The sequence below is a fragment of the Apteryx mantelli genome, chromosome Z, assembly GCF_036417845.1.
Source record: "Apteryx mantelli isolate bAptMan1 chromosome Z, bAptMan1.hap1, whole genome shotgun sequence".
Lineage (NCBI taxonomy): Eukaryota > Metazoa > Chordata > Aves > Apterygiformes > Apterygidae > Apteryx > Apteryx mantelli.
In genome coordinates, this window is record NC_090020.1 from 1,070,061 (window position 1) to 1,214,239 (window position 144,179).

At 40.9% G+C, this 144,179-nt stretch overlaps 1 protein-coding gene across 1 annotated transcript; it reads right to left on the reverse strand.

The window, feature by feature from the left end:
• Nucleotides 1-65,111: 65,111 nt before the first annotated feature.
• Nucleotides 65,112-117,709, reverse strand: PCGF3 (polycomb group ring finger 3). The gene is made up of 10 exons (XM_067315846.1): nt 117,391-117,709; nt 93,058-93,100; nt 86,009-86,126; nt 80,704-80,800; nt 77,872-77,927; nt 76,744-76,854; nt 76,113-76,201; nt 74,700-74,837; nt 72,384-72,464; nt 65,112-70,632 (listed from the first exon to the last, which is right to left on the reverse strand). Exons 3-10 carry the CDS (start codon nt 86,115-86,117, stop codon nt 70,585-70,587), a joined length of 729 nt encoding a protein of 242 aa, XP_067171947.1. The 5' UTR covers nt 86,118-86,126; nt 93,058-93,100; nt 117,391-117,709; the 3' UTR covers nt 65,112-70,584.
• Between the last annotated feature and the right edge of the window lie 26,470 nt (nt 117,710-144,179).

The following is a 144,179-nucleotide window of genomic DNA, read 5'->3' on the forward strand; positions in this document are numbered from 1 at the left end:
TGATGTGAATCACTAAGATACAAATATTCAGGCTTCTATGGGAGATCTGAGAATAACAGTTTGTCTGATAGGGGCAAGTACAACAGAGGAGAAAGGACTGTGCCTGAGAGAAATAAAATAGATAAAGGTAGGAACACTGTTTGGCTAAAATCTACCATCCTAGGAGGAGACTTTTTAGTTGTAGCATCAACAAACACCAGGGTATTGCTACAGTTGGTGCTGCACAAGCAGAGAACAGTCTTCACTGGAGAGTCTGTGCTGTAGAACGGACAGACAAAGTGGGTGCAGGTGGTACAAGCAGAAACAAGTTTAGCTGGGGTGGCACAAAAATCTTTGCTAGAGCCAAAATCTCTGAAATCCAATTCCACTGTTCTGGGCAGTTACAATGCTATTTAAAATTGACTAGCATATTCACAGTCTCCAGAGGTCTTCAGGTTCTTCTCGGCCCATGTCCTGAACAACCGGTAAGGTCAAAACACAAAGGCTGGGATGCAAGACTGCAAATGTAAGATCCTCACGCAATTTTTTTTTTTCCCCCATGGTTGAAACACCAGAGAGGGCCCAGAAACTGATTCAATTCACACAGGTTTAACTAAATTCATCTGCCCTAACCCATATCCTAGTTCAGACAGTCATTCATAGTTCCTTTTATGGACAAAACTGGCTATTTTTAGATACCAAAACATTTGGTCAGTTTTTAGACCTCCACCTTAGAATGAGAAAATTCCTGTCCTCACAGTGCCTGCTTCTCTCTGCCCTCCAGAAGTCTGGGTAGAGACACACACATCCAGTCACATGAGTCCTAGATGAGATGCCTCACGCCATGGGGTCTGCGGGAAGCAGAGGTCTGGATCACCCAAGATGGCATGAGAAGGCATCTACTTTCGTGGGGGGATATCTAAAACACAACACCAAGGTGCCCTCTGTGAAGTAAGAAGAGAGAAGTCATCCATTTCTGACAGGACTCTCTGTGTTTGGGAGTGGTGCCTGGGCTATTCTCCTGTATTTGGGAACAACAACATGGCTTGTTTCAGGGATGAAAGGGAAGCAGAGAAAATGATCTGTTCTGTTCCCAAGCCCATTTGCATTTTCCAGTATTCATTTGTATGGGTGGGAATGGTTGAAAAGGGATGAGGCAGAAATGTAATACTAATGGACACACTAATGAGCTGTATTAATGGGGAATGTTGCTAATTGGAAAAGTGAAATTAGGCAAATCCACAGGGTGTGGGGGAGAGCTGCAGGTGCAGGTGAATATGTCAACAACTCTGAGAGGAGGCCAGGAGAAAACATGCGGCAGAGATACGTCACTGCACATGGAGGTTGGCTGTCAGTTCATGTAACTGCCAAAAATTTTCTAGGAGAAAAGCAGCTCCAAAGCAAAGAAAAAAGCAGAGACGCTTGTCACAAATTGGGAGGGCTTTCTGGAGTAAGGATCTTTCTGTATCTCTATTTCTTTGCCTAAGTGTCTGCAGACACTGTCAGAGAGAAGATGACTGAGTGACGGACCTCCAGGCTAAGCTGGAACAGGCTCTCTACCAGAGTCCATGCCGCCCAGGTGTGGTGGTGTTTCAAGGTGCTGTGTCTGATGTCAGAGAGAAACCCTGCAGTCTCCTTTATAGGAGACAACTGGCACAGGATGTGCAAAGGATTTTTAACAAACCTATCAAATCGGGAGCTGTACCAAACATCTGGAGTACAGCAAGCTCAGCACTGTGTGTAGAAAATGGAAAAAAACCCCATAAAACTACAGACCCATTAATCTAGCCAATAGTAAACAAGCTTTAGAGCACACTGAAGGAAATAATACTTCTAAAGCAGAAAATGGAACAGTGCGGAATTTGTGCTTTTGTCACAGATACTTTATCTCTAACTAAATTGGTATCTTTCCTTAATAACATATTTTCTAGACAAAGGAAATGCGGTAGTGTTTCTTTGTCTGGATTTCAATGAAGCATTGATCAGCTGCCAAATGTGAAATTTTTTCTTAGGAAGAAGAGAAAGCAAAAGGAGCTGGAGTTAAGTATACAACTGGCAAAAAGACAGACAAGAATGAATAGCACTGAAAGTTTAGAGCTGAAGGGAGACTAAAGACCTAAAGTGATTTCAGGGAAATTGCATGCATCACTCTGATGCCACTCTGAAAAGACAAATGTGATAATACTGCCAACCTTGCGTTTCCAGGGGCAACAGGAAAGAGCAAATGCTGAGGTGCAGGACCGTGCCAGGAGCACGGCGAGCCGCTGGGATTGCCTGTGCTTGGGCAGGATGGATTCACACGAGGATCTGCATGGAGAAAGACTGAAAGGAAACTCAGGCCTGACTTTTGGTCAGAATTAGACTTCTGGATACAAACTTTCTTTATTAGGAACTGGAGCACACACAACAGAGCCAGGACTGAGCAGTACGTTGTGTGGTATCTATAAATCTGAATGAAATTTACCCCAGGACTGGAGGGTTAAAAGGGAAGGGGAGGATAACTCTCTTGTGTGGATTCTCTGGTGTCTAATCAAGGTTTGAGAGCAAACTGGGGCTTTTCTATTGGCAATAATGCAAATTTGAGCATCTTGCCTGCCTCTAACCCAGCCAAACATTTTATCAAAATTTAAAAGCAATTTGTCACTGAGATCTTGTGTTAACTTTGTTGAAAGCAGCAGATAGATTCAAAAGTTTTGGAACGGAACAGAGAAACAGGCTTATGTACCACACACAGCATTATTCCATTGTGTTTTCCCTCTAGAAAGCCTGTCTTAAAATGTTCATTTATATATAAATAATGTATTAAAATATTTATGATGTAGTGCATTTAATTACAATTAAATATTAACTGTAATATTAAAAAGAAACACACTCAGAGTATCTGAGGTACTGAAAGTGCAAAGCATTAAACAAAGCTGTTATGAAGCGACATTTTGTGTTGCTGCTGGATGTTCAGAGTTCTCATGTTAACTCCCGCATCTGGCAAGTTTCTGGGTGATACTAAGGGTGGGAACTCTCCTCTCTGGGGGGCAGTGAAAAACAAGGGTGAGTTGGCCTGCAGACCTTCTCTCCTGTTGTTCACAGTTGATTTCATTTCTGTGGAAGACAAAACAAGAGAAACCCATGCAGGAAAGAAGAAAGCCAAGCTACAATAGAAAATTCAGCTTCTGCAGCTCAGCATCAAGTGCCCGACTGTGCTGGAGGAGGACTGGACCAACGCCTGCTGTAAGGTCCCCTTGTCTGACCTGGCCAAAACTGTGCTGGTGTTGGATGGTGTAAGGTATTGCTCTGGATTCATCTTCAGTAACAGGCTCGCGCCAGGACTTCAGAAGAAGCAAAGCAGGCCAGCTGAATCAGAAATTTTTAAACACTGGATGAAAAGAAAAGTATGGCTGGAAGGGAAAATGGCCACGCAGGAGGGCAGAGGGGCAGCAAAAGACAACTCCCTTTGCCAAGTAACAGTCAGGACCCTGCAGACTCCAGTGGGAGTGAGCATGCTGTCTGGACCATGCTCCTTTCTTTGGCTTAACCAGGCTGATAAAAAAAAACAAAGTGTCAAAATATGCCCCAGGAAACGGAGGCTTTATATAAAGTGTGCAATTAATGTCTGTAGCACCCAAGCAACCTGGGCAGCCGTTACCAAAAAGCTCACATCTTCCTGTCCATGTGTCTACCTCAGGCAAAGGTCAAATGACTCTTCCTTTTGGGACATTTCCAAGTGGAGACAGAGCAACTCACATTCTCTGTAATTTATGGACCAAGTAAGGCCAATTTTCAGGGAAACAATTTTGGTTTACCGCTTCCCAGACTATACCTTCCCTCTCTCTTTCTTCCTTTTGTTTCAATTTACCAACCAAACATTCCTACAACATCATCAGCAGGCCTTTCTGGGATTAGTTGGCTACATATTTGGATTTTCTGACTTCTATAAACAACTTTAAGTGAGACACTCAACAGGGCTTTTGCTACTCAATAATTTGAAGCATGGAAGACTGCATGCTGTGATGAAGATTCAAGGCAGAATTGGTCTGAAAGAAGCTAAGGTATTCCCCTGTTTGGTAGCTGCATTGTTCCTTCTTTTTTATTTTCTGCAGGGGAAATAATCTCACAGAAAACTCTAATAAGATCATGTTGATGCTACAGCTGCAGCAAGAAAGAACAAAGCTATTTAGCATACAAACTTTATATGACCTCATAGGTGTTTCTCCAGCAATTACAGACTTTAATCACATACTATTATACAAAGGCTACTGTTTTTCTGACATGGAACACTTCACGCTTAAACTTACCTTTATCCTTTTAGCAAACTTTCTCACTATTGCTGAGTTTGTGTATGATAACATCTTCTCTCCCTCTGGTATTCCAACGGTACATGTTTTTCTCTTCCAGATGCTGCACTTTTTCATTTCAATTGTCGTCACAACCGCTACCATCACATGCAGTTTTAAAGATAATTAAAATAACTGCAAACTTAGCAGGGCACCATAAGTGTTGGTAGCACAGGTGGTATCATGGGGAAGACAGATGCTGCATAGTGTTTTGCCAGCAGACACAAGCTCTCTGCTCCTGCACTCTGAGAAAGCTGCAGACCAGCTTTTACCAAAGAGCAGTGCAATCACATGGCAGCAGTCCTAAGGCCAAGCCATTATGCTCTGCTCAGGTGCCACTGAGAGCAGAGAGGGAAAATGAAGGTGGAGGTAGCAGCTGGCCTGAAACCTCTTCTCACTTCCCCTTTGAAGTATAGTCTGGGATCGTTGCTCCACTGCACCTTCTGTAATCAGATGCAAAGTTTGGGGGGGGGGGCACCTTCTGTAATCAGATGAATCAGATGTAATCATGATTTTGAGGGGAGGGGAAGAAAGGAGGAAAAAAAAAAAACCAAAATAAAACCCCTGTTTGTCTTACTTCCATGGAAGAAGCAAACTCCTCAAGACATATCCTGTAACCCTGGAGCTTCAAAAGGTGCCCCAGTACAGGAAGTAACCAGAAGACCTTATTGTCCAGGTGAGGACAAGGGTGCTCTGCTCAGCCAAAATCTCTCAGGAGGTTGTCAAAATAATTCAGCAAGGGTGAAACTGCACTGTATAATGGGAATCAAATGCTGCAGGAAGAATCTGCATTGCTTGTGAAACAATTTACTGAAAACATGCTCAGATACAAAGTAAGTAGGTATTTTGCAGGGCTTTTGGCTTCAACTGGAGACCTAACTTCTCCTCCTAGTCTACTCTCTTGGGAGGTTGATTAACCCCATTTTCTTTCAGCTTACAATCTTTTTCCTGTTCCTTCAGCTTTGGGCTTTTCAGAGGAAGAACCAGTTTTTATTCTAGCTCAATGGGTTCCTCATCTTAATAGGAGCTTTTAAAGAATTAAATAAGGACAATAATTAATAAATAATAATTATGCACACAGCACAGAGCCATGGTGGTGTTTGCAGCATTCACCTATCATTTCCTGTCTTTCAAGTGCCCACCCATGCAATATTTATATCCTTTTAACATAGGTTTTCTGGGGGAGTTCAAAATTGTTTGTGAAGCATTTTGCACATGAAAAGCCTCTGTTTAAATGTCATGTATTTATTATTAATAATAATAATACAGATGCAATAGCAAGCAAGCATGATTGCTTTCTTGATGATCACAGACGTTTTCCACAAATAAGAAGGAAAAGGCATTTCAAGCTTCAGCTCCAACAGAAACATATATAACCTCTTTGGTTATTATTGGCTCAACACTAAAATATGAGGAAGTCAGAGAGGCATGAGGAACAGTTATGCAGGGAGGAGCTGCTGTCCTGTACATTTGGGACAATAAAGAAAGCCTCCTAGCACTTAAATGGGAAGCAGCATCTCTAGGTCTCTGGGCACTGCAAAATAAGGGAGATATTGTCAAAGGTGCATTATTGCATCTGGCACAGGTAAAAGCATCAATGAAGCAGCAGCAACCCAGGCTGGATCATGGGGCTGCAGCAGTGCCAGTCAACAGGCAGCAGATAGCCTGCTTCCCTTCTAGAGGGCTAGGGGTCAGGTCTTTGACCTCATGGCTTCATTTAGGGAGTCCTAGCTAGGTGATCGCTCACAGCCTGTGGAGGAGTTTGTTTCATCAAGCCCCACTGAGCTGCAAACCCTGCTCCATCCTAGTGTGTTAACCTCCTTTATAAATCACTTCCACAAGACGCTGTCTCCAGACTCTCATTGTGGAGAGCATGTGGATAGTTCCTGAAGACAACGGACTGCGTGTTAAACAGCACTCATCCTTGGATTAGTGATTAGTTTCCTACACCTGTGGTTCTCTAAATTAATCTTCACATTAGAAACAGATATTCACACCTCCCTGTCTTTCCTTCCCCTGGTTATCTAAATTCAGAGTTATGGGCAGATCCCTCCTCCACCCTCCAAGGGTAGAGATGCCCACATGGCTGCTGGCAAATTGATGACAGGTTGCATGGTGCACCCATTCCTGGCTCTAACCAAGAGCCACCAGCAATATTCACTCCAGCCTCAGAGTATTCCAGAGCTGCCAAGTAAAAAACTGACAGGCATTTGTGGTAAAATGGCATGATACGTGGCAAATCTCCTTCCAGGACTTTGAAAAACAACTTCTGCGGGTGCCCTGGCAGAAAGAGCTCTCCTACAATCATGCTTGAAGACAGTCAGTGCTCAGAGAAGGAACATGGTCAGACCTGTGAATAGCCTTCCACCTGCTCCCCACACTGTAATCCCATGGAGGGGTTACCCATGAAGGAGCTGGGGCATTCAGGCAAAGCTCCTGCGCATGGCCCCTCACTCTTGTGAAAGTGAAAATCAGGACTCTGCAAAAGTACTGAGATGGGCCTCTTCTTCCCCAGGCTTGAATGCCCCCAGAGCTTTCTTGCTGCCTCATACTGTCACCTAGTGAATGGCCAGCAGGATGGGATGTTTTCACCTGCTTAAGACACTGGATACAAATACCTGGGCTATTTTCTGTCTATTCCTGTCTCACTATCTCTGCATTGTTACAGCTGAGTGACAGAAAACGTGCTGTCTAATTCATAGTAGTGTCTCTGGCTGCAAGACCTATACAGAGAATCCATTCAACCACAGTGGTCTTATTGCTGTCTTAGCAGTAAATACAAACGGTTCCAACTGTTGGTTTAGGAGCTGCATTATAAGCTAAAATTTACATTTATCAAGATACCTAAAACTTTCCCTCAGAACCTCCCTGGGAACACACCCAGACCACCACCACCACTGAGGGCAGACATGGGTGTGACCCAGAAAGGCCGCAACCCAAAGCTCACTGCAATCAGCAAGGCTTTTTCTAGTGACTTCCACACACTGAAATTGGAAAGAATAATCAATTTTGATCACTATTTTGCTAACAGAGTTACCTGTAACTAAGTTTACAACACCAGCGTCTTTATACATAATAGCTAACCCAGTAGTAGCTACATAGCTGTTATTTAGATCCATATCATCCGCAATTTATACTCATAAGTCCTGATGAATTCTTTGCCTAGGTGGATTTAAGTGATGAAGCTTCTTCCTGGTTTTGGAAGCGAAACCTATAATTATCTCACCCAAAAATGCTACCTCAAATCATCTCAGTTGTGAACGCTGTTGCATAAATTTCAGCTGCATGAAGAACTATTAGCATACAAAGGGCAGTGTTAAACAGCAATGAATTAAGTTGGGTGTCAGTGTTTGTCAAAAGAATCAGTTGTAGGGTGGATATCTTCTAACCTTTTTATTAATGAGCTGGAAGACAAGGGTCAGCTGTATGCTGATTAATTTTGCAGATAACACTAAATTTGGAAGTTATTAACATCCTTGAGGACTGAGAAGTGGTATGAGACACAGGCAGGAAAAAAAAAATATATATATATATGATTTGCTTGGAAAATAACACATTCCTGCATCTAAGGAAAAAATCGACCTCCTCTGTGGGGAGAGGATATTTTCTTGGGGGTATATAACTAAAAATTAGTAGTTTGTCTTCTCTACAGACTGAACTTGAATTTGCACCTAGAGCACACTTAACTTTTTTTTTTTCCTTTGCTTTTAAAGGTGTAACTAACCTCTCTCACAACAGCCAAACAGCCAAAACCCAACTCCTTGTTAAGTGGACAACAATCCAGAGCTTGGTGGATTTTGTCTCACACTGAAAGGAAAGGCAGGCACAAAAAGCTGAAAAAGCAAGGTCATTATGAACACTTGAGCATTTGGCCTCCACAAGCCAATTATCCCCGTGGTAACTTTCCTGACACCTTATGCTTTCCAAAAAAAAAAAAAAAAAAGTCAGAAGGATTGCAAAGCCACTTTTTCACAGTCTGGATCATACTGAAAATCAAGACGAAGGGAGCTCTCGCCATTCTGCTCCACAGACATCTGAATGCGCTCTTGGAGACCGGGAGGTACACTGTCCTCATCCAACTCCCCACCCAGTGCTGTTCCTGGCCATCTGTGACCTCTCAATGTTCCATCCTCCACAGGCCTACTCTTCTGGAGTTATCTGGGGAACTGCTGCTGAGTGGATCTGTCAGCACATCATCCAGCAGCACATCTCCCAAAGATATAGTGTCACACGAAAACACAGCAGTGCCATTATGGACACCACAGACCAGGACAGCCTACCCATGCCTTTCGTGAACTCAAAGGGGGTCAGCCCAGCACACATGGCTAATGGTAGCCCTTGAGGGAAGACATAGCTTCTGGTGCAGGCTCAACACTCCAGCCTTTTTCTTTGCCTTCCAGGACTGCTGTAAGCATTCTTGGATGAACATCCAGGACCATGCTAGTCCCTTCCACCAGAGACTTGCCTCCAGGGGCTTCAGACCTCTCGTCCTGCAGAAGCATTCCTCCATCTGCCCCTGCCATGCTCCAGCCTCTGCAACTCTCTTTGAACGCTTGGACCTTCAGCAACAGCTTCCCCAGAGCAGAGTGTGGAAACAGAGGCTGTCCATATGCTCTGCACAGCTCTTTCCCTCAGCAACCGCCTTCTTGCCACAGAGACCCAAATATCTCACCCTGCCTTCATTTTCTCTTCCACTTACTGCCTCAAGAATGTTTTCTTCCTCCTCCTTCTCTGGCACTCAAACACGTTCCCCAGTCCTAGAGACAGCTTCACTCTGATCCTCGTACACATCTTACTGATATTAGGCTCCTCCACACCTTTGCTTGCCCTCCAGTGCCCTCTGGTTGCCACCTGCCGGGCTTTGTCCCCAAGTAGTTCTCATGAAGTGTCCATCATCCTCTTCCTTTTCCAGCCTAAGGGTCTCTTCTCATACCCAATCTCCTGGTTTCTCAAACTGCCTTCAGAGTTCTTCCCTACTCCTCCAGATTCTCTCTTTTGCAAATCTGTCTGCCTGTCCCTGGTCCTTCTGCTCACATCAGACTGCTCCTTCACTCATCCTGATCCCACCTCCCTTATGTCACTCCTGCCTAGGCACAAAGTTTCACCCTGAGGCAGTACATCCTGAAATCTCAGAAAAGTTCTGTGTGTTGAACAGAGTGTGCACATGTACCACATGAAACAAATCACTTTAAATCCATGAGGCTTGCCACTGCTTTGTCTGAATGTATTGACAATAGCCAAAATCAGCAAAGCTCCACCTGTGAAACCCCTGACTCAGTTGCTGCCACCAACAGTACGTGAAAAATATTTGCAAACTACTGAGCCAGACTGGTTCATGGGGTAACCAGAGATGAATCTAGCATATTACGATAACTGTATCTACACTTAAACCCTAATAGCACTGAAGCAACACTGCATTAACTCTGAATAACAAGTGCCACAGCAGTGGGTATCTGCTACCCAAGGCTTACATCCACAGATCTGTTGCAAGGAGTATTCCAGCTTGTCAGGGAGATTCAGACTTGTGGAGCAACCGACTGCCTGCCCTTCCAGCAAGGTGAATACAACAGGGGCAAGTCTTGCCATTGACAAGAGTGCATTCAGACAAGCAGACAAAGTGATTAGACAACACTATAATTTGCATTTCAGGTCCAAGAAAGACATAGGGATATTGATCAACTGTTACAAGGGATCCAGATTCTGCATTACCCTCTCTCTGCACAGCCTCAGGGACTTTCTTTTAGATTTGGAATTTCTAACCATTCCCCAGCACACTATAACAAATTGGTCAGTTGGAAGCATGAAAAAACTGCCTTCACCCATGTGTTGAAGTTGGCAAGACACAAGCCACCACAAGCAGTTCAGAAATCATTTAGCCACATCAGCACAGATTTATTAGCTCAAGAGGATGTCTTAGATCAGACAGTGCAGTGGTCTACAGTTAAACTGGGTAAGGTTAACTTGTTCCCTTTGTCTAATGCCCCCAGCACAGATTTGAGGACGTTTCCCCATCAAATGAGCCATTACTCTGTCCTCACAGCAGACAAACTATGTCATCAACTCTCTGGTACTGAAATGTTTGCCTTGCTAAACCTTCCCAGTGTTACAGCTAAACTGAGGCAGGGAGGAGACATCACTAAGTCTGAGGTCCATACTTTTTGCATATAATATCTATTACTTATAAGTGAGCAGTTGAGCATCCTCTTTGCTCTGGACTAAGTTTATCACAGGATTTTTCTTTTAGAACAGATAATGATATTTTGTTTCCCCCAGTCATTCTCACAGGCCAGTTATTAAAAACCTCACAATTATAAGTGGATGTATGGCAATTAAAACAGGACTCCTGTCTCATGACCAGGACCTGAAAGATATGCATCCATATGTATTTCTTCATGCTGATCTCTGACAGAGGAGCAAAAAGCTAAGCTTCAGCCAAGATCTCCTTGTTGTTACAAGGAGTTAGTTATTACATAAAAGGATGAAATTCAGAGCAACTCAGATGTTCCCACTCCCTCCTTCTATCTCTGTTCCAAGCCCAAGCCCAATGACCAAGTGCAAGCTGTTAGTGGTCAGACACTCTTCAGAAGGTTGCAGGAAAGCATATTTACACAGGGCCACAATGCCAGAGGTGCTGTTTAAGGAAAAGGGAGCTTGAGTGAGGCAGAAAGGGAACAACATCACTTGCTGCAGAGGCACAGAGCAGGGACCTACAAACCCAAGGTTGAGAGGGAAGAAAAAGAGCTCCCCTACAGTGTAGGTACAGATTTACGACTTGCATCAGGATTGACTGTTGAGCAACAAGCTAGTTAGCTGTTCATGCCTGTCACCTTCCCAAGAACGAACTGCCAATGCAGAAAGCCCTGCACATTCTCCCCAAGGAGTCTTCAGGCGCAGTTCTGCACTTTCTCTATGTGCAGGATGGAGAACAAATAAGGGAAGAAAGAAGGGTTTTCCCAGGTTAGAGTTAAATCAGAGAAAGAATTTGGACCCTCTGACGCCTGGCCCCGTACTCAGCTGCTTGCAGCCAAAATGCTCATGTTACTGGGCAAGGTGAATACAAAGCTCAGAGAATAATTAGTTTAGTGCAGATAGCTCTCTTTTGATTTATAACCTGCAGAGTTGTTTTGTGTTCTTTGGCTTTGTTTGTTGTTGGCTTTTTTTCTTCTTTTTTCCTCAGTGCTTAAAAACATTGAGGAATTTTCACCTGTCCTCATATTTCTCACTCCATTCTTTGTTCTTCTGTTCCTCCAGACCCTTTACTTTGGTAACCCAGTTTGCATTAAGAATTTCTTTACTGCCACATTTCCACCTCAGTGTAATATCCACATCACTATTAAAACCCCAGAAATCTCCATAAGAAACTGTACCATTTATTCCAAGAAAGGAAACAATCAGTGCAGAAGTATTATTAGTTCCACTGTATTTTGAGACATATTAGATTTATGATCGACTCTTTAGAGTTCGGTGTGCTGTTTGTTCCACAGGTAGCAACAAAAAGCTTGGTCAATCTGAAGTCAGCAAAGTCAAATATGACTAAAGATTTAGATAAGCAGAACCATTCAATGGAATCTATGTTTATGTCAAAAAATTGTTTTTGTACAATATTGTGTGAATTAATCAAAGGAAGTTTAATCTGTTTCTTATCTCATTCCATTTCCCTGAAATATATTTATTGAGTTTACCTTTTATTTCTTTCTATTTCTTTCCTAAGAACTAACCTTTGTAATGGAGGTTAGTGGGTCTGACAGGGTGTTGGATCCAGATTTTGGAGTGAATTGGAAGCTGAAGAAAATCTCAGCAGAACAGAAAACACCAACGCTTTTGTAGCTCACTGGAATTACAGGTCTGTGAATAAAATGTGCTGTTCTCTAAAATACATTTTATAAGGGAAGACTGAACAGGTTGCTCAGCTCAACTCTATACCAGTTTATAACTCCTTAATAAGTAGGCAGAGGAGTGATTAGAAAGGGAATCCAGCAAGTAAGTCTAATTTGTACCACACAGCATGCATGTGCTCTTACAACAGGCATGCTGTAAGTTAAGCTACTAAAATTCTGGTCAGGAATGGTCCCTGGTGCATCAAACTGGTCTGCACTGGAGAAATTAAAACAGGATAAACAGAACAGTTGCAACCTATGCATGAAAAATATCCCATGTTCTAGGAGAGGCCCAGGAGCTGTAAAGCTGATTAGGGATAATTCTGTTTTGGATGTTGAAGCAGTTTGTCAAGGCCATCCAAGCCACCCTGGTGATACTGTCAGGCTTAAAAATTGTCCCAATCTGCCCATGTTACAGGACAGACAGCATCCTTCACCAATCCAAGTAGGCAACAGGTAGCCAGGGGGGCACAGGCGGAGATGTCCAGCCCACCACTTCATGGCAGCTCTCTCCCAAGGCAACCTATAATGACAGCACATTGGCCACATTGGCCAAGGTCTTCATGTGCTCCGCAGGCCTACTGATTGGACAGTAGCTATTTGGTGGCCCAAATTTTAGAGAGACAAGCTGCAGATGACAGGACAAACTCAAGTCTTCACCTGTTTCTGAACTTTGGCAGAAAGGATAAGTACAACAAGCGCTTCACAGCCATCATGTGTCTCAAGGTGGGAATGGAAAAGGAGGTGAATGACTGTATTTAATAGATTCTTTTAGTGCATTCTTTTTAGATTCTTTTAGTGCATTAGTGTAAAAAAGTAAAAAGTAAAGTAAAAAAGTAAAAAAGTTTCCATTTCTTTGGATCTCCTTCCATTCAAAAGCAAGTCAGTGTCAATGAGCAAAGCATGGAATTTTTCAATTGCTAACTATAAAACACAAAGAACTATTTAAAGGCATTTGAAAATAAATTATTGGGAAAATTAGATCTGCACTGTCACTTCTCAGACTGGCTTCTCAAATCAACAAGCTAACCTGGAGACCTGCATTTCATCTCATTATTATTCAAAGGATTTCAAGTCAATGAAGCTATCAGAAAACAGAGTGGGCTCCCCATATTAAAATTATCAGTCAAGTGTTAAACTTTACTGCTTGATTACATTGTATAATTGCTTCAGGTTGCCTAAGCTGGTGCAATATAAAGTGACAGAACTGTTGAAATGACAAGAATAATATATTACCTGAGAATAGGTTGGAGGCTCTGAATGCAGAATAGCTGTAAACAAGAGCTGCAGCTGTGGAACTGTCATTTGGTGGAGAGGTTTCCACAGGACACAGAGTAATTTGTATTAAGTCTCTTTTTCAACAACAGATACTCATGCAAACTCATTCAGCTCCTACCAGTTCTTCGTTTGAATGGAGCCAAGGGATTTCGGGTCCTGCCTATGAATTTCTCCGGTGAGCTTTTCCACTGATGTAGCACTGATTTACTGTTTCTCAGGTCTTGAAATTGGCAGTTCAACAAATCAAGCAGTCTCTGATGGTAAGAAGAAGATATGGAGATATCATTCAACCAGGTGATAAAGTGAAAACGAATACAAATTTTCTTCTTATATACAAATATGCAACTTTTCCGGAGAACTTACATGCTACCTATTCTCTGAGTCCACTGTTGATTTTACAAATACAAAAGTATCTACTTTATTAACCCAAGAAGGCAGATGTGTAATTGTATTGGTGCTTGATTAAAACTCAAAAATAACGTTGGTCACTGCAAAGTTCTACTTTCCCTTTTCCAGCCTCATTTTTTTCCACAGCTCTGCCACTGGATTGCCCTGGCTGTAAACAACTGAGAAAGTCAAAACTGTGTATGAAGAAAGCTCCTGGTACACTACAGTAATCAGACTACAGTGATCACAGCAGACATAATGCATTGTCCAAAGCTAATTAGGACAATGGAATAATTATGTTCTGAGGAGACCTAGGGTAACTGTTCAGTTCCTATTACAAAACTATCCAGAGGCAAATGCAAAATATCTTGCTTCAGCAGCACCCACAGCATTCAGAAACAATATGCAGTGACCAACACTTGTACCCACTAAAATTGATAAAACTGCAGAGCTATTCAACCTGAGCAGTCACGTGGGCACAGCAGACTGAACTAACGGGGATATGTCCAAAACCTTCATCAGATCTGTCTCATGAGCCAGCTCTGATTCAACAGAACCGCTACCTTTACTGCTTGCTGTGCTTTGAGAACACAGGAGAAAGGAACAACACAGATACATCACAGAAACAAAATATATACAGCTTTCCAGAGGCCTGAGCACCTACCCTGCTGCTCTCAGCAACCTTCCAGCTTCCCCCGAGGTGGAGAAGGGTCGCTCCCTTGTTTTGTGAGACGGGTTTCTCTCTGCGTTAGCCTAGTCTGCTGTTCAACAGGGACCTTTGCCTCTGCTCTGCAAAAGCTCCTTGCCTCTCATTGACCTTCACTCCCTATCATTTGGGATATATCACATTGGGACCCACAGAGGACTTTAACCCCAAAAGGGTTGGCTCCCTGTGAAAAATGCTGCTGTGGGATACACTGGCCTGTCACATCAGTCATCCTCAAGAGAAAGGATACTTGCTTACACTATGCATCCATGACAGCAGAGACTGAATCTCATGCAAAAAACTGCCCCTAACATCGCCTGACACATTACTCAGCAGCTCCATTGCTTTGCCTGTGATGAGTCATGGGTCTGTCAAGCACTGCAAAGCACTGCAGAATCTTCAGAAGCTCAAAGACAGCTTGGGGGAAACCTCCACTAACTTCTAGGAATGGGAGAAAGGCAGTCTTGCATATGTCAAAGGGTCCTTTAGTGACCATGCTTACACCTGCCTTCAGTCCCCTTGGTCATGCATGCAAACCTTACAGAATTTGCACGCTCCTTCCCCACCACCTTGCTTCGTCAGTCAAACCCAATTGTATGCTTCCTTTCTAGAACTAGCATAGCTAGTTAAGTCACAGATCCAAACTCATCTCCCTCCATATCTCTCTGGGATGGCAGTAAGGTGGTGAGAAGTGAAGAGAATTTGTCAAAGGCAACGCTAGGCAGAAAGACGAAAGTACAGATCAGTGTCCTGGACAGGCAGAAATATCACAAAGCCTCCTCATGAACTCTCATTTTGACCCTGAAATTCAGATTCCAAAGGGCATCAGAGAAATGTTCTCATTCTTCACCAATTCTTAGATCCTCTCACAGGCCTCCCAAAGTCCAGCAGCCTGTTGCTGTGGCTGTTCATGCGGAACCTGCCTGTGTCAGCAAGTCTAGTCTATCTTGATGCCTATCCTAAGCTTGGACAGGCTCAAGAGCCTTTCATGCTGGAGCAGAAACACAGACCCCAGATCACTGTATACTGCTGGAGAACTATGAGCATCACCCAGCACCATATGCTACCCAAAACTAAAGAACTGAAATAAATTAGCATGCTGCCTTCCATTGCAGACCCGTTCATCAAGAACAAGCACACCGCATACATGCTCAAAGCACCAACTCTACTGAAACTGCCAAAACTGAACATTGCTGAGAGTTTCAGTGCAGCTACAAGGGACTTAAAATGGATGAATAGGATCATCAGTCTTCTAAAGCTCCTCTAGAAACTTAATAATTAAAAAAGAAGTAAGAACAAGGGCACTTAATTCCATGCAAGCTCTGTTAGCAAGGACAAGCTTTCCAGGATCCAGTGCTGCCAGTAAAAAATTAAAAAAACTCAAACTACTTTTCATCCAGGCTATTTTTGGAGAACTGGTCCATCCAAGTTATAGATGGAAGACAATGTCACCCCTGTAAAATCAGGTTAATGAAACTCTTGAACCATGAGAGAGCAAGCATGGTACACTGGACTGTGATATCCCAGGCCACATAGACTGTTTTGTAACATCTTTTTTGTGGCACATGGAGGACTGAGGCACTCAACTGTGAAGCAATCAATCAGCACTATTCAGTAATTTTAACAAGCTTTTACCGAGAGTCTATAGCAACTACTGTTCACTCTCCCATGAGATCTGGCAGAGGAAACACACAAACTTTGTGTTTGAAAAGCCAGCATGGAGCTACCAGGACAGAAAATAAGAAAGGAATTAGTCTGACCACAGTTATTTTGTAGACAAAGCCTTAGGCATTCTTTATTAACATCTTTACTTCTGCATGATATGGAATAGTCTGGTCCCTTGCACCAGAAGCACAACACAGTAGTCATTAAAGACAGGTAGAATGGCAAAATACTGTCACGCTAGCCAGCTAAATCCCATTTGCTTACACAGTGAGCAAAAGCATCTAATGAAAGTTTGCATATGCCCTCAAACGAAGACATTTCTAAAGATAAGTGACAACAGAAGGAATCCCTTCTCCAATGCACCTGAAAAGCCTACTTATAGCCACATACATGGAAACCTGTCCTTCTGCCAAAAATCCAGCTGATTACAGAGTAGGGTGAAAGTAGTTCATATGAACTGAAGAGCTATGTCCTGTTAGCAAACCTAAGTTTTTTCACCTTCTTTGCTTCCTCTGAAGAGGGAGCTAGGCAAAGCACATAACTATATTTTTAGAGAGAGAAAAAAAAAAACTCTCTTGTAGCTGTGGGAGACTTCAATTAGTAACAAAATTTAACTAACAAACCTAATTAACACTGTGGACTGGCCATTTAGCCATTCAGCAATTTATAATAATCTCCTGTTGAAACTTCTAGCTTTCTGTGACTAATTTACATCCCACTAAACCTTAATAAAACACTAGAATTGGCAATGACTAAAATAACTTGCACATGTTTTTAATTTCCCAATCTCCCTTCTTGTCCCCCAGGGCCCAGACATATTCTTGTAGAATACTGTGGGATTCTTCTGTACATAAATCAAATTTTGCAGGGAAACTGTGCTCCATTATCACTTGTATATTCTGAGATCTCTTCAGGGAAGAACTGCAAGAAAATCTCGAATCTCAAACATTCCATTATATCAGATAGTCTTGCCCCTATGTTTTGTGGTGTTGTAGCAATACATGACAAATTCAGATACTGACCATTGCAACTAGAAAAGAGATTTTTTGAAGAGAACATGGTTTCAGAGCTTTGAGGACACACTCAGGTCTGTTTTCATGAAGCACACTGTCAGCAAAGTGAACCTTCATAAACAAAGCTTCTGGATACCGTGCAAGGGTTAATCAAATAAATCTACTGAGTTAGAGAGGTGTGTGTAGAATTATATCTATATATTATATAGGTTTATACTAGCTATATTATGCAAAGACTGGTGTATGTAAGATTTTTCGTGGAAACCAAGAAAGCTACCAAAAGCAGCCAATTGCATTGAGAACACACCTGGAAAACAAAATAATCGATTGATAATAGATGATAATCCCAGGCCCTGGTTCTCATGGGGGACTTCAACCACCCCGATATCTGCTGGAAAGACAACACAGTTAGGCACAAACAGTCCTGGAGGTTCCTGCAGAGCATTGGTGACAACTTCTTGACACAGGTGGTGGAGGGGCCAACAAGGAGAGGTGTGCTGCTGGACCTCGTACTAACAAACAAAGAAGGACTGGTGGAAGATGTGAAGGTTGGGGGCAGCCTTGGCTGCAGTGACCATGAGATGGTGGAGTTCAGGATCCTGCGAGGAGGCAGCGGGGCACCAAGTAGGCTTGCAACCCTGGACTTCAGGAGAGCAAACTTTGGCCTCTTCAGGGACCTACTTGGAGGAATCCCATGGGTGAGGGCCCTAGAAGGAAGGAGTGTTCAAGAGAGCTGGTTAATATTCAAACATCACTTCCTCCAGGCTCAAGAGCGGTGCATCCTTATGAGTAAGAAGTCAAGCAAAGGAGGCAGGAGACCTGCATGGATGAGCAAGGAGCTCCTGGCAAAACTCAACCAGAAGAAGGAAGTATACAGAAAGTGGAAAGGGGGACAGGCCACTTGGGAGGAATATAGGAACGTTGTCAGAGTATGCAGGGATGTGACGAGGAAGGCTAAGGCCTGTTTGGAATTAAATCTGGCAAGGCATGTCAAGGACAGCAAGAAGGGCTTCTTCAAATACATCAGCAGCAAGAGGAAGACTAGGGAAAATGTGGGCCCTTTGCTGAATGGGGTGGGTGCCCTGGTGACAAAGGATGCAGAGAAGGCAGAGTTACTGAATGCCTTCTTTGCTTCAGTCTTTACTGCTCAGGCCAGCCCTCAGGAATCCCAGACCCTGGAGGCAAGAGAGAAAGTCTGGAGAGAGGAAGACTTTCCCTTGGTGGAGGAGGAGTGGGTTAGAGATCATTTAGGCAAACTTGACACCCACAAATCCATGGGACCTGATGGGATGCATCCATGAGCGCTGAGGGAGCTGGCGGATGTTATTGCTAAGCCACTCTCCAACATCTTTGAAAGGTCATGGGTAACAGGAGAGGTGCCTGAGGACTGGAAGAAAGCCAATGTCACCCCAGTCTTCAAAAAGGGCAAGAAGGAGGACCCAGGGAACTACAGGCCAGTCAGCCTCACCTCCATCCCTGGAAAGGTGATGGAGCAGCTCATCCTGGAAGCCATCTCCAAGCATGTGAAGGAAAAGAAGGTGATCAGGAGTAGTCAGCATGGCTTCCCCAAGAGGAAATCGTGCTTAACCAATCTGATAGCCTTCTATGATGGAATGACTGGCTGGGTAGAGGAGGGGAGAGCAGTGGATGTTGTCTACCTTGACTTCAGCAAGGCTTTTGACACTGCCTCCCATAACATCCTCATAGGTAATCTCAGGAAGTGTGGGTTAGATGAGTGGACAGTGAGGTGGATTGAGAACTGGCTGAACGGCAGAGCTCCGAGGCTTGTGATCAGTGGTGCAGTCTAGTTGGAGGCCTGTAGCTAGCGGTGTCCCCCAGGGGTCAGGACTGGGTCCAGTCTTGTTCAACTTCTTCATCAATGACCTGGATGAAGGGACAGAGTGCACCCTCAGTAAGTTTGCTGACGATACAAAAGTGGGAGGAGTGGCTGATACACCAGAGGGCTATGCTGCCATTCAGAGAGACCTGGACAGGCTGCAGAGGTGGGCAGAGAGGAACCTCCTGAAGTTCAACAAAGGCAAGTGCAGGGTCCTGCACCTGGGGAGGAATAACCCCATGCACCAGGACAGGTTGGGGGTGGACCTGCTGGAAAGCAGCTCTGCGGAGAAGGACCTGGGAGTGCTGGTGGACACCAAGTTAAGCATGAGGCAGCAATGTGCCCTTGTGGCCAAGAAGGCCAATGGTATCCTGGGGTGCATCAGGAAGAGTGTTGCCAGCAGGTGGAGGGAGATGATTCTCCCCCTCTACTCAGCCCTGGGGAGGCCACATCTGGAGTACTGCGTCCAGTTCTGGGCTCCCCAGTACAAGAGGGATGTGGCACTACTGGAGCAAGTCCAGCGAAGGGCTGCAAAGATGATTAGGGGACTGGAGCATCTCTCTTATGAGGAAAGGCTGAGAGAGCATGGCCTGTTTAGCTTGGAGAAGAGAAGGCTGAGAGGAGATCTTATCAACGTGTACAAGTATCTGAAGGGAGGGTGTTGAGAGGATGGGACCAGACTCTTTTCAGTGGTGCCGAGCGACAGGACGCGAGGCAACGGGCACAAACTGAAACACAGGCGCTTCCATCTGAACATGAGGAAAAACTTTTTCACTGTGAGGGTGACAGAGCACTGGACCAGGTTGCCCCGAGAGGTGGTGGAGTCTCCTTCTCTGGAGATATTCAAAACGCGCCTGGATGCAATCCTGTGCAATGTGCTCTAGGTGACCCTGCTTGAGCAGGGGGGTTGGACTAGATGATCTCCAGAGGTCCCTTCCAACCTCAGCGATTCTGTGATTCTGTGATTCTGTGTGATAATAACACACTTTGATCTTTGCATTTATTTCTCTGCATTTTGTCAGCAGCATAGCTGAGATTGGGCACTAGAGCTCAGAGACAGAGAACGAGCAAGATTTAAATCATGCAATCTAAACTGAAAATAGATCTTCTTTCTTTTTACTTTCCAGGGTCTGACATTTATGTAAACATTTATTTAAAAGAAAAACAAAACAAAAACAGAAAACGAGTCCACTTTCACTAAAATTCTACAATGGGTGTAGAATATTATAAGAGAGCTCATCACCTTGGAAAACTAGGGCATTCACCTTGCCACTTATATGGAGCCAGACACATGTGAAATGGGAAACTAAATCCTTTTAATCTAATTATGGTTTGGCTGAGAATGGATTTGACAATAGGGCAGGGCAGTGGAGATTTTTACATCACATAGCTCAACTTGGAAATCACCTCACCATCTCAAATGATCTGAAGGATGCCGCAAAAAAAAAAAAAAAACAACAAAAGGAACCATGAGAAGACGAAAGGTCTGGGAGATGGGCCAAATGCAGAAGGACATTCTCAACATTGCAAGGACTTTGGAACAGTGTAAAAGTCTCAGGGTAAAGGGACGACTCATCAGACACATTACAGAATGGGCTATGAATGCTCTCGGGATGGATTCAGTTGGGTTGCATTTGGAGATGCTGGCAAGAGGAAAAAGGAATGAGGAACATCAAAAATAAAACATGGATTTGAGAATCACCTTGAAAGCCAACCTGCTGTCCAACTTCCAATCACGTCAGCAGGGTCTGGACAACAAATGTCACCTGGTGAAAGGCCTGGAAACCAGACAGCCCAAGAGCTTTCGCTCATCAGCGAAGGGAAAGGGGGGGGGGGGGGAAGCACCTAACAGCAAACAGCAAAATGATTTTCCAGGTGTATGAACATGGGTGAAGAGGTACTTAGCTTGCATTTAAATAAAAAGCATTGTTTCCACAGCACACGCTGTTAATTAAAGCCAGTATCACAGTGGCTTCCCAGATACTAGTCAATGATGTAATGCATACCACATAGCATGGAGAATACAGGACTTCATGCAGATATAGAGGATATCTGATGTGGCCTTGAGAATCCATCCCTCCTTCCAGCCTACCCTCATTAAATGCATAATCACCTTTCCCCATCCAACAGTGAAGTATTGCTCCCCCACAGCCCTCCCTGACTCCACACTCCTCCAGGACTAGATCTAGGCTGGAAATGATTTGGTCCTGGCCTGCTAGAACTAGCTCTTAAGGTCCATATTTCTCCCTGTCTTACTGCCACTCTTTCATCTACCATGTAGCCCAAGCTTGGCTCGTCCTCCCCTTTCCACCCTCTCAGATCCAGAAGCAATTCTTATTAGCCTACCATCTCTATCCCTTATCTAAGGCATTCTTCACAGCTTTTACGTACTGTCACCAGGCTAAAGTGGAGCTGGAAGCCCTAACATACATGCAAGGAAGGAAGCCAATTTCAGTCTTGAAACTGGACAAATTCCCTCAGGGCCCAACTGGTCTGAAGAGGCCATGGTAAAACGCAGGCTGGAGTCAGTCTATCCTGAGGTCCTTTTTGAAAAGGAAGCAACTGTCAGCATCCCCACACAGAGCCACTCTCCACTGCGTGACTCAGAGATAGTTGGACAGACCTGTCTCGACCAGCCCCACAATAGCCCTTACCCACTTACCCCCAGACACCCAGGAACATGAGTGAGGAAGGAGCTACAATAGCGGCAGTAGAAATTTTGGAAGTTTTAAAGACTCCAAATAATATTTTAAGGGAGACCTAGAGCTATTGAAACTCTTGAGGACTTTGCACTCAGCCCAAGCAGAGCAATAGCCGGAAGGCTTCTCCTTCCCATCATCCTCCTGTCCGAGCCCTTCCTTGGCATCAGGTCATGCTCAGCATGCTAGACAACTACTCGAGGTCAGTGACAATGACTTTTTCCTGCTGGCTGGAAAAGGGGATTTATAATGGCAGTTCCCCACTAATAACCTGGTGCCTCGATACCCGGCTAATTCCATCATGGTGCTGCATCAGAAAGTCACAGCAAGGCAGTATGAAATTTTTATTGGAACCGGGACCTCACTTCCACAGTCATAATGCCAATTCACCTTGTATTTCAAATACCCAGATCTTCTTCTGTAACATTTCTGACTACAGTCACTTGCTTGAGTCATGTTACAACTGAAAATAAGTTGTTTTCTGAGAACAATATTAATAATTTTCCCTTCTCTTTGCTAGGATGCCACTGAAGAAAGAAAAGAGCATTTATTCATTGAGAAGCTTCTCTGCTGGACCTTCACTTTGGGGGGATTAGTGAGGTCAGATTTTAAATTCACCTTACCCAAATAACTGGGGATAATTCTACAGTTCTCCATTTGTTTCATCTTACATTTACTGTGAGACGTGAGTACTCTGAGAAAAGTCCAAAAAGATTTGCTGCATTATCAGTAAAGACTGGCATCTGTACAGTGTCTGTATTGCCAGCACAAGTAAGAATGAACAGTCAACAGCATCTCCTAAGACGCTAGAATGGATGACTGTTAGAGACATCCCTAATTAACATATTTATTAGTTATATGGAAGAAAAGAGTCAACATTTTGTGACATTCACCGATGATACAGAAGAGGCACAAATATCAGCAAGGAATCAAAATATAATACAGAGAGACTGAGATAACAGACACCATGGGCAGAAAATAATAAGACCTAATCTAGAAAAACACTATCTAATATATGGTGGGGAAAACAGTGCGAACAGCAATGGAAGAAGCTAAAACATGGTATAATGAGACGGAAATTAAAGGCAGTTTGTAAAGTGGGTGCTGTAGTGAATACAGGGGTTTGTAATTACTTCACCAACCACACATATGACTCAGTTTCCCCTCTCTGTTAGCAAATTGCTGCCCGCTGGGGTGAGCACTTATAATGTCATCTCAAGGCTACCGGGTGGGAGGCATGGACGAACACAGCTGGGCTGGGGAGGACAGTCTGCCACAGAGCAGATGGGACCTTCCTCTGCAAAAGGAGGAGAGGGAGGAGGGAGAGATGACTTCCAGAAGCCCTGGGAGCTCCAGCGCCCAGCTGTTAGCTACTAACAGCTGGAGCCGCAAAGCCGCAGAGAAACCTGCGCTTGGGAGACTGTTCTGAGTTTCCACACAATGCATCACAGGGCACAGTCGGTGCAGCTCCAGGCACACAGTGACAGCGGCAACCACAGTCATCCTCTACACAGCTCCTGTGGAGCTTCCCCTAACACGCGCACTCCAGATTGTCTCCCTGCTGGCAGAGGCAGTGACAGAGAAGCCGGAAAGAACCATTTAGGATTGAAAGTAGAGAAGTGAACTGTCATAAGGTTATAGCACAAGTGGACAAAAAATACAGTGCTCTACAACATATGACTGAAGGACTAATTACCTCATAGAAAGGTAATTAGGTAACATGTAGAGCAAAACAAAGAAAGGGAAAAAAAGGAGAGAAATTAACCAGAATAAGATTTGCGCCGGTGTCAGGAGCATCGCCTTGTCAGTAATGTCTGCTAACTCTGCCAGGCGGTTCTTATTAGAAGTGGGAAAGACTGCACTGAGACACCTGACACACAGACAAGCTGGACCCTGGAAACACAGCAGTATTAAACATTGTGCCTTAAACAAGCAGAGGACTAGAAGATTCACTCATTGCCTCTTACATGCACAGTCCTAGTAACGCCTACATCTTCATTATCTGTTAGGAGATCACCAAGAGAAAACCGCTGACCTCTAGCAGATAGCAACTATGGGAGCTACACAGTTCTGCAAATGCTTCTGAAAAAGAAAATTCTGTCCCAGCTTCTGACAGCTTTTCAAATTCTTTAGAGAGGTTTTCCAAGGAAGGGTGAGTTGACCTGTTATATATCAGTATATGCTGGATCTCACAGGGAGGTTTCTTATCAAACTTTAACACAGTTCAAACATAAACAGAACTGGAACCAACTTCCTTCCCAAGGTGTTGCCCAGACCAGTCCCCCCAAAAAAAGACCAGATCACCTAGGCTCCTCAATAACCTTCTAATTCATTTTGGATTTAATGAGGAAAAAAACTTAATAAAAAAAAAAAAACAGTTAAATACCTCTGAAGGCAATAACTTAAAGGAATAACTGAAATTACATCCCAAACCCAGTCCTTTAGTCACTGTCTATATGTAAGTCGTATTTCAGTACCACGGAGGAGGAAGTGTAGCCTTCCATATAACCCACCTTCATCCAGGACACACAGAACCCTGCAGTATTTGTACCATAATACATGAATCCAGGAATTGATTGTTGCCTCCAGGTGAGTCAAGGGTGTGGGGCCAATACTAATAGTACATGCAGGAAAGCAAAGCAAGTTTCTGATAATCTGAAAAATGAGCAGACCAAAGCATTCCACTGTGTGAGTTTGCCAGGGGCCTTCCTTAGTTATATACTGCACCCAGCAGGGATTTGGCCCTATACTCTGTCAGGCATAAGGAAATATCACAGACAAACACATCTGGAAATACTGATCTGCAGCCATAGCATCCAACTGCCATGTCCCCACTGAAACAAAACAGGCTTGGGATTGGCAAAGCTCAGGTCTCAAGACATAGCGGAGAGTAATCTTTTTAGCACACTTTGCGTGTTAAGAAGCTAAGGAGCAAAGCACAGCCGGAACAAGAGCACATGGGAGCTGCCTTCAGTAATTTTAGTTAGATAATGATCCAAAAGCAGAGGGAAAGACTTGCTCTCAATGCAAACTGTATTTTGAACGTACAGATAAGAGAATTTCTTGCCTCTTCCTAAACTTTTTTTTGGCACCAGATAGTGATTAACAGTAAGAATAAACTGTCAGTAAGAAGGTATGTACAATATCTCTGGCAGGTGGTGTCAGAGTAAGCAGGACCATTGGCAAAAGCAAAATATCGCTGTCCCTGGGAACAGAGGACTCAAGCGTTAACATTTTTCATGTTTTTGTTTTCAATACTATTCCAGGCTTGAACATACAGGCTTAAAAGCAGAAAAACAGGGATAAACCAATGGCCAAAGAACCCCAAAGTTTTCCAGAATGCAGATCCTGAAGAACCTCTTCTGATGCTTCTGACAAGAGTTTAATTTCAGCCTGAGAATGAATGATTATCTATTTGCCTGCCTGCCTGCTGTTGTGCAGGCCTGTGAAGGAAGGTTTCTTTCCTTTTTAATTAGATCTCAGCTGGCTTTCAGAGGAGATGACTTCCTCTCCTCCTCTTGCAGAACAGATCTGATAATCCCACTGGGCTTGTGTGCTATTTATTTGCACTCAAAAAATAATTATCTTTCAGCTGCTTCCAAACACAACTGAGTTCCGAAACATGCATGTACTCTGTCAAATCCTCTTGCAACTGTCGATCACAGGACAAAGGACATCTTTCAGAAATGATAATCTTCTCCCAAAGGGAAACTCATTCCCAAACATGTAGCAAAGAAACTCTCTCAAAAAGCAGGTTCAGAAGAGACGAGGGAGATCTTGGTACACCTACACATAAACTGTTTATCAAGCTGCTTGAGAACCAAGGAATGATATATTCAGAGAATCACAAAGCAGTTAAGACTGGAAAAGACTTCTGGAGGTCTCTAGTCCATCTCCTTGTTAAAATCAGGGTCAAGTTCAAAGCTAGATCAAGTTGCCCAAGGTCCTTTTCTAGATGAGGATTGACTGTCTCCAAGGATGGGGATCCCCACTACCTCTGTAGGCCCTGTCCCAGCACTGCACCGTTCTCATGGAGAAGCAGCTTTTCCTTACATCAAAACAGCACATCTCTTGTTGCCACTTGTGCCTGGTGCCTCTTGTCCTTTCACTAAGAAGAGTTTGACTCTGACTTCTCATCAAGTTCCTTTAGGTGGTGGAAGACACAATTACGACCATTCTTTGCCTCTCTTCTGCAGTCTAAATAAACTTGTTTCTCTCAGCCTTTTCATGATCACCACATACTCCAGCCCGCTCATCATTTGATGACGGACTGGGCTGGACTCATTCCATTTTCCCAATATCTGTCTTGTAACAGAGAGCCCAAATCAGGACCCAGTGCTCTAGATGCAGCTTCACAAACACTAAACAGAGAACAGTCACCTCTCTTGATCTGCTGCTTGTACTTTTGCTAATGCAGCCCACCACGGGGTGGGCCTTCATTGCTCTAAGGACACACTTCTGACTTGCAACTTACTGCACTGTCAGTGATTGCAGCTCTTGAGAAGACTCACAGGTAAGACCTGCACAGCTGAGCAAACTGAAAATTGTTGGTGGGCAAAAAAGGTTGGGCTTTGGTTAAAAGCAGGCTGGAGATTTCCCCACCCTGATAAGTACGCATTTTGTGAATCACTCAGGGAAAATGCTCTGTCACATTTTAAAAACAATCACAGCCTGTGCTTGGGAGGACTGACAGTGAACGTTGAATGGCTCTTGTATTTCAGCAAAATTTCCTGCTAGGCTCAGTCTCACTGAAGTCCACAAGATGTACCAAGCCTGTCCCAGGAGAATAGGGACAGGTAAATCTGTGCTGCTGCTTCTCCTAAAGCAAAAGAAAAGCCACTTTCTTTGCAGTAATTTCACCTAAGAAGAAGCCACCAGAAGAAAGAAGAGACATACTGAGACCTCACCTATGCTTCATGGTGATGCACAGACTACGAGAGGCTCAGGATCACAATTTCCAGGCAAGTCCCCATTCAGAACCGGAAAAAGAATGAATTCCAACACCCCAGTCAGGACCCATACCAAAAAGCAGGGGGAAGGGGGACGAGAGGCTCTTTTCTTGACCATCAATGATAAGCCAAACTTGCCTGACAAGGAGAAGAAACTAAACTCTCCAAATCCTCTGGGTCCAGAAGCAAAACATTCCCCATATGCAGCCCCAGCCTATGCTCTTTGGAGAAAGGAGACCATCTGCACTAACGCAGAGAGGAACATCCAGAGAAAGACTACCTCTCACAGAAATATCCCTTAGGGGCCCAGTTCTCCTGTCTGCTGTTGCTGTCTGTTATCACCATAAGACAAACACTTATTCTATCCACCATACTTTGGTTCTCCTCAGACCAACTGGATGACAGTTCTGAGCTGGTTCTTTGTTTGTCCAGGCAGGAATAATCTCCTTTACTGATCCAGACACTTGAACAGTCAATACAATGACCGCAGATGTCCCTCACATACCTGCAAACGTGTAAGAAGCCAAAGAAAACCCCAGAATATGCTGAGATTTTTTTGTCTCATCGGTTCTAATGCACCCAAGAAAGAGCAGCAAGACCACATGCATGGAGAAAAAGTAGAGAAAGATTCTGCACATTCCCACAATCCCCTTAAGAGACTGCATAAGTTTTGCACAGTCCCTCAAGCCCCCTCAACCACCCCATAATAAATTTGCTTATTTCCATGAGACCCAAGAGAATCTCGTTTTCCTGCCTCCTTTTTCATCAATTACAAAGTTGTGGTTGAAACTCTCCAAGACTATGCTTGATTCCTGAACAGGCCTGTCCATCAGGGGCCTGAGAGCTCTGCCCCATATCTCTGTTATCTTTTGCTTGTTAAGGTTTGTGTATCCATGGGTATAATTTAGTACTTTTCCTGTCTCTTATATTTGTCTCTTATGCTTACTAGCCCTTAACCAGATGTCCTTACAAACCAGATACACTTCCATTCCACATAGTCCATTTAGAATGCTAGGACTGACAATTTTGATGTATTTTTGCGAATTCTACAGATAATCCTGAAAACCATTGAAAGATGGGCTGTTTTTTTTACTTTAGGGTAAAAGGCAAGGCTAACAAACCTGTATCTAACATATCATTTTTCAGTTCAATCCCATTGGATTTGAGCTATATGCAGAGCAACCACTGAATCTCCTTTTCTATTATGGGGGAGAAAAGTGTGGGTTTGTTTATGTGAGAATGTTTATGTGAGAATGACTTTTGAAACACTGTTTTGCTCCCCAGTCATTCTCCATATTTCTCATTAGCTAGATTACAGTAGGCCCCATAAATTAAGTTTCCTACATACTGATATTACCACAAATCAATATTCAGCTAGCAATATCTTTTTAAAACTCATTTGTAAATTTGTCTTTGTTCTTTAAAATCCCTATGTTAAAATGTTGCTCAGATGCTGAAAAGAACCTGGCTAACTTTGATTAGCCTCTACCACTTGAATGTATTTTTAAACAAAATTAAATTAAAAACAGAAAATTGATGAGTGGTGTAAAGATAAAAGTGAGAAGAGTATTAAAATAAAACTTCCTCAAATCCACAGCTCAGCCAATTAAAATCAGTTCAAATGCAATTTATTGATTCAAAGTTTAACGTTTTTTCAAAACACTAAAATCCATTCCAAAACCTGAAATTTTTATTCTAGTAATTTGCCTTCAAAGATTCAACAAATAAAGCTTACAACAAAAGTAAGACAAGAAAAGGTGTATGTGAGTTAGTTAAAAACAGCAAAGATATTTTACCAGATGAAACAAGTGTTTTGCCAACCAGCAGGCCAATCTGCTACTCTTCATGATTTAATTATGCAATGCAGGGTTGGATCCTGAACAAAAGAATTAGGAAAAAGCAGAACAGATTCACTGGGATTACTGCCGAATAGGGTACAGTTCTCACAGTGATGCAGAGCCAACAGGTGCAATAAGCTGGTAGGGCAACACAAATACAAATGTCTAAACCACAGCTTGGAGCTTTGGACATTTGGCTTTGGAAACACTACTTTCACAACATTGCTGAACTTCTTTATGAGAATATCTGGACTCCTGGAGAGCCACAGAAACTAAGGGTTGATGGATCTGCTCCATCCCAAGTTATGGCAGAGCATTTTTTCTGACAGCATATTCCCTAACCAAGGATTCAGCTTTCTGCTGCCCATAGCAATAATACTGAGGACACTGTCCTGCAGCGAGTCAGAACGACTATCCAAATTCTCATCAGTCCTGAAAACCCCATTTCCAAATGGCTCCCATCTTTCGTTGACTCGTATCGAGGCCCTGTACACTATGGCAAAGAATTTCACTGTGCCCCAGCTGCACGGGCCACTTGGTACTGAGCTGTAGAGGTTACCCACCCATTGTAAGCATAGGTGGGTTAGCTCAGATGTTCTTGTAGGATCCCTCTATCCACCCTCCAACCCCCAATCCTAAATCCCTGGCAAGAGGTAAAATTCTGCATCAGCAGAGGCTGGCAGTTCACTAGAGGATAACAGATGCCATAGCATGGCAGCCAGCCGCTATTGGTGAGCTGTTCCCCAGGATCATTGCTATGTAAACAGCCCAAACTGCCAGAAGGCTTCTAAAGACAAAGCTTGTTGCTAGAAATGGTTCTGTATTGATATAGAGCCAGGTTTTCTCTGCTTCTTTGAACTTAATTCATAATTTCATCATAAAAAGTTACAAAAAAGTAAACAGATGCAATTACAGAATTCCAAAATGCATCCAGAAATAGGAAGGGGACAAGCCCACAATTAGTGCAGTCCTTAATGCTGTTTCATAAAGCCTGTAGTAATTAAGTTGCAAAGTACCATAATTTACATAAATAAACAAAACAGGGGAGAGTTTTGAAATGTTTGCTTTGGAAAAATTAGATGTCACAAGCAGCTTTAATATAAGACTGTATAACAAGCTACAGCACTGGTAATATTGCTTGGCAATTCTGGCTGCTGCATGTACAGAATTGGTTCCCTTCCAGAGGGGACTGCATCTGAGAAAGAAAGGCTGGAAAAGGACAGACCAGCTCTATTAGAGTGTCCCACTCTAGATGTAACAGCTAAAATATGCCAAAGAGCCATGGGACAGCTAAGAATAAACCTTTTCTATATCAGCATCTGACCCCAGGAAGACCACCAGAGAAATGAGAGGCAAAACAGGATGATGTCACCCCAGCATTTTGAGTGACAGTCTCTGATTGCACCCCCCCAGATCTCCGTGGGAATGTCAAAGATTTCAGAGCATTTACACACTTTGCAGGACAGCAAACCACCAACCCAAAGGGTGCTCATGGGAGTCATGCAGATGGTAGGACTGCCCCTGCCACAGTAAGAAGTTCCCAGGACGCATAAGGAGAGGGGTGCAGAAGTCACCCTCACAAGCTCTCCTTGAGGAATATCAGCCTTTAATTTTACTGGCAAAAGTGACTCTGCACTCTCACCAAACATCCCATCAGCCGCATGGACAGTGTTGTTGCTGCTCAAGACAGTGCTCCTCTTTCACCAGGAACCAGTTTATCACAAAGCTTCCTCACAGCCTTTGGGCCATGATGTCTGAATTGAATGTGTGGGGTCAGTTGTGACCCCACTGGCCAAAGTGTGGCTATCAACACTTGGCATTTCGGGAGCTAGACAGAGCATGCCAGTCCTCAAGACTGTTTTTTTCAGTGGACTATCCAGCAGGTAGGGGCTCTAGGGTGTCCAGCCTGCTGCCAAAGCCCTGGGCAGCCTGCTGCAGATGATAGGAGAATCTTGCCCCAAATGTACTTTGATAGCCTTGCAAGGTAGCCCACAAGGAAGTGGTGTGGTTTCCCTTTTGAATAGGAGTGAAAAGTTTTTGAAAATGTGACAATATCCTTACAGGATAGAAATCCCAGATTTAGCCAGCTCTGTTCTGAAGTCCATCAGCTTTCTGGTGCTTTCACAGCCATTTCAGACAAAGCAAGCACAGCTCATCTTTTCCATCTGCATATGCAAGCCATAACAGCTGAGGCTGGTGAGAGAAAACAAGAAGAGATGCCATCTCCTATCTCCTCAGCCTCCTCTCATTAAGACTTTAGCAGATCATAAGGAGAGTACAACATTACCAACCACTAGGAAGGCTTTTACCAGTGAAGAAGTGTGAATATGTGGCATTTCAAAACCTTCACATTTAGAAAAATGAAATTCTACAATTCCACAACCTGAAAACTGAAATAAATTCAGTTCTGAGTAAAACTCCAAAAATGTCATGTTAGCAATTTCAAAATAAATATTTTTCAGCTTTTTTCCTCACAGAACTATAATTAGCTTACATTTTAAGTATTACTATGCAGATCTGAAACACTTGCAGATGTCATGATTCCCTATGAGAGCAAAAATATTCCAAGGAAATGGTTTAACTGTTTTTTAATTTCTCAACAATTTTCAAAAATGTGTATTGTAAATGGGAGATGACAGGAAACACTCCCAGCCAGCTCTGCTATCGTGTTGCTGCCACCCATTTCACACTGGGGTCACTGGCCACTGTGAAACAGCCCTTCTGAGTGATGAAGAAGTCTGAATTCTTTCAGCACGGTGGTGCTGAAGTGCGCTGTCACCTCCCATCTCCAGACATCAGTCCTGCTGCTTGAGTCGAGGATAGAAAAGGGACTCTGCTTTAAATTATACATAGTCTTTAAGATACCAAGCACTCTGGCCAAGATGTTTTGTGTTCAGGGTATCATCTGTGCTTAACTCTGCTGCTTCACACATCAGAAAGGTTGGATGTGTACCTGCAGTGGTTTTCATATTTCTGCTTGCATGCAGAGCCTGAATATCTGTGCATGTCCCGTGATGATGAAATTCCACTAAAGAGGAGGAGAGAGAGGGAGCCCTTCTCCATGCTTAGTGGTTTTAACTCCAGGAACCACTGCTCTAGGTCTCCCATGACCAACTGGAATGCTGATGCCAAAAGGAGAGTCTGTCCGGGGATTGAGCACTGGGAAGGGTCTGGATCACCAGAGACACTTGTTTCAGCATGGATAAAGCTTTCATATGGTCACACACATTCAGTCTCTCATAAGGGAATGGTGGGAGTCACCTGGATGTGTCACCCACAGCTTCCCCTGGAGAAAATGAACTGTGAAACACAGGCCTGCTTTGTTGCTAAGTCTGCCAGGTCATTTTAACTCTTCTGTTTCTACCTTTCCTCTCTCAACTTATGTAGGAAGTACATCTGATAACCTCATGTTGCCCCAAATCACAGCAGCCAGCAGCAGCCACGTTCCTCCATCCCTGCCCTGCTGGTGCAGGTGACCGCCATGGGTCAGGACATATCTGCCTTTACAGAGCCGTCAGCTCCATCTTCACCCAAACAAAAGACATACTGACCATATACCTTTTCCCTGTCCCAGAAAACAGCTGCCTGTGCAGTTCGTCCCCATTAGATGCCAGAGTACTGTCTAAGGAGATGTCAGCCAGTGAATCTCTAGACAAGCAAAACTTGACCTACCTGGGAATCACCACAGCATGTTCCCACTTGCTCTGTATTTGTTAGCCGTGGCACCTGCCAAGGGAGAGAGCATGGATGCAGTCCCTAGCTTCTGAATCAACTAGCCAAGGGCATGGGTGGTGCATGGCCTCCAGAGGCACATCCACCCTTCTGCAGCCAGAAGCCATCACCACCCCAGCTACATGGTTCCCACAGCAACCCTCCCATTCCCTGAGATGCATCTGTGACACCACACTCATGGAATCACAGAATCACAGAACAACTGGGGTGGGAAGGGACCTCTGAAGATCATCTGGTCCAAAACCCTCTGCTCAAGCAGGGTGAGCTAGAGCAGGTTGTCCAGGACCAAGTCCAGATGGCTTTTGAATAACTCCAAGGATGGAGACCACACAATCTCTCTGGGCAACGTATTCCAGTACTCACAATCCACTGTCCTTCAGACTGAGGAGCTACATAGGGTCCAGACCCTGCAGACCTCTCCACCAAACTCTACTAGGGGAAGGGAGTAGCCAAGAGCTGGTCCCATAGGGGTGTTTGTCTGGTATCTCACCCCCTGGAAGCCAGCTGACATTTAGCAAGTCAGGAATCACTTGGGATCTGGCTGCAGGTGGTTTCCTCACAGCTCTTTATATATCAGCACCTGCACAAATCCTTTCTGAGAAGCAGTTTGGCTCTGACTCCTTCCAAGCTGCCATTAACAGGCACAAATTCCCATGCCATTCCTGGCATGACTATCTGCTGAGTAGGTGGGAAGGTACCATGCCAGTGCACACTGACCTGCACTGTCCCCAGCCAAGAACAGTGTGCCAGTACTGATCTTCTAAAGCCTTTGAATTTTTTTCTTCTCCCATACACTGGATGGGAGTTATTGTAAAAATATAATGCTCTGAAATCCTAGAAAAGGTCAAAATAATTTAAAAGTAAATAGTAGACTTAAAACACACTACAAAGCCCTTCTGCTTCTGGCTGACAAGCCTGACAGGAAGCACAGATATGGTGCTCACAGTTTTGCAGGCTATGACAAGTGAAGACTGAAACAAATATTTAGTACTTTCATCTTCAAAGCACTTTTCAAATATTAAAAAAGTCAGGAAAGCAAATCCGTTCCAAGCTTGTATCTCCCTATACTGCATATTTTCTGCATAGTTAGTGAAAATCCAGAGGCAAAAGAATTATCCCCTCAGTGATAACAGTTCTGCTCCTGATTATGTGAGAGGTACAGTTCCTCTCAACTCAAGCAATACAGCGACATTCCTGTAGGGTTTTATTTGCCATTAACATAGACTGAGCAGACTGAGACTTCAGCGCTACCAGTTTTTAAACAGTTCTGCTGAAGCAGCTGTATTCCAAGCTGTAGAACTCCCTGCTGCAAGATTTCACACATTTGCAGGAATACGATAGCTCCCATGACAATCTACATCACCAATAACCATCAACAAATCATCTACATTCACACTTGGTGTCTATGGTCCTTCCCTCCTCACTGTGGATTAGAAATTTTTCACCTAGACTTGCCAGACTTGAGAAGATTCATAGCCCTCAGAGTACTGAGTATCTAGAGCATGATCTGAAATCTGATCTCCTTGACACTGCACTGTTTCCAGCTGATTACTGAGTTGCTAGCAAACTTTCTGTTTGAAAAACTCTTTGGGTACAAATTTGGTTAAGTGTTCACTTACTCTTTCATGATCTTTAAAAGCTCACTTACAGGTGGATGTGGGAGTTCATAGTCACATCCTCCTGCAGTCCTATTGAATCTGAGCTGTAATGTAGCTCTAGTGGAAGATTTCAAGCCGTCTGGGAATTTTGCTTTAGATTTAACTGCAAGACTTGGGGTTGCACAATGTAGCAACTCAAGTACTAGTACCACACACTTGTTTGGGGTTTTTAAACTCCTCATATTTATCTATCACAGCTTGGGCTGAAGTTTTCTGAGATGCTTTTCATTTGCAAGGTGATCTGAGAAAAGAAATCAGGTCATAGTTGTTTCTGAATTCTGCTTGCATGGAAGACACCATCTCTTCACTTGTTTCAAATGCAAATTGGAAACTCAATAGCTAAAATATTAAGTATTGTTTACTTTGTAGTTCTTTTATATACAGTGGAGCAAACTAAGGTTAGTCAGCTAAAAGTTGGAGGTTATATAAAGAGAATTCATATAATGGAATATGTCTTCCACTATTTGAGTTGATTGAACAGGAAGCCTGCTAACTGCCTTGAATGTCACCTGTCCGTAAACTGTCTGACTCCATATGACACCCCTACATGAAAATGTTGAGGTCTGGGTTGCTCTGTAACCTCCAGCCCTCTCCAACTTTAATCACACATTCTGTTGTCATTGGGATACACTGAAAATTTCGTAACACCTGATATGGGGACAGCTGAGGATGTGAGACTTCTCAGGTATGAGAGACCTTGGTTAAGAACACTTCTGCTCCACCACCTGAGGAAGGAGAGTGTTTATGGGCTTATATTCCTACTTTTTTTAAGGAATTTCTATTCAAAACTCTTATTTGAAAGACCTTGTTAAATACAAAGTTAAAAATCAGGAAAAGCATCATTAGAAGATAAAGATTTGGTTGAAATGAGCAATCTTAATACATGGCACCTCTCTTTATTCGCATCCTCTAAATTTGACAAGAGACTCCAGAAAAGACAGACAGAGAGGGTGTCAGAGTCCTGAGGCTGCGAAGTTCAACAAAAACTTTCTTTCTAATGTCTCTGAAGCAGAGAGTCTGCCTTCACACCTAATAAAAGAGAAACAAAGAACAAGGCCACAGAGTAGCTTCTCTTTTCCACACCAATTTACTTTGGATAAAAGGAAATCAATAGTAGCTGTAAGATTCACATCAGAAAGATCAGCATTATTAAGGTCTGAGCACAGCTCCCTGTCATCCTGAGAATGTTCTGTGCCCTCCGCATGAGCAGGTCAGCCTGGCCTGGGGCAAGAACGGCCACCATGGGGGTTCCAGCAGTGAGAGGAGCCTTTGATCTACAAAAAACTGAAGACTCAGAAGGGGAGGGCAGATAGTTCTGTTATGGTCTGTGTCATTGAGGAACCTATTCTTAAATTCTGTACCATATTTCAAAACTCAGATAAGATTTCCTTTTTCCTAGCTTTCTTTGTTTCACAAAATTCATTTTTCTGCTTGAGAGGTTTTTCTTCACCACCACAGAAAAGCAATCTCTTTCTCTGGAGCAACACCTCAGTTGCTGCATTTGCCCTGCTGAGTCTGCTGCTTTCAGATTTCTGTCCTTCACTGGAAGTCCACTGCAGAGGTCAGACCTTTCAGCAGACGCAGGCAGCTTTAGCACTGTTCTGCAGGGTGCTCACCATGACCACACGTGCTGGCATGTGAAGCTCACTGCTGGTCCCCAACCATGGCACCGTCTGGCAGAGCCCACAGAGAAACTGAGCCTGGGAGCCAGGAGAGGACATGAGCTGCCAGACTTCGTGGAGGCACCCTCTCCTTCATTAAATTGCAGAGGTAGGGAGCTGGAACATACCCCTCCTCACCAGTGCATCAGAAGTGCATCAGAACTCTCTATGTACCAGCAGCTCCAGCCCAAGCAAGCCCTGCATGAGCTGCATGGCAGCCTCTAAAACACTGCCAGAGCGTGACCTCACCATGCGCAGGGGCAGGCCATTGCAGGGCTGCATGAGTCTCCAGAAATCACAGAAATCACCCATTCACCTCTATTCCTCTATCCTGTGCAAATGAGACTGCAGCTTGGACTGTACGCACCCCCAAAACACTGCCCCTTGCTCAGGAAAGGATCATGCTTATGACTCCACAGAGATTTAAGAATCTTTATACAACAGTGTTTTCAAAATCTAGGCAAGTGAACACACGTCAGGCAGGCAGGAAATTACTCAGGTAACAGCTTATCCATAAAGCCAAAGATTCTGCCTTTGTTCAAATGTTCATGCTATGAATGTTTTTTCTAGGTTACGAAAAAGCCCCCAGTGGTAGGGCTGCCCTCTGTGATGAGTATCAGCAACTTCATAAGACACAGAGATGTGACAGGCCTTTTAACAGGCCCAGCAGTAGAAAGGCAGGTAGTATGGTCTTCTGCAGCCTACTGCCCCAAAATAGCATCTTCTCCTTGCAAGACATGACATCTAGCTGATCCCACCAAAAAGCACTGAGCACCAGCCAAGGAAACATCAGCTTTAAGGTCCTCAAGAAAACATTTGCAACTGATGCAATGGTGTACTCACATGAGAATTGCACAGGTCAGCCCGTGTACTGTGTGGATCTGAAGACACAAATACTGTTTACATAATGCAGACCAGACTGGCACCATGCTTTCTCAAAGATTTAACTGCTTAGAAGAACATTTTCCATTATAAACAGAGACAGACCACCACCTTCATACACTTTATCAGTACAAGTATTCACAGTTGTCAGCAGCTCTGCCTGTGCTTGGTTCTGGATTAGAGAAATGATGTTTCAAACCTCTGCTTTCAGATACAAACTTACTGTGAAACCAGGCTCAGCTCTATCTCTGCTCTAAAAATACCAAATGCAATCTATTCTAAATGATAGCCAAAACAGCACACTGAATGAGAGGAAGACCAAGAGTTCTTCTCATCTTCTGGGTCGCCTGAATCTTCTTTCATCAAAGGCAATCTTTCCGTTTTTACAGTGCAGTCATGACCCTGACAGCGAAACACAAACACCTGTGCAAGGTTTAGGAGAGAGTATACAGAGCCATAACATCAGTTATTTATTTTCTTTCTTCAGTTTCCAGAAGTTTTCTCCCTGGACTAATGGTGCACATCCTGCATGCTTTCTTCATGACACTGTTTTACCCATGACAACACTGTTGTTTCTGACATGCTTTGTTACATTTTATTTTCAAATTTAAGGGCTGCATCTCATAGACTGTAAAGTTAGGAGCACAAGCAGTGGCATAAATTTTAGCACAATATAAAACAGACTGCATGAGCAAAGAACAGAAATTTATATATCAGATAGTACTCAGAGACTTCACATCAGCTTTAAAGTACACTAGTTGCAATGGTAAACACCACAATAAGCAATAGACAAAATAATTATGTTTACCAAGTTGGCCTAAATTGCTGAAATCTTCCCTAGCTGTGCATAAAGTGCTGCTGCCTTTGCTTTAGGTTATATCAAATCTCATCTAGCAGGAACCTTCTGAGACAATTCAGTTTCAGAGATCACTTGTGGGAAAGCAGGCAGAAGACTATTCTTCCACTCCCTCATTTCTGTGAATTAAAGATGATTATTTGGGGTAGCATAGTATTCTTTCAACTGTTCCTCAGCAGAGAAATTGCAAGACTAAAGAAACATATGTTCTTTACCAAGAAGATAACAAAGGGATTTAGAAAATCACGATGTTCACTCTGCTCCTGTATAAAACTTGAGCTACCATGACATATATCCATGTCTGTTCTCTGCCTGGCCTGTCCCCAAATATCAAACTCCAGAACATCTTCTTTCTGGTGAGAATGGGACCACTACACATACGCTAAGCTCCTTCTTGAACCCTTAAAATTCCGAAGGCTCTGAAGAAAACATACGGGAACACTAAACAAAATTCCCTGGGGACATCTCTGCAGAATCCCTCTGCCTTTTCTGTATGCAGTATATACTGGAAGACAGCCCAGGTGTTCACAGGCTTTGTCTTCTCTCAGCATACACAAAACATTTAAAATAAAATGCCTTAGATAAAAACAGAAAAGGGTGAGAGAGAGGGATAAAGTTTGGGATTCAGAAGCACCACTTGCTAGCAGGGAGTGCTGTATGGTGGTAAGTTGCAAGGTGATTAAACCAGGAGGGACAGAATTGAGCTGGTACAAAGCAGGAATGGCTTCACCAGGGTAAGCTGACTCAGAAGTCTAGCTGTGGAAACAGGTACCACATAGTCAAATGTAACACCTTCTTCACAGCTTTCTACCTCAAAGCCATCTGCCTGTTTGAGAGAGCATTGGACAGGACACCTGTTACTCTGAGCATCTTTGCTAAAAATAGTGAAAACTCCTGTAAGGTTACATGGCACATCCATCCTATTCATAAAACTCCGGGAAAAGGAACAAACGAGTCATCACCAGGGGCTGGAGGATTTCCTCTGATCTTGGTTAGGACACAGGAAAGTGGTACATGTCTCAAGGAAGAATAATGGCAGATTAAAGGACAATTGTGCTGACCACTATCAATCAAAAGGTAACTATTTGGAGGAAACATTATTAAAGAATTAGACCCATGAGAACAGTTGGCCAAACACGTGGACTGGAATGAACAGTAGATTCTAAAGCAGGAGAAATAATGCCCACTAAAGGCGGTCAGCATGGAGACCTCAGACTCACCAGCTCTGCCCAACAGTGACACCTATGGCAGTGCACCATTTCCTTCAGTTTCTAGGGCTCTGGCCCCCAAAATAGCAACAAACCTTGTAGGGCTAAATATGTGATAGAGGGGGCACAAATGAGAAGACTGGATCCAGCCACACAAAAAGGCCACCGGAAAGCACCAAAGGGAGGGAGGGGGAATTCCTGACAGCTTTTTTCTTTTCTGTGAGGAGAAATTGATTTGTCATGACCACAACAGTTTGTAGGATGGTCCTCCATATCCAAATCCAATGGTCCTCATAAAGACATTTGAAGAAAACAGGAGGTTTATCATTATTTAAAGTATATATATACGTGTGTGTGTGTGTGTGTGTGTAACTTGATTTTGATATCAGATTCACTTTTCCTTTTGAAGTGTGTGTGTGCAGAGGGCAAGGGTTGCTTTATTTTTATTTTCAGTCCACCATTTATTTTTAGACCTCACCTTTTGTTCTGAGCCAGGAGGAAAAAAAATAGTGAAGTGGTGAAAAAATCCCATTAGACAGAAAAAAAGCAGGTGTTGCAGAACACCAGTTCTTGAGGAAATCACGGAGCAATCTTATCCATCCTCAGGCCCCCATGAGAAGATCTCATTTAACTTTGTCCGTAGCCTTATATTAGCACCTTCCCCCTCCCAGATAAAGGTTATAACCATTTATTTAGCCAACATCATGACAACATTGCCCAGGAGTTCCCCATTCTCCTCAGAAGATGAAGTTATTCCTTGAGGAGAGCTGGCTAAGGATGACTCTGAAGTTGCCAGCTGCAGCCCAGTCCTGCTGAAAGCCTTCTCCCAGCCATATCACACACTATTTTCTGTCTGTTCCCAGGGCCACCGCAGGCTGCTGCAATCTGCAAAGTCCCATGGTTGCCAGACCAGCTCAAGCTTTGCCCATCTAAAATCCCCATCTTTGCATAATTCAGTGGAGACTCTGGCACTGTAATTTAGAAAACCTAATTTAGAAAACACAGCAATCTGGAAACACCCTTCAGAGAGAAAGGGAAAGGGGAAAAATTTCACAGAAAGAACACCAAATAAAGAAATCTGCTCTACACAAACCCACTCAAGTGCTTCTGAGTGAAAATGCCTATATTAATATGTTAATTTATAACAACATGCACAATTGATGTCATAGTTGACTAGTTAAGCTGTTCATATTGCAAGGGAAAATAGGGGAGAGGTTTTCATTTGATACTGGAGTTTATGTTGATTCCAGAAGAACATCCTGGACACAAGATGTTTCTCATTTTTTATTCTTCAGCCTCCCATTTTACAAAACATTTTTCACAAGAAGAATGATCTCTCACAGTCTGCAGTGCAACTAGGCACATATAAATTTCTCAGAGCAACAGATGCTGTCATTGGAAAGCTAGATTGCAGATTGTACCAAAATCTGAGTATGCAGAACATGTCTAAATCAAGGCCTGTTCTGGCCTTCCACCACTAGGTTGCCTTCAAGCCTTGAAACTGTGTCAAGAGCTATTTATTGCCTCATGGCTGAGAAACTCGCTTGGACTGGAATCACTCACCCAGCATGGCTTTAAAGCAACAGCAATTGCTGGGGATTGACAAAAGCATGCACCACACATGTGAGTTTCTGTTACCCAAGCTTAGACCTGTGGTATGTTACACATCTCAACTCTTTCACAAAGATACTGACCAGGTGATAAGGTGACCCAACTCATTCACTGCTTTGCACACGCTGACTTTATAAGCACTGTGGTTTGGCAGTCCAGCAAACTTTTTGGTAAGTTGCACATGTTTCCCCTAAGCTACTAACCAGAAAACGAATGCCCTGGTGGAGCAACCCATGGCTCTGCCTCCTCTCCAGAAGATCCCACACCATCCTGAGAGATGGCCAACATGGGGAGTCATTCTCTCAGGGGCAGCTGCTAGGGACTACAGTGCTGCAGGCTATAATCCAGCCCAAAAGAGCAGAAACCTGAAGAGAAGTGACACTGCTTTTTTGCTAGTGAGCATCCCAAGATGTTTTCAGGTTCCACCACTGGTCTATCAGAACAGGAAAATAATCAACTAGATCACCTTCTAACCAAGGAAAATGTAGAGCTTCCAGGTGAGACAGACTAAAGAAACAGTTCATGAACATTTTGCAAACACTATTTTTCTAACAGAAGGAAATGCATTTCTCCAGCCCTGTTCCCAAACACTTTCAGTGGCTTCCTGAGCCAAAAGATTTCCCAGCATCCCCAGAAAAGTTTCTTTCTTGCCTCTGCCCCTCTCAAGATTGCCTAGTCTCCACCATCAGCTGCATGCTGAAACTCTTGATACTGCCAAGCCAAGCATGGCCCATTTGCTGGCAAAACACTGTTTTAAGGCAATAACAATCTCGCCCAGTCCTGCAAAAGTTTCTTCTCCTAACATATAATCAAGCTAGTTGAGCACACAGGTGAGACACCTAAGGGTGTTGCAGTCAGAGTCAGGTGACAGCACTTGCGTTTGTCCTGTGCAAAGTTTTGTTAACAATGAGTCAGGGGATTTTTTTGTTACCGCAAAACACCATGCCTGTGGGTTGTTTTCTCCCATGGCATAGGCTCACCATGTTGTAGTTCACAGTTTTCAAATGCATTAGTGGAGACTCCAGCTCCTGACAATTAGACCCAGTGAAGCTTCTGAAGATGGAAATCACAGTGCTTTACTGAAACTTAGGGAGTATTACCTGTCAACGTCTGGTGTTTCATCCAGAACAGAATTAGATCCAATGCCCCTGCCACTGGTTCTTTCAGATCATTTACTTGAGTTTCAGAAATCAATGGGAAATGCATTTATTTTTCCCATTTATGCATATAAGGCTGAAAAGAAAAAAAATTTTTTTGAAAGAACTCTCCAAATATTTTTTTCCAACTGGACTAAGATGTGGGGTTGCATAAAAAAGCAGAACTCTTGTTTTACATCACCCTTGTGCGGATACAACTTTTGCACTTTGATTGGCTTTCCTGCTATGGATTCAAGGGTTCACAGCTTCCATTTGAATAAAGCCTGGAAGAGGCTTGAAACAGTTGGTTGTGCTTTTTGTTTTGTTTTGTTTTTCTGAATCTTGGTGCTCCTTTGAAAGTATTTTGAAGGACTTCTTAGTCCTCATCTCATCACTTGCAGACTCCACTTGCTGCAGCAATTTTTCTTTATAATCTATTTCCACTTCAGCACCTTTTGTTTGTGTCACATCAATGCACAGTGGCTGCTCTATACTGTTTATGTGAGTACTGCAAGAAGAGCAGTAAGGCCACCCTGAATGACATTCCTGCTAATTCAAACCAACACCAGAGCACAGCACAACACACCACTTAGAAACAAGGCTGATGAAGAGGCGTGCCAAATCAAATGCATTTCTACATCTGTTTCCAAGATATCGTAGAGCTTTGTCAAGGTAGGTAATGGAAACTGTGAACCTGACTGCAGTCACAGAGCTGCCTACAGAAAACAGTGGTTCAGCTTATTTCTTCTCAAAGGCCTGGGAATTGAAAAAGAGAGATGCCTTCACAAAACGGGCTGTGTCCTTGAATTCATCATAGCAGTACCACTGCCCATCCAACATCTTTAGAGAGAACTAGCTCTACTGTACAAGGAAATAAGAATCCAGTGCTCATAAGTTCATATGTTGAGCCATGAGTACAACTTTTCTATGGGCAAAAAGTCTTAATACATCTTGGCATGTGCACAGGTCATCTAATGAATACACAGACAGGGGGATGTATAATGCTGCAGCTCTTTTTTCACTCATCTAAAAGAAAATGCCATACTTACTGAGAGGCCAGCACTGCTGACAACTGAGAATAAAATTATAGAATTGGCATTAACAACTTTGGGAAGGATGGAATTCACAGCATTAAATTTTAGCATTTTGGAAGCCTTTATGATTTGGAGACAAGGTTACCATTTTTCTATTATGTCAACACAGAAATGATCACAAAGTGTTCAACACTAAAAGTGTCTCTAGGCCATAAGCTTGTCAAGGTAGTAATCATTTCTTTCCGTATAACCTCTAGTATAATGAAGACTTCAATCTATTAGTCATACGTAGACTGATAACTTTCTACTGTTACCTGCTGATGATTGTACTGGCTTATTGCCAGGGATCAGTTCTGTACTGGGAGAAATATCTTATTCTTGGGGAAAGGAGGCACAGGAAAGATTTTAGCATGAGATGTCCTCCAAACAGCAACCACTGGAAGCTGCCCTGGATGGTAAGAACATCTGAGGCAGTCTTTGGGCAGATGGGATCAGCAGTCATGGCAGACAAAGGTGAATGCAAAAACTATTCTTGATGCAACTCTGCTATTAATAGCTAGCTCTTATCTTCCAAGCATATGATGCACTGGGAGAGAATTAGGTATATAAACATAAGCTTTCACTGGCATGGGTCTTATTTTTTTTTATTCTGCCAGAGCAGTTCTGCAGTTATCAAACATCACCACAACTGGGGATAAATATCTTTACCTACATGGATCACTCTATCATCAATTCTTCTCTGCCATAGTAACTGACTTTGGTTGTGACTTAATTTACATAACCTAACTGCTCTGTTTTTGTATTGCTGCTTCTCTCAGTTATGAGTCACAAACAAGGAGGTGGAAATTCTGCTCATTGTTCTACTGTCTGCATTAATTTAGCCAAAGGTCAGACTGTGGATACAAAAGTGTACTTCCCAAAAGGCAGTATTCTGTCACTAGGTCTCCCATGATCCCCAAATATCTTTTGGTTCCTTGCCTAGGGCCCTTCACGTACCCTTCATCTTCACTCTTTTGCTACTTGTAGCAGCCAGCAGTGCTGACCACTCCACTCTGCTTTTATGCCCAAAGCTCCAAAGAGAAACAAAGATGGGAAGAACCTATGTGGCTGCTTCTCCCTCCTCCCACAGTTTTTCTTTCCAGCACACCCTCAGGTAAATCAGTGTTGTCCAGGCACAGCTCATTGATGTGCCCCAACTCTACTGTTGTGATGGAACCTCATGGAGACCACCAGGTCACCTACAGCCAGAACCAGGAGATCTGGGGAGCCACATACCCGCAAGCTGGGGAAAATTAGTGGAAAGTTTTCTAGAAAACAGAGCTGGCAGGCACACTGATAAATCAGACACATTAAGGAAGGGTCATGGTGGCTTTTGTGGAGGGAAGCTGTGCCTTACAAACTCCTGCAGTCCTAGGGAGGAGATGGCAAATGTGGATAAAGGTTGAAACAGTCTTGTTGGCTTTCAGCAAGGTGCTCAAGGGACACTCATCTGCCATGGGATAAGAAGTTAATGTCCTTATACTTCCTTAAAAAAGAAGGAGAAGTTAAAAGAGAAGAGATAAAAAGTAGGATGAAGCACTAATTTTTTTCCAGCAGAGGAAGATCTCCAGAGAGATGTGTATTAGTGACCTTTACTGTTTGACGTAGTCACAAATAAGCTGCAAAAGGTCAGAAGAGAAGTAGGAGGAGACAGAGTTCACTAGTAGTGTGAACCTAATCAGAAGTCATACAGACAAGATCTGACTGATGCCTTGCATAAGCTTCTGGTAATACTGAAACAGCAGACAAAATTCCACATAGATGAGTGTAAAGTGATGAACATAGGTGGAAAATGCCCTATTTCTTGTTTAAAATCTTGGTCTCTGTGCCACTCATAAACATTCAGGAACTAGATTTTGGATGATGATACATCAAAAACACCAGCTTTGTGCTCATCAGGGGTCAAAAATGTTGCATATTCAGAATTAATACGAAAGGCCTAGAGGACACCAGAGAGAACATCACCGTTGTGTCCCTGTTTAAGTGAATAAACCTTGAATACTCTACAACTATTTTCCTAGCACTCAGGAAAATATAATGCATATAAGAAATATGTAGGAAGGATGATCGGAGATCTGAGACAGCTTCTGTCTGAGGAACGCCAAACAAAAAAAAGCCTGGAACAGATGGAGGGGATTATGACACTGGGTCCAGAGTGTATGATACAAAACCAGGAAAGGGAGGTTACATAAAATGACAAGAAGCTCAGAGAGGGTGGACAGGAAATGACTGTTCAGCTGTCTCCTCCAGTAAAATTTGGGGGCATCAAACAAATCTAGCAAGTTGCAAGTTCAACACAAATAAAAGGAGGTGACTTTTGAAACAGAAGGTAGTTTAGCTCCCTGCTACGGGGCCTTAGAGGTTTACACAAGGTCAAAAAGCAACAGGACAGACTCACAGATAAAAATCCATTCGGTGCCAACTGCAGAAACTGAAATTGTTTTAACTGGTCAATTAAGCGATGAGTTGTGGTGTTAACTGTCCATAATGATATAAATAGGTAAGTACATAGCTATAATTATGTAAGTATGTAACCATGCAACTGTAGTTTAACTATAGACTGTTACTTGCTCCACTCACCTGTTACAAGTTGTTGCTGCCTTTGTTCCTTGCACATAAGCATAGCACCATACATTGATGAAAGGGGTACAGGTTATGGGAGGAACAGAGTCTAACTGGAGGAAGAAGAAGCTTACAGGGCTAAATACTTGGGTAATGATGATGTCATTCTTTGCTGCATATTTTCCAGGCCGTGTGCAAACTTATCTATTTATAGATTACAATTATAAAGCCTAGCATGCTGGAATACTAGCATCTGCCAAAATCAATAATGTCAAAAGGTGGAAATAATTAAAAACAATATAATTGCAATCCTGCCAAGAATCTGCTTTTGCATACTGTACTAAATAACTTGGATCAGAGCTGTTCCAGTGAGTTCGTCACCATCCTAACGAAGCCATAGCCATTTTCTAAGGTTTGTAATTACTGCAATCAATTCATGCTATTTTCCTCTCATTTTCTTTTTCCTCTAAAGAAAAAGTGTTCAATTCCATTTAACCTCAAAGTGCATGGTATCTGTGTTTTATCACTAATTTCTGTCTCTAATTTGACTACGAATCAAAACGTCTTGCCACTTCCTCCTCCCTCCCCCAATGAAAGTTTCAAAATACTCCATTCAGATCTGAGCTGCTTCAGCTTGGGATCTATGCCAAAGAGAGACTTAAAACTGAAGTGAATACAGTGAGAAGCTAAGATCTTTAGTGGTCTCTGCACAGTTTTCTTTTCCATTTTCAGATGACCTTCATGCTGCTTTGTGTTACAAGTGATGGCACAGGGTCTCCTGTCTGAGGGAGGGAGGCTGGAATCTTTGATTCTTCAGGCTGAGCCAGGAAAACACAGTTTCATCTTTTCCCCTTCAGCCTGTCCTCCTTCCAGCGGTGGGACAGAAACACGTTCAAACGCAGCTCATCAGGACGATGGCAAATGGCATATACCTGCCATACAGAAGAATCACAAACATGCACAGGCCAGAGGACAGGGCATTTTCTGAGGCCCTCCTGCAGATTTGTCGGTGAAACGTGGAGTTATTTGCCCTGCTCCATACTCATCCCCAAGCACAACCACAGTGCAACAAATGTTTCTGTGCAGCAGGTGTGAGGGGTTATACTGCTCCATTGGGATTTGTGCCAGTTCCTTTCCAGAGAGGGGAAAATGTTTGCTTTACTTGCTTGTTAAGGAGAAGTTCTTTCCCCTGGATTGGGCTATCATGATTTTCAAGTAGTCTCCTATCCTTCTCCCCTCACCTGGCTTCAAGGAGGTCCAGCCCAGGCAGCCTTCTCTAAATTCCTGCTCTCAAGAGTCCTCCACGTGCAGAACAGAGTTGCTGGTGAACTTTTGCAAGGTGAAATCATACAGCTTGTAGGTCCAAGTGTTAAGCTGCATCCTAAGCAACCTTTCAGCTTATATTTCTATAACCTCTTGTTTTGGGCTGTACTGTAAAATATCAGCCTCTGAGGCAAGCAGGCAGGTCCTCTGAACTGCTCCACATAGCTAAGGCAGACCTCACCAATGTGCTCTCCTAGCCAAAAACCATGCCAGGATGTCAGATGCCACAGACCAAAGGGTCTATCTAGAAACTGCCCCAGCAGTGTGAAAGGTAGCGTTCCCCCCAGAGTCACCACATGCAATTAGACCCCACCCCAAAGTCACCCTTTCTTTGGGGTAGCATGACTGCAGATGTGCCATGGGGATGGCATTTCCCCATAACTTCTCAATTAAATCTGTTATAGTGAGACTCTCTCTGCACATTCCTCCCTCTACCTGCCTCAGCAGAGAGCTGTTGATATAGCTCAAACACCAGTCCTCACTGAGACCAATCTTGTTTTATTTTTCCTCTGGTGAGGAAACCAGACTCTGAACTGAAGCACTCAGAATTCCTCACCTGTACTCACTGAGTTCTCAGACTTAGTAAGTAATGCTTACTTCAGCCCCAACTCACTTGGATAGTCAAAGGCCGAGAAAATGCGTCCTTCCCTTCTTGCAGCTTTGCTTCTTCCTTTGTCCCTAACCTGACCAAGCTGAGATGTGGATAAATACCATAGACTGTGTGAGGATCCCATACACTTCACTATAGATTGCATACAGGTACACAGAACAGAAGACAAACACTACTCTTAGCCAGAGAAAATGTTTTAACTGCGAGATTATGAACCATATGTTTTGGTTAGAAGTCCAGTATAACCTTTAGCAAAAGCCATATAACATTTACTAAAATCCAGGTAGGTCCACTCATTTTCTAGAGCTTAGCGGTACGTTAAAAATTATATGTGCTGATACTTAATTTTTCCAAAGTATATAACACTAATGAATTACGGAGAAATAAAAAAAAATAAATTGTGAAATAAGTAGTGGTACTTTTCCTTGTAAAAATCATCAACATGACTTCCTTGGTCTCCATGGACTAAAAAAGTTTAATTGAAAAAGAGCACAGTTATCAGACCGCTTGCGGAAAACTCATTTTAGCATGAATTTCAAGACAGAATTTGGTTGTCCTGGGACAACTATAATTCACTTTTCTGACCCAACTTCTGGAAGCAGCCTAAGAAAAGCAAAAGTATAAGGAGTTACATTAAAGGAGATAGTTGGGAAATGTGCAGTGACCTTCTCTGCATTAATAAAGCAATGAGACAAGGATTTGGGCTCTCAAAAAAGGTACAGAGTGAACAAGTTTGTGGCGAAAAAAAATTAGATTCACGGATTTTTATTCTGCATTTATTTAAAGGCCGCTTTAGTGTATTCAGTCACATTACACAGTATTACATATTAGACATTTTCTGAATGTTTATAAGAGTTTTTTATTATCCACTCAAACTGCAATACTGCAGTTTAAGGCTGTGGTCTGCAAAATTAAAGTAATTGAGTTTAAGTGGGGAAGAAAATTGCTGATCGATGCTGAAGTAGTTTCTTGAATGTATTTTGAGTAGCTTTGCCAATGGATGAGTTATTAGTATAAATCAAAATTAACTAAACAGAGCTTATCCTTCTCAAAAAAGCTTTATGCAAATAAAATCCTCCAAAATAAGAATTAAAGACTAATGCTTAAGAAGTTTATCTAAGGATTGTGGACTGCTAACTTTGGACCAGAACAGAAGATCCTGACACTTTGTCGGCAGTGACATGCACCGTTATGCACCGAAGCACTGGTCTGCAGCCAGCTAGAGCCGCCAGGAGGCAAAGGGGACACAAACACGGCTGCTGCCGGTGCAGGCAGGTGTCAAAACCCTCTCATCCCTGGCACATGTGGGATAATGGATCAGGCTGATGAGAAATCTCCTAGGTTTCCCTTTCAAGAACTGAGCTATTTTGCACAAATGCGCTTCATGCAATTCATTTGAAGAGGTTGGTTTGGGTTGATTTTTTTTTTTTTACCAGAAAATTCAAACAGAGCATTATAATTTTATCAAAGGTGAATTTTGCAATGACTCAATAATGTTTGCTTTTTGTGGAGGAAGGGATGTATAATGCAAGTGGAGAAAGAGGAGTTATTATGTCTTATGAGAAAGCGATTTTTATTCCAGCTTAAAAGGGGACAGTCTGAGACTGCAGAATTTCCCCTGAAGTGGGTAAGATAATTCCTATATAATGACACTAACAGGATTAGAAGCTTTAAATATCTTGTATACTGAAAATGCGTCATCCAAGGTATGGCTGTATAGGAATGCAAAGTTAAGCATGAGTCACTGCACTGCCATTATACATGTATTTAATTAAACACACTCTTCTCCCAACAGGAGATGTGAGGGTTCTCTTGAGAACTGCAAGGGGTGGATATGTTGCAAGAAAGATATAAGGTTTTGAAATAACTAAAGGCTAAACTAACAAAAAGGTGACTCAAGCAAGAAAGTTAATCTTTTGAAGACACAAGATATTACTCAGAAATGCTTATTTCAGTGGCTTTGTCTTAGTTACAAAAGAGCTATAGGCTGGCAAAAGAAATGCATGTTTACTACTACAGCTCAGCTAGAAAATTTTGAGTAGCAGTTAATACTGGTAGAACTGTAGGTAACATTGTCGGGGAATGCCGAAGAAATAGTAAGACAGAAAGTGTATGGGTGGCAAGCTATCAGTTTCAGCTGCCTCGCTAAAAAAAGTCTAACATATGAATCTGTTGTTCAGATAAACCAGGACAATACCCCAACAGATCTGAATGAGTGAAACGGCTCAGAGACCAAGTTCAGAAAAGGTGCTCCTGTCAGTCTCACACCAGGAGCCCACTAGGGCCGCCTCACCTGTCTGCCTGGAGAGCAAAACCTGGAGAGCAACTCCAGCGGGCATACTTGGGGACACTGGAGAAATCTGTCAGCAATGTCAATGCAAGTATCAACCTCTCAGGTTACTTTTATGCAGCGCTTCTGACGGAGTCACCAAAGTCTTGGCGGCTGTCGTCTGAACAGCACAGAAAGTATGCACGGCATGAAGAACATGCAAACCTTGCGTGGGTTGAGTCCTTCATCAGCCTGCACCTGCCTGCTGGTGGGATCCAGGAGCTCTCTGCACAGTGAAATCGCCTGTTGGCAGCACTAAGCTTCTGGGCAAGTGCCTGGACACTAGGGTCAAAGGTCCATTTTGTTCAGAAAATCCAGCGTAGGCATGTCAATCAGCTTATCAAAGCAGGGCGATCCCTAGAACATTGTTCTCCAAAAGACAAGACAAAGGCAGGAACAGGAAAGAACAATTCTTTCAGGGATTTAGCAAACTTGGGTTACTTCAAAATGTGCTGCCTTACGTGGGCGCAGAAGCATTACAAAATACGGCAAAGGAATCCACAGTTCAAAAGCTGTGCTTTGGCCATCCTGCTGGTGCCATTTCTCTAGCTTTTGTCGTAAAGCTATAAGAAGAGCAAAGGGGTGATGGACAGATAGCCATGGAAAGGACTGTTTGGTGGTTGTGCAGGCTGAGGAATGCTAATGCTTCTCTCAGTGCCCCATCAAGGGAGAAGCTATAAAGGAAACTTAACCTGGGGCTGGGCTGGAGCAGGCAGGAGTAGAGCAGAGTAGTGGTGGTGGGGAGATGGGGACACACAAGCTGCAAGCTGCGCAGCTGTTTGTTTAAGGATAGACTCTCTCTCAGGGCCCCTTTGGGCTAAGTCCAGTTTTCAGTGGCTTGCAGATTTTGCAGTGCCACGCTACATCTCAAATGTAGTTGTAGTGGATGGTATAACCAGATCCTCATGCAAAACTTGAGGCACATCTTAAATTTTGCAGGAGTCAGTTCTCCACCAGCATTCTTGCCAGCTCTAATTTTTTTTACCAATGTGAAAAGGCTTCCCAGTGGATATGAGGTCTTAAGAGAAAACCCTGAGACAGGTCATATGCTGTCTCTGTGCTATAGCTTCTGCCACAAGAGAGAAAGCGTTTCAAGGGCACGGTAGGAAGGAAAATTCTGAATTATCTCTGAGAGAGATCCTGAAGGGCAAGAGGTAGAAGGAAGAGCCTGCCACAACACGTCTCCTGCTGAAGCTTGAATAGACATAACACCCCTACAGCATCCTGATTCAGAGGTCGTTTAGGGAGACATAAAGGCAATTAGCCCTGACAACTAGGACACGTGCTGCATCCCACCCTCCCGTCAGATCATCCATCTGCCTGTAAACTTGCCTTTGCTGTTCTGAGGCTGCTCTTCTCCAGGACTTCGCATTGCTTTCAAACAGTGCCGCTCCCTGGTTTAACTGAACCACTGCACTCCTTTCACCAGGAAACCTGATTTACAGGAAAAGCTGGGGTGCAGACCAGACATATAATCCAACACAGGGATTAACCCAGGAACCCAGCTTGCACCACTGCAATAGGGTAAAGTCAGGGTGCCTGAACCAGGAGAAAGTCCCATATCGTTTTTCTAAAGTCTAGGTGTCCATATCCTGAAGAAAGTTTGGGTACCTGTTTTGGGAGCACTGCAAGCAGTACCAAATGTCACACCATCTAACTGACCCTCCATTTCTCCTTCCTGGCTAAATCTGCAAAACTGCCACCAAGCTAGAACAATGCTTCAACTGTCTCCGACAAGCTCCCCGGGACAGATAGGACAATTTGTATTCATTACAAAGCTAATGCATTACTAGATTAGCCTCCTGGATCTTACACCCTTGTAATATTCTTTCAGCACTTAAAACATTCATCCCAGAGAATTAAATAAAATTCATAACCATGAAATAACTGGGAATGACTGCTGGCTTCCCATAGCTGAGGGCATTGCAGACATCTAAATTGAACTTTTCCTAGGGTAGACAGTTAATTTACTCCAGTTATTAGCTGTGAAATCTCACAGAATCCTGCAGGCCTCCAACTTCTCTCTCAGGCAGGCAGTGGTCAGCTGCAGATTTAAAAAAAATATTTGAATGCGAAGGGGAACAATGATTATTTAATTGCTTGCATGGGTTGCTTTTTAGGGTATTACAAATATTTGGAGAACATTGTCTCTGTCATTCTCCAAATGTAGGATAGATGGTAGTAATGAAACTGCAGTAGGTGAGTACTAAAGACACCTCTCTGCAGAGATTTTTGGAAGTGCTTTATGTGACTTTCACATGGCTTCCTCTACTACTGTTTATAACCAGCCCAACTATCTAAAGTGACCTTAGAAAGTTTTATTGTGTCAGCATGTACACTGCCTACACAGCCAGTTCCCTTAAGCACAAAGCAGTTAAAAGAAGTGCTCCTGCAAACGGTACATATTTTTCAGCTTTAGGTTTTTTTCCAGAAAGCCCATGAAAGCCTGGAAGCAGCACCAAAGGGATCCAGATCTCCAGTACTCAACTGCCTTAGACCTACTGTCAGTTTCCCATTGCAGGGCTGGAAAAGCCCAGACCGACTTGGCTGCTGCTGAGCAGTGGACCCAGAGGGCTGTGCTCGCTGCGTCTGCTTGGCCCCATCAGTTCCGTCCCATACTGCTACCAGTGAGCCAAGCCCACTCAGGAGACCCTCATGTCAATCAGCTGCACAAAAAAGGGAGCGGTTGGATGCAGGAAGCATTGCATGCATCCACGGCATCAGCAAGAAAGCTTTTATAATGTATCTCCTTCAGGGCTTCCTTTGCTTTATGGGACAACTAATTTCCTTTTTCTTTCCTTTCCTGTTTCCTTACTTCTAAAGGGAGAACAACTGATGGGACACGTTGTTGCAACAGAGCTCTTCTAGGAAACAAACTCTTGCAATAAATATCACTTTTATTGCCAGCACTGCAAACTCCTCCAGTACTGCAGCCATCTGCATCCCTACAGAACTTTATGTGATCACTCTTGGTGCACACAGAGATGAAACATTGATTGTTAGAGCTAATGGATGTAGGTGACAATTTTAGTTGGGGGAAAAATAGAGAGTTTAAAGTTTTTATCTTTTGTATGAAAATTTGACCGTGAAGCCAGCCTGGAAAACACTATCCTTCAGTCACCCTAGGTGTCTGCAGAGACCTTTGATTCATTCATTGTGCTAATACCTCATTAGAAGAGGAATGAGTAGACAAACAGCCTGGACAAACAATGCTTATGCTCTCTTTTATGCATGAAGGTTTAACACAGCTCCAGTGAACTGAGACAGATAGGACAGCAGAAGCAATATTAAAGCTTGTAAAAGACATCAAGGAAGCTCACATGTATGTAATTCTACCATTGAACCTCCTGCTAATACACAGCTGGGTCCAGGCACCTCGACCAAACCACTGCTGTCCTTTTATGTGGTGCAGTCCAGCAGAAGGCTGTTTCCCTCAGCTGTCTACTATTTTATCTTTTCCATGTTAAAAGAATAGCATGCTGAAAAATATGAACTACAGCATTGCTCAGGGGAGACTTGGGAACTCTAAATCCAAGAATCCCAGGCCTTAATCACCTGGATTCCCCTGCTCTCCCAGAACTCTTGCTTTGAGTCCTTTTGATGCTATTTTAACACAGGCACCAGATAGAGATTTTTTCATCATAAGATAAAGCAAACCCAAAGCAATAGCATACAGAAAACTAGAAAAAAAAAAAACTCTCATGCTTTAAAATCTCCAATTTACTACAAATAAAACATAGAAGCTGAAACAGCCAAAGAGTCTACAGATTTAGAGCATAAAGCCAACAGCCATTTGGCCCTCAAACTCAACTAATTGATGGTGGTCATGTCTTGCTGCATGACCTCTGTGCAGATCATTGCATTGAGAACAAATGTGGTGATACAGAGCACTGAATGTGGAACAGGTCTATCTGTGCACCTGTTCTCCACCTGTGTCAGTGCTGTTCATTTGTAGACTGAAGACTATTTCTAAAGAGCATATAACAAGTAATAAAAAGGGCAAGTCCATATTCACAGGCAAGCTAAATTCCTATGTAACACCATGCCTTTACTTGAAAATGTTGCTTGGGGATCCTTCAGTCAGAAACATGTAAGTACTGCTCCAGACAAGCAGCATTTGGTAAAAAACAAGACCTTACATCCCCAGAAGATACCTTCTCCCCTAAATACAGAGATAGTACTACTTATAAACCCCCCCAGAGACAGTCCAGGCTGCAGCACATGTTCTGCCACACTGCATCGCTGTGCTCTGCCCAAGTGTGCAACACCCACATTCAGGAGCAGAACAGAAACTGTGCTTGTTTCCTCCAAAAAGTGCTTGGGATGTCTCTGTCTGGTCACCATATGTATAAAACGCCACACCAAGGAGAGTTTCTTTGCCCAGTGAAATGCTGCAAATTCTAAAAACTGTCCCAGATGAGCAAAGGATCAGCCCAGATCTCAGAGTACAGCAGTGGGACACTCTGTGTCATACAGCACAGAGCTTTTAAAACTTTGGAAGAATTACAGCTTCATGCAACTAAAGCCGTAATTCTTCCAAAGCTCTGAAGCTTTTGTAACATGGGCAGATGCCAAAATATGGAAGGAGAAAAGGCTCCAGGTGAGGGTAAAGAGACAGGAGAATCGTGGAACCAGGACAGGAGCCCAGAGGGCCCCCAAGACCAGAGACTGAACCACTGAAGGAGATGCCAGGTAAGCCAAGGAACAGCAGAACCTCCAGATCAGGGTCCAAAAGAGATCAGACAGTTCACACCAACTCTGGGCTGCAGGCTTCCTTGAGCAGTTGTGTTCTAGTTCACAATATCCACTGCGCAACTTTCTGCTTATCAAGCATTATTCACTGCTTTGTTTCAAGGCTGTTCTTGCATTGCTAAGGACTGCATTTCAGTGGCAGGAAATAAATTTCTTTAAAGTGTTCCAGTGTTTAAAGTGTTCTCAAAAGTAGACAGGTGCTCTGTAAATGTATTTCACTGAAAGTACTTAAGATAAACATGCTCAGGAGAGCTTTAAAAGTAATTCCTCCTCCCCCCCCCCCCTTCCCTACAGAATAAGTGGGGGCTTGAAACAGAATTTATTCAAAATGCCTTGGAAATTTCATAAACAAGTTTCAGAGTTTGGGGAGAAATAAAAAAGCTAAATACTTCATAGTTCCATGAAGCTCAGCCTGATTTGTTTCTTTGCAGTTACACAGAAATAAGTTAGAATGTTGTGGGGTGATTTTAAAAAGTTGCTTTTGACACCAAATTGCATTTAGTTATTTTTCACGTCTTGAAACTTTTAAGAATTTGATCCACTATATTTTTGCAAGATGTTCCTGACTTAGAGGCAATACACAGGCTGAGGAAGCTTGGAGGTGCTCAAGCCGTGAGACAATATAAACATCCCCACAGCACCAGCCACATGTGCATGATGCATCACCTGCCTGCCTACTCCTCACTTCTCTGCATATTGTGTGAGCTCTGCTTCAGGGTCACAGGTGCAAAAAGGCTTATTCAAAAGGGCGTTGGGAAGCAGGAAAAACTGATGGTGGTGTGTCTCAAGCACCCTGAAAAAATGGTCACAGTAAGGCAAACAAGCCAACCCACCCAGGAAATGGGCTCTGTCCTTGGCTCTGGCACTTTCTGTGAATATCCCCAGATAAAAGGCAGGCAAGCTCTTTGCTCAGTACAGAAGAGCTGTGTGACAGACTGTTTATCAATTGGCAAGCACCACTTCTGCAGAGTAATCACACAGCTCGCCTGCCAAGCACGCAGCTGCTCTGAGAACATGCACCATCATCCATGCAAGCAGTGAGCATCCTGATGAGACCTTTCCAACATGAGCAGCAGGCAAGGCCAGCAGCTGGCTCTCCTCTGACTTCTTCTGCTATTCTGCACATCTACAGCAGTGAAATGGAATAACTTTTACACCACGAGGAAATATTTCACCTCTGTTTAGTTCTAAACAGAGGCACATGCAGCCCTCGAAGGGTATTTCTTTCCTCTCCACTTCCGTCCTAGGGATGTTTAAAGGCAGAAAAACATACTAGTAGCCAAATAATCTGCTTCTTAAGGGTGAACAGGCTGGTGGGGACAGAGCAGTAGGAGGGCAGACTGTTGTGTTCTGTAATGAAACATTGTCATTTGGCATTTGACAGCGTTATTTAAGCACTTCAGTCATATCAGAGCTGCTCCAGGAAGCACTAAGCATACAGTCAGGATGGCATTCTCCAAGTGAAGTCTGGAGGGTCTCCAGCCTGGGGCATGGAAAACAGTCAAAAATTCCACAGATGGCAGTGAGTCAGTGGGAAAAGGGGAAGACGTGTAGGTAGATAGCCAGAGCACACTGACCCAGCAGCCTCAGGGCCCAACTCATACCGGCCCCTCCATAATGTCTTGTCCACTTGGAGCAGCATTTCTGGCTAAGGTTGTTTCCACTGCCAGTCTGGGAAAAACATTAGTTAGAAGTCACCAACACCCTGCTCAGAGCTGACCATGCAGATAGCTGAAGGATGTCATGGATCTAGAGAAGAAACATCCTCTCCCATCAAGGCAGTACTGAACTAGCCTGATCTCTTTTGCAGGTTTCTACTCCAGAAAAGCCTGAAGCCTTACAGTTGCACACAGTGTGTCACTGTTTGGACCACAACTGATAGTTTTAAAAAGCATTACCAAAAAATACTACACTGATTTGAATATTTCAGGTGTTGAAACTACTTCTTTCCAAGTAAATTCTTCCTATGAATGATTACCATGAAGTTTAAAGGCTCCTGCACACACAGACACACATGCATATGTGCACTCTGCACTTGTTCTGTTACTGATGACAGTTCTGAAGTTTTGTTTCATCTTCAGCTTCTAGATAGAAGAGCTCGTATTTCTCAAAGTTTTGCTCTTTACTAGGTACCTAAATTCCAGTACTGTCAATCAGTTCTTTGTTTAATTAAATAAACCGAAGTCCTTAATTCTTTCATCCACTTTCTGCTCCATCAAGCATCTGCATCCCACTTGGTGCTGTTAGAGTACAAATCCTTCACCACAAACCAGGCTCTGGGAATTGAGTGCAGTTTTGTATACTGGACTGCCCTAATCTATTTAGGAAGCAGATAAAGAGGGAGGAGGACAATCAGCAACTAACCATAACAGCAGGACTGCATGAAGCAGTTTAAGAACAGCAGCTCAAGAGAGTTTTCCTTCCAGTGTTAACAGCCAGAGGAAGCCAACAGAAGTCAACAAACTCCAGTGAGCCCAGAGTCTGACTATGCTACATGGAAGCAACACCAAAAATGAACTTCTCTGGTGAGCAGAGAGCTGCTCTGCATCTGGTTCCTCTGCTATGTAACAAGGAAATCTTTTCACTTTCTAAAACAAGCTGCAAATGGATCACCAGCTGGCATGGAACACAGTTTTGGAAAAGAAAACCTTTGCACAGCAAAACAAAAACCAAATGCACGAGGCACAAGGAAAGGCAATAGCTCTCATAGCTGAACAAGGCAGATACATATCGTTCCGTGCTCCTCAAGCAAGGAGCTGGGTGACACAGCTTAGGCATCAGCACGATGGAGGACAAAACCAAGTGGCTTCTGGAATTACAATTCTAACTGTAAACTAGAATTGTGATGAAATTATGGTAAATTATGGTGAAAATTTATTAGCATCCAAGCTAGTACTACTGTAGCACAGTTCTCTTAGCCAGTCCTGGGATAACATCCCAAATAGCTGGTGTTCAGTGTTTGCTCACAGGCAAGTGCTGGACTCTGGATTATCCTTGTCTGCAGCAAAGCAGGCTCTGCATTTGCAGATCAGCTACCTGCACTGCCGAGAGTTCATGAGATATGTTTGTACTGGTTCAAGGAAGACAGAGGGCAGTCTTCCCACACAAAGACCCTCTCAGGTTGTTGTCTGTGTCTTGGTGCTCAGTGGCCTCAGCAGGACATGAAGAAAACTTGAGTGGATCACAAAGTAGCAGCTTGTTTTTAGCTGTAAGATTTTATGCAAATGGACAGAACAGCTCTGTTGTAACACCTAGCTGTGTACAATCTTCCTCCTGAATGAAGACCTGGGAAGAGAAGCTGCTCAGGGAACACACTGGTAAATACACAGTCTCCATTCTCCTTCATGACACCTGGCAGAGAGGATACAGAGGCTCCAGTGGGGCCAGATCTGTCTCTGCCTTTCCAGAAGGAAGGGGACCATAGCTAAGGTTTCATCCCTCACAGCCAGGAAAGGTGGACATAAGACAAGGAGTCACCTCTGTAAGTGATTCTCTTCCACCCGATGCCTTGTGGATGTGAATCCATAAGAATCTTATTGGGGCAAAGCCAAAAAAATTTGAAAGGCAAAACTCTGCATGGACACATGACAAAATTAACACTGTCCATAGCGTGCATCAGAACAACTGCAGGCCCTGCCTATGCCACCCCTTCTCTGCAGGTCACCTGATCCTGTAGTTACAAAGGACATTTCTGGCTGCTTCTGTGCTGCAGTTCAGAGCATAGGTCCACCATGCCTTGGCCCAACTCTTTGTTCCCAGGCTTGTTCACCAGCTGATCAAACCAACATTGTCTTGAGCAAAATTTAGCATAAATAATCCCTCAATGAACCAGACAAACAACATGGAGAAGAGCTGCCATTGTGCAATGCAAGACTCCCTAAGGCAAACAGAGGAGGTAAGAGAAAGCCAGATAAAGCATCCTTCAATAAGAACATTGTAGTTAAGGGAAGAAAATCTGGTTCTGAAGTAAGCAGAGGTATTTTTTGGAGTCAAAGAACCAGAAGAGTTGCAAAAGGTGGCAAGAACAAGGAGCGTGAGAATGGTATAAACATATGAGTAGTTTGGATGCAGGAGCTGGGCCTGCTTTGACTTTGAAGTCTGTCATCCCTGGGTTCACAAGACTATCATGAGTCCCAGCCAGCAGATTGGTGGGATCTAGCTGACAGAACCTCTGGATCAGCGTTAAATTTAGAATAGCATGTCCGATAAAGGTCATCTGTCAGAGGACAGATGGATGGACCACCTTCTTCTCAGTTATTGAATACACCCTAGCTGCCACTTCCACGATGTGGCAGGTCCATGCTCTAAAAGGTGTAGCCCTTCTGTCTTGACACTGCCTGGCCAGTGACTGTGCATCAAGCTATGCATCATCCCTTATCTAAGTATGCCCTGCATGGCATGGGCTGCTCCTTCCACGGCTTGCCTCTCCCACAGGTTACTTTCTCCCACCAGGGGAGACCCAACTACCCTGGAATACCACAGAAAGCACCTTCTTCCCCACCAGCTGCAGTTGGCTATCTTGGAGTTTCTAAGTGAAATCTTCTAAGGATCTGACTGCCTCACAGTTTTGTACAGGCACCTGACTCAGTACTGGGCTTGTCACATCAGCTTCTTTATTAGGGCAGCCAGGTCACCAGGGCATTTGTGGCAGTGCATGCTTGGAACCCAGCAACATGCAAAGAAAACTTAGGAGGTATTCAGCATAAATCAGAAGTATCTACCGAACCTCTCATGTGCTGCAACAGGCATTTTCCTACTAGTTTCTCTGTCCCAGCATGCACTCTTTTAAATTAATATTTCCCAGTCAGCTCACCCCTCCTGATGACCTCCAGAATCTCCTGTAGACTTTGAATTTCTTTTTTTCTTTGATAGACAACAAACAGCCTACAAATTAAGTCTATTACCTAGTCATGTAACAGTGGCTCTCCTTTCAGATCCACAGCCACAATAGTTAGATTTCATATTTTCCAGGCCCTTAGTGTATTAGTCAACACATGATTACTAGCTCCTTTGATGAATAATAATTCACTAGCATTAAGAACAGCTTCTGCCCCCAAATCCCATCAGAAAAGCAGACTACTGTACATAACATGTACTGTTATCAGTACATTTTTATTCAATTCATGCAAACAAAGCTTACCGCAACAAGCTTTTCTGCACCTCACTCCCTCTATTCTTCTCAACCACCCCATCACCTACATTGTGCAGTTAGATGGACCATGCTCTGTCCCACGTCTACACTGCACCCCAAAGGACACTTTCATTCAGCATTTGTTAAGCAGCAAGACACTTGTCCCCTGTTGCCCTTTGGGGAATCAAGTGGGGCAGTTGCTTGGTCGTTAGCACCTGCAGGTTTGACTCCTTGCCTTGAGGTGAGGCAGTGGTTGAGGCAAAGGGATACACTTGTCTGCCCTCACTCTGCTTGCACCAGATGGTGCCCAGCAGTTGTCCCTGTGCTAGGCAGCTGGTCTGGTTTCACTACTTCACTTGGACAGTTGCAGCAGCAAGTTAAAACATGCCGCCAACAACTGCATTCCTCAGGAATCCGGTGGTGCCCTGGGCAGCAAGGATGTGCACCTCAGAGACTCAGGTGGGTTGTGTGCTGGGCCAAACACACGCTGTGCCTGAGGAGCCTCTGCAGCTGCATCCAGCACCCACCTTCCCTGCAGCTGAGTCAGGCTTCCCTGTCACTAGCTGGACAACAGCACCTCCCTGTGTCCACAGCCGCTGTGGCAAGCACCTCTAACGTCCTAGCACAAAGCAGAAAGCTGACCAGTAATCAGCACCACTTACATCCTACACATCATACAGGAGGCACTTTCATTTCCTTATTTGTCTTTCCAGGCATGCACATTCGAATGCCTGGTCTACATATCTCCGGTTTAACTTAGCCAAAGTATTGTGAAATACCAAGCAGTCAAAGCCTGCTTGTCCAGCAGCTGCTATTGCCTCCTTAGTTTTGCCATTCTGTCTTGCTGGTTTAATTTAAAGAACATGCTCTGCTCCCAGTTAACGCTCCTGTATGTGATTAAGCCTGAGACACACAGCAGCTTCACTGGACAGCTGCATCCTTTTTTTTCCTGAATGCAGAAAGACTTTGTGCTTGCTGAATGAGGCCTGCCTTCAGACCATACCAGTTCAAAGGCAATAGCAGCCAGAGATTTCCAGATAGTCCTCATCAAGTGAAAACCAAGTAAATATGCAAAATGTGCTGCAGGCCAGTGATCAGTCTGTTAGTCTGTTAGCCTTATTGAAGCAGGAATCTCACCTTTCTTCGTTCAGCAAAATAGTTTGCTCCTCTTCCTCTCAGCCCATCTCCTCCCCTATTTTTTTTTTCTTCTTGGCCATGCAGACATGAAGACAGGCCAAGCTGACAGTCACTTGCCACAAGGTCTCTCCCATTTTCTGTCCTGTGAACTGTAACTGCTACAGGCTTGATCTAGATTTGCAAAACCATGTCACCAGGCCCGGTAGGGACAGCACTAGATAAGTGACTTGCACAGCTCTCTTCACCCCAAAGCAACATCAAAAGCTCTGGCACATATTTTGTTGGATCCAGCAGAAAAGCTGGGACCAAGAACACTGGTCTCAACTTCTAAGTTTACCACTACTTTGCCACAGAGAAGGACAAATTCAGGTGTGGACAGCATCTTGACTTCTTCCAGGTGTCACCAGGATGCACAGGTGTCTCTCAGTCCCTAGCACAAGCAACTTGAGAAATGCTCATCTAGATGATGAGCTTAAGATTAGCAGGCCCAGTGCCCCAGACAGCACTGGAGGGGGAGAACAGCACAAGATAGAGAGTTTCTCTACAGTAATAGTGACATTTATCACATCCAGGAGCCCAAACATCAGCTACTTGAGGAAAAGAGAAGGGCCCATTGCTGTCCTGCTCCATGATGATGGATGGAAGCCCAACACCAAGGGGCTGCTCAGAAAAGCCTCCAACCTCCCACCACATCCAAGGAACCCCTGACAAGACAAACAAGGATGAATCCATATGGTGGCATACAGCAGAAGTGGTAGCAACTCTGCCACAGGGGCAGAGAGCACTACCACATGGCTGTCGCACTTTTAATATACACACACACACACACACACACACACACACACACACACACACAGAGGCAGCTCCCAACAGCCCAGGGGCTAGGATAAGTAACCAGAAAAAGATGAAGAGCAGTCTAGTCTACTGCGAATCCAATGTCCAATCTCAGAGAAAGTCCACCAGGCTGCCTCACATCCAGCAAGGAGAGCTCCCACACCACTGTGAAAAAGCTAGGCAACCCAGCAAAACCATGGAAGCAAAAGAAAGAGCTCCAAGGCAAGCTGAGAGCAGACTTTACTAAGGAGGTCCTCCAGAGACCAGCCCCATGACACTGAAATGGCTGCCAGCTATGAAAGATGCTGAAGAAGATGGGGAGCATCTGGCATTTCAGAATGGTGAAATTTCTGCAAGACAAGGTGAGATATCACTGTTGCCTATCACAGAATCCATACGCACCTAGTAGTGGTTCTTTTCATGTGTTTAGATTCAAATCATTCAGCCTAAAACCAGCAATATTTCTGTAAGACTTTATGAATCACAGTAAAATCATATAGACCTAGCCTAAACATAAGGATCCTGCAGTCCTAAAAGCTCTAGAAGAGAGCAATGGTGAAGCAGTCCCTGTCATAGCAAAATACCATGCAGAGTTGGGACTGTTTGTTCTCTATGGAGAGGAGACAGGACACTGCTTTTTTTCCAAATCAGAAGACAGGTGTCTCCACATTCAAGACACACATTGTCACAAGAAGGTCCAGAATCAACTCTACAGTATCTTTGTTTCAGACCAGTTCTATCACTGTTTCCAAGCAATGCTCATGACTGCAGCAAGATCCAGAGACACTTTTAAAGCTGTAAAGTGGAGACAGTTGGAGTCATCAAGTCTCAGGAGCTGTAGAGACTAGAAGGCTGAAATGAAGCAGAAGGAGCAATCCTGTCCAGAGGCTGTGAAAGCAGGACCAGACAATACAGCCACCTTGACATTCAGGTTCACCACTATACTGCCAATCTATTTCCAGGCACTCAGAAATCAGCAAAATACATTTAAGACAATAACCCAAATAATACTGTCAAAATCCATTGCAGCTGTTTACAAAGACATTGCTCAAGTGGGAAAAAAAAAAGCACTTGGAGACTCTATCATTATAACATGCATACTAAAGTGGAAATTTTGCCTGGCAGTCTGCTGAGAACTAGCAGACCAGCCTAAGAGAGACTTGATTTGCTGCACCAGCAGTCAACATTTTTCACAGCAGCAGCGGAAATCTTTCTGTGGAGCAGTCTTAGAGCATCCAGAATCAAAGAGGTTTTGTGTTCTCTTGAATGAAGTGGTCAAAATACATTCAAGGGACAGGAAATTTCACACAAAGGAGAAAACAATCAATTTATAGCCTTAAAGGTCTTCATGAAAAACAAAGTTCCCTCCCGCCAGGTTTGGGAAGGAACAATTTCACACTACAAGTAGAGGCAAAAAACAAGAGGCAAGGCTGTAAAGGGCAGCATCCTGTAAGAGAAATCACACAGTCTGCCTGTTGGAGCCAGTTGCTCAGCTTTTTACATCCTTATTTTCATAGATAAACTATACATTTACATGCATCAGGATAAAATCATTACACAAAACATACCAGGCATAGACACTGTCTACTTGAAACCCATCAGTATAATATCTCTAGACAATGACAGTGCAAGTCCAAGAATATTGCCATATGAAAGACTCATTTACATGTTTGGATAGATGTGGCCCACATCTCATTGGTGGTAGAAGACTCAAGTTACTCTTGTAAACTTTTTCACCATTAGGTCCAGGCCATGAGCTGGACCATGGACTATGCTTGAGCCTCTAAGACTTTAAAAAAAAAAACAAAAACAAAAACAAAAACTTTTAAGAACTTTTAAGATCTTTTGTTTGCAGTACAGATAATCCTGTTCAGACACTTATTCAGAAGTGGAACTGAATTAAATTTACCTGAACAAGATCAATTTAATCTGAGTGGTTATGTCTGCATAAAGGTTTAACAGCTGAATTAATCAATCTTAAATATTATCCAGTTAATATGGATTTTTTTTTCTAACTGCTCCAATCTTAAAAAAAACAAGTTATTACATAAAAGGAGATCTTCCCCTTGTAATTACTGATTTTTATTGCAGAATAACTAAAATAGTCAGTTGGGGGAATAAGGATATGAAGAACTATCAGCTAGAGCTTTCTCATGTTGGATTACTTCCGTGGGAACATAAAATGTATTTTGCTACTCATCAGCTGCTGGGCAGTTTTACGCTTTCAAGGCTTGCTAACATGACTATTAGCACAATTTCTTGAGTGAGGCTTGGCAATTTTGTACTCAAACCAGAACTGTTTCTACTCTTCTTCAATGGATCAGTGATTGTGTTCAGGTAATGAGGGGAATTTTTTCTGTCCTATCTTATATTTCTGTTGTTTAGGCTTTTCACAATGTACAATCCAGTCTAGTTCTAAATGACTCATTTCAAACTACCATAAAGTAATGGAAATAAAAGATAAAATGTTAAAGAATTTTTTTTTCTGTCTAAATCAAAGTCAAAGGACAGTCCAAATCACTACAAGTATATTATACATGGAACAATACAAAACGTTGACTTATGACAATTTTTCCAAAAAGTTTTTCAAATGTCACATTCACAGACGCTGATGGCAGTGACTTTAATAATTCCTGAAGTGAGGTATACATGTAAGTCATTCCTCCTGAAAACCTGAGCAATTCCTTGTGACATATATGCCAATTAAAGAGACAACTTGTGTGCAATACTATGTCCTTATGTACTTCTGTTTGCCTAAGAGAGTCTTTTCATAACTATTCCAGCATTTATAGAGGTTGGAGAAATCTGTAATCACACCACCATAAAGCAGAATAGTTCCATTCTAGCACTTGTTCTTCTCTAGAAGTGGAACTATTTCTGGAATCACTATTGAAAATATAAAAAAAGAGGAACAGGCTGAATCAGGCCCATCATTGATTAATTTACCCATAGATGGAAGCAGCTAACAGTAAAAAGTACAAGGGAAGTGTCAGAACCACTAATAATGAGAGTATGGAAGATTTAGAAGATGTCATGCTTGCTCAGGCAGAATTAGTGGTAACATTTATTCATGTCTAAGTGACTACATGCAGACAAGGTGACCCTCCTGAGATAAGTTGCTCATGCTGGTATTTAAATGAAGTAAATCAGTGGCAAAATGACTAATCTGCTCAGAACAATTATACACGGCTACCATTTGTGTGAGTAAGAACAAACTGAACTTCAGAACAGCCCACAATTGTTGACAATTCCTAATAAGCCAACAGCAGAAGAGAAGCCCTTCTGTACCTCTCAGTATGAAGAGTACACAGGTTTGTAAATTTTCATTACTGTATGCAGACACTGCAAGGAATTCACCTACTGTAGTACCTGCTTTGCAGTTTACTGTAGTATCTAGATTAGAGTCTAAATTAGAGAATTTAGATTAAATTCATGTCAGCTAAAAAACAAAAATGAAAACTCATGATCTGTTCTGGAATTAAAACAGGTCTCAAGGATTTTGAAGAAAAAAGCTTTTGAAGTTACAAAGAGGGCAAACGCCAATGTTTGCCAAATAGCACATTACACCATTTTTTTCCAAGGCAAAAGACGTTCAGTTCATTAATCTAAACTTCCTATAGGCAAGAGACCTTTTTCCTAGCTGATTACAAAATAAAAAAAGAACATCAAATATCTCTCAGTCCTTAACAAATACAAAATCAGGATTTGTGGTGGTATGCTTTTCAATTTAGCATGTGTCCAAGCAAACGTCAAGTGTTCCAGAACGCTGTAGTATGCCCCTGCCCATCAGCATCATGGGGTAGTGGCAAGACTGAAAGCAACACATTCAGGTGTGTAAGTACACTTCTATCCACAAATACATAAATTGCCAGAGCAACTGTTTTCTCCTTGCAGTTGAAGCCACTTAGTTTAAGATGGACAATAGGCATAAAGATTCATTATGGCCATGTATGCCACCACCGTTTCAGTCATACTGTGTTTGTTCAGTGCTATGGTATTATGCTGGCTAGTTCCTTATGGCCTCAGGAAAAATAGGACAATAACTTCCAGCCTGAAAGGATTTCAGTTAGTTTCTCGGCTTTTATTAACAAGCATATAATATTAATTGGCAAAACACTGGATACAAGCTTCACTATCATAAAATTAAAACATTAAGCAATAATCCCAAAAGGCTTATTCAGACAAAAACTAGCCACCAATAGTACAAAAATTACACAGCAACACAAAGCATAAAAAATGTAAACTTTCAAATGAAGCTAAGCCAAAAATATGGTTTTACACTGTGACAGTTTCAGTATCTTTATTATGCCACATATGAGGATAAAGGCTTAGTGGTTGCACTGGCTTATTGTCCCTTAACTTTAAATTATTCTTGTTGCAGAAAGAATGAACAAACTCTCCTTTTGTCCAGTAAAGTCACTTTAATTAAAGATTCTATTAAACCAATACTTTTGAGTTTCAAAGAAAAAAAAAATACTGGAACATCAGCCCAGACTTTAAAAAAAACAGGACTACATCCTGCAAGCACTCCTAATATGTTTGCATGAACCATCCCACTGGTTTCAGTGGAACCATCCACATTATAAGTAAAGTTACCCACATAAGTGTTCACAGAATTGGATATTTAGTCCCTACCCTGCAATCTGATCTGGGCAGGTCATTATGGCTTCAAAAGATTTCCAAGAAGCCCTAAGGATCCACTCATATGCATCAAACAGCAGGACTGGAGTTTTAATTGGTATATAAACATATCAGAACTCCATGGTAAGACATGAGTGTTGGCTTGCCACAAATGTCAAGTTCCTAGAAATTATTTTTACCTGATTACAAGTTTTGATAAAAGCAGAGATTGAAGTAATGTTCTATATTCCTTAAGTTCCCTCTGCAATTTTTTACTTAAAGAGACAAAAGTCAAGACCTCTCAGCTACAGACAATTATACCTTATGCAGAGATTTTACTGTGTAGGACATTTTTTTCTTTTGTTACCAGCTTTAGGTGGAAGAAATGAAGTGCAGGTTGCATTAACATCTCCAGAGAAACGTTCAAACTGAAGTGGTTACCTGAGGAAATACAGAAACTAGATTTTTCTGTACAGTCCAGCCTTCTGTATGAAATGCATTTCTTAGGTACTATATAAGCTTATTAAGATTCATCTGCTGATGTACAGACTGGTTGGCTTTTTCCTATTATATTTAGCTCAATAGTAAGATTCAAAATGTTGTAAAACAGGCTAGTTGTATGGTTACATTTACCATGCAGTAGAAAAAACTCAATGAATCTCCTAGGACTAATTATGTTGTTATAAAGACAATAGAGCCAGATAAGCTTTCAAAGGCTCATAGCCTATTGAAAAAATAGCACCATCATAGCTGTAGTCTGATATTTTTTATGGTCCCATATATCCCCAGAGGTGATAGTGTTGTGTATACTATTGCACAACCATTAAAAAATAAATATTCCCAGGTCAGATGGTACACACAGATACCAGACATAACAATGGCACAAAACAATTTCAGATAGGCTGCAAGTCTTGCCAATTGCTTCCACAATTCACATTAAAGTTTCTTGCCAGATCATTTATTTTAAAATATTGCTGACAGGTAGTTCTTGCACTTACACAAATTTAAAATCCCAAATTTCACTCAAAAAAAAATCAAAAACAACCTCCCCAAAAAATAGCTCCAAATAAAACCCCATTTGAACAAGTGAAAAATGCCATCTACATTCCTTTTAAATTTAGCAGTAAGTAGATGCTACATTTACAATTTAAACATAGGCCTAATAAATGCATGTTTCAAACCTATTGCACAAAAGCATAAGATAAGTAATGCTCTTTATCCATACAAAACAAAAACACACAAATAAAAGCTACTCAAACTTAATGTAAAAGGAAGAAGCTTGTAAAAACATCTTACAATTTCATTTTATATGCCCGTAAATAAAGCTGGACCATTGAAACCAAAAATACCTGGATGGTAAAATAAGACAGAAGGCTTAAAATAGAATAAATAATTTTATAAAGTTAATTTTTAAAACCCCAAATCTTATTTAAATTCAATATTATATATTCTATCTGAATTCTATATCTTTAATGAAAACTATATTTAATGAGACTCTAAGCCTGGGTGATTCACCAGTCTCATTGCTGCTGAGGATAATGCAACAAGATACTTTTTTACTGCAATTATTTACCAGCGTAAGCAATTGTGAAAACTACTTCACAGTAACGCCGTCTTCACTAAAGCCAAAATAAATTGAACATGACTTCACTAGGACCAAGAGATATCTATGCTGACTCCAATTTTCTTTCCAACTTTGAACATAATATTATTTTACCCAATATAACCTTGATATAAATCTACTGTCTTTTAAGCTTCACGCAAGTGTAACAGAACTCTGATCCAAAGCCCTCACTCTGACTTGAATTCAATTATATTGTAGTCTTTTTATAAGGCGAGAGTAAACAAACATACAGTGCAGACATGATCCCATTCCTCCCCAGGGAAAGTTTCTGCAGCGAAGATGTTGTAACATGTGATTTAGAAAAAAATAATTGCTTTTTTTGTTGTTTTTTTTTTTAAACCTCTGAGGTTTTATCAGGTTAAACACATTGCAAAAGCAGAGTTATACACAATTATGAGCAAAAACCAGTTATAGGTATTAATACTGGCTTCAGTTTATGTATCTATATAGGTATCAACAGAGTTTTCAATATATATTGATAGCACCATAACAAATTCAAGTGATTCCAAAGATGGTTACAAATTTACAAATATATATTCTGTACTGTAGATTGTTACAGCAAGACTAAGTCTTGAAAGGCAGAGGGCCTTCTGAATTTGTGTGTTCATAACTAACTTCTCAGTTGTACAACTGCACAGGAAAATACTAAAAACCCAATGTACTTTAACAGCACTGCATCTATGTCTGATCTTAGAAAAAGTTTCTGCATTACACATTCTGAGGTAGACAGATCATGTATATGTATATACATACACACACATACATATATATGTATACATATATATGCAATTATGTTTTTATTAAACCCTTAGACTTTAGCTGAACCACCTTAAACAAGATGCTGTCTGTGGGCTTGAATTCTATGTCTACATCAGATAGAGCCAGTGTCTGTATACTCAGGGTGCACAGAGGATGGACGTTTACAGCCACGTTCGTACTCTTTGGGCCTCACTGGCTACAATCAGTCCTTATTTACACTGGGACAGTGATAACCACATAAATAGCTCCAGAAAGGCCCAGTATGTCAATTTGTGCACACATCCATTACCCCCTGTATTCACTGTTTTATGAAAAGATTAGAAAAAATGTAGACTCCTGTGATCTCACCTGTCTTCTTCTACCACTTTAATTAATGCTCACTACAGACAAATGCTCAAACGTAGGCGAGTCCTGACACAGTAAGGCAAAACCAGAGCCAAGTTCTAATTCCATTGCTCATACACACGTGTGCAGACACAGACACATAGACACACACACATTCACACATACACACACACGTGCACACACACAGTCTCAATGTGAAGAAGTTCTGCTTAACCCAAACACTCAAATGTAGCTATCTCAAGTCCTCATTTACAGAGACAGCAGCCCTTTTTGGCCTTAGTGGGGCCTCCTTTCCATTCCCGTAGTTCAGAAGGCTCCTTTTTTTCCCCTCTGCTTGATTTCCTTCCCATTCATATCTGTGATTATAAATAAAAATGAGGAACCTGTTTTCAAAGATAAATAAGAGAAGCTGGAGCATCCCTCTGGCAGCAGCAGAGCTAGGAAAGAAGGACTGAAGATTCCGCAGAGGGAAAGTGTGGGAGACATGCTGAGGAACGTGGTGCTTTGAAAACGCAAGAAGAGGCAAGAGGACTTAAAACACTTGGATAAACCTCCTGCAGGATCAGCTTCCTGTTGTTAAGTAATATTTTAAGTAATACTTTCTTGAGGAAGAGGGAAGGGAACACAGCTGGAGGAAGCAGAGCAGTGTTAATAGGGAACACAGCTGGAGGAAGCAGAGCAGTGTTAATAGGCAAACTGATTTTCTTATCCAAAGATATTTTATCAAACAGTAACAGGTTTTAAATAACATATATAGAAACTAGCATTTTCAGCTGACAGGAAAACTCTTCCAAAAATTAGAGAATTAATAATTTCCAGCTGCCACTAATACTGCATAGCCTATTTTCAGTGACTTGACACCTGTGCCAGACAAACACACTCACATCCATACTACATATGCTATACAGTATACAGCTTGCAGAAATCACTTTCAACTATTATGGTTTTTAAAAAGCTATTTCAAAGAGCTTTCAAACAGTGCAGTGAACCCTGCTAAGCACTATTGAGGGTGGGTTCTGTAACAAATACAGATTTATGTGTGTATACATATATACACACACATATATAAACACATACACATGTTTGCTTGCATCCATTAGGGCCAATGCAAGCAAATTTACCAATTAAGGCCAGAAGGTGCTACTATAATGTAGTCTGACCCCCAAATATAGCTAGTAATTGCACTAAAGGAAATGTTCTGGTTTCATAAGAAAAATGGTAAAATAAAAATATAAAGCTGGTCAGCAATCAAATGAAGAACTTGCAATCAGTGAAGTGAAAACTGTGCAATATCACCCCATGTGGCCCAGCAGTCATGGTTTCAAGACCTAGTGAGAGCAAATTCTCTTTAAAGCAAAAACTGATTTCTGCAAGCCTCCACTATATGAGACGTTTATTTTTTTTTAAGAGTTCACCAATCTAGTACTTTTGGGTATTTGTTGTGATGTGGTGCAATTTATGCCACAGCAAAATATCAGGGCACACATTAAATCAATTGAACTTATTTCTATTAACCTTATCGAATCAACATGCAAAGGGGATATCAAAGCTTTACTGAAACACAAAGTTTAGGAGATCAATCACTGGGCAAAACTAATGAAGTTATTGGATTCCCAGATTTTCAGGAATTTTTCAACGCAGCAAAAATAAATATCACCAGTCACTATATCATTAGGTATGTTCAATGCTCTACAGAAAAACTTGATGAAAGCCAATGTGATCAGTCATACTACTTAAGACAGGAACACCTTGCAAAAATATAGTGGATCAAATTCTTAAAAGTTTCAAGATGTGAAAAATAACTAAATGCAATTTGGTGTCAAAAGCAACTTTTTAAAATCACCCCACAACATTCTAACTTATTTCTGTGTAACTGCAAAGAAACAAATCAGGCTGAGCTATGTGGAACTATGAAGTATTTTCAGTATCTGTAAACTTAGTGCTGGTAGTGTCTTGTTGAGTCGTGATTTATTTCTTTCGTACAAAAAAGTATAAATATTTTCTGTCTAGCAATCCAGGTAACACATCCCTAGAAGAAATATTCAGAAGGACAGTCTGCTATGAAAGCACTGCAGTCTTCCAAAATTATTCGGCTGGTTTGTGTCACGCAACTAGTGATGCACTAAGAAGGTGCCAGATGATAGTCTCTGCAAAAAACTATGTCCAGAAGGACAATAAAGTTCTCTTACAGCAAGTCCATTTTGGGTCTGTAATGCAGCAGTAGAGGTGCTTTCTGCAAGACAGAAACATCAGACATGTTAAGAAGTAAAAACAAAATTAATCTATTCAGTAGACAAAACTTCTGCTTCATAAAGTAAAGCTTAAACAAACTATCAGAATAGTTATCTGATCTGTCAAAATTTCACCAAGACACCCCACCTGTGGAGCTCAGACAAGAGGTGAAGAATCCTTCCTCTTTCGTCTTAGTAATCTATCACCTAAAGACCAATCATATTGCATCTTACTATTGAGCTCAGGAACCCATTCCCAGCAGCACCAAACAGAAATGCCTAGAGAAGAGCATAACAATACAGCAAGTAAATAGTTCAGAATACTCCCAGACTCCAGCCATTAATGATTCAGGGATTTCCTAAGCCAGATGTGGTACTGCTTTGTACTTAATAACTTTCACTCAGTTCTTCCTCCCTGAATGTATCCATTGTTTTTTAGAATGTGAAAACTTGTTACATCCACAACATCCTGCATCAAGGAATTCCTTGAGTCCTGTAAACAATCACTTTCATTTGTTTGTTCAGAATCTCCCAACTACCAGTTTCATTTGCTGTCCTTCATCTCTTTTACTGGAAAGGGAAGTTTATATTTGTTCCCTTTTCCATGAGACTCACAATTGCACAGATTCCCATGACAAAGGTGAATAGTAGATTTCTACAGAAGCCCACCCAATGCTCTCGTCCTCTGTTCTTTTCATAATAATCTACAGCATTTGCTTTGGTATTTTTTCTCCTTTAGCTCTACTACTGAGTATACCTTTACATCTTTGAAGCCTCATGAGTTCAGTCAGCTCCCCAGCATGCATCCTTTTACATTTACGCACATTACACTTAAGATGCCAATTAATCAACTGTCACCCAGCATTGTATAAAGCTTTCTTCAGTCCTTCATCAATCTCTGTCTTCCCTATTCTAAATAACCACAGTGTTGTCAGTGAACTGTCACTATAGTATTCAAAACCCTTTCCAGATCATTCAGGAATGACATATGATACAGATTCTAGTATGAATCCACTTGTGGCCTATCTGCATTGCAAGGACTGACCAGAGACTTCTACACTGTATTTCCCTTTCAAAATCAATTATTTCTCTCTACACAGACAAAAACTGCTTCCCACTTCCACTCGTACCTCTTCTGGGTATGCATCCAAAGTTCTGCCTCAGTGTTCTGCTGGAAGCTTGGGTTGTGTTGCTTAGCCATTATGAATACTAACTCCTTCAAATACCCCAAATATCCAGTGTTCTGCAGGTGTGACTTGCCTCCTAGATGCTCAACTTCACAATTAATTATTAAAATCATTTTAGCTGAGTTGCCAATTTTACATGTGTGATAAGTAACACTCAGTATGAATGCCCAACTATTTATTGCTCAGCTTTCAGGGTTTTTGATTTTGTTTAAAAAACCCTACCACCTGCAAGTCAAGTATCTACTCAAGCATTTTTAACCACTTTTAACTTAACCTGAACTAAAGCAGACAAGTACAGCACTCAGTCCCTCTCTACGCAGTTGATGTTGTGTCCCCTTTTCCCTTACAAATTACATTTCATTCCCTTTTTCTTTTCGTTTCTCTGGAAACAAAATTAATACCTAGTTCTTAAAAATGCTGTATTAGATATTTATTACAATATATCTTTTTATTGAGCTTACAGTTACTGCCATATAGGCCCAAATTACTTTTTTTTTTTTTTTTTTTTTTAAGTAAGCCTTGTTCTTTAGTCACTTCATGATTTACTTGGAACAACCGTGTCATACCTTAAATCTCCATCTAGTAACAACTACGAATTTGAGTGTGTGGTCCTTGCCAAGAATCTCTTCATTGCATAATATGTCCAGCTGACAAAAAAAAGAAGAGATAATTAACTCACTGTGACACAGTATATGAAACAATACATTTCAGATAATACTATAAATGTTAGACGAGACCTTTTTTTTTCCCCTCCTCTGAAGACACTGGAACCGTTCATCTTTATAGTTGCTCAGTGGACAAAAATAGTACAACGAGACAAAACAGAGAGAGAGAGAGAAAGAGAGTTTCCTCAACATGAAGTGATGAAAGACTGTAACTAAACCTATCTGGGGAATATTGTATGAACTGGACTTTTTAAATTTAGCTTCCCAAGCAGTACTAATGCCCTTTTCCCAAAGCATATGTGCTTTTAAAAAGGACAAATAAAATGGCCAAAGAGACGCAATTCACAAATCTCATATAAAGATAGCTTTGTCATTTAACAAGCTGGGAGCAATTTCTTCATAACACCATGTTGCTGACTTTCTACTTTAAAGATGCATTTTTAAAAGCTGTCTGCCACTCCCTTTATATATTATATTTATACTTTTTTGCAGAGACTCAAGAGTTGTTTTTGCTTTTCTCAGTGTTTAAAGATCTTGATATTAGAAACAATAAGGGTATACATACAAGAATGTGAGATCAAACGACTACCTACCAGCTGAACTAAAACAGGCAATATGTATGAAAATGTTAAGTTCCACCAAGGTGGCACATACTAATAATGCTTTATCACACAATCCAGGAAGACTAGACTGTCCATGCAAACCATTGACACGGCTTAGTTGGCCAGCATTAACTCATACCTGGAATACAGCAATCAACCAAGTGCCCATTAGCTTGAAGTCTTCTACCATGAAACCATTACTAGGTACTAACACACTGGTCACACAAGAATTTGAGTGACCTTTAAGAAGAAAGGGAGGTAGCAGAGGAAAAACATTACCCCTGAAAGTGCACAAGTGCTGTTTAAATTTAAGTTTATTCCTCCAGAAAGAGCCAAGTAGGCTGTTACATCACAGACTGCTGCAGTGGAAAGGAATGCTTAAACAGAAAAGCAAAGCTTTGTCTGTAAGAATAATTCATTTAAGGAAAAAAAAAAATTCCCATTTTCAACACTGATCATAGGTATGCTGCCTGCTGGGCTACAGCCCGGAGTCAACAGCTTCTGAGCCAGCTGCTGATGGGAAAGCAGTTTTAGCTGTGCTTGGGGAGGTACTCCAACCACAAGACAGAGTGGTCTGAAGTGCAGAGAAACCAGGAAGGAAGAACCAAACAGATGCAAACTGGCAGCTGAAAATTTTGAGCAGGAAGGTGTTGACATTTTGGACTGAAAAGCAGATGACTTGATTTGAATGAAAAATCTTAATAAAATTCAACAAATCAGTGACATGATATGAGGTTGGGAGATGGCAGGCTGAGAGTCAAACCAGATGCAAAGAGACTTGTGACCAAGACCCAGCAAGGTGTTAAGAAGAGGCTGCATTCTCAGGTTTGCCATTAAGTGCTAATTTGGAACATGAAATGAGAGAAGCACAGAGGACAGAATTTCCTTCCTTTCTTTACCTTCACCAAAACTTCTTCCCAAAGAATAACTAATTAAGTATTCCCTGCAATGGAAGGGTAAAGCAGGTATCTGAAAACCCTTTGCTTGTGGTAGGCATTAGCTGATACATCAGGTTAAGCTTCACCCCAAGTACAGAGAAGAACAAAATATTTGTGCTGCTTTCCTGTAAGCTGGGTTCCAGCACTGCTCAAGTGTTACTGCCTATGGCCTGCAAGGAGCATGTAATCTCTGCAAGGGTGGGTATAATTGAATTTAAGTGGTCAAACAAAACACTTTGCTAGAGTCAGTTTGAATGTGTGTGGAAGCACACAGACAAAGCATTTGGCACGACTATTTACATCTGGACATGAAAAGATGCACTAAGATGCATTGCCAACTAAATGGTAAGTCCTGTATAAACCCAAGAATCAACAAGAGTTAGTTTTATTGTATTATTTAGAAGGAGGAAGGGAAAACTAAAGGGAAGAAGACCATAAACCCTAAATTAAAAGTGAAAATAAATTTGAAGGAAAAAAACAACCATTTTGATTAAACTCATCTGTTTAGCTTATAAAGGACAAGAAAATGGCTAGGTATTACATAATTTAAGATATGGTGTATGCCTCAGTTTTCTGAAAATAAAATCAGATTGAAAGACATTGCTTTGCAAAAGAATAATATCACAGTTTCCCTATGATGTTTTTTCCCTAAATCATTTAAAAAAATAAAATATTACCTCATTAAAAGAAGAAAGGTTAAGTTTTTTGGCAATGAACTTCTTTAGATGCAAGACTGTTGCTTGTGCTGAGCAGCGAATCCATTTTCGCTTCAATCCACGCAATTTGCTGCTATTGCATTCCAAGCAGATGCTTACCTTTAGGGAAACACAAACAGTCAGGGTTGGCTGATACAGTTTTCTGCAGTACTCATTATGTACTCCATACGTAGCTTTTATTAGTCCAACAAAATAAGCTGAAAACAGAGAGGACTAGTATTCCTTAAACCAATATGCATGCAGTACCACTAAAGAAAACTTAAAGTTTTGTCAGTTTAGTGATAAGCACCATTCCACCCAAAAAGGATTTGAACAAAAAAGTTCAGGGAAGAGTTCTTTAATATATTGGAACAAGACTACTCCAATCCAACTTCATAGGTTACAACTAGTTCAGGAGGAGCCTACAAAGCCAGAGTAAGATGCATGGTAACAAACCCAATTTTTAATGATTGCTTCTAATGTAACCTCTTGCTTTTACTGCAACTGCTAAATCCAGTAATATATTTAAATATTTAATTCATGTTTAAAGACTATTTCAAAATTTAAAATGAACAGATGTAGTGATGTTAGAGATTTTTAAAATTCAAAAGATTAGCTGCAAACAGTGGCCTTTCAATTTATGTGCTCCAATTCTCACTTCTTTTCTCATCTAGCTTTTTTGTTATTTGGTTTAAGCTCTCTGTGACAAGGTTTACTTTATGCGCAAAGAGGATCTAGTGCAAGATACAGTCCCTTTGAAAGTTACCTTACACCATCACTGAAAGGAAAATTAATCCAAGTTTAATTTACTCTGTACACAGGGATAAACAAACAGGATGGCCTGTTTATCCCAATAGCAGATTTTATTTTCAAACATAATTTGCATTTGAAACTCTGTGCTGGATTTTCTGGTTTTGATATAATGCTTATGGTGTAGGGCTAACACTGTCTTGGCATTAGTGGTTTAAATAAAATAAATAGTAATTTAGCAAAAGTACAAGAAGTTTTTTATTCATAATTATTGATACACATTCAATACACGTTCAATTATTGATACACGTCCAAATGACACAGGAACGCACTCCTTCAGAAAGGGGCCCCAACTAATTTTAATTTATATTGAACTGAAAGCCACAAGAGACTTTTGCCAATACTTTGGAAACTCAAAGAAACAGAACTACCAAATCTTAATGAAAACATCTCAAAAATATTCTTCACTCCTGCCAAAACTCAAAGATAAAATTAATGTTTACACAAAAGCATGGGGGAACATTTTATCTTATATATACCAAAAGAAAGAAAAAAATCCCTGAACAGTTATTTCTCTTTGATAAAGTACCACAGAACTAAAGCTAGAATATATGATAAAACTAAAAAAACACCCTATAAGCCCACCTGTTCATCACTTCGGTGATAGTCATTATCTTCTTCCTGTTTTTCCTCAGACGTTTCTTTGTTTGAATTTTCATCTGTTTTAGTTTCACCTTACAGAAGAAAGCAGATATGTGGCATAACACCCAACATCAGTATTTCCTAAAGCTAGTATGATTAAAATAGCACAGTCCAGGACCAGGATATAGAATAATCTTTGCTTTTCCCAAATTGTGGTTATCTGCTTAGCCAACACCAGCCTCACACATGAAACATGGGAACAAGTATAGAGCATAATCTTTACTACAACCAACTGCTGGACACCCAAAAGTTGGGTGAAAAGAGAGGTCCCATGTAGGCACTATTATGGAGATGTCCTTCACCAGGAGTAACATCCTATAGACAGCTAAAACAAAAAGATTCTGTGAACAAATAAGAGGCAAAGCAACAATCCCACACCCACTGTATTTTACAATGCTACAGTGCTATAAAACAATTTTGATTGTTATATATGATTTTTTATATATATATAAAACATATATATATAATATATATATATGTTATATATGACTGTAGACACACACCTCTGACAGATCCTTTCAGCGATCGACTAGCAACCCACCATCCAAGACAGAAAAAATAAAAGATCATTTACCATTCCGATGGGAATCCAGATGTTGCTTTGCAGAACACGTCTCCCCTTTGATGTCCCCTGGTACTTCCATGCCCAGCTTGTGATAGAACTCCCTTTGCTTTTTCATTTCCGCTGTTTAAAATTGTAAATATTAATCCCTGAAATAATTCTAGTGCAATATTTATGAAGTTATTCCAGATCCCTTCCCTGTCAAGTAGAACAGGTTTGCCAGCAAGAAGTACTATTATCATTTTTTTACTACTTCTCTACCTCTGCTGTTGTATCAAGTCATGCCAGAGATAATTCTCTAGCAGTAGAATATTACCAAATCATTTGTGTAGCTACTGTTATACCATTACTATTAGCGTAGGTGAGACATATTTTAAATGCTATACCATATTTTAAGTCATACCTCCAATATTTCACTCATACCACTAGTTTTGAATTTTCACTCCTAATTCTGATTTTCAGTATGCTAGAAATAATTTTTAAATATTATCTTTTTTTAAGCTTGCTTACTGATGGTCTTAGAATGTTCTGCTTTTGCGGTTTAATTAGATTAAAATAGTCTATTAAAATGAAAGCTGTAACACAACAGTGTTATTGAGCAGTTACTGCAAAGTACTTCTTTCATTGAACAGATCGAGTCTCAAAGAGGATTATGAAAAAAACAAATTAAAAGTTACCTGCTACCAAAGGGCTCATGTATTAGAAGAAAGCTTCACTGAAACTAGAAGTTGTTCTACATTACATTCTACCTCTGACATTTCTGGAAAGCTGGCGCAACAGGTGTAAGCACACAGTTTAAGAAGAACATATGAGAGGTACAGTATGCCAACATGTAAAAGCTGAACTGCTATTCTACCTTATGTAACACTACCTTTCCCTGAAATATCCCCAGTATTTTCTCACTTTTTTTTTCCTCCAAAAAAATACTGCTAGTACTGCTCTAAAATTAAATTACTCTCTCAAAAATAGAGAAGCAATACCAGAAACGGAACAAACATAGGCAGGCTTTCAACTGTATTTTTCCTCAATCTCCCACTCCCTTCCTCCCCAACACACATCTGCATCTTCATCACCTCAAGTTTTCTTTAATGTTAAAAAAGCAGATCTGCATTTACTAAAATAGGTCATACCATAACTTACCTTCTTGGAGGCCTGGCACAAGCTTGTAAACAATATCTTGCATTGTTCTGTCATGGCTAGCAGGAAAAAACAGAATTAGAAGTTTAAATCAGCCCTCTTGATTTAAAACATTTCACTTAAATATATTCTAGTATTAAACTGGCTGCAAAACTCCAAATTCTTGTCAGAAATATTTTAATTCTCAAATCAATATTCATATCAAACAAGAGAGGACAGTAACAAGAAAGTAATTCAGGTAATATCCAGGCTAAGACAGAAACTGACAGAAACCCAATGGAAGGGTGAGGAAGAATGGTCTTGACTATCCGGAAGATGGCATCCCACCCACATCAAGGCATAGCCTCAAAATTCCTTGATGACTTTGACATAAAGGCATTTTTAGTACAAAATAATCAAGGGTAGACTTTTTCTTACCCCTTCAGATCAATCTCTCACATTCCTAGGTTATTTAATTATCCTTACTGTTTGTTTTTTTTGTTTTGTTTTGTTTTTGTTCTTTTTTTCCCCCCCCCAAAAAATGCAGGAAAACAGTCCACAGAAAAAGAATGCAACAAAGTTTGACTTCAGTCTTAAGCGAACATTTTATCCATGAGCAACATTACATAATTCGGAAGCCTAAAGAGGCAACATAGCCCAGACAAAAGAAAAGGACCAATTCCACATACGGCAGAAATTCGAGGGGAAGCAGGTTTGGCTCTAAACTTTGATCTGCTGCTCAACTAGACAAAACTGTTTTCGACCAACAACTGTTTTCAACCTACACAGCTGCAATTTCTGGATTAGTCTAAAATAAGTCACTCACAGAAACAAAACATTACCATAAATTCCAATTCTAAAATAAATTCAAAAACAATTTAAAAGTCAGTCTCAGCTGCTGTGAAGGCATTAACACAAACAGAACTTGCAATATTAAATACTGGATCTGATTCCTAAGCATGAGAACAGGTTTATGAGAGTACTCAGGTTCCTCATCAACTGAGATGATCACTTTGCAGCAGTGGAGACCAGTGAATCACTACAGAAACAGTGACAACTTAGAGATTTACAAACAATCATTACTCTCTTTTAAGTAGCAGTACAAGAAGGTTTAAAATATCAATAATTGTAAAATTCATATATTTTCAAGAGACAGCAATTGCATTTGCACAGGCTGTGTTTTTCCAAGTATTATGTATCAATTGCAGGAACACCTCCAAAAACATTTCAACATAAATGAATCTGCCAGACATCACTACGAGATCACAGGTGAGAACTGCATTCACAGTTGTGAAATAGGAGATACCCTTGGCTTACATATTCCCCAAAGGGACAGAGATGAACTGGAGTGCAAATCTATGTTCTAAGACTTATTGTAAAAATTCTTATTATCAGTTCCTTATTCCAAAAGGAGAGAAAAAAGTTTCTAAAAATAGGCTGGATAAAAGCTATTTCAATCTTGAAGGGAAGTATTTTGTAACTAATTCAGGAAAAATACTTCCTCTGAAGAATGTTTCTCTTTTCTCCTTCAAAAATAAAATCAAAATGAAGAAGGGGATCAGTTTTCAACAGGAAGGACCATGGGCATTCAGTGACCACAAACAATCGCCAAATTCCCCTGCTGTACTCAACTAGAGGCTATGCTTCCTGGCCTCAAACTTCTGAACCAAGGCACAGCTGTAATCCTGTGGTTTTATAGGGGACAATGTTGCTGTTTTAACTGAAACTTATTCCTTCTTGCATACTGGCATCTACTTTTCCTTTCAAAGCATACACTTGTACAGTGTATAATGAAAGTATATCACTATTCTTGGAAGCTATAGAGACAGCATAAAGAGTTTCAGGCCCCTGAATGAGAATCAGTTTTGAGCAATTCAGAAATTGTTTTCAGAACAACGACAGCTCTCAGTGAGAGCAAAAAGAGAAGTCAGACTCATTTTCTATTAGCACTGTGCCAAAAGTTATGATAGATCTGAGAGATGCACACCGAAAACTATGCCACAAACAAAAGCAAACTTTTCATGAAGACAGGCAAAAGACTACTTGATATGCAACAGCTAGTGTGAACACACTGCCACAATGCTCTTCCATCAGGAAAGGTTTCTGTGGTTCAGATCTCTAGTGCAGACAGCCAAGCCACGTGGTACAATCATCTGACAGATGTCTTAGAAATACACAAATGGAAAGGAAAGTGCTGGAGGAAGACCTTCTGCAAAACGAACAAACTAAAACACTGAGGAAAAAAAAGGAAATGGATGGACAATACCAAATTTATGTTATATCACAAAGTGAGGAAGCTCCATGTAGGGGTGAAGATGGCAAAAAAGCCCAAATCCTTCAGAGATTGTTACATTCTAGAGATTAAAGGCACTGGTCTAATGTTTTTTGCTGCCAGTGTTCTTACCTACACCTATGAACTAAATGGTCCTTCAGAAGTTTAACTAAACAATAATGCTAAGAGTTATTTTTCTCATGAGCCTGTTAGTGAAAACCACTGTTCAGCTGACGTCATTGTTTTCATGATTTAATAAAAGTGTAACTCATACAAACCTTTCATATATGAAGTCTTTGTGACGTGGGCATACAAAACAAGAAGTGACTAAATGCCATTAAATTTCACTCAAAAATTAACATTTAAGCGCATGCTTAGCATGCTCTTAGATGTTAAGGAGCTGCAAATTCATAGCAAAGTTTAACCCTTATGTTCTTTACATAAATCATATTTTCTATTCAAGTTTCTTTTTAAATGCCTAACATACTGATAAGCAAGTAAGAAAATCTAGGGGAAAGCTGTGCTGTATTAGCGAGTTTTACGCAACCTAGTGAAACTAGTTGTGCTTTTATTTTCATACATACCCAATATACTGTAATGGATGGCTCTGATGTATAACAATTCTACATGTTGGACAGGTGTTGTTTTCCTCCAAATACTTCACTAGACAGCTTCTACAGACTGAAAACAAGAACATTCACAATTAAAAAGAAATAAAACTATCTTGGAAAATAAAGAAACTTGGTTTTGTACAATTGCAGAAAAACACATTTCAAAACTAAAAAATTGAACTTTGTGTATCAATTAAGTAGGTCTAATCATTCAGAAAACAGTTTACAATATCTTTCCTGAATGCTCTTGTAGAAGTGCTGTGTTAGAATTAAGGTAGGAAATCTGTAAGCAGTCAGAGTCTTCCTGAATAAAGCAAACAGCACAATCCCATTCTGGAATTTATTAGAATGGCAATTTCGAGCAGGTCAACACCATACTGCTTGCAGCATTCAGCTTGCACAGAGAACGTTACAAGACATTGTATGCCATCAAGATACTGAGACAATTTGCTTGAGCCATGTTTGTATAAAGAAGTAAATTCTTTGGAAATGAACCTAGGGCAAGTAAGTTATTCTTTTTCCTTAAGTTGGATGTTTTTCAAAAGAACAGAGAACTTTCAAAAAAAATGGATATCCAGGTGCTATTTTACTTCTAACTTTCACAGAGTACCCTACAGTTAAACTTCCACCAGAAAAAAAATTAAATACGGACAGATCTTGTAAAGAAATCTCGTGAAAGCTGCTAAGGCAGTGATACACTGTAGAGCTGCACTCTTTTAGAACTGTTCTCATGCCCATATGCACAATTCCATGCATCTGGTTGAAAACAATTTACCTCATTTAATTTCTTTAGAGAAACAGTGCTGGACAAAGTATTCTATTACATGATTTTCTGACTAGAAGTATTTAAAAATAAACTCCAACTCAAAAATTTGGAAAAGCTCTAGTTACCTAAATTATACTACTAATCTTCTCTTTGAAAAATCAGTGAAACATTTTTCTTAAACAACAGCAGTTTATTTAATCTTGGTATTAATACAGGAATCCTTAGCGCATAAAATGAGAGAATTTCTGTAACTATAGTGCCATCTACCTCTCAAAAAATATGATGGTATATTTGAATAAACACCAATTAACATAAAAAATTATGAAGCAGCAAAGAAAGTGTAATAACTTTATATTCTGTATTGTATATACACACTGAAGACGACAGTACTTTTGCTGGTAGAGCTTACTCATTAGACCACACCTCATAGCTTTTGCCCAGTAAGCCCAGATCTTGCATCGTACTCTGCTCCAGTGCAATGCCATAGCAGCAGATCCACTTGCAAGAGTGCAGCCGTATAATGCAGTCATCTTACCATGTCAATGAAAGGAGAATCCAACCAATCTTCTAAAACAATTAATTCCTCATTTCAGTAAGTCTTCTAGTGTAGATGCCAACCCTTCCTAAACTGAACTCAGCACAGGTCAGCTCAGGTTCTGGCAGATTTATCAGTCTAAGCACAGCAACCAAATAAACACAGATAGATAGCTTATGGGCAATGCTATCTGTCTTCCAGATCTGTTCTTTTCTCACAGGGTCAAACCAGCATTAATAAACACTCCTAAAACTGGAAGTCCTAGGGGGACAACCAGGGAACAACCAATATGGGAACCACTCTGGGGTCTGAAACAACAGTATTACCACAACTTTTCCATTACCTGGGACATCTAAAGTTTCCCATCTCCATTTAGCTTGATAATGGTGTGCTGACTGTAGCCCTGACCCAACACGTACATTTTCTGGTTACATACACTTAAACTCTCCCAAGAAGAGGTAGAGGCTATCCTCACTCACTATTTCTTACTGCTTCATTCCTCTAAGCTTTTTTCATTTCTATATCCAGTTCAAAAAGTTCAGTTGGTCTCTCACCATCTTCATGACCCCCAGAATACCACCTGCTGGGTTCCCCTTTCATAACATACAAAAATAGTTTTCATATATGCACACTAGTCCAACTCAAATCACAAATGCAAAAGTTTAACATGACCTGCATATATCTGATAACCTAGAATCCAAGAAACAGATGTAAACTAAAGACGACCTGACACTGAGTTGCTACTGATTTTGCCTGCTAAGTTACAGGCCTGCCCATCAGCAGCAAACTAAAGATATAGTGGAGAATCAAGTATAAAAAGGCAATGAGAAAGACATGTTTTCCTTAGAACTCTGTTTTTCAAAACAAGTCAGCCTTATCCCTCCAAAGCATTCTTAGTCCAGATCTCAAGAACTACTCTGACAAAGTGAAGAATCTCTGAATTTCTGAAGGGCATGGAACTACAGTAATATGGACAAACCAGAAAAATCCCTCAGTTCTGAGTAGAAAGAGAAGCTGAATTCCAAGGTATTGTAATGCAGCAGAGAATCAATTATCTTGACAGACAGGGCATTTTCAAGAGAGCTTTTCAAGGGATGCCGTTTTAGGAACTACATTATTAGCATTAACACATACAATACAAGCAATGCCAACATGTATAAAGTTCATTAAAAACTACAAGGGCATGCCTTTTCTCTAAACATTGTAAATCTACAGGATACACATGGAAACAGTAACACTTTCTGAAAATACAAACAATCTAAATAAGGGAGGTACATGTCACAAAAAAAGAGCAGTAGAAGCTGGCAGTGACTGTTCCCTGACTTTTGCAGCAAGGTCTGAGGATTAATCTAAAAATTTCACTCCATATACAAGCCTGATGTGGCTGATGTGAATTGAGCATTTTTTGTTTGCTTTAAGGACAATGAAAAATGACCCTTTAGCTCTAAAATCAGATGGGTGACTTACTAATAATATTGTTAATATATACTGTTAATAGCAGCAGTAAAAGTTTTGGGACGAAACTAAGTAGAGGTCTACCTTACTGCACTCCAAACAGAACACCATAGGAATTATGATATGAAACTCATGCAGAGAAAGTGCACACGAGAACAGCCACAATAGGAAGAGTGACAAGGAAAGCAAGCTTAGTAGACTAAGCTGATGGAAAGCACTCAAATCAAATACAATGGAAAAAGTAAACTCTGGCAAATCATGAGCACCATATCTCCCCCTTGTAAGAAACTGTAGATGGAGAGTAAGTCACCTGAAACATAAACATTCATTTTTTGGAGATGAAGTCACTGCTACCAAATAATTCCCTTCCAAGAAGGCTTAGGACATGGGTCATTAAGCTATTCAAACAACACAGTTTTATCATCACATGAGTAGCATTCTGTGACAGAAGCACTTTAGAAAGTACGTAATGGTTCAAGTTGCATGGCAAATACTATTTAATAGATCAATACAGGTAGACATATGCAAAGCAAATCTGCTCTTAACAGATAAAGCTGAACAAATAGAAGTTCCTGGCTTACAAAAATATGTTGGTAACTTGCAGCAGTTCTGAAGACACAGCTGAAAAAGATATTTTTGGTAAAATCTGTAAGTTATGCTCGAGCTTTTAAGGTAAAGCCATTACTGCGGCTACTACAGAGGGTATTGTATTCCAATGATGCAGGTCTTCTAGACTGAAGGTTAATTCCACAGCTGACACGTGTCTTGGGAAAGGAAACTGAGGGTCAGGCCAGATTCAAGACAACAAAGGATAGTTTTGGAGTTACCACTTTGGATCGAAAGAGTGCTTCTCCTCAGAAAGAATATTTTTACCTACTCTTTCTGGATCTCTAGGTGGAACTGTGCTCTTATGTGAATTCCCATCAAAATATTTCAAATCCTATCACTCATATATCCCATAATGTCAACAAAAGAGATGCTAGGATGGATTTATATCTTCAGATAAAGTTTTCACAGAATCACAATAGAGTTGATTTTGGAAGGGAACACTGGAGATTTAGTCAAACTCCCCTACCCAAGCAGGGTCACCTGGAGCACGTTGCACAGGGCTGTGTCCAGATGGCTTTTGAACATCTCCAAGGATGGAGACTCCACAACCTCTCTGGGCAACCTCTTCCAGTGAGGAGTCACCCTCCCAGCAAAGAAGTTTTTCCTCATGTTCAGATGGAACTGCCTGTGTTTCACTTTGTGCCTGTTCACTGATGACTAAGTTGAACAATACCGCACCCAACATTGGCCCCTGGGGGACACCGCTAGTTACAGGCCTCCAACTAGGCTTTGCACCACTGAGCACAGCCCTCTGAGCTCTGACATTTAGCCAGTTCTCAATCCACCTCACTGTCCACTCATCTAGCCCGCACTTCCTGAGCTTGCCTATGAGGATGTTATGGGAGACAGTGTCAAAAGCCTTTGTGAAGTCAAGGTAGACAACATCAAATGCTCTCCCCTCTACCCAGCCAGGCATCCCATCATAGGAGGCTCTCAGGTTGGTTAAGCATGATTTCCCCTTGGGGAGTCCATGCTGACTACTCCCAAGCACCTTCTTATCCTTCATATGCTTGGAGATAGCATCACCAGGCCAGTCAACCTCACCTCAATCCCTGGAAAGAAGCTCCCTAGGTCCTCCTTCTGGCCCTTTTTGAAGACTGGAGTGATATTTGCTTTCTTCCAGTCCTTAGACATCTTCCTGTTCTCCACATCCTTTCCAAGATTGATGGTGGCCAAGATTCCAAGATTGATGGTGGCCTTGCAATGATGTCTGCCAGCTCCCTCAGCACTCATGAATGTATCTCATCAGGACCCATGGACTTGTGAATGTCCAGTTTGCTGAAGCGATCCCTAACCTGATCCTCCTCCACCAAGGGAAAGTCTTCCTTTCTCCAGACTTTCTCCCAGGTCTCCAGGGTCTGGGATTCCTGATGCCCAGCCTTAACACCAGTAAAGACTGAAGCAAAGAAGGCATTCAGTATCTTGGCCTTCTCTGTATCCTTTGTCACCAGGGCCCCTGCCCCATTCAGGAATCAGCCTACATTTTCCCTAGTCTTCCTTTTGTTACTGATGTATTTAAAGAAGTTATTCTTTATCAGCTATGGCTGCTTTCCACACAGGGACAGGAAAGAGACATTTCTCAGAGTTCTGGAGGAGAACATACACTGTATCAACCATCGATGAAGAGAAAACCAGGCATACTACATTCCTTCAGGAGGAAGGCAAACTGCATTCTTGAATACATACATTACCATCTATTAAATATGCCTTCAAGTTTGTGCAGTACAGCTTCAAAGTTCTCCTCATTTGCTTCATGAGAAAACATCACTTTGTTAAAAAAAAAAAGCCTAGCATACATTATTTTGGTATTTTGGTATTTTGGCACTACAGATTTTTGAATTTCAATTAACACTGTTAGAACATATTGCAAATCAAGTAAAAAGTTTCTTTAACTTAATTATACTCCTACTTACAAGTATGTAAGCATTCTGTTACAGTGGTAGCATCGATAAGGTATCCATTGCACAGACGACAGGTTATATGGGCGTTAATGTCCCAAAGCTTAATCTTTCTCGTTAGCATCTTTGGTGTCTGTAGAAAAAACACATTATATAGTAACACAGCTGTAGTGATCAAGTAAAAGTAATTTTGGAATAAATGAGTAACTAGAATTCATCTTAACGATATGTTCACACAATTTAATGTTCTTATAATAACTTTTAAAGGATTTCACAGAAATGAATGGTGAAATAATGTGAAATCCACATTATTTTACAAGTCAGAGTTTCAATATCATTGAAAATAGGCTTCCTAGCATGCTAGTAATACAGTTCCCTTACTGACCAAGGGACTTAGATTTAAGGTGAAACACTCCTATTCATCTAAATAACCACTTTCAAGCTAGGAATGTGGGGAAAAAATACCAAAAAAAAAAGAAAAAAAAAGAAAAAAAAAAGGAGAGAAGCTCTTTAATGGATTTTGAGAATTGAAAAGTCAGAAGTTAGTCTCATTTGGCAGAGTATGTCTAACCACACTTCAAATGTCCGCCTTATACCATTATTGTTAAAGCATAATTTTGAAGCTGTAGCTGCATAATGGAGTTGAAAAATAAACTTTTTGGAAGCATGTTTTATTTAAAAATCAAGTCAACTAAAGGAAACATTACAAACTATAACTGTCTCATTGACAGAGCTATAATTTGTTGCACTAAGAAATGTGAGCTAGGAAGCTTTTTTCTCTTCAGAGCAAAGGATGCCATAACTATCATTAAAAACAAGAAAATCAGAAATTAAAAATGAAATGGCTTTTGTTAATTTTTTTTAGCAGCATCCTCCATTGCTGTCAGACAAAACAGCCTGCAAAACCCATGCCTTAAGAAACAGACCATTACCTTTAAATATAGAGATATTTTATTTTTCAAAATATATTGAAAAAGAGAATTGCACTGTTAGCATAAGTGAACAGCATTAGAGTTAATCAAAAGAGCAGGCTAAACTGGCTTATAATCTACTACATTTGGTTCCCAAATTTCAGTTGTCACTAAATCACATTGTTCTCCATTAGAGTGACTTGACTGGGCCTGGCTTACAAATACGAGTTTTAACTGAGTTTGTTTCAGAACATATTTCATGAATGGTGAAACCTTTTCCCCAAATCTCACATAAAAACACCAATAAAGGTAGCTTTATTCTTAATTTGTCTTATTCTTTTTCTATGTTTAACAAAGTGGTAAACTAAGCACAGAAAATTATCAAAAGGCAAATTTTCAAACCAGTCTGAATGATACCAGCACTGAACAAAGTACATTATATTCCATCATAATCTATGGGAAAGCATTTTCCTAACTAAGCTCTTTAAGATCTGCGTTGTCCAATGCAAAACAGCAATTGAAGACTTCTAGTTCTCAGGGTTAAGTAGTAAGAGATACAAAACCCAAACCAGTTTTACAGCATTTGAGATTTCATAATTATGCTAGTAACTAGCTGTTAAAGAAGAATGAAAGCACAACTTGTTTGTGCAGTACACAAGACAGGTCAGAATCTACACTAGGGAACTGGATTACTCTTATAAACTATTTTATAGTTTTGTTCTAACCAGTTGAGAACAGCCACATATTTATCAGTTAGTCTATAGGGTCTCCAGTTAAGGAAGCTACAGGCATGAACTGGGACCTGTATATTTACAGACCCAGGAAGCTACAAGCATGAACTACTACCTATGCAAAGTGAAAAGCTATTTATCTCCTTTCTTGAGAAATGTTCAGGAAATGGCTTCAAACCACTAGTGAGATAGAAAGTCAGCCCTTTGGAAAACATAATTCATGACAGATAAAAGAGAAATCAAGCCAAAAAGATGCCTAAAGAGGCAAAACATACAGGGACAATATCAAATACAACTCTAGTTACTTGCCTAGAGAGTAATTCAGCAAAACGTATTCAGGATCACCATGAACTGAATCCAAGCAGTAGGGAGGATGAACAGCCAAAGATATCACAGTGAAAATTGAAGCACAGAAATTATTTCTTCTCTAGAAAACATTTCACAATTTTTCCCCACTACAGTAGAGAAAAGTACTGCCAAACGAGGCATCACATGATGTAGCACTAGAAAAAAATTGCAACAAATAAGAAAAGCTCAGATGGAACAAAATATTGTTAGAGCTATGGATGAACTATAGAATAAAGAAGGTAAAAAGACTACAAAACAGCCAGATTAAAGTAAATTTTGCCAGAAAAACAGGGGATAGCAAAGATAATACACACGTAGAAAACCACTCCATGGACTAAATGAGAAACAAAAACCATATACTACTTTGGCAAAATAGGAATACACATCTAGGAACTGCCAATTAGGCTTACTCAGGGTAATCAGCCTGGTAAAGATTTTATACACCTTTCAAGAACTCTGCCAAAAAATATATATATATATTTATTTATTTATTTAAAGAACAGAAACTGGAACCTTTTAGCAAGAAGAAACAGTATGGGGGCAAGTTTTTCCAGGGCATTTGCCACTTCAGTGTCAAAAGAAGACACAAGCTACAGTAAAAGATTTCTCCAAAAGGCTTGGCCCACACTGCTAACTTGCAGCTCCTAAACAAGAGAACAAATTGTTCCCTGCACATGCAGAGGCCTTGACATGGAAGCTTCAACACAGCATCAGTCTCCAATAAGCGATGCAATTTTTAAGGTCTATAAGTAAGCTGTCGGTGTCAGATTTCACTTTACTCTGCATCTTGTGCAACTGAACATGTCTCCTCTATCGGTTGTTCCTTCCTCACAAGAAGGTCCAAAAAAAAAAAAAAAAAAGAAAAAGAAAAAGAAAAAAAAGTCAGATACATTCATAGCTACTTAAAAAGGAAGTGAGGAGCTAGCAGAGGAAAATGGCACATTACAAAGATGTCAGTTTGGTTAGATGAGACATATTTACAGACCCAGGCCTTGGAGATAGCTTGGATTGCTTCCCAACTGGTTAGGGGGGCAGGGGAGCCTGTCTCGAGTCTCTACAGGAGGAACACTGTGCAGAATGAACACTGGTTTAGCACCTGAGACACTGTTCATTTATTATCCTTTCCCTTTAAAGTAGTATCTGAAACAGCAAGTTCTGAGCCAGTATCTGTTTGAACTGAGATATTTTGTTTAGAGAAAGAAAGAGAAGACAATCATTTAACAAAATTACTGACAAATATAAAGAAGAAACAGCAGGACTGAAATTACCACCTCATATGAGGAATTAAAATCATTAAGAATAGCAACAAACTGAAAACTCAGAAAGTAGTTCCGGATTCATCAAATGTTTATTCTGTTATCACTCACAGGAAAGTGAAAAATGTAACTGCAGACTGAATTAGATATTCACCATCTACTACTTTTTCATCCTTATTAATGTATTTTTGAGAGGGATAAACAGCTGTAGTACAAAATAAGAAGATAAGCGACCATTCACAGTATTTTGGAAGAAACTCTCCATGTGAATACATGACTAACACAGGACTTCTTGTGTGTTCCTGTCTGGCGTATGTTAACAGCTATCAATTCAGATGGGGTACTGGGCTATTTGAACCATACTTCTGCTCCTGTGAAGGGGCTCCAACATTCCAATGTTCCTATGGCCTATTACTCCACAAAAAAAGTCACTTTCATCATGTGAGATGGTCAATACTCAACACAAGCATACTTTTCAAGGTTACTTGAAGTACGCTGCTGTAGAGAAAAAAAAACTGGATTCAGTCTGACTATTAGAAGCAAAGAGAGAAAATATAAAAAGTACCAAGGCATTAAAGCTGAAAAGCATACCATAAATAAAGTTTACTTTTCTGAAGCTTCACCTAAGCTGAAGTCTTCTTGCATCAAATTGTTAATAAATAAAAAGAAGAAATTGTAGCTCCAGATGAGAGTTCTTGGTTAGACTGATAAAGACTCATTTATAAGCTCACTAGAATACACTTGAGTTGATATAAGAAGCAAACCTCTACACTAAACTGAGACACTGTTTGCCTTTTTTTGTAATGTTAACAGTCATTTGCTGAATACAAGATGCATGCTCAAGAGTTCTGAACCATTCATAGGAATGCAACCAATTTCAGAAGCAAAAAGTCTCAAAGAAAATCGTTATACTACACAAAAGCAGACAACTTAGGAGAGACCAGAATCTGAACATCTGTGACTTCATTTTTCAATTCTTGATGGCCCGTTTTTCCACAGTTGAACACAGCAAACTTTACCACCATCAAACCTCTGTAGCTATTAGCAGAGAACAGAAATACCTTACAACTTAGTTAAAAAAAAGTCAGTTGAAGTAAAGCGAGAAAAATCTGTAGGATATAGGGCTTCATTAGTTCTGCTAAACAGGAGTTACCTGTTTAAATAGTACCCTGTTATAACAGATAATCCTAAATAAACTGAGAATTGCCGGAATAGGAAGTTTTTCTTCTGTTTAACTCTGCAGTTTCATAATTACAAGAGACTTCTTAAATGTGGATATTTCTTAAAATCAGCCAGAATCTCATTTGCTTTGTGGGAAGTGTAAAATGAAAAAAGACAGCCATAAGCAGGCTACATAAAATCATAGCATAATATTAGGCTGGAAGGAACCTCCAAAGGGATCTAATCCAACCTCACACTCAAATAGGTCCACCTGAATTCAGTTGCTCTTGGCCTAATCCTGCTTCATTCAGACAACCTCCAAGAACAGAGTCTGCAGTCTCTCTGGCAACCTGTTCCAGGGTTTGGCTACCCTCAGGGCCAAAAAAAATGCTCCTCCAGTCTCATGGGAATATCCCATATGTTGCAGTTTGTGTGCATTGCCTCTCATCCTGCCAGCCTGCACCTCCAATAGTCTGGCTTCATTTTCTTGATCTCCTTCCATGATGGTTTTGGAGATAGCAATAAGATCTTCCTTTAGTTTTAACATAAGTTTCTATAGGACCTTTGTAAACACAGCTTAAAAAGCAGTAACAGCAGCATTTCAGGCAATAGCTGAAGGACCACTTTTAATTGTCAGTACTTTACACTAAGAGTTATTTGTTAGTCTGAACAAAACTAAAAATTAAAAAAAATAAAATAAAAAACAGCACTGTGACTGCTTTAAAGAAATGGAAAATCTTCAGGTCTCTGAAATTTTAGAATCAATCCTGAAAAGAATGAAAAGGTTCTTCTGAAAAAAATAAAACAATAAGAGTACTGAAAAGACTGGGTGTGACCTATCTTTCTCTGAGAAAGAGAAAGAAAGTCTCTTTTTTAAAACCCATTCCTCATGAATCCTGAAAAGGCTGAGAGATGAAGGGAATCACAGAATCACAGAATGGCTGAGGTTGGAAGGGACCTCTGGAGATCATCTAGTCCAACCCCCCTGCTCAAGCAGGGTCACCTAGAGCACGTTGCACAGGATCACGTCCAGGTGGGTTTTGAATATCTCCAGAGAAGACTCCACAACCTCTCTGGGCAACCTCTTCCAGTGCTCTGTCACCCTCACAGGGAAGAAGTTTTTCCTCATGTTCAGATGGAACTTCCTCTGTTTGTTTGTGCCCGTTGCCTCGCGTCCTGTCGCTTGGCACCACTGAAAAGAGTCTGGCCCCATCCTCTTGACACCCTCCCTTCAGATACTTGTACACATTAATAAGATTCCCCCCTCAGTCTTCTCTTCTCCAAGCTAAACAGGCCCAGCTCTCTCAGCCTTTCCTCATAAGAGAGATGTTCCAGTCCCCTAATCATCTTTGCAGCCCTCCGCTGGATTTGCTCCAGCAGTGCTGCATCCCTCTTGTACGGGGGAGCCCAGAACTGGACGCAGTACTCCAGATGTGGCCTCATCAGGGCTGAGAAGAGGGGGAGGATCACCTCCCTTGACCTGCTGGCAACACTCTTCCTAATGCACCCCAGGATACCATTGGCCTTCTTGGCCACAAGGGCACATTGCTGCCTCATGCTTAACTTGGCATCCACCAGCACTCCCAGGTCCTTCTCCGCAGAGCTGCCTTCCAGCAGGTCAACCCCCAACCTGTACTGGTGCATGGGGTTATTCCTCCCCAGGTGCAGGACCCTGCACTTGCCTTTATTGAACTTCAGGAGGTTCCTCTCCACCCACCTCTCCAGCCTGTCCAGGTCTCTCTGAATGGCAGCACAGCCTTCTGGTGTATCGGCCACTCCTCCCAGTTTTGTATTGTCAGCAAACTTGCTGAGGGTGCACTCTGTCCCTTCATCCAGGTCACTGATGAATAAGCTGAACAAGACTGGACCCAGTCCTGACCCCTGGGGGACACCGCTAGCTACAGGCCTCCAACTAGACTCTGCACCGCTGGGAACTGGAAGAGCTAGCCAGTTCAGCTTCTGGGAGACTGCTTTTCCTAGCAGCTGTAGAGTACTGAATTATTCAGAATGGAGAGAGAAGTGGTCCCCTTATGCTGGAACATGAAAACCAAACCAACCAGAAAAAAAAAAAAAACACCACAAAGGAATGTTTCAAACATCCATCTAATACACAAAAATGATCACTTGAATAAAGATTAGTATTCTTCCATCTTGGTTCCAGATATTTTATACCATATTGCTAGAACAGTGTCAGCCTTTCACTGCCTGACAGATTTCATATCACACTAAGAGAAAGCGAGTGGAGAAAACTACAAAGGCATCTGGACTTGCCTCCCAAAGAAGAAAAAACAACAACCAAAAAAAGAAGAACTCTCTCCCCCCACATACACAATCAGGAGAGGGTGGCAGAGGGTATGCCAGTATGCCAGATAGTCAATTTTTTTTCTTCATGTTGTATTTCCTCTACTGCGTCCTATTAAGATCATCAAACAAAAAGGTAAGCAGTAACTCACAGACCTCTCCAGTAAAGCTGTGTCTCCAAAAAAACAAGTCTGAATGCTTCTGAACAAGCTTCCACCTTTCAGAGAGATTTCAGCACTGAAAACTTATTAAAGCAGGCACACAGAAAGAAGACAAGCAAAAAGTCTCCTTAAAGGTATGGCCTTATCATTGGTGTATACACTGATCAGGAATATTTTGGCCTACATGAGGCATACCTCTTAAAACAGCATTTCTTTTCAGAGTCTGCCATCCAGAGACCTGAAAAGACAGAAAAATAGTCTGAAAGTTAACATCCAAAATTCCTCAAAAACAATCCGTCACATAGAAATACTTAGCTTACTAAGTTCACTTTAAAGTATCTACATTAATTCAAGACAAAAAAGGGGGGGGGGGACAATTAATATCTGATTAACAAAAAGAAAGCAGGAAAAGACTGTCAACATGGGAGCGCAAGGGAGAGGGAAGAACTTCAAGAACCACCCATGTAATATATTCTCCCATGAAAGGACACACTTATCATAGCAAAAGAAAATTACTCAAAAATCCAAGCAGTCTTGTCACCATGTGGTGGCAAAATGAACAAATTCATTACCTTCACACATAACAGAAGAAAAAGCTAACTTGAACCACAACCTATGGACTATTTAGGACTATTTAGGTGATAGTCACTGAAGAATCAAAAGATTTGGGTTTGGAGATCCACAGCCAGGTGAGTATTATTCTCAGTTTCCAAGTTACATTTAAAAGTAAATCTGCCCTCTCTTTCTTAGTTTCCAAAAATACTTTCAAGGAAATATGAAATATTTCCAGAATCTCTGGATATTTTCCAACATAAAATTATAAAAATGACTGTTTTACATAGCTTTCCAGACAGACAATAGTCGCACATGAACATAAAGCTTGACAAAAAAGGCAATTTTTAAATTACACAGACTTGTCTGTCACACAGACAAGTAAGGAGTATTGCTACTCACATCTTCCTGTTCCAAGAAAATCAAAGGCATAGTCTATAGTTATTGATTTTGCTCTTATATTGCTAAGGGAATGATAAATACCATGATACAATGAAACATTCATGACCACATTAGGCAAGAACTTCAGTGCAATGCAAATACTCTCTTAACAACTTTTAGCAACTTCATAACTGCTTTGACTGCATTCAGAGAAAAAAAATAATGTTAACTGAAATCAAAGCAGGGTTGTATCAGATGCCCTTTTGTTGGGTCCCACAAAAAATGTCCTCATAGAGGACGTAAAACCCCTCACATGTATGGGAGAAGGAACTCAAAGGCAACTGCCACAAAAGAATCCATCCTGCAGCAGAACATGGAGAACAGAACATGCAACTACACTGCTGCTGAGGAAACTACATCACAGGCTTATCACCAGAGCATTCTGAGAACACATCACAACATAAAATTATCAGTAACAAATGTTTCCAAAAGGGATTGTCATGTGTCTTCCCTCATTGCTACTTGCAGAGGACAAGTAATACTGCAGTTAAGCTAGAAGGAGAAAGTGGCACTGAAATTGTGAGCAAAAAGCCAACAAACAAATTCATCCTACATGACTACCATGCCTGGTCTAGATGCAGGAAGACAGTGATGCACTGTAACAGTTAAAAAGAGTGACATGCATTTTTATATTTCATGTATTTTCATTTTTATATCTAGACATCTGTTGGAGACTGGGCAAGTAGACCTACTGTCCCTGCATGCTACATAAGGCCCACGGGAAGGTTAGTATTTTAAGATGGATTTTATTTCATATAAGGGATTGTCCAAACTGCTAAGCCAGCTGCTCCTGATGACTTGATAGATTATCGAGCTGCAATTCTTATTTGCACCACATGGTCTTGTGAAGCAAACTGAACAAAATGGGAAGATAGCCTTAGAAGTACAAGTCCAGAACTGGAGTGAATGGCTGAAAGATTTATAAAGCATTACAAAGCACCTCTGCTCCATTTCAGAGAGATAAACGTGCTATTTTAGGAAAAAAAAGTATAATAATGTTATTTCGTTAAAAAGCAGAAATACAGTGCACACACAATACCTATGGAAAGGGCCTGAGAAAAAAGCCACATGTGGCAGATGCTAGTAGTTTTGCTTAAAACGTTACTGAAAGGTACTAAGACCATAGAGCAGTGAAAGCAGAAAGAGAACAATAATAGAAATAGTAGGTATACTTCGTTTCACAAGGACAGTGGCATTACAGCAAAAGTCACGGCTCTATGACAAAATATCGCAACAATGGAACTTCAGTCAAACCCAAAACTTCAGATGGGGAAGACCATTTTCAAATCAGGGCATAAGCCTGGAATATATTTGCTAGTAGCTGCACACAGGTGAAACCGAGTAGACAAACCTACAGCAATATGTATTAAACTGCAGAATAAAAAAAAAAAAGTGCTTTCCATGGTGTATTTAGCTGCTTAAAAGGAAGATCTAATGCACGTTTTGAGCATGATGCAGCTAGAGGCAGTGTCGCACTGTCATGAGGTCACCGGTATGAAGAAATAAAGCACAGAATTCGTGCCTCATCAACTAGTTAGATTGAAACATACAAATAGCCTATTCTTGTAATCAGTTTCAATAAAAAGATTTAAGCTGTTAACTTCTGAACAAACAGAATTCGTTCCACACAGAAAATTTATCTAACAGTAACTTAAAAGAATGATGTCTTGCCTATCTGCAACAAATCAAAAGAATTAAGGCTAAGAGAAATGAATTAATAAAAAAAAACAACAAAGGTGAAAAACAGTTTAATATTAAGTATCTTGCACTTCTGCAAATGTTTTCATCACACAACAGAAATTTGTCTAAATCATTAATGTATTTCAAGAGGACTGGAGAAATAGACATAGCCCTACTTTAGTTGCTAACAAGGTCACTACAGTCTGAAGCCAACACAACACTCTGGAGAACAATGAGCGTATTACCTCAGCTGTCTAATCTCAGTTAGATAGGGGACATTTACTTAAGACATGAGAGGAAAAAAGAAAACAGTATTTGTGGTTGCTTTGACCACAGACAAACTCTTGTTTCAAGCATGGCGAGTTATACTAGCTTTGATTTTTTTTTTATTTTTTTTAAGCAAACTTAATATAACAGCCACTTTAAAAAAAGAGTAGTAAGTTCAAACATACTAGAAGTGAGGAGGTTTCGGTGGGATTAGTGGAATACGATAGATAAATTTTATTTAGAGAAAAAAATCTAAGAATATTGTAAACTCGAACAAAATTCTTCCTGCTGTGTTTGCAAAGCACTGTTTAATAAAAGAAACTATTAGAAACTTTTTTTTTTTTACTGAGCAGAAAGAAATATGGTTCAAGATTCACATTTGTTCTAACAAACCAAGTTATGACTAGTAGCACATATACTGCCTTTTTGTTACTTATTTCATCCACATAACTGTATGTCAAGGCAGCAAATGTACTTTTTTAAATATCATGGCAACAGCTCAAATTCTCATGTCTGAGTAAACTCTTCACAATTCATTTCTCCCATTTGTGAGAATGTATTAGCACCAGCAGATGGCACCGAGTCCCCAAGCTTCATAAAGCAGGTATGTATATCAGTTAGTAACACTCATTTTCAACCCCAGGATGAAGAAAAATGCTTACAAACCTGTTGTTTCTCTCCTCCTAAATCAGAGATCTGCTGAGCACAAATGCACCATATATTTTTTTGTTTTAAAACAATTTAATTAAAAACAAAAATTTTAAACTTTGTTTTAAATTAAATTTTTAATGTGTGGAATGCTGCATTTCAGTTCTGTGCCCATTACATGGGCATGCTGAGCAGTTTGCAGAGATCACATATGAACTTGCTGACAGGTCAGGTTTCTCCAGTTCCAGTAGAAATTTAAGTATTAATTTCTCACCATCTCACAATCAATAAACAAACGAAAATCCTGGCAGCAGACAAGACCTACAAACTAGTCCAGCACTTGTTCCTATTTTCTGGGTATCTGCCTCACTGTTAGATGACTAAAATACTATTTGAAACCGATACGCAATTGATCCTCACAGAGGATATTAAATGATCTAAAATTAATAGTAGAAATGAGTGTCATATTCTACTACAACACTTTTTCCAAGGAAAGCCACTTGTCTTCTAGCCCACTTACAGCAATGGTTCTTTTTTCTCCTCCCATGAAAAAACTCAGAGTAAAGACAGATATCTCCACTTGTGAACGCTGCAGAGGTGAGAGGCAGAGTATGTAAGGACATCTCTCTAAACATGTTCACAGAAGCAAGATAATGGCAGGGCTGAAGGACAGCTTAGAAAGGGTAATACAAAAAGAGAGTATGCAGACAAAAGATGGAACCACACCAAGAACAGTTCTTCCAAGAAGTTATTTGTCAAGAGGCCAAGGACACTCCAGAGTAAGTATAATCTGTTCAAGACCTATCTTAACATGGTAATGCATTGAGAGCTTACAAATATTTATCCACCTTTTATCTTTCACAACTACAGCATGCTCATGAAGCACGTGAATGCCAAAGCAGAGTAAGCTGCTGGCAATAGACATATACTTCAGCTGCAGTTCAGAAGGAAAGAGAAACAAGCACACATATCCAAGTGGTCTGTTTTTACTTGTATGTGCTTAGGTCTAAAGCAGTGCAGATGAAATTTTAGTGAAGTCCACTTAATATTGACACATTTATCCCAATTAAAACACACCATATTATCAAAATTGGAAATAAGACCAGCCTAATAATATATTTTAAAAAATCCAGTTAAAGCAAGTCCAACACAAAGACTAATGCCCTCCTTTTCCAAATCCAGGCAAGTCTACCAAATCAGGCATTGAGGAATCCTCCAAAGGCTTTAGTTCAGCCATGATGTTTTCCACCCTTTCTATTGAATAAAAAAAGATGGCAACATGGAAGAAGAATACAGGCTCTCAAAGTTCATTACATGTTATTTTAAAATATGGCACTTAGAATAAAGAGTCTTCATTTATTTTTACAACTAAAATACTAGCTGCCTTTACCACTAGAAAAGTGGCATTAAACTGACTAATTATTCCTATTAGGCAGCACAGAATGCACATGACTATTGAGATAAGCCTATGTCACCAATGTTTCTCTTAGAGTCCTGCCTGCATGTCATACAGAAGTATGCTAGTCCAACAAGCTGTAGGTTAACAGCTTGGCTCTTAGAACTGATGTAAGCTTCTCAATTATTCAAATTTCCATCCAATTACAATCCAAGCTCATCTGAAGCTCTCCGTAAACACCATTCCAAAACACTTAAGTTAGTTTCACTTAAAAAGGAAAAAAGATGTTTAGGTCTACATAAAACACCTAAATCATCAGATTATACTTACTTTTCATGAAGGGATTGGAAAGTGACTGGGGCTTCCTAGAAGAAGCAAATGTCAATACCCATTTTGTTTTTACACATTCCAATACTTTACTTTTTTTTTTTTTTTTTTTTTTTTTTTTTTTTTTTTTTTTGAGACATTACACTGTTCCCCATTGAAGGAAGTGCTTTGCTAGAAAGTTTAACTCTATAAGCCTCAGGCTGGTTATTGATTTCTCCACAGTATTTTGAACTATTGGAGTTTTGTGTCATAGGTACTGCCCATTGGCATCAAGAATACTTTGCCTACAAAATACATTCACAAAACCAGTCATGCAAATAAGCAAGAGAGAAGGTGAAAAGACAAGGGTAGCTGGAAAAGAACTGTACCTAAAGCTTTAGAATTATACTACATTTTTCATTCTGAAATATTCCCCTAGTTTAAGTCTGTTTTAAGCACTTTTTTGAAATGCTAGCATTAAAAAAAACAAAAAACCACACCACACTCATTTTGTGGACAGCACGTAAAAGTCCTTTTAAATAGACACTTAGAAACTTTCAATTGATACATAATCATTACCATAACTACAAGAATATTGACCAAAATTTTAAAAAGCAAAAGCTCATGACCCTAGTTTTAAATTGCCTGTGTGAATTGGTCACTTAAACGGTTATTTGTTTGGCTTTTTTAATTGTTGGTCTTGATTCCCTAATTATAAAAAGTAACTGGAATGATTTTTTTCCCCTTCTTCCCTACAACCATTTGGCAACTTAAACAACACCTGAGACATGAGGTCTCTTCTGAATACTGTGGGGGTTTTTCCTCCTCATTTCTGTCCATTCAGCTTTCTTCACTTCTTGAAAGTTAAGTCACCCAAAAATCAACAAGTGACAGAGCCTGATTTTCTTTATAATCTATAATGAACAAGAGGTGTAAGACTAAGTCAGCTGGCTTTATGCTATTTAAGGACATGGCAACATATCTGATACAACTACTTTTTCGTTGTCTAATAAGATAGGAAACACAAAATTCACCTCCATCTAACAGAAAACAAACTTAAAAACTAATATTAAAATTCCATTTTTCATCCAGAAACAGATTCAACAACAGAAAACAATCTAGAAAGTACCCCTTACCATTTTCTAAAACTATGCTTTTACATTTTATGTTTTGTAAGAATGTAAGTAAATGGCTATATTTGATTACATATTTGCTAAAACACATACCCAGGATACCCTTCCAGTTATAAATATCATGGGAAGAGTAGAGGTTATTTTTCCACTGAAAATAAACATAACTTAATGGTTACCAGAATGGACCAAAATTCTTAGGAGAAATACAAAAATTACAAAAAACTACCAAACATTTTAAATAAAATTTTCTTGTTCTCAAGTATAAATTATGTCATTTAAATTATTCATTCAAATCAAGCTAACTTTCTAGTGCTTCAGGTCCCAGTCTGAATGCAGTGAGATGCTTGTGTAGGCTTGTATTGCAAGTGAAAGAAAACATACCAAGCACTGAATTCCATGTTTGCTATCCTGTCAACTGTATAGACTAAATACTAGCATAAGTTTATGTTGTTTTTAAAAAAAAAAAAAGTAGCTAACCAGTATTTCATTCTGAATACTGTTTATTCTCTACATTGAGGTAGACATTTAATCAAAAAAATTCATTTCTTTGTGGATGATGCATTTGATATTTGAGGTCCACAGCTAAAGCAATCCTGAACATAAATTCCATGCAAGTACTAGAGCCACAGCTTGGAAAGCCCTATCTAATTATACTGTGCTGGTTCAGAAATCAAAAACAATTAAATCCCCCAAATTCAGTTAGCATCATATGGGTCAGGTTCCCCCACCCCCTTTCCTCTTTGGGATAGGCCAGTGTTATTCAGTTTTCAGCCAGTGAACTGCAGACCTCAGAAGATCCATGGGCTATTTCTAGAAGGTCTCTGAAAATTAATTAATATCACAGATAATTGGGACAGAAATTTACATTCACTATACACACTTTACACACACACACAAAACCAGATAGTAAAGAAACACACAAAAACATTGAAAAACAAGAGGATGGGCAGTAAACTACTCCTGTGATTAAATACTCAATGCATACGCAAGTAGTCAAATTATGGTGAAACAGGAAGTTAGTTCTTGGGTTTAACTTTTCAACTGCTGAAAAAACAGGCTTACAAAATCATTCCAAATCTAAATTAAGAAAAACATTTCAAAACAGAAGTAAATCATTACTAACTCTTCCCTTAATAATAAAATTAACTAAATGTCAGTTTGTCAGTAAAAAGACAAGAAACTAAGGAGCTGTAATGCTTACTGTACTTAACTCATCCTCAGCTTTGCCTACCTATTTGATTAATGAACATTACAACATTACAAAGAAGAAAAGCATCATCCCTGCATTAGGACTCACATGACATTTTCTGTAAATGTTAACAGCTTTATTGCATTCACAACACATCAGAATTCATAATCACCATGAAGTAGTAATGCAAAGTTTCCTATTGAGAGTGCCTTCTATCCAGGGATGTGAAAGAACAAATTTACAAATATTAGCAATACTTATTGTAGCACTAATCACATATTTATTAATCCAGAATGCCTCAAGGGTTAATTCCACTAGTCAGAGTCCAGTATTATTTAAATTTTACAAACCACTGGTGAAATACTTTCTGAAATAACATTCAGCTCTAGTTCCACACATTAAAGAAAGACGGCATGAAACTGGACCAAGCACAAAGAAGAATCACCACAACTAGGAGAATAAAGAGCCTGAATGAAAACAGAGCCTGAATGAAAAGAATTCTGTCTTCCTCTCTTCATCTATCACAGCTTGGTCCGAGAGAGCAGCATGACTGCTACTTATAAGAAGAGAGCAAAAAAAATTATTTAAGCTAAAAACAAAGGATGGGAAGAAAACAAAAATCGGTAAATTGGCTTAAGTGTAAAACTTACGGAATTAGAAACCTTCTTTACTTACCTAGGGACAGTGGGAGGTGGTGGAGACATTAGCAAAGGACTGACTCAATTATTCAGGCAACATTGTGGGCTTATATTGTTCCTCTAAGATCGCATTCCTTATGATGATACAGGAAGCGCACAGCAAACTCAGGAAGAAGAAAAGTGTTCACCTTTCCTCTCAGGAAAGCTGCCAGCTGCAGATCAACCAACAGACACAAACCCTTTCATACTTTCAACTTTGTCATTTGCACTGCATCCGTTAATCCACTCTTGTAAAGTCTACCTGTAGTTTCTCTAGATCTTTCTTTCAAAAGCCCACTATAAAGTTTTCTTGCGGGATTATATATAAGGAAAGAAAATTAAAGTGCATTTAAAATGCACAAAAGGGAATTCAAAAGAGCACTGAAATTGAGCACCCTGCTCCTACCAAACTGGAGACAGATTCTTGGCATTAAACACCTTCGGCTCTGACGATGAAAGCAAACAGAACTCTCTGTATCCTGAAATGCAGGACCAACAGCTTCCAAACCTGAACCGGTGATGGTTAAAATTGCCTCATATGAATATGCATAATGCATCAATATTAAATCAGAGCTTGTCATTTTAAAAGTTTCTGTTTAGTAAGAGGAGCAAGAAAAGTACAAAGTGAGAAAATGGCAGATCCTTAACAGAAACAAAACATACATACACACTTAATACAACTTGGCCTACTTACTTGACTGCTTCCCACCTACTATCACAACTGTCAGCCCCAGTGTGTTATTCCCTGTATCTTTCCTCCTCCACTCTTTCCATGGCCTCAACCGTTCGTAGAGCTGGGTGAGAGAGAAATACGTATTACATCCACCCAACACACATTGGCAAGTGTAATTATGGAAGAGATCATATTCTCATAATTCAGCAATAGGAGGTTTTTCAAGAGGCAACAGCAGCCATCTATCACAAAGGAAATAGGATAAAGAATATAAGAGAATACATGATATGAGAAATATTTTTAAAGATACATTCAGTTTTCTTTCAAATAGAATATTAACTTTAAAAAAAATTAACCTTCTGTGCAGTCATAGTGATCCACCTTGAGCTTAGATTTCTACACAGATTTCATTATACAATGATGTGTTATCTTAAAATCAATACCCATAAGTAACTGAAACAACTCCTAAAGACTGCTGCTATTTTACAACTGTTCAGTGCTGATACCACTGACAAAAGCACTCATCCTAGAAAAAGCAGCAGCAGTAACAAAAATCATGCATTCATGTGATTAGCCAAAAATGTACAAAAAAAAATGAATCCAACTCCAAGTACTTTAAGAGTAGCTAAAAATATACTTCTGCTCTTTTCTTAAGGAGCATTAAGATAGCAGAACTTTTTCAAATAAAGCAGCTATCTCAAAAGAAGCGTACTACAACCAAGGTTCCTAAATTACATTGTTCTCATGTATTAAAATTGCATAGCCAACCTGTGAATGTCAGGAACAAGAAACACTGATTAAACTTTTTTTTTTTTTTGAGTGAATACTTTACAAGGCAGTGAACAAACTACCACAAAAATACAGGCAGCATGAATTTCTGTCAAGTAAGAAAGGACAGTGTTAATCAACTTTTCCTACATTGGTCACTAGGGTCAACTAGATAGCATTAAATTTCAGACACAAGATACTAAATAGCTATAAGATAGCACCAAACTCCAACAGAGTCAGAACTTGGAACATCAGACACTGTACTGAAGTTCCCAGCCTATTGATAAAAGGTTGCTTTGGCAAGAGATTTGCAAGGAGCAGCAAGGGCTCTGGAAAGCTGCAGACTGAGAATCAGTTGGTCCTTCTGCAACAGCATGAAAATTGTAGGTATCATTGTGCCTGCGTCATCAGCAGTGAAGGTAAACAGGATGCTCTCAGCTTCAACCCTAATCTTCCCAGCCACTCCCTTCTCTTGACCTCTGAGAAGAGTAATGTGCGGGCAGACCAACAATCAACAGCAGAAGAGCCGGGGGAAGGGAAAAAGCACAACAAAAAGAGGTTGAAAATGTGAAAACTCTTTAAAAAAAAAAAAGCATGGTATCTTATACTGGTTTTAGTTGCTCTGCTCACACTCAGATTCACTGAAATTAGAGATGTAGTATTTAAACTACGATATGGCTTATTACAATACTATTGAACCCATTCAGAGAAGTTAGGATGAAATTTTATGCCCTGATTTCACGTATCCCATAGATTCAGCATCATCTCGGGGGGGGGGGGAAAGTATTATGAAGAAATAGATAGGCATAGGACATCTAATTATCTTTTGTAACATTTGCTGTCATCTTATTAGTGACTGTAGAATTTTTTAAACTTGCTTCACTATTATTTGCAAATTTCTTCAGGTCTGTTTCCAGCTGCCTCTCAACTGAAATGCACTTGGTTGTTCAGACCATGGATTGTTCAGGATAAAGTCCTGAAATGTTTCTAACGAGCAGTCTAAACCCACTTCTGGATGCAGAATGATACCTATGACACTAAAATGGTTAATATTTTCTGCAAGACTGTAACTGAACAAAACACACCACTGACTGATCAGATTTGATCCTACTTTTCCATTTTTGATAACGAATCGCTAGCTTAACTATATTCAAATTCTCTTTAAGTTCTCCTGTTTCCTTTGATTAGAGCTAAGGGTGCAAGGTTATTTTCAATCAATATGTATTACTACCAATGATAAAACTGAGATGAGATCTTAAAGTATCAAAGCATTCAAAAACTTTAAAAATACTATGGAAATACAGCATTGTCTCAGGAGTGACTTTTTTTCTTCCCCCCCGTTAATGAATACCACTATAGCCTTCTCTAGAATCTAGCTCATTATCAGAAATCAAAGTCATTGCTGGAGGCACTAGACTTTTGAAGAAAAATCTACTCTTAATTTGAGTACTACCCCAAATGAAGTCTTCTCATAGAGATATTGCTAATTTCTGAAAAAGGGAAGATGAAGATGAAGAAGAATCTTCACATAGGAACAGAAGACAATTCTGTTGAGTATTTAGTAAAAAGCCTTTAAAAATTCAGGTGGTCAGTCACCTGACTCTGCTATTAGCTCAGACACAGTGGCAGCCCAGGAAAACTGTAACTATCAAGATGGATGTCTATGCTGAGAATACAGGAGGCACCAGCAGGCAAAAAATAGAAAGGCACGTCTACAATTTAACTGAATGCTCATTTTACCTGCAACCTCTTTTTTTTTTTTTTTTTTAAATAAAAGTGAAGTTTAATAAAACCCAGATTACATCATTTTAGAATAATCAGCTCTAGCTGCATGCGATTCAATTGAAAGAATCTGAAAAGTTACATATTCATGTCTTTACTTAAAAAATTTAAGTGATCAACTGTTAAGGCTTCAATGATCTGACAGCTCTCTCTTGGCTGCTATGATAGAAGATGAGTAAATGTTATTAGGACTGCCCTATACCTTGCACATGAACAACAGGTACTCTATTCCTTCTGGAGTCAGGTGCATACTCTGTAACTTGAATGAAGTTAGCTGCCTGACAAACTATATAAATAAATAAATAAAAGCTTTGCAAAATCTTGTATCTTCTTTTGCTCCTGAAACCTCAGTGTGGCTTTAATATATATGCTGCTCTCACTTTTCCTGATATCATTTTAACATTTAGCTCTTTGAGAGATAAACTGAAGCAACCAGGTAATACAGACAGTTAAATGATCTCCTTCGAACCTTTGTTGCTGCAGCTTTCTTACCTCAGATACAACCCTAGCTTTCTAAGTGACTGGCAAATGAAAAAAGGAACCTGGTGTTTAGCTTCATTCATAGATAAATACATTTATTATTTAAAAAAACTGGATAAAAACCCAGATCACGGCGCTTTCACTTCTCATTGATAAAACTGACAGCACCAGTCAAGACAATCTTCACACAATAAAATTCAACCGCTTTACCTGCAAAAAGCTTGGCCTTTTGTTTTGTTTTGTTTGTTTTCCTCTCAAATAAGCAAGGAACAGAACAATCCTTTAACCAGAGCAGACACAGAAACATCTGTCTCTTCTGTTATCAGGACTCTGAAATAACATTTTCTATTTTCTTCAAGAACTATTTTGGACTATCTTTAGTGAAATTCCCAACTTTTTTAGTTCTAGCCTGAACGGACTAGAGCCAAGTTTTTCAAGGGTTAGGTGAAACAAAAGAAGTCTCACTTTCACACCTTTGCAGAGTAAAACTGTAATAGAACCATAATGAAAGTATTTTTAAAGAAAAATTAGTCTTTTATTCAGTGTGCTAATGACACTAGGGAGCAGTAAGTAGTCAACTTATCTTCTCAGCTACTTTTAGGGAGAAACTTGACAGTACTTCATATTCAAATTTCAGTTTTAATCTCTTAGTTTTAATGCCTTGCAGTTTATCTTACACACTGTGAAACACTATTTTGATCACAACAGTAACATGGAACTTTTCAAATCCTACCATGAGACTCCTAGTCCTAATTATGTCTCCCAACTTTAAGACAAGCTACACTACTGCTCTTTTGCTGTCTTCCTCTCCTCCTGCCCTTCCACCAGTGATAGCCATGCTAAAATCTGTAATACCAGGAGGAAATCATCACTTACTACACAGAGTGCACTTGTCATTAAACAGTACTCTCTCCTATTACAGTAGGCTCTTTATTGTCAGCTCTACAGGCCTTGTGCAGCACATATTTCTTGTGGTCAAAGCTTTCACTCAAATTGTATCTATTATAAATAACAAATTTCCCTTGAAAGACAGCCGGCCACAAAACCAAGGGCCCAAAAGCTATTTCCGCTGACCTCCAGCAGAGCAGCTGAGTTGTCAAGACACTACTAGGCTCTCGGCAAAGAATGCTCTATTCCACCGCAGGGCAGAAAAACCTTAGGGCCATTTACCCTCTACAGAATCAAGGACAATGAATAGGTGGTGCCTGTCAGCCCTCCACAGACAAGAAAGAGCCAACAACCTTGGAAAAGTAAGCGTGCTCAACAGAAATCCCCTTTTGTCCTGACCTATGTGCAAACCAAATCAGGCCTGAACATAAAGAGCACCAAAATGACACTGGAGTAACATTAGTACTCCTGATAGCAAGCGTAAGCAGCAGAACAAACAGCTGAGAGGAAGTAAGGAAAGAAATAGCAGCACTGAACAGATAATAGAAAGGAAACCAAACAAAAATAGTTCAAGGAAAGGAGTGAGGAAAAGAAAGTTACTCTCCTGGAAGAAAGAGAATATAAAAAAATGAAATGAAATTTATCTTAATGTGCTTTTTATTCTTTTCCTTTTAAAATGAAATATACTATAAAGAGAGGAAAACATCCTGCACTTAGGCAATAAGCAGAAAAACATGTCCTCCAGAACAGCAATTCTACTTTTGGGCTCCAGGCCTATTTTGACATGCTGACCGAAAAAGCTTAACTGTATTAAAACAAAGAACATAAAAAAAGAGCTCTGGATTACTGATATTCTAACCCTGCTTCCTTAATAGATTTTCACCTTTACAGCTTTTGAGCAATGCAGTGCAACAACTGTGTCAACTACCTTTAGCAAACAGCACGGAGGTAAGAATGTGTCTTTTACTGGAACAGAAAAGACACTCAGAATTACATTTCATCAGCCATGCTTTTTGTAGGCCAGACGTTCTGAATCCACCTCACAATGCCTGTATTTGGGGATCAGTCACATATTCTAAAGGAACGATTCTATCTCTTACTTTTGACAGGCTTAATTAAATCATAACAGTAACAAGGTCTGGTGCTTCTTTGAAATTTCTGTGTGTGCCTTGTGTAAAATAACTATTGCATTTTGCTCTCAGATTGCAAAATCCAGCATTCTGAAGTAGCTAGCTAACAGACCATAGGTTTTTTTTCTTTCTTTCTTTTTTCCAGTAGGCAGAGGGAAGGGGAGGAGCAGCTAATTTTTAAGAACTGGAATATTTATCCCTTTCCAACCCACAATATCAAGCCGCTGTGAAGAATTCTCCAACTTTCACAATTCAGAAAGGTTCAAAGGGGACCACAACATTCTTAATAACAGTGTATGAAAACTTATACCTGTAGTAAGGATTACACCTTTACAGTTCTCACTTTCAGTTTATTTTCATTTCCTCATCATAATTAGGTCTACTGTTTTGCATGTGTTGGGGGGGGGAAGTGGGGAGAAGGTTAAATGTCTATCAACATGAAAACATTCATTATCATCCCCAAAGAAACAACAGTAAGCAGGAAAGATGCCTGCAATTACCAAACTTTTTTTTTTCATTCCAAACTCTGCATCAAAGTCATTAACAACAGCTAGTTTTGCAAACTATGACCAAAGAAAAGTTCTAAAGGAGGATGAAACCTGAACTACAGAAGTGAGAGCAATAGCATTACAACATCACCAGCTTGCCTGTCAGCCTTAACACTGCAACATGATATTGGTTTAAGGAATATGGACTCCAACAGAAAAATCCAGTGGAAAATGATGGCATGAGAGGATTTAGCATTTAAAAAACTGACTTCTTTGCTCTATTCTGATCACTGACTTTCGATGCTGTTGCTATTAAAAATGGAGAGAGTCTGCTCCTCAGCGTAGCTAATCTTTAACAGAAGCTAAACTATCAATGCCACAAAATAATCTTAGCAATCAGCACAAAACTGATTTCATTTGTGTATGGGTTTTGACAGTCTCATTCCTGCGGTTTAAGTTACTGGCTGCAACCGTACAACCCTTACTGGAGAGGACCACCATGAAGCAAGAAATGAGTGTATCCTTACACCTCAGGTGCTCATTTTACCAGTATTGAATGTTAGCACAAACCACTGATAAAGGCAGTTTTATACCAATACAGGCTGAATGAGGCAAAAGGGCAGGAGAAAACTTCAGGAAAAAAGAATGCAGGCAGGTGAGAGCTTAAACCACCAACTAGCCTGTCAGCCCTAATTCCAAAGTGCTGTTCTTATACTCCAGATACTTTGATCGCATACCTTAAAAGAGCTCCAAAAATGATTGTCTGTATTTAGCTTTCTGACTAGTGTTCAATATTGCTGAATACCAACCACTTAATCTAATCTCAGAGATAGTAAGTAATTACCAGTTACCCTCATTGCAACTTACTCAGCACCAACTGCAGTGCTAACACCAGCTTCACATATTCCAGCTAGGAAGAGAGTTAACTACGTTCTGAACTGAAGATTCCCTTCTCAGCTCTGCATATAATCATTCCATCACATGCTCAAACCTGCCCTTCTAGAGTCAGAAGTATAGAAAATATAACATAGTACAGAATGAAAGTCAAGTCACTCTTCCTTACCCAGTCACTCTAACGGTACTCTACAGCTTCTGGGACAGTTTAGTTTCAGTCCACAAATGAACTGAAGACATGCTCTGCACTTAAATCATTCCACAAAATTCCTCAGAATCCCTTAAAAGAAGGCATGGATGCCAGCTTTTATACATAAGGGAGCAGTGCTGGAAAAAAAGGGAGGAAGAAGTTGACACAGAAAAACAGCTAGCTAAACAAGTAGCTCTTTCCAACTTCAGCTTCCATAGTAAGATAGCTAACATTGCATTAACAGCTGGCTGAAGCAAAGTGGTCAACTAATGGAAAAGTGAGGTAAGTAGAAGAATGGATCATGAAACTAACTTTAAAAAAAAAAAAAAAAAGACACCAGTATGTGGAAAGCTAGTATGAAAGTAGACAAATAACCCCTAAACGACTGATATGCAGTCAGGAGCCAAGCATCAACAACAGCATTTCACATAGACAAACTGTGCAGAAACTGCAGAGCTTTTCTAATCCACAACAGTACATAGGAAAGCAGCAAGTTAAGATGACAGAAATAGCAAGTCATCTATAATCTAAAGTTTATCACATCAATCTTTTATTCATTTCATATGAGAAGGTATATAGTATTAAAACATAACAGAACTTACAGAATTACGACAGAATTGATAATTAATTAGCATTCAAAGTATGACTGTATCAACAAACTTTTATAGCCACACATATCAACACCAACTATTCAAAAACCATTGGAAGAAAATGTCCTCTGATGCTACTCAGCCTAGAGAGTCAGGCATTCCACGCAAAGACTACAGACCTGAATAAATAAATAAATATTGCCCTTCTTATGTACCATATTTAATCTGATACCAGGTATATCTTAAGTCTCCCCAGGAATTTTTAAAACCAAAATGACTTTAGGAGATCCTTATTGCTCCCTACCACAAATTTCAAACACTAGACGGAAGTGAGGAATATACAGAACAGAGGGAAGAGAGTCTTCCAACGCAAGCTGTCAAATACTACAGTACCCTGCCATCCACCAAGAATTACTTCTTGAGATTGAACTCTGCTATAAGAGAGAAAAAAAAAATCAAAGTAATTTCCTAAAGTTAACAAAAATGTAATAGTTGTTTAAATACACACATATTCACTGACATTCCCTCCCTCCATTCTTTAGAACACAACTTAGCAAAATACCTCACAAGAAACATGTAATATTAAATGCTTGGCTGACAAGGAAAGAAAGGACTCTGCCTCATAGTGCGCTCAGAGCAAAGCTCCACAGAGCACATATCCTGAGCATCTGAAAGACTTTTTTCCAGGATGTACCACATGTAGATTTCTATAAGCATTTGAAAAAGTCATTTCAGAGGAGGAAAAAAAAAAAAAGAAAAAGAAAAAAGAAAAAAGTGCCTTCCTTTGTTTTTTGGTTAAGACTGGGGGAGAACTGAGGAAATTGTTTTTTTCTATTTACATGCTAAAATTGTCCATGTCTGCTGCTGGCCACAACAGATGACTAACTAGAAAAATAGTTACTTAGTATGGGAAGAAATAAGGAATTTGTGGAAGAAGTAAAAGCAGCTCATTTTTCCCTTGCATTGACTCCTCTAGTGAACATACCATAAAATAATATAAGGCCTAATAATGGAGGCTACAGAGGAGGAATCTGAAAACTTTTGTCTTATCCTTACACTCTGTAAATCCACATTTTAAAAAATATCAACCCCCCCTTGACATTTTCTAGTCACTTCCAAAAATTTGGACTTGTTACTGGTGCACAGAAATTTGCACTTCAGTTTAATGTCCTCTTATGTTTATGACTGGAGAATGACTTAATAGAGTAGTGGCTTTGGAAGTCTGCTTCAAGTTCCACTAGGCAAGTCATTTGACACATTTTATGGAGTGACAGAGGGAGGAACTGAAATGTGGAAACCAAAGTACTTCCCTACCCAGAGAGAAGTTGTGAAAATACATCAGACTATAAAGCATTCACATACTTGATCACAAAAAGGCTTAACAGGACTACAGAATTAGCCCTACACTTATTTCTTTCTCATTACATTGTTAGCTTCAGCAAAACAATGGGCAAGGTAGTATGTTTTTAGATCAAAACCTAGAAATTTGGCATTATCCTCTCTCAATTTGTAACTCTTCTTCCAAAAGCAAGCCATTTTCAGAAAAGTCATAACTACACTCATGAGTTATTACATGTGCACAACAACCATACAGAATGTAAATAACTGTTACAGATTACAGCAGACACATTCCTGTAAGCAATTTCTAATGGTAGCATCTAAGATAATGACTAATTAATAAGTGCTTACAACTCATACACTACTTTTCAAACCCACATATTTCAAAGGTGATCTAATATATTCATAAAATGAAACCTGCAAATGTCAAGATGCATTTAGTACTGTGTGAATCAACATACATGGTCTGCTTCTTGCGACTTCTGTCATGAGAGAATCTAGCATGCAGAAAGGTAAACTGAAGAAAATTAGCTCCACTGGCCAGACAGAAGCCTTTTTATCTGGTCAGGCACCATTTATGTTGCCTCAGAAATAAACCTATATGAGTCCAGACTAGTATTCTTGTGGGCAACAGCTGAGACAAGAAGCTTGAGTGAAGCTACACAAAGTATCCTACGAAATTATTATGGGATAACCTGATCACTGGAGTGATTTCTGCCTCATCCTGGACAGTCAAGATTGATCAAGCACAAGGTTAATAAATTGGTATCCATATAAACAACTTAATTTGGTGCCACCAAGCAAGACAGTATTATTAACAAAGACAAGTATTATTAAAAAGCACCTTTCAGTTAAACTATTACTGCTCAGCAATACTTAGATCCATACTTTTGGCAAAACAAGCAGTTACAATAGTATTTCAAGTGGGCTAGATTGTACTGTAGACAAGAGATAGACAGATTGACTGATAGACAGAGATTGTAGCAATAATCATCAGAATTTAAAAGTACAGATTCCATGCAAAACAATTACAGTTTAGCAAATCCAGAACACATTAGTAAAACAGGGATGAGAAGGAAAAATGTTTATGTGGATTATCCAGGCCAGGGCAGGGAAAATGTTGGGGATATCTTCACAATCTGGCTGAGAACAGTGTAAGAACAGATCAAAGCACTTTCCTATGTTCCACCCCACCCCCCGACCCGCCCCAAACCAAACACCTGTAAATTAACCATCATCTTGTGGCAGACAGATATAAAAAAAACATGATTTTAAAGCATAAATTGGTTTAAGAAGGAAGGTGACTTTGCAATCAATCTTAAGGAGCTGGTACAGTAAAAGGCAGATTAGTTATGTAACTCATTCAACAAATGATACAAATGCACACATTGTTTCTGAAACAGGGTAAATGTTTTTCTCTAAACCTGATGAATTTTATTCATAGAGTATAATTTTTGATTATGCATTTCCCACTCCAACAGAAGAGAGAACTTTTCCTAAAATGCAGGACTTTGTCACGAGGCAAAAAGCAGCTTGAACTTGGAGACAAATTCTAGGTGAACATTTAAGAAGTGGTGGTATTATGTTTGCTTTTCCCTTAAAAGGATTCAGTTAAGCTTGAAAAAATGTATGGGACAGCAAACAATCATCTAGTAAAGCTAAAGCACAAAAGGCCACTGTAATCAATGGCTGTATCACCGCAACTTGGTGTGGGGGGAGGGTGGGGGAGGTGTAAATGCAGACAGAACTGATCAGGCAAATACTGCATGCAGCTCTGGTGTCCATACTTCACAGAGAAGGAATAATTCAGAGACAGAAGGAGTAAAAGAAACATTTCAAGGATCAAGGGGGCTGATTTGATTACAGTGTGTTAGCACCCTCCTAAGGTGAAAAATAGGGAGTATTAAGTCTTGTTAGCTAACATAACAGATAAGGGTTTAGCAAGAATTAAGAGTTTGGAATGAAATCAATTTGTTTTAGAAACCTGGGGCATGTGCATTTTCAACAGTTGCATGATTAGCTACTCCAAAAAGCACATGTAAAAAATTCCCTTAGATCTTGCCTCTTTTGAATCCTCAAATGAGGACAAGGTTCCTTGTGTCTAGAGCACATATTATACTGTAGGCAAAAAATATAAACAAAACAAGAACAGTTACTATTACTAGGGCAATTGTGTGGAAGATAATCATTTGAACACAGGAGATAAGATGAGCTCTCAGTCCACTTTGACCTCAACTCTAAGAACACAGTTTTGACTTCTAAAGGTCTCGGCGCCCAAATGTTTTTTGGGCAAAGTCATTCTGAATAAACAAAGCATACCATGACATTAAGTTAAAGAATTCCCATTCCTCCAATAAAGGCTACTGATAGCCACTATTCAGTGCAACAAATAAATCTGGTTTAATAAAGTTGAACACTTTTGCAGTGTATTTCTCTTGCCTAATAAGTTAGAATAAATTGGGCAGTACATTTGAACTAAGTAACTAACTGACTCACAGCTTCCATTATGTCAAACTGTGTACTTAAATTAATAAATGGTTCACATACACCAGGAAATGCCATCTGCACATGAGCCAGTTCTTCACAAAGAATATTTAAATTCAGCAGCTGTATCGTACCTTTCAGCTTGTTCTTTCAGTTGACAAAGCAGGGGGAAAAAACTGCACAGAACAACACATTACATGAAAATCTGCAAACACCACACTGTCCACACTTACATATTTTTACATATATGGTTACAGTTTAATAATAAAGTTTGCATGCACATGACAAGATATCACAGAGATAACCCATGGTCTGGTGATCTTTTAAAATGTTCAGTCACAGTGTCACTCACAATTCACACAAGACTTGTATATTCAGTAATATCACAACGAATATACAACCTACTGAAGATAAGTGTCACACACTAACTGTCTGGTTATGCAGAGGGTTGAAGAACAGTTTGTAAGTAAATCTGAGAAAACTGACAAGAGAACCATTTGCAAATCAGCAATTATATGATACTCATTCTGGCAACCAGAAAAGTTACTTTGCTCTTTTAATTAAGCAAATACTGCACAGCACATATTCCCACTCACACAAAACATATACAGAATTTTTTGTGAATAACAATTTTATTTTGATTAAGGTGAGAAACAAAGACATCCTCAGTTTCAAGCAATAAGGATAGTTATTGCAACCAAAACCCCCTTTTTTTTTAAATGCAGTCAATGTTTTAAGTTATTGTCTGTCACAAGGTCAGCACACAAAACAGTTATCTGTTAATAGCAACCTAAATATATGTCTATGGGGATATGACAAATCCCCTTATCACTTTGCACAGAGATGAAAAAGTAAAGGTAGAATTAGTTTAAATAATTTGTTCCATAAGCAGCAGACCTACAAAAGTCTGATTTACTTTGCATTTATGTATCTCTCTTCCTTACAACCTTACCCCGCATTGTAATAATGCCAACACACATACACCTGCAGTATCTCTAGTCCTCACTCACATCCCTTAAACACTTTCCTCTGATCCCATCACTGTTAACTGTGACTTGAACAAAGAGGCAGTCATTACTGCTTGACTAATCACCTTTCAGCTCAAGGAACACATAACTCTTGAGCTCACTGTACTTTGTCCAACAGCTGAAAATTTATTCAGGTCTCTTCTATACAGGCATCGGTCTTTATAGAAAATGTAGGGATAAGGAAAGAAAAGTGAAGCTCCTATGTCAAAGAAATCATTCAAAACTAAAATACGAGAAAGGAAACTTTTAACCTTTTCTACATTTCAAAAAGAAGTCTCAAATGATAACTATTCAATAGCAAAAGGTAATGCAGCATTTCTAAGTAAACTGCTTCTAGCAAATTCACTTTTACCAACTAACCACCACCTAGACAAAACATGCTTGAGAATACATTCACCAATAAAAAGAGTCACCTCCAGAAAAACAACTGCATTACTGTCAAGTGCTTCAAATATCAAGTTCAGTTTCCTAACAGATCATGAGGTCTTATTGTACCAGATAGACATCAAAAATGGAGTTCTCTGCAACAGACACATTTGAGATGCTAAGTGGCTATACAGACACAAGCAGACACATTTTATTGTCTACAGATTTTACTGAAGCTGGTGGGAAGACACAACTTTCCCAAAGTTCACTATTAATAGCAGTATGTGTAAAGCCAGCAGCATTAAAACTGATTTAATTCTTGTAGAAATGTTTTTATTAATCTTTTTTACTAAAAATAAGAAAAAATAAAGACTTGGTTGGGTTTTCCAGACAACATGGAATGACTGAAATTTGAAAACCAACTCATTCTAATTTCTCTTAGTAAAAGGATGGACACTATTTTAAGTAATACATCTTTCAGGCTGAGAACTTCCCTCAGAACGAACTCAATTGTTGCTTTAAAGTGTTCTTTCTGGTAAAGAAAATGAGGGAGAGGGGGGAAGGAAGGGAAAATGGTACTACCAATCAAGTCATAGTCATTCTGTAGATTAAAAGATAGTAGAAAGTTAACTTGAGAAAATTCAAAGCAATGAAGAGCAGCAAATTTTCCCTTTATCTTGCAAGTACGTTATATAGCAAACTATTGTTTATAGTCTCTTCAGTCAGCAACAAAACATAATGATACATATCACAATAGTAAGGATTACTTTTAAGCACGGAACAACCCCTTACTCTCCTCCCTTTTACTGCACTTACTACTCTGTAGTAGCAAGGAAACTTAAAGTCTAACACAGTAAGCTTGAGTTTTAAAAAAGGCAGATGCGAGCAATATGAAACTATAAATTTACTTCAAAACACACCTTCAAAAGAAGTCTTGTGCAGAGTAACAGATCGTGGATGTGAACAGCATCTTCCCAGCTTTTAACTTACTCCAGTCAAACTGTCTAGAGAAAACACGCTCAAGATTTCCTTTACACCTGACAGTGTACCTAACCCAGCAAAATGGACTAGTTATAACAATGATCAAACATTTTTACTAGCAATGACAAAAAGGAAGCAGAGTTTAACCTACTAAACACTCAGGAACACTGCCAGTCTTAAAAATATTGCATCTCCAAACACTACTATCAATACCAGCTTCCAAATAGTATCTTCAGACTGTATATCAATTGGGCAACAGTTTCAACAACAACAAAAAAAAAAATGGAGGAAATGTTTATTACCTGCACATAAGAGAACATTCTACACTCTTATTCTTACAAGGTCTTATTACATTTTCTTGTAAGCCCATACCATTTCTTAAGACAGTAGCTGAAAAGTGAAACATTGTCAACATGCAAGCTTTTCAAAACATGTCTACATACATTCCACAGGCCATATCTAGCTTAAGTGTTTCAATGGAAGTGCTTTTAGTATATCTCCTTTCAGAGTTTCCTGGAGAGTTCAGTATTTTAACCTGGAATTATTTCAGTCCTAAGGGATCACTAACCTGGTGTGTGTGGGGGGGGGGGGGGGAGGGGGTTATTAAAACAAATGTAAACTCTTCTTAGCAAGAAAGATTACCTATCTGAAATATAAAGCTGAGCAGCAACCTCCGCTCAAGCAGATAGGTAGCCAGGAGAATTAAGGAGTAGCACAGGCAACTGCAGCAACTAGAAATGAAACTTTACAGTCCTCTAGTAGCAGAAGTTTTTCACAGCAAGATATTTAACTTCTGTCATTCTAGGCATTAGTATTACGCTACCCTTGTTACAAAAGCTACATAGACTACAAGTTAACGCAACATTTTACACATGTTCAACCTCGATTTTCCAATGGTGAAAGCAGAGCCACAAGACTACATTGGCTAGCTCAACCTGCGTAAAGAAATTAAACAAATTTTCCTCAAATAATGGCTTTAAAATGCTTTAAATTTTAAATCTTTCCATGCTTTCTGTTGTAGTACCCCAGTACACCTCTTCAGAAAAAAATGCCAGATCTTCCTCTAACTGAGCATATATGATCACCCCAAGTATCTCAAGTTCTGACCAGGTTCTGTATTCTCTTAAATACGTTACAAAATATCTACAAGGACCACTTAAATTGAAATAATAAAGCTATTGGAAAGGTATAAGGTTTCTATTTATCTTGTCATCTGTCAAGCAGTCTTACGAATTGCAAAACAGCTTTTGAGACACACAATAAGGTCACACTACAGACTCTTATCTGACCTGCCACTAACAGGAAGAACTGAAACTTCACAAGCAGCCTACCCAGCAATAATCAATGGAAAATGCACACCATCTAGTAGTAAGACCTACAATAACATTATTTAACATATGCCTAGTTGTTCACACTTTACAGTGAAAACCAATTCAAAACAGTAGATATATAAGGGGATGGAGAAGTTAAGAGGAACCTTATGTTCCAGGAGCATGCCAACTTTTTTTTTTTAATTCAAACCTTTTCATCCACAGTCTTAATTCTTCTGTGAAACACATCAAGACAATTATATGTAGGACTATTTCAAAAGATACCAAGCATAGCATTTCCAAAGGAACCTTCCAGAGCACATATGGATAATCAAACGGAATTTCCAGATACTGGTGCCTCCGATACCCTTATTTCATACGCAGAGGGCAGAAAATGGCTAAATTGAGGCGAGGCTGAGTGGTAGGCATGTGACACTTCCAGAAGGAAACACAGGTGAAGCAGCAAAAGAAAACCCAAGTACTTCATAAACCACAGCAGCAAGCCTTTGGCGAGCCCTACCGATTCGAGGGCACACTCCAGTTCACCTACAGGGCACTCTCACGCCCCCGCTGCTCTCCACCTCCGCCGCCCCCACGCTGACGGACACGCGCCTCCCCCCGCAGCCGGGGCGATCGGGTCGGGCCCCGCACGCACACGCACACGCCCCAGGCCGCCCGCAGGCTCCCACGCCGCGGAGGGGAGGGCCCCCCCGGGCCCCCCCCCGGGCTGGCAGCCAGGCCGGGGGGCAGCCCCGCACCCCGCGGCAGGGGGTAGGGGCGGCCCCCGGGCCCCGCCGCCCCGCACCGGCCGCGCCTGCCCTCCCCCCGCGCCCCCCGGCCCCGGCTGACCTGTCGGCGGGGGGTGGGGCGGCGCTGCGGCCGTTGGCGCGGGGGGAGGGGGCCGTTCCCCCCGCGGCCGGGGCCGGCGTGGCGCCGGGCTGCTCTCCTGTCCTGTCCTGTCCTGCCCGTCACCGAGCCTCCTTCTCCTCCCTTCGCCGCCGCGAAAAAACAACAACAAAAAGAACAAAAAAAGAGACGAAGGCAGAGGGGGGGGTGGGAAATACCGGCTCTTCTTCCCCTCCACCCCCCCCCCCGAAAAAAATAAAAGGGGGGGATAAAATTAAAAGGCTCGGCCCGGAGTTTAAAACAAAGAGGCGGAAATAGCCGAGCGGAGCCCGAGCGGAGCCGAGCGGGGGCGCCGCGCTCGCGGCGCATGCGCAAGGAGCGCTCACTCGGGCACGGCGCTCGCGGCCCCCTCCCCCCACCCCGCGGAGCAGGGCCGGCCCCCCGAGCGCCCCGCCCCCGCCCCGCCCCGTCGTGCGCGGCCGTTGGTGGTGAGGGGAGCTGCGAGGGGAGCGGCGTCCCGCGCCTCTCCGCCTGCTTCCCCCGGACGGCGGGCAGCCGCCCTGCGGCCCGGGGGCCTCCTGCCGCGGCCCGGGGGGCCCGAGGGACGGTGTCCGGGACCCCAGGCTTGAAAAATGAATTGCGCTTCCTTGGAGAATGAGAGTAGCTAAGGTGGCTTACATTCTGGCCAAGGTGCATGCCTTATTTCAGGGCCTACAGCTATCTGATAATTCGAGGTTTTCTCCAGAAGTGCATAGGTGTCGCTTTAACGAATCAGCAGTGAAACCTGGGGTAGGAACTGGGAGTGCTGGTGACAGGACGCAGAATGCAGTGACAAACTGCAAGCCAAACACTCCCACTGATGAAGGTAGGAAGATTTGGTCCTCCTGAAAGCCACAAGGTGTGATGTCTTAGATGTTTAGGCCAAAGAGCACGCAGAAAGTTTCTGAAGCCCATGCCAAATTCAGCCTCCTTCCATGTGACCGAACACCAGAGTGGCAAAGAGCAGTCCTCAGAAAATAACTTGACAAAAATTTAAGGCATCAAAGCACGCTTTATTTTCCCTATTACGCGTACATGCTGTATGTGATGTATCTACATAGCTGTACATTTCCCTCTGTCTTTTCTTCCTCCGACATGACTGAGCTACAATACACTCTCCCACTTTGGCTAGGAAGTTAACTAGAAACTAGCTATCTCGCATGGCACAAACCTAGACTATGTTTTCCAGCGTGGTGTCCAACACTCCACCGAGCCTTAGATGTGTACCAAGGCGTCAGGGTCTGCGCTTGCTCCAGGAGCTGTTATCTCACGCTACACCTGTGCTGACAGGCCACACGGGACCACTATAGACTTGCTCTATTTAGCTTCAAGGTTAGTGGGGCCAAGCGGACACATCTTCTGTGTCAGAAATGTAAATTCTCTTCTCAGTTTAAGCACAGATGACTGCGCAAACCTTCACAGATGTATGTGATAGATAGTAATTGAGGCCTGCTGCATCCTTTCTGGAATTGGGGTTCAAGTAGCCAAAAGCAAAAGTAACAAACTATAAAAATGTGTGTGAAATTATAAACTGGACTCCAATTATGAACTGCTTTTTCTGTTCCCAATATTTCCAGACCCAAACACAGCAGATCTGGAAAACTATGAAGGCCAGAGTCTTGGAGTTTCATTGTTTTTTCTTGCTATAGATATTTTTTAGAAGATGGTGCTTGGGGCAAGATGACATGGCCATGTCTCCTCAGACAATTTATTTTCTTTAAAATACTGTTGATGACAAGACTGTTTTGACCCTCAAAGAGCTGAGGCCATGCTTTGTTCTCTTTTAAAACTTCTCTGCCTAATATCAGTTCTGATGCCTTTGGCAATGCCATGTACCAGTATGTCAGCCTATACATGATATTCCTGAAAGCTAAGCTTATTCAATAACTAGAGTGTCTAACAGCATAACTGAGTAGATATGAACACTTGTTTGGACTTAGGACTAGGAGGGAAATACAACTTTTTGTTCATATTAGTAATACCGTGGTCAAACTAAAACAAGAATTTGAGAGAATTACACTGGTAAGACTAAAATCAGCATTTAAAAGATTTTTTCTGTCAGCTTCATATGCCTTAATTCTCACAGCTTTCACACAAACAAAAGCATAATAGGAACCCGGGTAAACTGACAAAGCATTTAGAAACCAACAGAATCTCCAGCTTTTGGAGGCATGTGATTTTTCTTGTTAAGAGATAATCGATATAAGAGAATCTATGTCAGACCTCATGACAGGAAAAACATTTCAGGTGAAAGAAGTTAGTCCTCTCATTTGGGACTCCTGACAATGACAAGGTATTAGTCAGCAGTAGCACATTAACAATAATGGTATAAGCAAGGAAATGGCAAAAAAAACAATGGAACAGGATATTTTCATGATCAGTACTAAAGCACAACACAGGCAAATATGAGAAAATGATTCTAGTTTAAGACTGAACATAACTGACTTTGGGAGATATAATGTTTACACATAGCCAAAGCTGGGAATGAATTTATCTAGCAGCTGATCAGATCCTATCCAAAGCAATATAGGTGTATACATCCCATACAAGTCCATGTGATCTAGGCCAGCTGCATCTGAGTAGGCTGAAAGAGCTGACTGATATCATTGAAAGGCCACTGTCTATCATCTTTGCAAGATCATGGAGACCAGAGGAGGTTCCCAGCTGCTGGAGAAAGACAAATGTTTCACCCATCATTAAAAAAGGAAGTAAAGACAGTTCAGGGAACTGCAGACTGGTCTGCCTCACTTCCATCCCTGAGAGAATCATGGAGTGAGTGCATCCATGCTATTTCTGAACACATGAAGGAGAAGAACATGACTTACCAAGGATAAATCATGGTGGACTCGTCTCTTTGTCTTCTGTGATGAAATGACTGGTTTTGTGGATGTTGTGTACCTAGACTTTAGCAAGGCTTTTGATATGGTCTGCCACAATATTCTTGCCCTAAGTTAGGACGTTAGGTCTGGATGGTTGGCATACTAAATGGGTGAAATATTGGCTGGATTGTTGGTCTCAAAGGGTAGCGGTTAATGGGATGTATTCTACCTGCAGGCCAGTGACAGGTGAAGTTCTTCAGGGCTTATCCTAGGACCAGTTTAGTATCTTTATTAGTGACTTGGACAAGGAGATGTAATGTACCTAATCAACTCTGTGGACAACACCAAAATGGGGGTCAGTCAATATGCTTGAAGACAGGGCTCTCATTCAGAGGGACCTGGAAAGGCTGGAGGAATGGATCAGCATAAACCTCATAAAATTCAACAAATACAAAGTCCTGCACCTGGAACAGATTAACTCTCTGCAGAGGTACAGGCTGGGGTCTGACTGACTGTCTGTAGAACAGCTCTGCTGAAAAGGCTTTGCTTGTTCTGGGGGACAGGAGGCTAAACACGAGCCAAAATTTCAGTGACGAGAGCTAACAGCATCTTGGGATTTATTAACAGTCTAGTACCCTGGGGGATGTGATTGTTTCCCTTTATTTGGCAGTTGTTAAAATGTATCTGACATAGTGCATCCAGTTTTAGGCCCACCAATACGAGAAAGATGTTGACAAACTTGAGAAAGTCCTACAGAGGCCACCAAGATGGTAAAAGGGATGGAGAACATGCCCTGTGAGGAGAGGCTGAGGGATTAGGGCTTATTCAGTCTGAAGAAGAGATGGCTTCAGGGGGACCTAATAGCAACCTTCAGCACCTACAGTGGGGTTACCTAAAAAAACAGAGCCAGACTCTCTACTGAGGCAAATGGCAGGAGAATCAGAGACAGTAGTCATAAATAGAATCAAGGGATGTTCTGACTGGACATAAAGGGGGGAAAAAATCGCTATGAAATAATTCAGCATTGGAAGAGGTTTCCCAGAGAGGTTGTGCACTGTGCATCATTGAAGGTTCCCAAGACCAGACTAGACAAAGCCCTGCTTTGAGGAAGTGGTTGTACTAAGCACTTCTGAAAGTCCCTTCCCACCTGAATGTTTCTGTAATTCTGTGATCAATTATCAAGCACAGAAACCAAAATAATCCAGCAAAATTAAAGCTTACGGAAGAAAGAGTATCTAAAATGGCTAAATCATCCTGGAAAGACAGAACAACTTTCTCAATCTCAAAAAGATCATATGTGAACAGGCTGCTCTAGGTAAGTAAACTTTATCAATGAGTGGTTGGCTGCTTTTCCTAGGCTTCACCGTTCACCTTGGCTGCTATTAACTTCTCTGTGGACCCTCACCAGTTACTGGCAGTCTAAGTACAGTTGCTCACCTATTAGCTGCAATTGACAGCTCAGAGTATTTCTAATCATCCCCTTTCAGACACGGTCTTTCTCAGTCATAAATCTTGAGTCAGTCCTGAATTCACTTAGATTTCTGCATTCAGGGCCAAGTGGTGGACAACAAGCAAAACACTGTACTAGTAACCAAAGAACTCAGAGCTGTGTTCCAGATATCTAGCAGTCTGAAGCCAAAGAACCCAAACATTCACCAACTGTACCATGCTCTAAGTATTTGGATAACTTATTCATAGGGAAACTACCTGTAAGATTTAGGCATTAGCAACACAATACCCTCACTTCAGACACAAACAATATACGTTCATCATGTATGTATGTATATATATACACATTTGTGTGTGTGTGCATAGGTACATATATATGTAAGCCAAATCCCATATTTGGTCATCTCCTCTTTTACAAATTTTTCTCTTACATTTTCAGGTTTCTTCTGTGAATATCTGCACACACTAATGTACCACATTCCCCTCAAATGCATGTATGTTAGTGGCCTGCATTGTATTGCTCTGAAACATCAAGAGTGTAACAACATTTCCCATTACCAAATTTTGCCCTGTTAGCAAGCATTTTGTGTAAATTCCCCATTCCTGGAGAGAGCTGCACTTGCAAGAATATCCAGCTTTATTTTACAAACTTGTAGGTCATACAGATTTAAAAAAATGCTTAGAAAATCTCACTGCACTTTAATGCAGTGTTTTAATAACACCAGACCTATATGAGTCCTGTTCTAGCATTAAGTCAGTCAGATTTTTTCAGGGTGGATTCAAAATTTTTAAAAACTTGGGAAGATACCACTGGCATTTCTCACCATCTCTGTCACGCATCCATTCCCATAAGCTTCCATTGTCCTGATGAGAACTGCAGAAACCTGTTAACAATAAAGAGAGAGTGCACAGCATTTTATTGCAGAATCACAGAATGGTTTTAGTTGGAAGAGACCTCTGGAGATTGGCTAGTCCAACCCTCCTGTTCAAAGCAGAGGCAGCAAGAGCAGGTTGCTCAGAGCTATGTCCAGCTGGGTTTTGAATACCTTCAAGGATGGTGACACCATAACCTGTCTGAACAACCTGTTCCAGTAGTCAGCCAGTCTCACAGTTAAAGCTTTTTTCTTATGATTACATGGAACTTCCTGTATTTAATTTGTGTTTATTGCCTCTTGTGTTGTCTTTCAGAAAGGTTTTAATAGACTAGTGAAGCCAGTTTACAAGACTTACAAACTGATGTGAATGGATGCTGTTGTAATCTTCTTAAGAATAGAATATTTCAGAGAAGCAACAGTTTCAAGCAACAAGTACACAGTTATCAGAGATGTTTAGAGGGAGGATTTTATCCTGCCAATACCTAATGCACACTCAAAAGAGGATGTTGGCTGAGAAGATGCTCCTAATAATCAAGCTGGCATCTAACCTCTACTAAAAGAAACCCAAGATTTCACTAGTATGGGAATTTCAAATTAGTGGCTTTATTATATTAAAAACTGTAAAGAAATGTAGGGGTTTTAAAACTTTAGAAAGCAATTTTCAAGTAAATTTAACATGCTCAGCTAGAAACTGGCTGACTTGGCAGCCAAAGATTGTCTTGTTTGAGCAGGGGTTTGGACTGGAAGACATTCAGAGTTCCTTCCAACTTATATTATTGTATGATTGTGTTGCTGCAGCCTTTTACAGATTTTGATGTCTCCACATCTTATTTGGCACTCTGGAATTTTCCCTTGATAACCAAGCAGTTTTGCTCAGTAAGATTCCCTGGCTACTGTATTTGTGGTTTTACCTGTTTAGGACCTGGCATACATTTTGCTATGACAGCAGCAGCTAGAATTTCACTTCCTCATTGTTAAGGAAAAAAAAAAAAGAATCTATGTAATCTTCCTAACTTTTTAAAGTTAATTTTAAGAGCTCAGGAATTAGAAAAGCTACCTATTCTGGGAAGACTTACCCTAAGAAACATAAAGGTGGCTTTAGTACAGATGTGTAATGGCTTAGCTCTCCCCCATTGTAAGGAAGAGAAGGCCTAAGGTGCCAATAGAAGGCTCATTTTCAGCTGCAAGAGCATCCTAAAAAAGAAAGGAAAGAAACATCTGTGGAGCCTTCAATTTCTTGGCCAAAACTTAACCCATTTCTAGCAGCTGTACCAGTGATTTCTCATTTCTTGTTTCCCCCATGACAACTTTTATCACCAGATCAAATGCTGCCACTGAATCTTATATTCCTTATAAGTGCTGTGTGAACATCCTAATGACCAAAAATTCATATGATAACTTCATTCTTGCTCAGGAAATGCCTGCAAACCAATGTCCTCAATGTCATCTTTACTACAAGTAAATTCTGGCTACAGGGGTATAATCTGTTAATCCTTTCATTTAAAAACAAAGATCTAGTAATCCCGCATAGCAGGAGATATGATGCAGAATCCTTCTGGGATAAAGTATCATATATGAGTCAGGCCAACAGGACAGACTTACTGAAGAACATTTCTTCCTTCAGCAATGAATCAGCTGAAGCAGATTAAAGGGTAGCCAGTGCATGTCCTGTCATGTAGCTCTGAAGGGCTCGGTATGAAGAACTGTTTGCTAAGTGGCCTTCTTTCCAGTACTACCACTAAGTCTCTTTCCTGTGCTTTGACACTAATGCCAGCTTTAAAATGTCCACTTCCTTCCCCCTTCCCCAACTATTTTCTAATAGAAAAGGAGGACGAGATAGGACAACGAAAGGCCATGTGGTCTACCAAAGGAGGATCAACTATATTTGTACTGTGTAAACTTCTGACAGCTAAGTCCTGTGAAGATGTAGAGTGTCCATCCTCTGACATTTTCAGAACAGGTTTGACAATGTAGCCTTGCACTGTTGGTCTGATTGTTTGAAAGTATTCCCCAGTTTCTAACCTTGCTCTACCCATGCTGAGTTTGGTAGACAAAACAGTTCACACCCTTTATCTTTGCAAATACTTCTGACATATCTGAAAACCCTCCACTCAGTCTTCCCTTGACTAAATAACCCCTTTTCCCTCATTTTTGTTTCACCATCCAGATGCTTTGCTCTAATACGTACAAACCCAGAGATGCAGTTCATTGTCACAGGTCCAACTCTGACCCAGGCTGTCCCAGAAAGAATGCTGCAAGCGAGGAAGTATAGTTCATCATACAAATCTTATATCTCTTGGAGAGCTGTAAATCAGAGGAATCTTGAAGGTCACTCCCCCACGAAATCTGGCACATTCTGAAGCAGTAATCAACATTTTGTTATAGATTTACTTCAGTTTAAAAACAATCTATACCAGTTTTTTAACTCCGTAACAATTACACAACCTCCCTCATATGTAAAGCAGTAAGATACCTTCTATTTCTAAAGATAATCTTTAATCTTTGGTTTACTGGGGTTTGATATCTTTCTCCCTGTCACCCCTGCTACAGAATCAACAAAGCATGCTGTCTCGGCCTCTAGCTCAACAATTTCATGCCTATACTGATCTGCAATATTTTTCATGATGGAAGCATAACACCAAACGTAGAGAGATTTAACGCAAGAAACAGACATTTAACTGTACCCTTAGTTATTCCAAACCACCTGAGCTCTTCAATCCTGTGTTACTTGACTTTCATATTCCTCCATTTCCCATTGCAAAAAAATCCCTCATCTTCTCTCTAGTGTCAAACTCAAATAAATCAGGTTCATTAAGTCCTGTAGCCAAATCCACTCAACTGTGCAAGATGAATTTATTCATCACTCATTTGAAAAAGATGAAACACACTATTTTAGCAAATATTAACCTCTTAATGTAGCCCTAGACTTACAAATATTCCTACTGGTAAGTGAAGAATCAGGGCTATTGGCAGAGTGTGTCAGCAACTGCTTTCTAGCAATTATAATCTTCTGGTTACATAGACCTCTTTATGAGAAGACCTCAGAACACTCCAAAGAAGATAGTTGTCCTATAGATGGAGAAATAGAAACAAAGAGGGATCTCTTGGGAAATAAATGTCTGTTTGTTACCACTAGTCACTTACTTACATAAACAGGACTTGGATCCCCTCAAGGATTTGTTTTTCTAACATGAAAAGCCATATCCCTACTGTGAAATGATAAGATTTATTCTGAAAAAGAAAAGTACTCTGTTGACTTGCTCTCAAGAGTTCTGCATCTGGGACGATACCTTCTCAGAAATTTAAGTGTTTCAGTAAGAGCAAAGCTGTCTGCAGCTTACTGCATTATTCATGGGAACATGCTGACCCTTCAACTCACAGCTGTATATATTGCATTAAATCCAAGGAGGAAATTACTTCCTTGATTGGTGCAATTCAGCAGGAGAGCTTACACTCTATAGAGCTACACTCTATAACTCCATCAGTTATCATTTAACTGCTAACATATCAGACCACACATATACATACCACTGGTAAGATTTTTGATTGCCTACATATGTTAGAAATCACTAACATTACCATTTAAATTCCAACCATTCAGTTTTCAGATGCACTCACTGACAACCTGGACAAACTCAAAGGAGAGATGGAGAGATCGGAAGTAAATAATGGAAAGGTGGAGCAGGCTATAGGGGGAAGCTAAGGACATTCGGCAAAAGGACTCCAAAAATTTTCCTTTTGTATTACCAGCACAACTATATACACTGCTACTAAATTGCAGGGGTGAGGGTTTTAAAACAGATTGGCCCCAAGCTATTAGAATACAGTACATTGTGTACTTTTCCTAGAGGTGATTTTTCTTTTAATCTAAGTTGCAGCTTTGATGTGAAACTGAGATGCAAGATGTGATGATACCACAGCGAACTTGGCAGAATGCTACCTACCCATTTTGTTGAACTGAGGCACACTTTACACAAGGCATACTTGGCTCGTACCTCTTCAGGTAACCACAAGTGTTTCTGACTTCTTTTTCTGACAGGTTGCTGCAAGACCGATGCCTAAACCTGACAAGCTTAGAAACTGTCTCAACCAAATGGATGCAGCTCAGCCCCTTTGCATCCACTCTATTCATATTGCATTTGTTGTTTTGTTGTCTCATACACAGCTTCAGCCCTCCGCATATTTTGCAAGCTACAATAGAAGATATAGGCCAGTGTGCAGTTCATGGTCCACCTGCTCCTCCAGGTAGTTTTGTATATGTGATCAGTTCTGGCCCTGGTTCCTCCAAAGAGGCCACTCTGACCTGAGTATTGGCCATGCACTGCTGACCAGAAACAACCTATGATAGAGTTCCACTGATTTCTAGCATTTGCATTTCTTTTTTCTGGGGCAAAATCTGTCTATCAGTAGATAGATTTTCTTTGCTAAGATTATCTGTGAAAAAAAGGGGGTTCATTTGTCTTCAAGCCCAAGTATATCACCTCCATATATGTTTAAGGTTTGGATTTTTTCCACCATATACACAGTGTGATAGAATAATACTCCTTTACACAAACTATACCATGTAAAGTATATATTTGTTTAGAGTCAGGTTGTCAGAGCCCTGCACTACTAGAGAGCACTAAGAAGCCTTACTAGCCCTGACCAGCCCCTCTGGGACCCACACCCACCCCTACCTAGGCCCAGGACCCCATTTCGGCCCAGCCTGGGGCCGTCAGCCCCTGCCCTGTGATGATGTAGCAGTGCTGGTCTCCAGTTCCGCAACAGCCCTGACTGGCCACAGGCCCTGTTTCTCTGAATCCTGATGGCCCTCCCCGGCCTCTGCAGAGCTGTGTCTGACACCAGTTACCCTCACCAGGCCTGATCCCAACCCTGACCCGTGGGCAACTGCCTAGCCTGCCCTCGCCCCATCCACATCCCCATACCCTACCCAGCCATCTTGGGGTTGTGTCTGACCCCAGTTACCCTCATTGGGCATGATCCTGATCCTGACCTGAAGGCCAACTGTCCTGCCCAGCCTCAGCCCAGCCCCATCCCCACGGACATGCCTGATCCCCAGGGTGGGGACCCGCTGGTCTGCCCTGCTCTTTCATGGGGTGGTGGGACAGGCCCTGACTGCAAGACACTGCTCTGCTGGGTCAGGAAGCTCCTGTGGCTCTTGGCTCTCTGTTCCTTAGAGAGCAGCTGGTCCTCGCTGCACCCTGACACAGCTATAGATGCCAGTCACTTCTTGTTCACTGGTTACTAACATTTCTATGGATCCTGAATGAAATCTCAGGAGTCAGGTCTTAAAAGAATTGTGTTACCTAAGAAGGGTACAAGTTACCCAAGAAGGGTACCAGAAGCCCATTCAGATACCTAGCATGCAGTTTTTTTCCTTTAAAAATACTTGTTCCACAGAAGGGAATATCAGGGATCCTAGTCAGATCCCACATTACAGAGCAGGCAGAGTGCAAACAGCCATGCAGTGTATATAATATCTTTCACTAGGCTCAGGTACACTAGAGGACACCTTAGACAGCACTCTTCAGCAGCAGAACAGCTGGAATGAACAATCACATATGAAGGAGTGGCAGAACATCCACTCTAAAGTCACCTGGGAAACTCCTGAGTGACTGAATATGCATCTTTTCTATTGACAAAGATTTAAAAAAAGGCAGGGGGTGAGGGCAAGTGGAGGGAAAGAAAGAAAGAACAGGTCTACACAAGTAACTACTTCAGGAGTGTCATACCAGCCTATTTGCAATTCAGGCTGGGCCTGCCTTGAGCAGCCCTGATGAGCTTCTGGAACTGTCTATAAAGAAAATGAGTGTCTTGGCTGTATGAAATTAAGCAAGCAAATGCCAGTCAGTTACTTCAGTCAGTAAGAACAGGCCACAGTCCAACAGCTGAAAGAAGGGACATCCAAAGAACTGCAGTTACTGACAAGCAAGATTTTATCTCAGGAGTGGAGATGCCATGTTAAAAAAAAGGTTTTTTGTCTGTAAGTCAGTGATACAGTTTTTCCATATCATCAGTGCTGTTGATCTAGTGCCATACAAGAAGAGAGAGGTAGACCACTTGGAGAGAATTGTGAGGAAGTGAATGAGAATAAACAGATTTAGAAAATACAGCCTAAGAGGAAAGACTGGGAGAGTATAGGTTCAGTCTAAACAAGACAGATGAAGACAAGAGAACCATCTTCAAACACATCAAAGGTAGTTAAAGGTTTGGGGTATTTTGAGGGGGGGTATTTTTCCAACATCCACCTGTAAGGATGCAGGGAAGGTCTCTATCCTGAAAGGTTAAGAAGAGGCTAAACAAACATCTGCCAGGAGCTACAGACTCACAGCATCTCCATAAATCCAGGTGATTTTGCCTTGGATATACAAGAAAAAGTAGAAGATCTCTTGCAGTTTTTTCCAGCCATATTTTTTTACTGCTGATAGTCTACCTACTAGCATGTCTTCCAGGAAATGGTCCTAATTCAAAAAAGCCTTTGGGCCATCAGGACTTCACCTTAAGTGAACTTGGTGTAATCACCAGTTGCTTCTATGTAGAGTTCCAAGATAAGAACATTTTAGCAGTCAGGTCACTGGGGCAATATTTTATAGGGTGACAATACCCTCAATTCTGGGTCCAGAGTAATTTAACAAACAACTCAAACCAGTTAGCCCACAAACATTTCATAGTAAACCACAGAGATCATCTCTGACAGCTCCCAGTCAAGTTCCCCATCACTTCTTGCAGATACAGCAGCTATGTTTGATTTTTGCATCCTGATCTGCTTTTGAAAGCATCCAATGTTAGTTTCACATTTAGTGTGATCAGGTCCCACTGGAACTCTCCCTTGCTCTAGGGTGAATTACCACACTATAAAAGTTTATCCTTCTACTTTTCTTCTATAGTTCTTTTTTTCTTTCTCTCTTTCTGAATTCACCTGATTATTTAATTCCAGTTATATCTTCTTACTACATGTTTTGATCTGCTAGATGATACTCTTTTTCAAAAGACAAACTTGTTTCAAGTTTCATAATTGTTTCTTCTAAAACACAATTTTCAGATCAAAGCAACTGATTTTCTGTTGTTATGTTGGCTCAATCAGCACAAAATGATTTTGCTGCTTCCATAATAGTCTCACTAATACAGGAGCAATATCCTCAAGTTTTAGCTCATTTTCTCTACACTAATTAGAGAATATTTATTTTATATCACTGATTGTCCAGTGGGCTGAAGTAAAATATCCTTCCTTCCATGGAGAATCCATGCTATAATCTTGAGTGTGGCTGGGACTTCCCATGGCCCTTTAATAGACTCCTTTTTAGCCTTTTTCTTAGTCTCCTTAGACTTTTCTTAAGCTTTCAGTTTCATGTTAATGTTCCCCTACAGCATTTTGCACAATTATGTTACAAAAGATTTATGGAATTGTCTGGCAGGTACAATTAGAGCATTCCAAAGGATCATTCAGAAGAAAAGAAGAAAGAATTTGGTTAGGATCTATGTATCCACCCATTGCATTCTCAATCAGAAGATGTTATAAATTCCATTTTCCATAATAGGTGATCAAGTTGGGAGAGACACAGATCACAGCCAATATTTATTAGAAGATCTTTTATGAATTAACTTGTTTTTAATAATAGAATCAAGTTGTTTTTATTAATAGCAAATATCTATTCACACAGTGCATGCGCTTATTCCCTCACACAGTTCACTCACATACAGTCACACATACTCACTCATGATTACCCAATTGGAGCAGCAGTCAGGAAACCAGACCCAGCTCTTGACTCAGAAGTGCAGGGTAACACCAGTGGCTTCTACATTGCTGTTCAGAAAGTCCCATAAGGGGTCCTGTGTTTCATCAGGTAGGTCTATTATCCGGAAGTCTTTGTTTCAATGAACTTGTCCAGTCTCCCCTTGAATCAATGTCTACTTTTAGCATCCACCACAGGCTATCTGTATGTTGCATAAGAATCACTTCTTTTCATTGTGCTGAACCTGCCACCTGACAGTTTTTTCTGATGCCCATCAGCTATTATATTGGAAGAAAAGGCACAGAGTTGACTCATATCAATCTGTATTGTGCTACTTGTGATTTTATAAAAGCAGCTCTAGACTGCCAGTTGTCCCTGTGGCCTTTTTTTTCTGAAACATCTCCAGTTCCACTATATCCTTTTGAAGAAGGACAGTAGGAAATCAGAGCTACACAATGCCCAGTAATCTATTTCAAAGCAGCCTCCCAGTAATTAAACTCTCCTAATAACTCATCCACACTGGGCTGGCCAGGTAGTCAGGATAGGAGGCCGCAAGATTTACAAACACATCTTTTAGGATCAGCTTTCTTGTGGCAAAAGAAATATGGGGACACCCAGACGATACATCCTAAAGCTTGTCAGATCAATGTCAACAGCAGAAAGGTTTCTGCTGACATGCTAGAAGGCAAATATCTCAAGATGCTGCTGCAACCTTTGAGGTGAAGCATGCTGTTGATCTAGGAATTAAGAAAGAGACTGAGGGAGACAAGGAAGTTCAAGAAAAGTCAGTTACCACCATCAAGACCCTACAAATTCATATGTTCAACTTATAACTGTACCTGTTTCTCAGACTGGCCTATTCTTACAGCACCAGGCACAGAAAACAAATACCACCTCACTCTGAAGGAATAGTTATAGTCAGTTATGAAAAGAGCCGTATTATGATAGGCTGCATCTGATGATTGGACTTGCAAGGGTCAAGAATAGGTTGTACCTGACAGCATGGGGAACCATGTCCTGAAATGGGGCAGCTCTAGATAGGATGGGCTGTGGCTTCCCCTTGTGACTGTGTCCAAAGGGGTACAGAGATTCAGTGTGAGACCTTTCATGCTAAGTGGCACAGTGGATGCAGCCTAAGCAATCCCATGTAATAGCTGGGTTTGCATTGCAAAGGTGATTCTCACAGCCTTTCTCAGAGTGGGAACTGCTCACAGAGCCACACGATTATCACCAAACTCCAGAAGAGCATGTGAGGCACTCAGCTTTGGACAGAAGTTCCCAGGACTGGAAAGGATTCAGATACTTGTTTTTGAAGGATTTCTTAAACAAGCTTGTTAGTGAGGAGGACTTTCAAGATTTGCCCCCCACTCCTGGGAAGCACTTTTTTTATTTAACCTCAGGGTAACTACAGGTAAAAAAATAATTCCAACTTCCCCAGTGAAGACGAAGCCCTTCAGTTTATTGCAAGACAAATTCCTTCTGTTTGACCTTGGTGATCCTATCTCACAGGGAAACCAAAGTGCCCTGACTTTGTGGTGTTTGCCTTGGAATAGTTCATACTTATTACTTTGCTTGGGAGGAAGGAAGAGGTGGAATCTGGAAGCAAAGATTAATGTAGAGTGGTTAGGATAAGCCTCCAAAGGAGCTATTTCTTTAGGATGGACTACTAATATCTTGAGGCCAAGGTTTCTGCAGGAGAATTGTCCAGAGGCAGTCTCAGACATCTCAAGTCAAAACAAATCACCTGTAGATTCACACTGAAATTTTTTATACTGTACTACTCTTCATCACCACAGAACCTAGCCTCCACCTGGATCCCCCAACTCCCCATCATCTGCTACAGTGTGGCAGATGGAAACAGCATTTCTTACTTTTCTTTAAGAAAAATATTCATTGAAAACACAGGGACAAATAGGAGATAATTAAGGCCAAGTTCCAGTCATCCCAAGTACGTATTTGCAACATAACTCCTTGCAGAATTTGAGCCTTCAGAGAACTCTATGGGCTCTGGGAACATGGCAGGGAAAGTAGGGAGCAAAGGGAAATCTTTGCCCCCTGCACAAGCAAGGAGGAATTTGCGGTGTTTTTTGCAGAGATGACACAGCTGTTAGGCATGGGAGCTTGCATTTAAGGTTCTGTGGTTGCTGAGTTATGTGGAGCACTGCTGGGATGTACTCAACAGGAAGAGAACTATCTATCCCAAGAAAAGAAACAATAGGCCAGCAATTGAGATACCCCAGAATTCAAATCTCAGCATTTCCACAGATTTCCTCTGTCATTCTGGATGTACTGTTTCATCTGGCCTCTACTTTCTAGATAGATTAGGAGCAGGAAGAATGATTGATTTTTCATTCCGCCATCATGAAGAGACCACACTGATCTGATCAAAGCTTTCCAAACTTTTCTTGGGTGCTAATGGACCAGCATTAGGGATAAGGCTTCAGGCTGTTGGGCCACATACTACAACAATGGTTTGCATACTGCTACTAGGATCCACAATCTGGGAAGCTCTATACTACAGAAACAGGGATATAGGGGATTCTGGATTAATATGTCTAAAGGAACAAATATGTCATGTCCACCTTGAATCCTACTGCTCAAATTGGCATCACTCTCTAGAGTGCTATTGGCAGAAATGCCATTTCTGTCCTAGTGCCACACTTTGAATGTACTGAACAGTATTTTATGACTCAGCAATGTTTAAAAATATGGGTCACAGAATCTGACCTCCATTAAAGTTTTGCAGAGTTGATGGGCAAGTAAGCAGGAATCAGGATTCAAACAATACCATTAAAGCATTATAATGAATAGGTATACCTTATAAGAGGAAGAATGGTTGACAGGAGTATCAGAAGAGACTTTCTTCTGAGCTCAGACTAGAGGTAGAAACCACACCTGCTTAACATTTCACAGACTAAAAAGTGGCTTCGAATATTCTCATAATTCAGAGAATGTTTCTCCCTGTGATGAATGGGGGACAATAGCTGACTACCTCCAGGGAATGTTAGATATTGACTGTCCAGTCTACTGTCTAATCCACCAAGAAAACTAAACAAAAATAATGGAAAAAAGAGAATAAAGGCCACTTTTAAAACTGTTAAATACACATCATACATAGAAGTCTGATTTTCAGGCTGGTACCATTTTATCTCCTTTTTAAACCTGCTCAGCTTTTTTGGTTAACAATATTACTTCAGATATTTAAATACACAACAAAAAATCAGGGCTCTGAACAGTTCTGCCTGTATCTAGAAAAAAAGGCTAGTTCAAGGTTTTGCACAACCATATATAAGTTTAAAAAATTGCTGTTCTCCTACCAAAGGGCTCTAAGTGTATCAGACCTAGGTTCCTACTCAGAGCCTGTGAGGACAGCACACATTAATGGCCCAGCTACTGAGCAGCTGCAGTTTACAACTTAACACACTGCTCTAAACTATCCCTGTTATAGTTTAGGCCAGTACAGTTGGAAGCCTGAGGCCAGGAGCAAATATACATCCCATATAGCCATCCCTTCTAAGGTGGAAATCACCTTTGGTGGAGAAGCAGAGCAGACAGCAGGAAGTCAAGGGACACCACCATTTCATTTGTGTACACCCACAGCCAAACACCCACATTTGCCACTACTTGAAGAATCCTGCACTAAGCAGAGCCACATATGCTGGCTGCTTGCTCATGTCAGCTCTGCAGAGAGCTACATTACTCAAGGCAAGTTTTATATTTATTGAACAGTTGTTCCTTTTTCTGTCTGCACTACCGGAAAAATAGGCACCCACATCCAACTTATGGACAGGCTGCTCCCTGAACACAGATAGACAATGTTATAAACTGCACCAAGCACTTTGTTAGGTAATGCACATCTCAAAACCAATGCCACACTTACACTTCCTCAAGAAGTCTATTTCAGATATTTCTCTTCTCCTTTCCTCCTGGCTCTTCTCTATTTTCCACATACTTAAAATCTCCTTTGGAGGAGGTTTGCACAATGCACTGTGTTTTCTTCAGCACCCATACCATGTCTCAAAACCAAGAAAAGTTAAGCTTATTTAATTCTTTGGTTGCAGCTGGGGCTTCAGTAAGTCTGCGTGGCACCACACCCACAAATAGTTCATCTAACATATATGCTCCTCAAGGATGCTTCAGGTTTGGTTTTAAAGTGGTTATGCGCAGTCAGCTCTTGCTGGTCTTCTTGCATGGAGGTACAATTTCCAGCAGACACGTTAGATCACAGGTCAGATACTAGAAAAGGTATCTCTTTCAACGTAAAATGCTTTTGAAATATTTCAGGCCAGAATACAAGCTGGACTTAAACAAGTTTTTAAGCCTTATTGTCTTTCAAGGACAGTTCTGTTCCAAAACATGCATTTCAAGTTGGAAAAAAAAAAGTCTGTTTTCTTGAGTTAATGTGCTCCAAGACACAGTCTTTGCAGTTCTGCAAGTAGAAAAGAATTTGGAGAGAAAAAGATTATCTGGAGGCTGTAGGTGTGCTTCCCTCAGAACTGGTTAGATTATTACTCTTAGGACAAGAGAGACAAAGTGATAAAATTTGTCAACTCTGGTGGAGATTTCAGACAGTGTAGGAAAACACAAAATGGTTCCCCAAGTGGTATAGAGACCCAGGGCTGATCAGCAAGAGGTGTGTCTGTTGATGCATGTCTCCTCAAGCCTTCAAGCTACTGAAGAAGTTTAGCCAGGAACATCCACTGAATACTCTAAGCAACCTGGACAAGCTGCCCCAACCACAAGACTTCCTGCTTCAGTGACAGTTAATTTAACACTGACTATGCAGACAAGTATCCCTGTTGCCATTGGCAGCTGTGAGGGGTTTCTCTGGGAAAATAAGGGCCAATAGCCACAAATCAGTAAAACCACAGGGGGACAACCATAGCTGGGACCCACAGGGGCAGGTTGAAGTCCAGCAGAACTGGCTGCTAAGCCAAGCACAACACTGGGAGGGAAGAAAAACCTTATGTCCTAAAATGGGTTCTGAGCAACTGGCAGACTCAGCTGACCAGCTCATGCCTCAAACAGATCCGACAAGGAAGCTCATGTGGAAACTACTGCCAAAGAACAGACACTCAACCTAGTTAATATGGTGAAGATATTCATACAGCCAACAGATGTGGAAAAGGTTCACAGCTGATTGCTTATGAAGGGCTTGGCAATTGCTGAATGAAATACATAAGATTGTGGCAGGAACTTTCTATCACCTGTGAGCTCAATGATCTCTCCAAGTCACATCTTCTCCAAACAAGATAATATTCCCCAGTTCTCCACTGCATCAGCCTTCCTTCCCTCCTCCAAAACAGAGATTCAAAGTCTTCTTGTCACTTTTTCTGGTGTTGCAGGACATGCCTGGATTCTGTGTCAACATCATTTTGTCTAGAAAGGTCCTGTAGAACTCCTCCCTCTTCCCAGCGGGTGAAGCCAGTTTATGGAACATTTCATTGCACCATAGATCAATCTTAGTGCATCACCTTATTTGAGTCCTTCAGTGGCCCCAAAGGGCTAGCTGGGCTAACATGTTTGTAATAATCACTATACAGAAGTTCATAGCAATAAGCTCTTTTTCAGGGATGAGCAAACAAAGTTTCTCTTTGCCTATGAGAATTACTTTCTTACTTCTGGTGAGAATATGCTGTGATAACTCTTTGACCAAGGGGCTAAGATAAAGCTAGGTCCCCTGCCTCACTAATGCTAATGAGCTGCTGAATATATGTAGAGTATGGAAAAGGCAGAGGGTGGGAACCCATTCCCTAAAGCAAGTCATTTCCCTAAAGCAATCCATTTCCCTAAAGCAATCCAGCACCCATTCCCAAAGCACCCATTTCCCTAAAGCAATCCAGCCCAGTCATGACCAGCATGAGACTGTCATCACAGGGAGGTGTCGGCTTGCCCATAATTGCTTTCCCCAGACAGAGCAGCATCAAGCAGGTTTCCCCATAGACATCATCTTCTATAGTGGCCAGGAGCAGCTGTGCTTGGCTATTAGTGTCTCAGCGGACAGCAAGGCAGCCAGCATCGGGGGGAGCAGGAGGAAGCAAGCAAGAGCAGGGGTGGAAGGAGGTGCAACATGGGCTCATAGGGAGTGGAAGGTAAGCAGAGAGACAGTGTATGGGTAGTTTATTGGGCTAAAGAAGAGAAAACAGAAGAGAAACCGAAACCAACGTGAAGTTCAAATCAGTTTCAGAAGCAGTAAGAAAAGGCAGCTGGTTCCTGGAGGTGGCAAGGCAAAGAACTAAGACTGAGAGAGACGGAGGCTGAGTACAGAGGTATCCAAGAGGTTAGAGTGACAGTGAAATGTCAGAATGGGAGCAACAGGGTGCCCCAAGCCCACCAGGCAAGTCAGCAGTTGAGCAGTAAAGTATGAGAAAGTGTTGGGGCAAAGAAGACAACAGTTCTGAGGAAACTGGTGAGCAGAGCTGTGGTGAAGAAAAAGTCAGGGTTGCAGAGAGCTGACAGTCAGGTTTAAGGAACTGGGGAAAGGAAAATGTCCACTGAAGAGTGAGAAATTCTATATTTTGGATGTGGGAATCTCCCCTAGGAGGTAAGGAGCACTTGCTAACTAGAAAGAAGGGAAGAGAGCTGGAGAGATGTGTGAAGGACACAGGAAGCCTCAGCCATTGGTGGGGGAAGAGATAGAAGGAAGGAAGTGGAAAAATACAGAAAAGATTAAGGGAGAGAAGGGGGAAGGAGCAATGGATAAGGGATACACATGAAGCAGTGATGTGGAGGAGTGACAGATTGGTGGGCCTGTGGCTGGAAGGAGTGAAGAGGAACAGTCAGGAACAAAGGAATGCACTGTGCAAAATGTGTGAAGAGAGGCTGGGAGATGTACACCCTGAGACTCATGAGACAAACAAAACAAGGAAATGAAAAGATGAAGATATTGGAAGAAAATGAGAAAAATAATGCACAGAAGAAGGGAAAGATTTAATGCAAACTGTTCTGAAAGCCTGTAGGAGGGGAAAAAAGGGAAGAGATAAAATGGAGGAGACAGAGCATATGAGTCTTTTTTTTTTATGTTTTACAAAAAATGTAGTGCTTATGCATAGAAACTAATTCCCCATTTATCACTTTCAGGCATCTGTACTCCAAACACACCCTGTTCGTGCATTCAGCCTGAAAGCATGAGTAGAAAAAATTGAAATGCATGGTCCCTTTTCTCTATTTGACTTACAGTCTGTGACTGAGCCCAGAAGATTACATGGCAAAGGTTCAGTGACATGATCTAAAGCCACCTGGCCTGTTGGGTTTGGATTATCTTTGCAAACTGGGACCAGTGCATTGCTTTCTCATTTATATTCCTAGCAAGAACTATGCAAAGATGTAGCTGAAGCTGAGAATATACATGCAGTTTCGAAGAGACATTTTGTTGTGGGCTTTTTTTTAAAAGCCAGTCACTATAAAGCGCAGGGATTTCTGGGTTGAGCTTTTCCTGATTTCTTCTGAACACCTTTAGCCAAGGAATTACCAAGCTTGGGCATTCACATAGTCTTTGCCCTGTTCTGTACAGAGCCCTGCAATACTTTCAAGATTATAACTAAGATAACTTTTGAAACGTAATTTCTACTGGAAAAATATTTCTGTTGGAGCCTCTTAGTGTCTTTCAGTCCTGCAGTACCTGCCCTATTCTGTAACTGGAGACTGGGATATAGGAGAACTATTTACAGCAAACACGAAAGAGAGAAAAAAATCAAGTGTCTGTGTGGAAAGAATGCCACTAATTCCTCTGGAAATCTTTAATTGCCTCTCTAAAATCTCTCCTGTACTGGCCATGAACCGTGCAGGATGGGAACCAGCCTCCTGCTGTCATGTACTCACTGGGTAGTACTAACCACAACAGAGGAAGGGAAGCTCTGACTCCCATGCCTCATCCTCTGTCCGGGTATAATAAGGACTGCAAGTCCTTTTGCTCAAGAAGGATATAGTAATGAGAAGTCTCCTTTAGTCAGTCACCTGTAATCACAAACATTGTGAAAACTAAAGCCTGAGGTCACTACGTTATTATTGAATTTGTTGAAGACTGGCAAAAGGGTGCAATGGGTGGGAAAGAAAGGACAGAGATTGATTACATAAAGCCATGTTTCTTAGGAAACAAAGATCAAAATGAGAAGACTTCAGTTTAAAGTCAGCCACGCAACTTATTTCAATCAGGCATTCCCATAAAGGAGCAAATCTGAATCATAGCTTTGTGGCACACATAGCAGTCATCCACTGATTTACAATTCTCCCCCAGGGTTAATGAGTCAGCCATATCACCCACATGTTATGAAAACTACAGATAAAAATTAGAAGTGATGTCATTTTCCCTGAGGCTGTGCTGATTAATGAATCTTAGTATACTGAGATCCCCAGTTATGGGCAGGAACATATTTATCCCTTCTGTGAACTCTGATGTTATTCACAATTGACTAATGATTTGGGGTGTTTTGAAGAGGTGCAGTTCAGGGAGTATTGTCTGCTCACTCTCTGAAAACCAGGCATCTGGTTTGGGTTTCTTAAATCAACACCTTTAGATCCTTTTGAAATACTTGGGTACTTTTTTTTCTTTTTAAATGAAAAGCATAGTCAAAGTAGCAGCCTACCTCCATTCCTAAATTCCATTTTATCTTCCCTGAAGTTTTTTTTTGGCTTGAATGAAAGAGTGACATGTTTCTCTGAGAACAAAGAATGCTTATGCCATTTGAAGAAAACTGAAAGCAGTTTTGAAGGATCGATCATTGTATTAGCCTGCTTTGAAACCCTGGATTTTTGCCTTACATTTTTCTGCCTTCTATGTAACTCAAACACTAGCTTAATACCATTTGTTAATACCATTTGAATCTTTTCAAAGAGTTAGTCCTCTGAAAGAGCCAAGCACTGATTACCGAGGGGGAAAACAGGCTGACAGTAAAGGACTTCGTAGAAGATGGGCACTTATTGGGGCTCAATCTAAGACTAATTATATGGCTCCTTTTGCCATCACTCTGTGGAATCAGGCTCAGGTACCACTGTCAACCTAAATAGGTTTGTGAATCCAAAGGATTGCACTTAAGTCTACACTTAAGACAATTAAATGAAATTCCCATTACATGGAAAAGGAGTCAAACCTTTACTTTCTAATTTCGGTCTAGAGAAGTAAACCACCTGCTCAGTGGGCTGCTGCATGGGCTGAGGAGAGTGTCAGGACCATCCAAACACAGGACTACAGATCATTAGCAGTCCTAGCCTCTCCTTTTAGAGACAGATCACCCAGTAGACTCCTAAACAAGGACCTTTAACTTTAGTGGGGTGTGGGAGAGGGTGGGAAGAGGTCTCACTGGGGAGCCCACTTCTGTTGAGTACTGCAGGTTAGAACTGAAGCGATCACTCAAGGTGAACCTCTAACCATTTCATCCACATTTATTTAAAGTTCAGCCTGGCCTTGGGTAATTTGAAGACTTGCTGTATTCTGTAATATACAGTTCCAATCTGGATGCTTTTCTCTATCCAAAGTTCAGTGCCATTACAGCATCTGCAGGTTGAGTAGCCATCCAACATGTTTAAGTAGCCTGTTTGGCCAAAAATACTACCTGAAATACCATATTATCTAAATTCATATAATGCTCAAATATAGTAAAATGGAACAAACAAAACATAGCAATAAACAAACTGTGCAAAGGCTAAGAGACTATACTTCAGTATGTGGCCTCAAAAGTAATTCCTTCACATTAGCCCTCTATCTTACACCAAGCAGACAGTGAAAATGCTGAAAACTCTCTGAGCACAAAACACCACATGATTCTGTTTTCTGAGCAGAAGAAATTCTGTTGCTAAGAACTCAGATACATCCTGATGGGTAGCATGTGTAGTCTTGGGGTGGTACAGGCTGCAGGACTTACTGTGCTCTGAGTAGGACCTATGAAGAAACAGCTTTGCAGGGAAGGACACGTTACTTCTGTTTGACCTGTTCTGTTCCTTTCGAGTCCTTGGGCTGCCACTGGCACCCTGTGTAGGCAGAAGACATGTGTTTTGAATTCTTTTCCTGATTTTCTCTCCCCCATTAAGATTCTTCCCCTTCAACCACAATTATGGCCTTCACAGAGATACTAAGAAATCCATTTTCACTGTGGGTTTCCTTAAGTATCGTCTGTTATCAGAAGACAGCCTCTCAGGGTGAGCTGACCAGTCTGGGACAGGATCTCGCCCAGACCTGGGACATTACAGCTCCTCTTGTCGTTCTCTTCCTCCCACTCACCCACGAGTCTCCAGAGAGTGGGTTTAAACACTGACAGGATTCCTGTGCTTAGCTGCTCTTCTCTAGCATGTAATCCCCACTGACAACTCAGCTCCATCTGTGCCACATTTCCAGGCACGTGGGGGAGGATCTGCAGGCTGCAGAATTACTTCACAAGCATGAGACTTCCACAGGCTTTTGCAGCTCTACACAGGCAGAGTCTGAGGGCAGGCAGGTGCTCTCCCACCTTTCTCTCTTCCTTCCTCCTAAGTTAGCTTTAGTATCAAGGAGAAAACTGCAAAGACAGGATAAACCAAGATTCCAGGCTCCTACAAAGCAATAATAAGAAAGGCTGACAGTGGTTAATACAGTGTGATCATGCCAAGACATTTTTGGGTTAACTTACTGCAGTATAGATTTAAAAAGAAAATTGAGAAATGTTTTTGTATGCATGAAAGACTCACAGTGACAGGTTATTCCTGTGGTGACCAGTGTGCACCATATTTAGACTATTGTGATAAAAGATGGTAATGGCAGAGTCCTAGCACTGGAGGCAACCAAATATTAGGGAAGCTGAGCACACTTTAAAAGGAGCAAGAAGACTAATTCATTTAGAAAACAAAACAAAAATATAGACAGAGAAACTGTCCCAGCCACATAGAACTTTGGAGGTGAGACCCACTCTAGGACTACAACACTGTTTTTTCAGTATTTCCAGTGCAACAGGCAGAAAACAAGCAGAAACAATGGGTGCACTTGTGGAGCTGGGTACCAAAGGAATACAAAGGCTGCATTTTCAGCTTCTCGGTAGGAAAACATCACAGCTCCCTTTTTTTGGCATACACATTGAGGTTTTGTTACTAAGGAAGCCAAGGCAAACCATGGGGCACACACTCACACCCAGGAAATGGAAAGCAATCCTGAAGTTTCAAATCTACCTACAATCCATAGAGTAGCATTTCTTAGAAAAGGTATCTGTAAAGAGAGACACACTACATCTCGTCACTATGCTGATTTCCTCTGGAGGACCAAAATGAGTAGTAGAAATATATTCTGGCCTGTACTTGAAGCCAGAGTGATTGTCACCAGTATCACAGCTTTAGGTAAAAGATTTGCAATGAATAAACTCCTCTTGCCTATATTTCTCCTCTGAGGTGAGGATTCTGCTGGCATGCTGAGTACTACCCCTTCCCCTGTGGAAAGCTGACATACTGCGGAGGATACTTCAAAAAAATGAAGAGAGTTGAAGCAATATGCAGGAATCTGTGAGACAGAATCGTAGAATAATTTTTTTCAGAGAGACTGCTGGAGGTGTCCAGTCCAACACTTCCCCCACCAACATCCATGGAGCTTATAGCAGGGCCAAACGAATCAGGTTGCTCCTGGCATTGTTTGGTCAATCCGAGAAGATCTGCAGAGTTGGAGATCCCATGGCTTTGCTGGGTCACTCTTCCAGGGCTTGAGCATCCTCCTGGGGAAGAAAGAGCTCCTCCACTCTCTGGGGAGTGCCTGTATTGCCACTTGTGTCCATTGCCTTGGGGTTGTCCCTGCACACCTCTGAGAGGACTCTGCCTCCATCTTCTCTGTGTCCCTACCCTGAGGTAGTTGAAGACATCCAGAAGAGCTCTGCTTTGCCTTCCTGTCTCCAGGCTGAACAAAGGACTTTCTCTCCACCTCTTTGAGACATGCTGTACTCCAGCATCCTCCTCTTCTCTGTGGTGTCTGCTAGACTCACTCCATGGAGTCAATGTCTGTCCTGCCCCGGGTAGCCCAAAGTGAACACAGAACCCCAGACGCAGTCGGGCTCAGTGGTGCCAATGAGAAGAAAAGCTCTCTTCCCTCCACCACTCTTACTGGACAAGGCTGACATGGTACAGAAACAAGTTTAGGCAGCTGAAGCTATTGGGAGCTATCCAAAACAGTGGCTTTGGTTCTTCCCAGCCACAGTAAAGCTGCATCTAACAGTGAAATTCTTGGATCAAAAGTTGGCATGCACATGATATGGATTTTGCCAGGAGGAGATAGTAAAGTGTGAATGACAGAGTAAGATGTATAGAATAGTTCCTTAATACTGCACCAAACCTACGAAGGAAGACAGTTTGTAACTGTCCACAAGGGATGCTGGAGTAGATATGCTGTTTTGCATTATCACTTACCTGAAGTTCAGTTTGTTTTTACTTGGCCTTTTAACATTATAAAAAGTGACCACTAAGAACATGTGAGGAATACAATTCTGTTGTTAATGTATCTTAGTGGTGGTTTAAGCCTGTCTCATCTATTTTGTGCCATGAGCCCCCCCTAAATAGTTGCATTTACTCTTTGGTTTGGTTTTGGTCTTTGGTATTCTTTTGGTTTCATTACTAGCAGATGTTGCTGAGTGAAACAATGATCCAGAGTCTCGCATAATAAAATTTACACAGTTCTACTGCTTGCCTCCCCAAGACAGAATGTTTGCTTGCATGCTGAGAAAACATTGCCTAACACTGCCACCTTTGGATGTCTGTACATACCACAATAATCATTAAACTTTGCTAAAAGGGTCTTTTAGGTCAAAATTTTTAAGAACCTTTTTGAAAGTACACAGAGACTTGCCTGCATACAATGGACTAAAAGCTATCCACTTCCACTCAAACAAATTATTTTCAAGACTAATAAATTTATTTAAAACATCTTTGAAACTTCCCTTTGAAAAACACAACTTAAATTTTAGACATAAAAATGCCTAAAAATTATTTTAGATTCCCAAAATAAGCTATTTGATTTAGAGCTTGACTTCAAAGAGGATCAATTACAATTGCATTTTAAATGGTTCAAGTAAGATTTAGATTTGAAAAACTAAAATCAAACATTTCACCAGAGTAAACTCCACGGGTCAGCATCAGCCCTAATCAGACAAATCTCCTAAGCAAAACTTTTATGAGTGAAATTTTTGCCCAGGCCTTTAATAAATTGACAAAACAAAGTAAGAAATAATTGGGAAAAAATCTAAGACAGTATCAATGTTTACATATAACTCTACTCCTGGCCCAGTTTTGTCTTCTTGTTGCTGTAGGGGCTTAGGATGGTAGTGGAAAGGATTTAGCTGAATGGCCTTTCTAATACTGTTTCCTGGCAGGTATGAAGTTGTTCCTTGTGCAAGCACATCTATACAGTTCTTTACACATATGCAGCTCCGCATGACTGTGATGTTGCAACCTTTTTGCATATGTTGGCCAATGTTTCTCAAAAAGCAGCTAGTGTCCCCTGCAGTAGTTGAAAAATGGTTGAAAGGCTATACGTGGAGAGGGGCTGCTAAGCAGCAAGAAAGGCTGACTTGAACAGAAGCACAGTCCTGAGGGGTACCTTGGACCATAGTTTTGCAGTCATGGGGAACTGCCATCAAGAAGAACAACTTCTTGTTCACAATCACTGCTTCCATTGTGCTGTACAAGTCTGTGTTGGCCCCATGAACCATCAGGCTGAGAAACCAATCCAGATTGAAATACTCTCTCTCTCTTTTTTTTTTTTAGTGTTATTTCATTTTAAATAGGAGGTACTCGCAAAAAGCGCTAGGGGAGGAGAAAACAAGACCACTTCTTTGAGTGACAAGGGTTTATTGTTTGCAAACCTATGATGTCAGTTCCTCTCTGGTGGGGAAGTGAGAAACCACCTATAATTACTGGCTGCAGATGTTTAACGCTGG

What these genes read in the sequence shown, in the direction of transcription:
- PCGF3 (XM_067315846.1), bottom strand. Translation starts at nt 86,117, where the DNA reads ATGCTAACGAGAAAGATTAAGCTTTGGGACATTAACGCCCATATAACC. An exon ending in CATCCATTACAGTATATTGG is followed by an intron (nt 77,928 to 80,703) that starts GTATGTATGAAA and finishes TTTTCCTGCTAG; the next exon opens with CCATGACAGAACAATGCAAG. An exon ending in ACCTTTCTTCTTTTAATGAG is followed by an intron (nt 72,465 to 74,699) that starts GTAATATTTTAT and finishes TTTTTTTGTCAG; the next exon opens with CTGGACATATTATGCAATGA.